This window comes from Polypterus senegalus, chromosome 5 (genome assembly GCF_016835505.1).
Source record: "Polypterus senegalus isolate Bchr_013 chromosome 5, ASM1683550v1, whole genome shotgun sequence".
NCBI classification, from domain to species: domain Eukaryota; kingdom Metazoa; phylum Chordata; class Cladistia; order Polypteriformes; family Polypteridae; genus Polypterus; species Polypterus senegalus.
This window is the reverse complement of record NC_053158.1, coordinates 28,784,577-28,928,755: the sequence shown is the minus strand read 5'-3', so window position 1 is coordinate 28,928,755 and position 144,179 is coordinate 28,784,577.

The window sequence follows — 144,179 nt, the reverse complement described above, 5'->3', positions numbered from 1 at the left end:
ATTTATGAGAGCAAACACCAAGCCACAAGATCAAAAGAACTGCCTGCAGAGCTTTCAGACATGTTTGTGTCAAGTCAAAGATCTAGGGAATCAAACAGCATTGAAGGTTCCCAAGAGCACAGTAGCCTACATAATTCCTAAATAGACGTTTTGAATAACTACGACTCTTCCTATAGATAGTCACCCAGCCAGACTAAACAATCACAAGAGAAGGCTCTTTGTAGGAGACTTGACCAAAAACCCAATGGTGACTCTGGCTGAGCTCCAGAGAATATGTGTGAAGACAGGAGAAATTCCCAGAATCACAACCACCACTTAAACATTCCTCTAATCTGGGTATTATGGCAGGTGACACGTGAAAGGTCCTTAGGAGTTTGCAAAAAGGCACCTAAAGGACTCATAGACTGTGAGTAACACAATTCTCTAACATAATGAAACCAAGATTGAACTGTTTGAATTCATCTCTAAGCATCACATCTGGGGGAAACAAGGCCCTGCTCATAACCTGTGCAATGCTGTTCCAACAGTGAAGCATGGTGGTAGTTACATCATGCTATGAGATTGTTTTTCAATGGCAGGTTTGAGGGAAATTTAAAAAGAGGAAACTACAGAGGTATTCTTAATGAAAACCTGCTCCAGAGCAGTCAGGACCTCAGACTGGGCCAGAGGTTCACCTTCCAAAAGGACAATGACACTAAGCACCAAGTAAAGACGACACAGGCATACTAAGGCTAAACTCGGAATATCCTTGAGTGGCTAGGCCAGAGCCCAGACTTGAACCCAACTGAACATCTCTAGAAGGACCTGAAAATAACTGGACCCTGATGGTCTCCATCCAGCCTGACATAGCTTGAGAGGATTTGCAAAGAAGAATGGAAGAAATACCCAAATGCAGATGTGCGAAGCTTGTTGTGCCATACCGAAGATGACTCCAGTCTGTAATCACTGTCAAGGTGCTTCATCTACAGTAAGTACTGATTAAAGGGTCCGAATACTAAATAATGTTGTGTAAATGGGATATTTCAGGTTTTTTTTTCTTTTTTTAATAATATTGAAAAAAAATCTAAAATCCTCTTTTTCTCTTTGTCATTTTTGGGTGTTGATGTTGCTTAATGAGGGACAAAAATAAATTTAAATGGTTTTAGTATAAGGCTGCAACATAAAACAATGTGTAAAAAATGAAGGTGTCTAGATATTTTATAAAGATGCTGGATGTACACATTAGTGAGCCTATACAGTAGTATACTGAAAGCCTTAGAATGGAACAAACTATAGAACTATGCAATAAAAAGTAATTTTTGGATATTGCCCTTTTTCAACTGTCTTCTAAGGCAGCCCTCCTGCTGCCTCTTCTTTTAAAGAGCAATAAAAAAAGTCCCATTCTCCTGGGGTCACCTGCAACTACAGTTGTGGAGGAAAACTGCATTCTTTTACCCACTTTGCATTTCACTCTGAGGGGCTTATGTGTGCCCTTTCCGGGACATCTGGCACAGTACAGCATTACTGGCTCTTAGTGGTGCCTGCTTTTCCACTTGTACTAGAATTACAATGGTGATCTCCAATGCCAGTGTATCCTCTCTGCTGGGGCTAAACTGGTTGGGCTTCACTGTTACACTTTTTTACAAACCCTCTGAGTGACAAACCGATATATATTTAAAAAATTCTATTTTCTATATTAATCAGTGGAAATTTAAACACAAAACAAAAGTGTACGTTAGCTTTAAACTTAACAAGCTTTACTTTGGGAAGGAAGATTTACAAAATAAAAGTCTGTTTTTTTTTTTTGTTTTTTTTTTGTCTACCCACATATTATTTCTTTCTCGGAGCCTAATTAGCAAAGTGAATGAATGTCAGTCACACAGCAGCTGTCAGGATTAACAAAAGGAGTATAGTTAGGCTGTGCCCTTCTTACTCCCTTGTCACTTTCCACAAGCTGCTCACCTGAAATAATGTGCGTTGCCATAGGCAAATAAAACTTTAATCAGCTGTTAATGGGGTTAATTAGACGTTAATAGAGCTAAATGCATAAAACAGAGGCATGTCTGTGCCAGCTCTTGAGGGATGCATATGTTTTATTTGCATGATTAGGCTTGTGTTCTTTTGACTTATGGTTGATGGTTGTTGAGAGACAATGGCTTGTATTCATAAAACAGCCCTATGCCAGAAATGAATAAGACCAATCTAATTAATGGTACGGTAGTGATTTATTAGAGGGTGTGATAAGCACAGCACACGTACTTTATTGTCAAATAGCCAAGCTTCAAATCTGGAGAGCATATTGTATTCTACCAGATTGTTTCTTCAGAAACCCCTTTTTAATGCTGTGAATTAATGAATGTTTCTCACTTAAACTTGGCAGCCTCTATATGATGCAATGCAAACTTAACAGATTTAATTTTCCAGCTATAAATACTCTGTGGATTGAGAATTTAACTATTTTAACATTTATACATTTTTCAAGACACGGAACAAATCCAAATATATATTTTTACCTTATCACAAGCTCATAAGTGCACATGCTACTACTAAATAATGTGGGAAGTTACATTTAATTGAATCTAAATAAATGTTACCAGATATCCAGTTGATATCTTAAAGGAAAAATTAACTTAGTATATCCTAAGAAAATGTTAGAATTGAAGCTCTGCAAGCAAAAATACTTTTATGAATAGTTCTAAGACATTATCATTTAGAATATAGAGTATTTGTTTAGTTTCATAACCACACCTGTATGTATAACATGCTAACATTCAAAATTTACTATAATAATAATACTAATAATAATACATTTTATTTATTTATAGGCGCCTTTCTAAACACTCAAGGACACTGAATACAAAACACATTATAAACAAAAACTAAAAATACAAATCAGACAGAGCAATTGTAATCAAAGAGAGAAAGCAGCCTTAAACAGATAAGTCTGAAGTTTAGAAGACTATGGCCAGTGTGAGGTAGGATTTCTGTTGTACAGCCATCCTGCAATCTCTGGGGTACTGAAAATCATCAGTGAGATAGATAACCAAACAATTGTTGTGTATGCCACTAATTACAGTGATCCACATATTTGCCATCTGTGCCCATGAGCAGGGATCATTATCCTAGTAGCTGTGTGGTTACTAGCTGGATTTCTAATTGCAATAAAGATGTTTTGGGGCAAATATTTGAAGTTTTGTGTTATCGCAATGTAAGGCACATCAGGCAACAATGCAATGAACTTAAGTCCAATTAAAGATTATTATGATACATGTAATAAAAGTAAAAATGCTGTATAATAGTGACAATGAAGTGTAAGTAATTCTCCTTTAGTTAGATAAGCTGTTTTAATTTGACATCATGACTTTCTTCAGAAATACCCTCATGTCTTGAGGCAGACTTTAAGTTCTTTTTCTTTTCTTTTTAATTATTTTGTTTAGAATTATTAATGTTTTTAAATGTAATTGGTTGATACAGAGTTAAGATTTGGTCTCTGGCTTGTTACCATACATTTTTCAATGATTTTTTTTTTAAAAACTAGACTGAAGAAATGCTGCTGTCAGTGCAGGCCTGTGCATTGGCCTTCCTCAACTGCCTCTCAGACAGGCAGTGCACTTGAGAAATGTCACACAGTGAGCGCAAAAGATCTGATGGCTGTCTACGTCTATAACATCTGAGGATATAAGAGACTCTGAGAAATGTCAAGTGGGATATACAGTATTAAACATTCCCATATTCACCTGGTAGCATCGTGATCACCGCCACCTATAGAGCCCCATTGCGCTATATCAGAAGAGCTGCTCGTCTGAAAATGAAAAGGGCAAAAGGGCGAATATCTGGAGCAAGGATAAAAGTTACAAGCTTCCCTCAAGACAATGACCCCAAGCATAAAGCCAAAACTACACAGGAGTGCTTCAGATCAGCAAGGTTAATGTCCTGGAGTGTCCAAGTCAGAGTCCAGATCTTAATCCAATTGAGAATTTGTGACAATACTTCAAAAATGACTCTTCACTCACAATCACCAGGATGCCTGACAGAGCCTGAACAGTTTTGCAGTGAAGACTGGGGAAAAATATCAGTGTCCTGAGGTACAAAGCTGACAAAAATGAAAGACCTGTATATACTGACTCAAGGATGACATGGCTGTATCTACTACAGTAAATGCCTACTTGAAGAGGGTGAATACAATTGATTATTTTGTGTTTTATATTTGTAATTAATTTAGACCACCTTGCAGATGTTTCTTTTCACTATGACATTAAGCTCCTTTTTTGTTAAATTAAATCCACTCTGATTCAATTTTGTATAATAATGAAATATTAAAACTTCCAAGGAGCAACCCGGTGATGCGGTGGTAGCGCTGCTGCCTCGCAGTTAGGAGACCCGGGTTCGCTTCCCAGGTCCTTCTTACGTGGAGTTTGCATGTTCTCCCCGTGTCTGCGTGGATTTCCTCCGGGTGTTCCGGTTTCTTCCCACAGTCCAAAGACATGCAGGTTAGGTGCATTGGTGATCCTAAATTGTCCCTAGTGTGTGCTCTGTGGTGTGCTTGTGCCCTGCCCGGGTTTGTTCCAGCCTTGCGCCCTGTGCTGGTTGGGATTGGCTCCAGCAGAACCTGTGTTGGGATACAGCAGGTTGGACAATGACTGACTAAAATCTCCAAGGGGTGAATACTTTTTTAAGGCACGTACATATCTGAGTTTACCTCTGTTTCCATTAAGTTCAAGGAGGGTGATGAACTCACAAAAAATTCACGGCCAATTATGCTCATAAAATGATTTTAGAGTACCTTATACACTAACTAAAAATTATCTTATTCAGAAAAAGATCAGTTACGACGCTTCAGTACGTGAGCACTGGTACGAGAATGCAGTCAAACTTCTTTTTTGGGGCACCTACATTGTAAGATCTAAACACTAGTGTGGAGAGTCGCTTGTGTACTGAATAAGGAGTGGCATTGCACATGTACTTTGTCAGCATGCCCGTGTCGATCAAACAGGAAGCTCTTCAGTCTACTTGTGACTTTACACTGTATGAAGATACATGAATAAATAAATGGTAAACAACATTGGCTGTGGCGTTTATATAGGTAAAATATATGTTTTTCATATAAAGACCATCAAGAAACATAATCACAAATAGAACTTTGCATGATACGTTGGTGAGCTCTGTAAGCCCTTCTGTTTCATTGAAGGACATGTGTGTGGCAGATTCACTGGCAGGATGACGCCCAACTTCTTACTGCATCCAAACGGTGCCATCTTTCGCCTTTACTCCTGGTGCAGCTGCGTTGTTCTTATATGTGAGTGGACGTTTCTTGCGGGGAGGGCTTCTGTTCTTTTTCTCCGATGTAGAACCCTGATCCTCATTTGAGTTCACCTCTGTTATAGCACGTCTTTATTTGAAAACAGCAGTGTCAGATTGGCAGGAGTGTGAACATGATTGAGAGAATAAAACTGAATAAAATGAAAATGCTCACCTTTACAAGTACCATACTGTCAGGGATGCCAGGGGCGACGACCCGGCCGGGACACCCTGAAGGACCGGAAGAGGGTTTACGCCCACCCCCGTGCCGCAGAGGCGGCGTGCACCCAACCCCCACAAAGTCCTGGCCACACAACGCCTTCCTCTTCGGGCCGCCTCCACACTCTCTCCCCTGCTTCGTCCTGCTTCCACCCGACTCCAGCCTCGAATGAAGGGAGACAGCCCCTTTTATTTCATCCCGGATGGGCTCCAGGTGTTTCCCGGCACTCCTCCCTGGACACGCCTCAGTTTGGCGGAAGTGCCGGCTGTTCTCCCGGAAGCTCTCTGGGTGTCCCTGCTCCTCTTCCCCCCAGCACTTCCTGGTGTGGCGGAAGTGCTGAGGTCCAGGGCTCCAAAGGCATTGGGGCGCCCCCTGGCGGTGACCACGGGCCTCTACAGGGTTGGGCTTCCAAGCCTTCTACCCTTGGCCTCCAAAGTAACCAGGGTGGCAGCCCCTACGTGATCCAGGGCGGGCGTAAACCCTCTTTCTGGTCCTTCAGGGCATCCCGGCCGGGTCGTCGCCCCTGGCATCCCTGACAATACATTTACACCAGATGTTACAGAGTGAAATCAAATGTATGTTTTTATTCTATGATAGTAACAATAAGAGCAGCTCACTACTCAAAACAGTCATTTTGGGAAGCAGCCAGAATTGAACCTACAACCTCTTAATTATTAGTCAGCAGTTTTTAGTGCTGCACCACCCAAGCGGTTGTGTCAGTGTCAAGACCCTAATTTCTATTTCTTTGGTTATATTCTTTAATAAAAGCGCACTTGTTTTGTTATACATGTACCTTTTGTGAAAGTCTTTATTTCATATTTGTACTTCAGTATTGACACATTAAACACTTCATCTCAAAATTTTGTCATTAGTACTATAATATGAAAAACTTTTCTGTTTTAGCTATTGTAACAAAGGCATTATATTGCGCCCGACCCGACACAGATTGGACACTGGAGGCACATATAAAAATAAAGTTTTATTTTTCTTCAGCTGGAGGGCACATCTTCCCCGTGTCCCCCAGCCACAACACAGTCCAAAACACCACACTCTTCTTCTCCTGTACCACCACTCCTCCCAGGCAACTTCGTCCTCCTTCACCTGACTCTGGCCGCTGAGTGATGGTTGCTGGCCCCTTTTATTGGGCATCCAGAATTGCTCCAGGTGTTTGATTGCCGACATCTGGCTGCACTTCCGGGTGTGGCGAAACTAATGCCCAGAAGGGTCCAGCAGCTCCTGCTACAGCACTTCCTGGTGGTGTCTGCGGAACCCAACAGGGCTGTGGAGAAATCCATTCCCCATGGAGCCCAGTGGGAGACTGAGGCACCGCTCCAACCCAGGGGGGTGGATATCCAGCATCCAGGAAGAGTTATTGCACTGTCCAGGGCTGCCCCCCCTGAAAATATAGTGAAGGAGCATCCCGGCCGGGCATGGGACCCGGCCTTGCACCATGTTATGTTTAACATTTCTTGTATTTCTTGCATTTCCTGTCATCCTACATTTACACAGATCATTAGAGAAACATAACACACATGTAATGAATGTGTTCCAAATAATGATATATTATTTACCCAATACAACTCACCCAATACACCCACATAAAGAAGACTTGAGCTGGGAGAACTATTTGCCCTGAAGACGGGATAGGGATAGCAGGCTGCTTGCTGCTTGTGCTGATCGACACATTTACAAAACAAAAGACGCTAATGGAGTGGTGTGAAGGAATTTAAGGTAGTGCCAGGATTACAAGTTTTTTGTAGGCTTCAGGGATTCCAGTGTTAACAAAAAATGCAACGCAATATGTATAATTAAATGATAAAATTTATTTTCAAGAAATACATTTTGAAGTAATAAATCACTTGCAAACTACTGGGACTACAATCTTGATCTTGGCTGTAACTGAAAGCTGATGACCTGATACTGTGGTGAAGCGGGTCCACAGCTCACGTCAAAGAGGCCACTTTTTAAATAAATAATCGCCGCACTCCCGGCTTAGAGTTGGGGCGTGGTATTTGTGGTCGGAAGCAGTTCCCGGGTGAATTTGTGATATGGACAATCCTCGCTTAAGTGCACATGTGAGGACTCATCCGCATTCATAATTGTTCCCGGGAGCTGCAAATTGCCACATCTGATCCACGTCCCGTAATAAATAAAAGTGTGAGGCGGCTCCGGGGGGCGAAAAAAAAGAAATAGGAAAAAGAAAGAAACGGAGGTTAAGGAGGAAGGCGGCAGGAAGCAGTGAGGAGAAAGCCGGTGCAGGAGAACGAGCGAGCAAGAGAGAGCAGGCTCAATGGAGCAAAGGCAGGCAGCTGGGAGGTGAGCCCCTACAGAGGAGTGTTTGGTCGACACTTGGTGGGGCTGAAGAAAGAGGTTTGATTGAAGACTTAAGTGCCAGCTTATGGGAAAAATTAAGGAAAACATACTAAGTAATTGCAACACAAACACTGACTTATTCAGTTTTAACGCAAAAAGATGCAGACGAAAGAAGAGAAAGAAGTGGGTTGCTAGAGTAGAGAAAACAAGAGCTGCTCAGGAAGCAGCAAGTGCATGAACCTCTAAACAAATGAATGCTAAACGTACAGAGAAAGAGTTTGAAAACTATGAATGCTCAAGTCAAGTGTATTTACTGCATGTTATAGGGCAGTGCGCCGTTACTGATAAGTAATATAATATTTCTAAACTATTACTAACACTGCTCTATTCTGTTTTCTCTTCTTGGTATCCTGTTAGGTCACTTAGTCCCACTGCTCTAAATTCAAGACGTTTTTCTACACATGAAAAAGTCATCTGTGATTCTGGAAGCTGTGGAATCATCACATGGAAACACACTGTCATCACATTGGATGACCCAGCAAGAACTCTTCTGTAGAATGCCCAGGAGTGTGTGGATGGTCAGTTGGATGCGGTCTCCAGGACTGAGACTGTGTCTGTCTTTGTCTGTTATAACTGACCATGGAACCAACAAGAGGTTTATGTTCCACCACTGTCAACTGTCCACAGTTCAAAAATTAATTAATAGACAGATATTTTTAGTGTTTATTTATGTTAATCAGTTTCGAACCACTTTGTTTCTTGTCAGGTTAACAATTCCATGTCATTATAAGTACTGATTATGTAATTACTAATTTATAAAGTTAGTATTTGTATCTACCTGTGAGCCCCTGTCACAGCTGAGCTGAATTGAAAGCTGAAGCTTGTATTGAGTGTCATAGAGCTTCTTCACAATATTAATGAACTCCATGTGTATCCCCCCATACTGAACTAAGAAATAGTTCCTTTTCTCTAGTTTTGGAATTAATGCTTATTCACATATCACTTGTATTACAGTACATGCTGGTTTTAATGCAAATTAGACTACCATTTCTGAGAGCACTTATATGTTTTCTTCTTATTCTTTTTTTAAATAAATCCATTATACCAGCCAAAGTAATTAACTGTACGCTGCTCCAGTTTTTTTTTTCTTTTCCCAGTTTTTCTTGGCTAATTATGCACTGAAGAAAAAGCATAATTATCTAAAGATGATAATTCTGAAAGTTTTAAAGCTTTAAATTATTTGTTATTTAAACTATAAGAGTAGGGGATGTGAATGTTAAATACGTTTCTTAGAATGCATCGAGATGCTGCTTAGAATTGAGCGACACACAAGTGCTGTATATTTTACTTTCTCTTTTTGATATTTTTAAAAGGACTCAATGTAAAAGGGAATGTCAAGAGCAGGTCAAAGTCAAACTGAACAGTGATTTTATTCTGTATTTGTTTCTGCAGCCATTCAAATATTAAAGCTGGGGTCACATTATCCCAAGGGCAGTTATCTTTACAAAGAAAACTTTTGTTTTGATCGATCATTTTATTCTAGAAATTAAATTAGATGGCACATCACCTGAGCCTTTTCCCGAATGTCTAGCTGCCGAGCAAACATTTGATACTTACTTTAGAATCTTTTATATAAAGGTAAAGTCCATATTGCAATGTTAAACACAATGCGTCTTTAAAATTACATATTATTTGTATACTTATTACTTGTTTTTTTATAATCTACAGTGGAGCAGCTTTAATTTTTGATATATCCAGAATTGCCAGTAAATAAAACACATAAGGATTTTTAGAAAGGATATGAATAAAAAACAAAATTCCACTTTGCAGAGCAAAACATCCTCTAAAATGCAGTAAACACTTCACTTCTAAGTAGCAGTATTTATAGCAATTACAATTATTTGATAAGCAGAAGGCTAAACATCCATCCATTATCCAACCCACTATATCCTAACACAGGGTCACGGGGGTGTGCTGGAGCCAACACAGGGAGCAAGGCAGGAACAAATCCCGGGCAGGGCACCAGCCCACCGCAGCACACTGTATATGTAAGCCATAATTTTCCTTAACTGAACAGTGTTTAGAAAGGTTTTTGTATTACTTTATCACATATTTCCCAACAAATACACACAGCCCATTATTAGACAGAAAAATAGTTTTCCTTTGGTGTGATTTATAGTGTGGGCTTTCAAGGTTTGGCTGTCTGACTGAATTACAGGCTGGTACAATAACAAAATTTTGGGGTGCCAACCCAGCTGTCCCCGTTTACTGGAAAAAGTAGGAAAAACAACCTGCCATGGCCATTTATAAAAGAGAAAAAAAAAGGCTGCCCCTTAACACTTGGGCTAGTTCAGTTACAACAAAGTAAGAAATTATGAGCAGGCTGTGGATCTCTTCTCCTTAGGTCACCTGAACCAGAAGTGACACCTCCTTGCAAACAGTCTCGCTATTTTATGGATCGGGGACCGGAAGGGGAGGAGTCAGTTGCCCTCGCCAGGCAGTTTCTCTGCACTGTGTGACATTGTCCATATTTGTAGACATAACAAAGAAAGGAAACATTGCAATAAAAAGTCTGCCAAATGATAGTACACACGTAAGGGATAGTGCCACAAGATCTAGAAGACAAGGGCATTCCCATGATCCTAATCGATAATATAACACATTAAATGAATATATCTACTATCACACACATGCACATGGGAGTCAGGTAAAGGGCTTGAAGGAATGTAACTCCATACCAGACCTTTCTCCCTTTCCACTGCAGACCCATTACAGGAAATTCCGCCTGGCCTCCATGGCATTCCTTCCAGTCATGAGCCCGAGGATGTCCCTTCTGGTTACAAGCCCAATGATGTCACTTCCGGTCCAGAGGACACCATTTCCGGTTCCGGTCATAATTACCTCACTTCCTTTGCCACACTTTAAAAACCCACCATGCCAACTTGTTTTGGACTCCACTCTGTACACAATTGTACACAAAATAAGTCATTTTGCAGCCAGGATTAATTATATGGGAGGCTGCCTCAAACCTTTTTGGCTGCCTCAAACCTTTTGTCCTGACACCCTTAACAAGAAAAACCTCAATTAAATTAAAGTAAAGAGCCTATGTTAATCCATTGGAAGGTTTTAAAATTTATTATTAAACAATATTGAATCACAGTGGAATTAATTTGAATGTTTTGACAGTTCTCTGCAAAATCTCCAAACACGAAATAATTAATTGCATAAATATTGACAAGTCAGTAGTTAGTAGATGTACCATGGCTGCCTTGAGCATGTGTGCACAGGTCTTTCTCCATTACCTTTGCACTCCTGGACTCTTGACATGTCCCCCTATTCTTCTTTGCAAAACGGCTCAGGCTCTATCAGGTGGCGTGGCGATTGTGAATATTTTTTCTAGTCCACTGATAAATTCCCAATTGGTTTGAGATCTTGACTCTGACTTGGCCACTCCAGGACATTAATATTGCTGTTTTGAAGACATCCCTGTGTAACTTTGGCTTTATGCTTAGACCTGTCTTGCTAGAAAACAAATCTTCTCCCAAGAAGAAGCTTTTTAGCTTTTTGTTTGCAGATTGCAAACTTCCCTGTATCTTGCCCTTACGAACCTTCCAGGGCCTTCTGCATAGAATCATAAACCCCAGCATGAAGCTGCCACCAACATGCTTCACAGTGGTGTGTTTTTAGTGCTTTTAATGTTACACAAAACCTGGTGTTTAGTCTGATGGCTGCGATGCCATTTCTTTTTTTATTAAATGCCCTGTATCAGTGTATGCTCCTAACCTAACCTATCTCTCTCTCTCTCTTTCTGTTTCTCTATAGAGCTGTGTCTGGTTAAGCACTCGGGAAAAGGTTGTCTACACAGTGTGACGTGTGAGTCCCAGTCTTGCACCCCAAAACGCTAGGCTGATTCTCAGCACTTTATTTAAACCAACTTTATTCAGCTTGAAACAGGAATAGCACGGTTATTTATTGTAGCGGGATCTACTACTCTCCTATACACAGACACAGCAGTCAGGCAGGGTCATGGTCAGGTTAGTGGCCAAGTAATCCTGTTTCCTGCATTTATAATGTTCCTTGCATCACCCATCGACAGCAAGCGCTTATGCCACGACCACGATCAACTTGGATCTGCTTTAGCTGCAAGCCGCTTCCGCGTTGGGAGCCTGTGTTTGCCCCAGCAACTGATAAACTGTCTTCCATAGATAAAGCGATCGCGCTTCAGGACGCTCTTTGGCGTGTCGTCCCATTGGGAGGAGTTTAGAAACCTTACAACAGTTTCTACAATACCAGCCACTGTACCTTGTAACTCCATCAGAGTTCTCAGAGGTCTTTTGCTGGCCTTCCTCACTACTCTTCTTCTTACACTTTAACTCAGTTTTTGTGAATGATCAGCTCTAGGCAGATTTACAGCTGTGCCATACTTAACTGGACTCCAAAGGATATTCAATGACTTAAATATTGTTTAGTTTACATCCTCTGACTTGTGATTTTCCATCACCTTCAGGCAGAAATGCTTGCCGTTTTTTTTTTGTTTTTTGTCTTCATAGTACAGGTTAGACCACCCCACTGACACACCACAAGTTGCCCCTACACATACAGGTGTATTTATACTGCAATCAATTGAAACCCCAGTGTGAGGATCTCCACTGAACTAATTCTGTGACTTCTAAAACCAGTTGGCTGCACCAATGTTATTTTAGATGTGTCATATTAAGGGGGAATACTGTACTTAACACAATCAATTGCTTTGTGTTTTATATATGTAATTAATTTGGACCTCTTTGACATTAAAGAGACCTTTCTATTTTATCACTATCAAAAAACCAAATTAAATCCATTGTAATTCAATGTTCTAAAACTCTAAAACATGCAAGCTTCCAAGGCAGTGAATGCTTTTTATAGGCAACGAATACACAAGTTCTATTTAAGCTAGACTTGAATAAATACAATATAAATGTGAACTGTATACTGAAGGAGAAATGTCTACATTAACAAATTATTTTACTTAAACTAAAGTATAGACTCTGCAGTAAAAATTTCATACTCTGGAATTCAGCAGAATTTGCAGAATGATTTGCTCAGGGCAAACTGATAAAACTAAAGAAGCTCCCTTAACTAACAATTACTATAATTAACCAGAATGCCATATGATGTTCAAGAATTACAAATACTCATGCATTCAGTGCCAACCTGCTTTAAGGTAACAGTGCTTGGCCTCCTTGGTAAGAATAAAGGATCTTTCAAATCATCCTGGGGTTTAACTTCCTCTTCTTCTTGCTCCTCCATTTCATTTTTTCCCACTTCTTTGAGAAATACCGTATATACTCGCATTTAAGTTCTTCCACGGATAAATTGGGACTTGATTTTACCGTATACTTTCTGGTATTTTATAATGTTGGTCGTATAAGTCGAATGTGGAAAACTCACAATATTGGTCCAAGAGATTATGATAAGCTAACGGCCACCTGAGAGAGTAACCATGGAGCACACTGCCTTTTTTTCTATGTATTGTACCTACGTGACCACATAGTAATACCCAAACTATTCCGAAGTGGCGTTTGTACTGTTTTGTGTTTTTTGAATCTCACATCCTCATACACCTTTATCGTAACAGCATCCCTTATCTACGATGGAGTGTTTGATCAGAAGAAAGTGAAGTCACAAAAGAAATTGGTAATTGCGCTGCTACAACAAAATTCGATGTATCTGAGAAAATGGTGCGAGATTAGAGGAAGAAGATGTAAAAAAAAGAAAATTTAAGTGTTGCATTTTTGAATGGGCATATAAGTCGGGGTCTAATTTTATGATCGATTTTTCATGTTTCAAGACTTCAAGACTTATATGTGAGTATATGGTACCTAGAGTACATTTACCAGACTCCCTTATATATTTTGGCTTTGCTCCTTGCTCAGATTATACTATGTTTTCACTGTTGCTGGAATAATTTTAATAGATCGTCCCCCTTTCGTTACAAATTTTACAATGATCTCTGACAAAACACAAATTTACTTTGCCACGTTGCTTGCTCGGTAACTAATCTTGGTGAACTTGACCAAACCAGACATAACCCTCAATAGTCTGTGTCACATACTGATAACTCTTTGTGTGGTCTCTGCTTTCCATCTTCAATATCTGTTGTTTCATTTTCTAACCTGCTTAATTCAGACAAGGGTCACAGTTAGCACAGTGTGCACAGCAGGAACAAACCCTGCCAAGGGTGCCAGTCTATCACAGGGCGAACACACACACAATCGAACACCAAATACACACCAAGGCCTATTTAGCGTCGCCAGTTCAGCTAACCTGCATGTCTTTGGACCACGGGAGGAAACCAGAAACCCTCACAGACATGGGAGAACATGTAAACTTCACGTAGTGGAGGACCTCGGACAGAACCCTACACTACCACTGGTGGCGCCCATCTTACATACCTTTTCCCCTTAATCCATACCTTGAGTACACAATTTGCTAATCGACTGAAAGCCTTCTTTCTTATTTTCCAATGTTTCTTACTTTTATTTCAGTGTTAGCCTGGCTAATGTTCATTAAAGGATGCTAAAAAAAACTTACAACTCTGTGATACCTAACCCTATACAACAATTACACTGAAATACAAATATTTACTCTGGGAAGCAATGTAGTTTTTTTTTACTAGCTCTAAACATTTACAATATTTTTAGAATTAAGTCCACCATTCATTTGCAGATTGCTTTTATTGGCCTCTGTAAACATATTGCATTGCTCATGATAAGGGAGGATAGTTAGTTTAATAATCATAGAACAAGAAAACATATGTTATGTCTAATAACTGAGACACAGCTAAGCATTTCTAATTAAGGCTTACAAGCGTTTCAGTGTAAAACTCTCTGAAGAGGATTACAGACTTTTCAAAATAAAATATCCTGTCAAAATACGAATGGTTTGCAAGCTGATATTCTGTATATAGCTCTAAAAACACTTTGGACCTGAACTAAAAACAGAGCGGTTACTATACATGTGATCAGGTGTAACGCTTGAAGATGTGGTAATCTCCTCTGTGCTTCTAGCTCAAATGATGTTCCATGTTGATCATTCAGCAGGTAGCAAAGATATATTCTTTTTCTGAGACACAACATTTCTTTAATATTGCTTGGCAAAATCTAAACCCTATTATTTTCGTCTGAAAAATAAACATTAATATTAGTAACTGTTTGTATAAGACAATGGATAGTGCTGCTGCATTGTAGCTGTCTTACTGTCTTTGAGGAGTCTGCATGTCGTCCCAATGTCTTTGTGTTATAACACACCATCGATTGTTTTTTTTAATTAGGGACGATGGTGACTGGAAATTTTGTTTTCCTTTCCTCCTCTGTCAACTGCATATTTCTCAATGATAATATTAATGGGCATTTATTGTTAGGATCGTTTCATGTCATTCAGTTTAAAATTACTTTACCGTGTACTTCAACTAATCTTTATCTTTATGTGTGTGTGTGATAGAATTAGAATTTACCTGTGAATTGGTTGCTTTGAGCTGACACTTTTCATTTAAAACCACACTGTACAAAAATGAACTGATAAAGATTGAAATTGTGCATATTTATTTTTCCTCTAGGTACTCTGGTTTCTGTCCTACTGTGACAAATCGTGCCACAGTAGCGTTTGAAGTCAATTGGCATATGTTTTTTTTTTTTAACTATTTATAGACTAGGTGAAATATAAATAGTCACATATGTCTGCACATGCCTGAAGAGGGGATGCTGCTTGGGACAATCCCGCTAGTAGCACAAGAGCACACTTTGGTTTCCTAAAGCTGTTTGTCTTAGCATACAGGGAGGTGGCATGGAGTTGGTTGTTCAGCAGAGTGTGGGATTGGGGTCCAAAGTGAATTCAGAGTGTGGAGGGAGGTCTCGCAGATATGCATGCATGGCTGAGATGCAAGGCTGATTACGCTGACCAGTAAGGAGTATGCCAGGATGCTAGACGGTGATAATGTAATTGGGAAATCAAGAATTAGCTGGGCATGATTGTGTTTACTCCGAATGATATATAAAGCCGAGTAAGACAAGAGAGACAGATCTAGTTGTTGAGTAGCCTCTCAGCAGTATGTTTATGTTCTACTAGCCACAGAATACATTTAAAAACATTTCATATTTGATACTACTTGCCCTACATGTACCTTCAGCGTTCCCCATACACCTGTCCCTGCTATCCTCACGTGTCTGAACTTCTCTCGAGTGTATGCCGTAACGCCTGCTTTTCAGACTCTTTGCTCATCTCCTTTCTAGTTTTTGACTACCACCAACGGTAGGTGGGCTCCCATTATACCATTGTGAAAAATAATCCATTTTCTTGCAATTACTTCCCGTCTTTTAAGGCGACTTTCTGTTGGCCTCCTATGCCTTTACTCCTCCTCATGTGTCTCAACCTCTCTTGCCTGGCACTTCCACTATTGATCACATCACCAAAGCCAAACTGACTGACTAAATACAAAGAGGACTGTTTCATTTATGTTAGGTAGAATGCCCAGAGGGGACTGGGCGTTCTCGTGGCCTGAAACCCCTGCAAATTGTATTTTTTCCTCCAGCCGTCTGGAGTTTTTTTTTTTTTTCTGTCCTCCCTGGCCATCGGACCTTACTCTTTTTCTATGTTAACTAATGTTCTTATTTTAATATCTTATTTTGTCTTTTATTTTTTCTTCATTATGTAAAGCACATTGAGCTACTTTTTTGTATGAAAATGTGCTATATAAATAAAAGTTGTTGTTGTTGTTGACCAAAGCCAAGCTGACCAATCAAATTGTTTGGAGGGCCTGGAAACACACACAAACATACAGTAGCACTTTATTACAAAGTAAATGCACCATAGTTCATGTTTGGAACTGCTGAACACTTTGAAGGAAGGTCAGGGAATAGAAGAGGTTGCTAATCGACATGTCCCTGAATTATGATAAAGCGTGGAACTGATGGTTGGTGTGTGTGATCCGGAGAACAGGTGAACTGGAGATACAGTGAGCAGGTGTGGAAAGGAGTGAAGATAATGGACAGTAAGTATTTTGCAACTGGGCTCCTGAAGGTACAGAAATAAGGCAGGTGTGGGACCAGACACAGGAGAAGTTATTTCGATTCCGGAGCCATTAGCTTAGATGTTCTGAGAAGTATTATTTTTTGTCTCCTTTTTATCTTTGAAGGATGCCTGTCTGGCAGGACTTTTCAAAGTATTTTTTGTGTTTTCCTTTTTTCTTCTTTAAGAGTCATCACTGCAGCGGATTATGAATAATGAATTAGGAAAAAAGAAGCTACTTAATGTTATAAACAACAGCTAATATTTATGCATGCACTATAAAAAAAGTATGGTTGCTGCATCTCTGTGTTACCCACTTTCACAGTGGGGACTCAGCTCATTAACTGCAAGGTGCCCAAGGTTGGATTATGCTTAGCCGAGGGCACTGGGGTATCACACATACATCCTAAAGACTTCTTTTTAGGTTAATTAGAGAGTGTAAATTAATGTATAAGTGAATGGAATGTTTGTATCTACTTTTGATGAACTGGCTTCATTAATTTATAATTACTATTTATTTTTCCAGAACAAAATACAATTCTGTCTCTTCCCAACACCCTTATGAAGTGCAGGATTGAAGAGTGGATAGATGGGCTCAAGACAGGATCCAAACCTGCACCAGATTCCATGCAAGATGTTTCAGAAAGAAGCCTGGGATGTCCCACATTTTAAAGATGTATGGTTTGAGGCTAGTCATTAACTCTAAATTAGCCTGGTATAATTCAGTGAGTGCCTTGTATTCACTTTCAGGTCTGGTTATCCTTGGCCTTGTGGTTGAATACGGTGGTTAAAAAAATGGATGAATAGACGTTTTTAATATTAAAAACTAAATACAGAACTTCTGAATCCAATGCTAATTGAAGCACTATTTATTTACTTAAGTTTTAAAATATCACACTATGAAGGTTCATTTCAAATGTATATATTTAAACATCTTAAATTAGACATGCTGACTTCAGAATTTGAAGACAGGAAATTGCAGGACAGGATTTCTTTAAGTTTATTTACTGAACAATGTAAGCTATGCTTTGAAAAATAAGGTTGACTGTTTCCACACCCAGAGTGTGGTTGATTACGATTGTGCTTCCAGGAAGCCGGCTGATTTAATTAGAGTTCAAACTGATTGATCTCGCTCTCAAGGGGACCTACAGCTCTGGCTGTGCTTCATATTTGTTTGTATTGAAGTTTTCAAAAAAGCTACTTGGATCTGAACTTTCTAGTTGTAGGTATGTAGCCAACTATGCTTACATTTACTATTAAAACATGTCAAAAATGTAAATTACTCTATGTTCAAGAAATGAAAAAAAGAGAATAAACTCATTTGGTTATTTACTTCAGCAGTAAGTAATAAGGCTAAAAAACAATTTTACAGTATATGATCAAGCAGGTTATTTTAATAGTTATGTGCAGATCATACATTCTTTTTGAATTAATCATTATGACAAATCATGAAAATAGGATTACAAGATGATTAGAAATTGTTCATTTTATTCACCCAAAGTATTATTTTGGGTGACAGTGGAGCAAGCTATTAAAACAGGGTATTTGCATTTGGCTGTAACATAGTGAAAAACATTTCATTTTATCTATCTAATTTCTTGGGAAATTTATGAAATATTGGAAATTGAGGAAAAAATGACTTCATTTATTTAAAAAAAAAAAATTAAAAAGAATATTTAACATAACCATCTTAAACTGCCTTAGTCAATTCCAAGTTCCATGTGGCCAGACAGATTCTCCTGGTAGCCTCAGGTGCAGGGCAGAAACCAGCTGTGGCTGTGGCACCAATCCCAAACACAGCCATCCCATACTCACACAGAGCCAATTTAGCATTGCCAAACTACCAAGCACACATCTTTGGGATGCAAAGGGAAAACCCACACAGGCATTGTGAGGATGTGCAAACACATAAAGAAGGACTGCATGCAGGATTCAGCATACTGTAGCGCAGAAGCTCTAATCACAGCTCTACCTTGTTCATCGATGAATAATTTACTTTTTTGAATGATATGTGTTTGTTTTTCAGGTAAACTATACATGTAAGTGTATATACTTGCAAATATATATATATATATGTGTGTGTGTGTGTGTGTGTGTGTGTGTGTTTCATGAACCATTCTGCAAACCATCTCCCAGTTCTTTCTTTCGTTTTATACAAAACTAGTTGCATTACTCTTTCAAGACAGATTGAAATCTGTATAATCAACATATACCTTAATATTAACTTTTGCAGTGCATCACCTACAGGAATGTATTTTGTATTGCATTTAGTAGTAAAATGCATTGGATCTGACATTTCAACAGATAGGGCATCACAAACATTTGTCTCTTTTATATTCTGTTTGGGATTTGTAAAAGCGGTTTTAATGTCTGTGATGCACCATCTTTTGGAATGACACAGTCATATCAACTAGATGGATACAAAGATACTCAGATACACAGACATTTAAACTTTTCATTAAAGTGGAGAGTGTACAATGATTAAGATTTTTCAACTAGCAGAGAGCCTGCTGTGCAATATTAAATGAACCAAATATGGCTGCACTAATGTGAAAAAAAGCTACTGTATATGTAACACAGGCATACTTCTTGTAGCAGAATTGAGATATTGTGAGCAATGGCACAAGACACTTGAAGGGAGCTATAAACAGGGAGCCTACATTAGGTGGGCGGCAGTAAATGTGTTTGTTAAAATAGATAGATAGATAGATAGATAGATAGATAGATAGATAGATAGATAGATAGATAGATAGATAGATAGATAGATAGATAGATAGATAGATAGATAGATAGATAGATAGATACTTTATTAATCCCAAGGGGAAATTCACATAATCCAGCAGCAGTATACTGATATATAAAAAAAAAAAACAATATTAAATTAAAGAGTAATAAAAAAAATGTAAAAAATAGAAAAATGCATGTAGGATTGGTGTGTCAAACGGTTGTTTAGTAATCAATTCATTAAGATTGTCCACCGGTACTAAATCAATAAATGAAATGCCTGTTATATCAATTCAATTATTAACAACAGAAATAGAGAGAATAAATTATATTAGCATTTTGCTGGAAAAACAGCATCACCCTTCAAAGAACCCTACCTGGCTATTGGTGATTTATAGTGATACGTGAAACTATCAGGGGAGGCCTCAACTAAAGGAGTTGCATCTGTAAGTATAAGCCATGTTTCAGTAAGACTTTATTCTTAAAATACAATTTCATTGACAAAAACTGTTTAATTTCCTAACCAACGATCATCTTTTACATTGGTGTCCCTGCCTATTGTTCTTTATATACTGCTCAAAAATATTAAAGGAACACTTTTTAATCCGAGTATAGCATCAAGTCAATGAAATTTCTGGGCTATTGATCTGGTCAGTTAAGTAGCAGAGGGGCTTGTTAATCAGTTTCAGCTGCTTTGGTGTTTATGAAATGAACAAGAGGTGCACTAGAGGGGCAACAATGAGACGACCAGATTGGATGAACCAGATAATGAGACATTGCCAAAAATACAGGCAAAGATCACAATCAGAAGTCAAACTACAATGTCAACAAGCCGAAAAACAAAACCTGAAAAATGAAAGTCGTAATACATTGACAAAAAGTAGTATGAAAAGAAAATGAAAGAATTTCACTAACTCCAGTTAGGAGCTTCTGTTCAGAAAGGAAACGTCTGCCGGAGGCAACCTTTCACCCATAACGTAACTGATGTCAGACATCCTGACCTCGAAAACGGGCAACTGAGAACTACATCTTGATGACGAGACTTGCAAAATGGTGGTGCACTCAACAAAACAAAAAGACACAAATCCTTTTAGACAAAATTAATTTTCTACAGAAAACTAAACCAAATATTTGAAATCTACCCAGTGAAAATCCATAACAGATAGGCAAAGAGCAAAAATAACTCAAAAATAACTCAAATTGAAGGCTTTGAAAAATTTTGTCCTAACAGATTATTAAATTCTTTGGCTTCTAGTTAAAGAAATCTATTCAGTTACACTATTCAGTACACAAAGCACTTTGAGCTACATTTTTTTGTATAAATATGTGCTATATAAATAAATGTTGATTGATTGATTGACTTACAGTGAGACCTCTGCTTTTTGTTACCTATGTATGAGAATAAAATTTTGATGCTTAATTTTAGCCATTTGAAAATGCATTAATCTCCAATAACAACTTAGTGGTTGTTCAGTCAACACTGTACCAGTATTCAGAATGAAAGGGACTTCTTAGAAATCTTACATCAGGTGGAAAACCTGTGCTGCCATCTAGCCAAGCTGGTTTTCAGCTGCCGTTACTGGCACAGCAGATGAGCAGTAGGGCACTTTCTCTCAGGGCAATATGTTCCTCTGGTACACCAGGTGAAAACATACCTCCAGCTTTGCCCTAATTTGAACTCTCAAAGGGCAGCATGGGAAATGTAGTTGAAGTAGGAAGCACTGTCAGGGACCCCTGTGTTATAGTCAGGTTGAAAAAACAGCAAATAGTCATTTTAACTTATAAAGCTTGCAAGATGAAGAGACAGAATTGTGGTCAAAAAACTATCCAGGTTCTTTGCAAGGAGTACCTATGAGCCAAATCCTAATACAAAATCATCAATCAGAGTCAAAATTGAGTGCCTAGTTCTTTTCCTTAAAACACCAGGCCAACATCTAATACCACAAACTGCTTTTACAGAGAATTCTGGACAAAGTATTGCCTATCACACCATCTTTTACAGTATATGGTGCATTCATGCAAAACTTACATGACCACAATGAGTCACCCAGAGGCATAGCTAGGGTTTTCAGCGCCCGGGGACAACTGAAGATTTTGCGCCCCCTCCTGTTTGCCAAAAATGCAATGGCGAAGGGAAAGAATTTTTTTTAAAAATGTCTTTAAAATAATAGTATTTTAAGAAAAAAATTTCATGTAAGTCTCCGAAAATGATAACGCTGCCTCGTGTTGTTTAAAATCTAAATCCGCCATTAGTTTTTGGAAGAAAAAATTTGTTTTCTGAATTTAAAAATGATTTGAAAGAAAGTATTAGCAAATTATAAAGCAAAATAATTATATATTTATAAAAACTGCATTACTTACAATTTATTTGTACGAAAATATGATGGGGAAACGTCTAGACTTTTGCACCCATCTACTAGAATACTTCACCACAGCTCAATCAATTTTCTATCAAACACATAAACACAAATCACTTGGCACACAGAAATGGTGTTTGCAACAACTTAGACAATGATACACTAATGCCGCATGTCAGTCGCGCGACCTGTTTAATAACGTCAAAAATGTTTCTGGGTGGGAGTCAAGCATGTTAGAGTAGTGGAGGGGATCAATTATTGTCTGTTGGGTATACAGAACTAATACGTGCTTTGAAATCAGAAAGAGACAAAAAACATAGGAAAAGATATCGTCATACTGATGGAGTGATGGACTGAGTATGAAAATGTGTTTTATTTACTTTTTAGTGCACTAGAGAATGGAAAACATTTCATTCTAAAATTTCGTAACAACAATTTGGCACCCCTGGATGCTGCGCCCGGGGACAGATGTCCCCCCTTACCCCCCCAGCTACGCCACTGGAGTCACCACATCGTAGCAACTGTTCAAAAAAGTGATGGTGTCAGAATTTAAAACATAACATTAAAGGAACATAGCAAAGAGGATAACAACATTAATAAAGAATATATTTGAATACTCAAAATACTTGGTGTCCAAAACCTCAAAAACATGTTGGCAAATAGAAAATTTCATTTTATTGAATTTAGGGCAGGCAAGCGTGGGGGCCAGTCAATGGTATCAATTACTTCATCCCCCAGGAACTGCCTGCATACTCTCGCCATGTGAGGCCGGGTATTGTTGTGCACCAGGAGGGACCCAGGACCTACTGCACCACCATAGGGTCTGACAATGGGTCCAAGGATTTCATCCTGATACCTAATGGCAGTCAAGTTGCCGTTGTCTAGCCTGTAGAAGTTCATGCATCCCTCCATGGATGTGCCTCCCCAGACCATCACTGACCCACCACCAAACCGGTCATGCTAAACGATGTTACAGGCAGCATAACGTTCTCCACGGCTTCTCCAGGCCCTTTCAGGTCTGTCTGAACTTTCTCTCATCTGTGAAAGGCACAGGGCACCAGTTCTACAATTCTGGTATTCTATGGCAAATGCCAAATGAATTCCATGGTGCTGGGCACTGAGCACAGGGCCCACTAGAGTGACATCAGTCCCTTCCGGCCACCCTTGTGAAGTCTGTTTCTGATTATCTGGTCAGAGACATTCACACCAGTGGCCTGCTGGAGGTCATTTTGTAGGCTCTGGAAGTGCTCATCCTGTTCCTCCTTGCCCAAAGGAGCATATACCCATCCTGCTGATGGGTTAAGGACCTTCTACGGCCCTGTCCAGCTCTCCTAGAGTAACTGCCCTTCTCCTGTAATCTCCTTTTTACCCTTGAGACTGTGCTCGGAGACACAGCAAACCTTTTGGAAATGGCACATATTGATGTTCCTGCCATCCTGGAGAAGTTGGAGTACCTGTGCAACCTCTGTGGGGTCCAGGTATCGCTTCATGCCACAAGTAGTGACACTGACCGTAGCCAAATGCAAAACTAGTTAAAAAACAGATGAGGACGGAGAAATTTTAGTGGCCTCCACCTGTTAAACCATTCCTGTTTTGGGGGTCGTCTTATTGTTGCCCCACTAGTGCGCCTCTTGTTCATTTCATGAACACCATAGCAGCTGAAACTGATTAACAAGCCCCTCTGCTACTTAACTGACCAGATCAATAGCCCAGAAGTTTCATTGACTTGATGCTATACTCGGATTAAAAAGTGTTCCTTTAATTTTTTTGGAGCAGTATATAAAGAATAATAGGCAGGGACACCAATGTAAAAGATGATCGTCGGTTAGGAAATTTAACATTTTTTTGATAATGAAATTGTATTTTGAGAACAAAGTCTTACTGAAACATGGCTTATACTTACAGACGCAACTCCTTTAGTTGAGGCTCTCCCTGATAGTTTCATGTATCACTATAAATCACCAATAGCCAGGTAGGGTTCTTTGAAGGGTGATGGCTAAGATCTCAATACCAGTCATGCCTGTTTTTCCAGAAAAATGCTAATATAATTTATTCACTCTATTTCTGTTGTTAATAAACAAATTTAACTGATGTAGCAGGCATTTAATTAGTTGTACTTATTTCTTATCGCGCTTTTAACATCTTGTGAAGTGCAATTGTAGCCAATGAATAAGCTGTTACTGGACTGAACTCATGATTGTTAAATTGGGATGTTAAGTTTTTAATTTGATTGCTCTTCTGAATCTGAGCTCCCTTTTTGTTCAGAAGAGTGTTTTCCAGAGAATGTTTAACAGTATTTAAAAATAAAACATGCGTTTGGGATATCGTGAGCATAAGACTGGATGACTTGGCTTGTGGTTTAAGTGACATGAGTAATGTTTTCATGGATGATTTTATATTACTTGACACCCATCCAAGATTAAACTTTGTGGCCTCTGTTCCTACATGAAAACATCAGATCAAAATGTTTCTTGGCCTTTACTACAAGCCGCATTGGGCAAGAGATATATAAAAGAGATACTGTTTTATGGTGGAGTATTCCTTTATGGTCTTATTTGATCTTTTAGCATGGATTTCAGTTTAATTTTTACCTTTTTGATTTTGCATTTGCACAATGGTATAGCCTTTATGTCTACTAATATGGAATCAGAATGCACTGCAAGTTTTCCATTGATGTTAAATCATTATTTAAGCTTCTGATATAACTAAGTGAAGGGAAGTGATATAGTATAGCACTCTCATTGTAAGATAAATTGAAAATTAGTGATCTGAATTTGTCTGCTTCTTTCCTGAATGTCACGTTCTCTGTAGTGCATTTCAGAGTTTAATTTAATATGGCTCAAGGCACAAGTGTATTTCTATCACACTTCTCTGCAACATAAAATGCCACAAATCACTAGGATGGTTTACTCTTTATGGACTAATTATTTTTTCCAGCATATATTGAGAATAACAGCACCTCATATTCCCATCAGAATTCTGTCAATTCGCCCCTGACCCTTGGATGACCCTTATCAGAAATAACAGTTTATAAAGACCAAGGAGTTATGAGCAACTAATGAATATTGATAGATGTAAAGAAGTCCATTTTTTTTCTTGAATTTTACACCATTTTAATGAGAATCACAGTCTACTTTTTGCAGCATTTTAATTATTATGTAAAGCCTTTGTGTTATGTCTATTGTGAATATTGAGAGAATTTTGCAGCCAGCATGAAAGCTGATAAGGTTTTAAAAAGTTCAGAGGAAATACATACAAGCCTATACAGGAATGGTAATGCACTCAGTAAAGGAATCAATATTTTAATTGCGTGTCAACTTTTATCATTTAATTATTATAAAATGATGTATATTTTTGCAATAAAAATGATCAAATTTTACTGGTTGTTCTATGTATTTGTACATGAAAAATACTACACTTTACAAAGCAGATATCTGACTGATAGGAAATAATTTTTTTAATGCTTCAACTCAATACAGAAAGAGAAAAAAAATTGCAGCTGAAAAAATCAAGTGTTTTTTTTTTTTTGCTCTCCTCAGTTAGCAGGTGTTTCACTGCTGCTGTTAAAGTGATGTGTTCATCAATGATAATGTTGTATTCATTTAGAGTGATGATTGATATAGGAATAGATACAGTGTGATTGAAAGCAGCCTTTGTCAATAAGAAGGCCAGATACTCAAAGACTGTATTGGTTTGATCGTGCTCATTATTGGAGATCTTTCATACTTGTATTGACTTCCTGTCTAAATGCTGTTACTTACCTGATACTGTCATTGTTTAAATGGGATAGACATTGCTATTGAGCAGGGCTTGTCCCAATATTTATCGTAAAACATTTTCATGTCTCACTTATGTAGTGTAAATCCCTGCTGGTGTTTTAATAAATTTAGAAGGCATTTGCGGTTTACTGCCTAGTGAAGAACTGAAAGACTGGTTTCCTACTAGGATGTCAAGGTCAGAATACAGAATACTGCAATCACTTTTCCTTTTCAAATAAAATATATCTATAGTGTAGCTAAGCTGATGATAAGGGGTTTCCCTGTTAATAAATTAGCTTTACCGTAATTGCTCTGTGCACTTATTCAAAGCAGGAAATACAGTAAAAGAATACTTGATTGGATAAACCATAAAATTACTGGCATAAAAGTTAGCCTGCTGCCAAAGTAGAGATTTCGGAAACCAGAAATTTTAGTGAACTGCTCCTTTTAAAATTAATTTTATAATAAAAAAAAAGATTTCCAAATCAATACACTGAACAGAATTAGGAACAGTCCAAAGCCTGGCAGGATAGACTGTCAGGTCTCTTTAATCCAGCTGTGTTTTCCCAACATTACCAAAGTTCAGCAGCTCTAGCATACAAAATGGGATTCAGCAAAAGCCTGACGCATCGAAATGATTCCATAGACAAAATGTCTTTGTTTCTAAAAGCTTTAGTAGAAATTCAAAGTAAAACAGTTCACACAGAAAAAAAGAGATAATTGATATAGCAAAAGAAAAAAGTTCTTGTTAAGAAAAGTTCTGTTCAAAGTTTAAATCTTGTTTCATTTGTAATCATTACAAATCACTAAACATTTCTGAACCATTTAAGAACGGTTAAAAAACTCTATGCCTATTCCATGTTGAAAATGGGTCTTTTAGGTCCCTTTGTTCTAAACAGCAACTAACTCAGTTGTCACACTATATGTATCTTAGTTATAGCAAGAAAGTTCTATCTCTTATTAACTTACAGGGGGTAAAATGTGTGGGGTACAGCCCGGACACAGACAGGTAGACATGACGTTGATCACCACACACACGTTTATTTACAATATTATTTACAAATAAGTGCATCAACCCAGTGCCGCAGCACCGATCACCCCTTCAAGTCCAGGCCTTCACACAATGCCTTTTTCTTCTCTGGTCCGCCTCCACTCCTCTCCTCCGAGCTCTGTCCTCTTCCACCCGACTCCAGCCTCGAATGAAGGGAGGCAGCCCCTTTTATATCCACCCAGATGTGCTCCAGGTGTCTTCCAGTGACCTTCCGCCGACACGCCCTTGTGTGGCAGAAGCACCGGCTGTGTACCCGGAAGCACTCCGGGTGTTCCCGTTCCTCTTCCTCCCCAGCACTTCCGGGTGTGGTGGAAGTGCTGAGGTCCAGGGCTCCAAAGGCAGCGGAGCGCCCACTGGCGGTGAACACAGGCCCCTACAGAGTTGAGGTTCTAAGCTCCCTACCCGTGGTCCCCAAAGCAACCAGGACGGTCGCCCCCACATGGTCTGGGGAAGGCGCAAGCCCTCCTCTGGTCTTTCTGAGCGTCCCCAGCCATCTCTGACAAATGCTATACCATTGTCTATGACTATGACTAAGCAAACACTAACATGAATTTAACTTAACTTAAAGCTTTTCCTTTCTAAGATTGGCACTTACAATAGCAGAACGGATGAACATGAATAACCTTATATTTAACAAACAGAATTGTTAGTTATCGGCAGCAGTAAACAAAGTGTGAATCGTAGAAACAAAATTAATCATCTGGCCCTGCAAATCAAAGGTTAAGAATTTAGGTGTTATTATTGACTCTGACCTTAATTTCAGATCACATATTACTAATATCACCAAGACTGCTTCATTCCATCTAAGGGTACGGTCTCTTATAATATTTAAAGATGCCAAGAAATTAATACATGCATTTGTATAGGGTGGTCCAGATCTAATTATGCAATTTTCATTACGCTATAACTTATTACATTTATTACATAGAAAATCACCCGAAAAATCCCAGATCATCAAGAAGTGTGCGAACTGACGACATGAAGAATTAATTGCGTCAAACTGGAATCATCCCCGTATAAATCAAAGTCATCCAGATGATCTGGATCTGCATAATTAGATCTGGACCACCCTGTATTTAGCCGACTGGATTACTGCAATGGTCTCCTATCAGGACTACCTAAAAAGAAGGTAAATTGGCTGCAGGTTGTCCAGAATGTAGTGGAAAGAACTTTAACTAAAAAGAAAAAAATATGAGCATATATACCCTGTAATAATATCTTTACATTGGCTGCCAGTGTCCTTTTGCATTGATTTTAAAACACTTCTGCTTATATATAAGGCTTTTAAACAACTACCTACGTCTCAGAATGCCTGTCTTTTTATGTACCAAATCATAGTCTTAGATCTGCAAATTCTGGTTTGCTTGTTATTCCTAGATCTAAGAATATAAGAATTGGCGAGGCAGCTTTCTACTCTTTGCACCTAAAATTTGGAATAATTTACCAATAGAAATACGCCAGCTAAATCTGCGGAACATTTCAAAAAAACATCTGAAAAACCTTTTTTTTAATCTGGCTTTCTAGTAATTATATCATAATAACGTGATCTGATTATAAGTTTTATATCTTTAAAGTGTAACTACCCAGAATTAATCAATTGCTTTTTTATGTTTTTTGTCTGCCGACCACACCTGCTGAAAGTGCTCTATTCTGCAGTCACCTGGGTTACTGGAGGAAACGTGGAGGACTTGAGAACCTTATAATCGACTGTGCTAACTGTATAAACTGGGCTCAGTGGAGAGTGGACGACCGACTGGCCGAGGTCATTCTGACTTTCATGATGCAGAAACTGTTTTCCTCTCCTCCATGCCAGCTATTCAAGCAATCACATTCAAGAATCAAGAACTTCATCTTCATCCTAAATCAACGCAAACCTCTATGGACTGTTTTATTTGCTTCTGTATCTTCTGATTAACTTTAGTAACATCAAACTGTTTCTACTCAATGGGTTGTCATGTAACTATGCCTAGGTAAAATGTAGATATATGCTGTATATATTTATTTTTATATATATTGATTAGATCTGGTTGTTCTATTGTCTGCCTTAACGTATAAATATTTTAACTAGAAAACCTTTTTTTTAATAAAAGTTTGTTTTGGGATTTAGTGGTTAAATTTTGCTTAACAATACCTGGTTGATTTTGTATTTAATATACTTACATTTATTAGAAATTATCACAGTATTAATTAATGATACTAATCCAAATTAATATGGTATATCTTTGTTTTTTGTTGCTTAATCTGAGGAAAGCACCTTGAGTTGCACATAAGGTGCTTTATAAATAAAGTTATTAATTATTATTCTCCATTGTACTTTTCCTTGTGAGAGTAATGGTAGTAATTTGCCAAGCTGGGCCATCATAATCTCAGCAGCATTTTCCACCTCCTCTTTGGGAATTTCTAGTTTTTTTTAGGACATTCCATAGTTGCTCAAATTTGTCTTGGGTTTTTCTGTATCTTTTCCCTGTGAATGTGCCTGTTATTTCTCACTGCTAGAGGCACACAAGGGGAATCCTTACCACATGCTCAACCTCCTCAATAAATGTTTCTCGATACAGAGAAGCAGCATTTCTACTGTTCCCAGTGAACATGTCTTACTCTAACAGACTCGGAGAATTAGACCTTGTCGGGGATGCTAGGGGCGACGACCCGGCCGGGACGCCCTGAAGGAACAGAAGAGGGTCTACGCCCGCCCTGGATCACGTGGGGGCCGCCACCCTGGTTGCTTTGGGGGCCACGGGTAGAGGGCTTGGAAGACCAAACCTGTAGGGGCCCATGGTGACCGCCAGGGGGCTTCCCAATGCCTTGGGAACCCTGGACCTCAGCACTTCCGCCACACCAGGAAGTGCTGGGGGGAAGAGAAGCAGGGACACCCGGAGAGCTTCCGGGAGAACAGCCGGCACTTCCGCCACACTTGGGCGTGTCAGCAGGAGATTGCCGGGGAGCACCTGGAGCACATCCTTGTGCGGATAAAAGGGGCCGCCTCCCTTCATTCGAGGCTGGAGTCGGGTGGAAGCAGGACGAAGCAGAGAAGAATCTGGAGGCAGTCTGAAGAAAGGTGTTGTGTGGCCAGGACTTTGGGGGGTTTGTGTGCACTGACTTTTGTAAATAGTTGTAAATAAACGTGTGGTGGTGACTTTACAACATGTCTGCCTGTCTGTGCCCGGGCCACGTCCACAACCTGTTTAGTCTTGAGCAGAGGCGACTATGTCGGTAGCTAATTCCAGTATTTAAAATCCTTAAAGGCACGGATAAAGCAGATCCAGTGGATTTTTTTTCAGATTAAGGGTGAATCACACACTCAAGGACATCAGTGGAAATTAAGGGTAAGTGCAGTTAAAACTGAACTTTACAGAAAAAGTTGCAAGAACAAACTACCAAGATGTAGTTGAAGCAGAAACCTTGACAACATTTGAGAAAAATCAGGATGAGATATTGGCACAACTTAGCTATTAGCTAAACAAATGAGCTTTATGGACTAAATGGTCTCCTCTCGTTTGTCAAATTTCTTACATTCTTATATGCAAAAAGGGCTAAGTTGTCGATTGAAGCTATCAATTGAATGCTCAGTCAACATCCTTATCCTCACCTATAGGTACGAGCTCTGAATAAAGAATGAGATTACAAAAACAAGTGACCAAAATGAGCTGCTTGCAAAGGGTTGCTAAGCTCATTCTGTCCACTTTGTTGAGGAGTCCAGCAGTATGGAAGTATTTTGGAGTAGAATTGCTGCTTCTCAGGATTGAGAAGATCCAGTTGTGGTGGTCCAGGCACATAGTTTGAATACCTTCTGAGTCCCTGCTTTGGGGACACAAGCACACACTACAGGGATTGGACTTGAAGTGCCTGGGAATTGCTCAGGAGGAGTGCAAAGATGTGGCTGCAGATGAGGTGACCTGGCCTGTCCAGCTGAGCTTGTTGCCACCACAGATTTTGTCAGGGTAAACAGAGTGAAAAAACAAGGAAATACGGAAACTTTCGAATACTTAAAAAAACTTTGCCAAAATAAGTTTCAATAACATTTAAAGAAATTGATTTATTTAATTTCTAATTATTCCCAAAACGAGTGTACATCCCTCAAGTTTGCAGTTGCCCTGTTCAGAGCTGGTTGGTTTTTTGCGACCAATGCTTCCAAGATATGACCCCCATTACCCTGTGCTGAATTAAGCAGTTTGATAATGAATGGATCAATAATTGCTAAATAACCAAGTCTGGAAAATGTGCAAGTCAGATGTTTGAATAGATACATAGACATATAAAAAACAGGGCTATGTGGCAACAGCTTCCAAATACCACATCATATTTTTTCACATCTGATTATTACATCAGAAAAAATGTTTTTCTATAAGCTAATTATGCCTTTTTTGAGGGTACCCCCACCTAATCTTTATTTATGGTACTTTACTATAACAGGATTAATTTAAAATATTGCAGCAAATTTAGTTCTTCTAATATATTTCAAAAATATAAGTTGAAACTGCTTCTTATGGGACTTAACATGATCCGTTCCAAGCTGATGTGTTCTGCTCGGATATCTGCTATGATCTCTACAATAACATTTTTTGTAAATTTTATTCTCCTGTTCCTGAGTATTCAGGTTACTTTCACTGGAAGAGTAAATTCTTATCACATGAAAACATCATAATTTAGCTTTAATACTCCTAAAAGGAACACAATAATCTTTAAAAAGGATGCCTTACATTAAAATAAAGAAAAAAAGGGTTGGCCTAAAAAACATTGCATTAAGAATGTCACATCTTATTATTAATCATGTTTGTGTGAAAAGCATTATTAGTAATAATGCTTTTATCACACCACAGCAGTGACATGTGAACCAAAAATCTTAGTTTAAGGAATCATGTCAGTGAGTCTGCGTGTCTACAGATTTACTGGCACAGGATTAACATTAAAGATTTAAGTGAAATCAGCGCTCTCTGTGACAATAAAAATGAGGTTACAGCCAATGGCAGCAGAGGAAAAGGATTCATTGTGGAATGGGGCTTGTCAGGGAGAAACCACAGATTGGACCCCACTTTGGAGTACCTGTTGTTTCAGCTGGTTTTATAAGCATGAATGTAGGCTCATGTAAGTCATCTGAGGCTATTTTAAAATGAATCGATTTAGAATTTGTAAGTAGAAATTGAGATAGATAACCATTTGCAGACAAATATTTAAGACCTACTCACCACCTACTCAAAGCATCATGATGCACCAACATTGATGGACTGAAAGCCAGAAGTCTACGTGACCATCATCATCAGGTCCTTCCATGAAAACCCTAAATACAAAGAGGACTGTTTGACTTATGTTAGGTAGATTGCCCAGAGGGGACTGGACGGTCTCTTGGTCTGGAACCCCTACAGATTTTATTTTTTCCAGCCTTTGGAGTTTTTTTGTTTTTTCTGTCCACCCTGGCCATCAGACCTTACTCTTATTCTATGTTAATTAATGTTGACTTATGTTTATTTTTTATTGTGTCTTTTATTTTTCTATTCATTTTGTAAAGCACTTTGAGCTACATTTTTTTGTATGAATATGTGCTATATAAATAAATGTTGATTGATTAATTGATTGATTGAAGACACCAGAGTTAAATCTGAAACTTGCCCCATATACCTAGGCTAGCTTGTCACCTTTATCTGACTGTTTATATGTATCTTCTTAGAAAAAGTAGTCCATGAATTACTAATGAGGTGTGATGTGTGAAGGTGCTATGCTAATAAGAATGAATTTCTGCTCACAATATTGCCTTTATCTGCGGTGGGCTGGCGCCCTGTTCGGGGTTTGTTTCCTGCCTTGTGCCCTGTGTTGGCTGGGTTTTGCTACAGCAGACCCCCTTGACCCTGTAGTTAGGATATAGCGGGTTGGATAATGGATGGATGGATACTGCCTTTATACATCATTTCATTTGTAAGAACACAACAATGTGACTAAGAGGATGCTTGACAAAAATAAAGTAACCCTGGCAAGCCCTGTGCAGCTTTGCCAACTGTTCATGGGAAATGGATAAGTGCTCACTGAGGGCCCCAAAAGTACACCAGCTCCAAAGTGTAAAGTAAATATTTATTTTCAGTTAAGTGGAAAAATAAGTACACTCCATAGAAATTGTTGAGGTTTCTTTATTTTAAAAATGAAAACATTAGATTTCATGTAAACAGTTCCCATAGATAAAAATGATATATATGAATTAAAACACTAGGGAAAAATTGCCAGTTAACTCATTTGTTTAAAGAATTTCAATAGATGTAATGATCTACAGGGGAAACATGGCCTTAGAAGGTGGTATTGCCCCATTTAGCAGAAATGACTTCTTGGAGGCATTGGGCATAACTGCCCACCAGTCTCTGACACCAACTTTGAATTTTTTGACCACTCCACTATTCAAAATTCCTTCAGCTGTAAAATGTCTGTGGGTCTTCTTGTATGTACTGCCATTTCAAATAATCCCCACAACATTTCAATGGGATATAAATTAGGGCTTTCAATAGGCCAGTCCATAGCCCTCCATTTTTTTTTCAGTCATTCCTTAGTGTATTTAGTAGTGTGATTTGGATCATTATTGCATTGAAGGGTCCATTTATGCTTCAAATTCAACTTTTGGACAGATGGTCTCACCTCTTCCTCACGTATATACTGTAGTTGACCTGATGACTGCAAACTACCTGAGTGCTGTGGAAGCAAAGCCACGCAAACCATAACATTTCTCTCACCATGCTTCACAGCTGGCATGAGGTTCTTCTCCTGAAGTTCAGTCTTCTGTTTGTCAAAAATGTCTACTGTTAATGTGGCCAAACATCTTAGCTTTATCTGTCCAGAGCACATTGTCCCAGAAGGCTTGGTCTTTGACTAGATGTTCAATGGCTAACTGTCAGCTTGCTCTGAAGTTCTTTTTAAACAGCAAAAGCTTTTTTATTGACACAACTCACATGCAGGTTAAATTTGTACAATCTCTTTTTAAAAGAAGATGTGTGTGCTTTGACACTAATTTTTGCAAGAGCTACCTGCAGATCCTGCGATGACATTTTGGGTTTCTTGCAGACTTCCTTTAGTTTAGTATTTTACTGTGGAATTTTAGCTTGACATCACAGTCAGCTCAGCCTTATATGTGTTTGTGCTGTGGGTGAGCAAAGGCAAAATGGGTAAAGTTAAAACATAAGCCTTTTTCTCCCAATTAGTTAAATGCAAAAATTAGAGGTTTACCTGGTACAGTAAACTTGAGCTTATTACCCAGTAACAATTACATATGAAAAGGCAGATCCTTAGATGGCTGTTGACTAATTTACCATGGTGGTTTACTATACCAAACTGATTTTAATCTTATTGGGTTTGTATCTCATTGCTCTAAATTTAAGAGAAGACTTTTTCTTGTGGCGATGTGCCTTTATTTTTTTTACCTCATGGTCTTTTGTCGGACTCTGTAGTGCATTGTGGTGTTTTCGTCCTCAGCTCACTTTTGGGGTCTTTGAAGTGTCTTTTGCCCCTACATATAGAAAAGTGTGTCTCTTTCTGGTACAAGAGTGTAGGCACTGTAATCGCCTCCTTAAAGTATAGCTTCTTCTTTCAGACAGTGATCTGTTACTGGCAAAGTGATTGGAAGAGTGGATCTTAAGAGTTAAATCAGAGTGTCACGCTCCAAGGTCCTGTAAAGTGCAGCTTCCTTGCACGGGCAAAGCTCTTTCTTGCTCTGACAAGAGTTGTCAGTTTGTGAAACAGATTCATGTATCTAACTGAAAGGGAGGCATAGTCTCTGGTTATTGGTTCCTTCTAGTTATGCTTACATACACAAGCTTTACTTTGTATATCATACTAGTGTTGCCAGAAATTTGTTGGTGGGTGAGCATATATGAAATCAGGTAGACAAATAAAATTTAAAAAACTAACACAAATATCAAAATTGCATTATATAAAATACTAGGGAGCTTCACTGACCAACCCACCTGCCTGCGCTATGCGCTAGCAACTTAGCGTCTCTGCCGCTTGCGTATGTAGATTTCACTTTCACCAAACGACAAAACTTTTAATTCTCGCGGATAGGCCTCTTCATTGGGAAAAACACTACTTTTCCCTGATGACAACACAAATTAGATGATCTACAAGTCTCCGAAAAAATATCTACATACTTCTGTCATATCACTTATGTCCATATATTCGATCTCTTTTCGCTTTTAACTTTTTGTCACTATCACATTGAATTTTGATTTCGTGTTTGGAATTACATTGTGATAACACAACGTATAAATGCCCGTGAGTGAATATTGTTTCTTTCTCTCTACATAAACTGTGTCTGACAATAGCGTTCACACAAATGTGAAATGATTGAACCATATGCGTGGTTGTAAATGTTTTAGATGTGGGCAGGACTTTTCCAAATCTCTTTGCATGAAGTCTTGTCTCACAGGGCTTGAAATTTTCTCACGCAGGATTTCACTTTCACCAAACAACAAATCTTTTAATTCTCATGGATACGCCCCTTTATTAAGAAGAAACACTACTTTTCCCTGATGGCAACACGAATTAGACAATCTATAAGTCCCCGACTTAAAGTTTAAATCCGAACAATAAATTCGATCTCTTTTCACTGTTCTGTTATTTCACCGAGTAATAATTTCTGTTTGTTTGCACTAATGTAATCTTTACTATAATTTTTTTGAGTGTTTTGAATTTTCGTACTTCCGTTATCTCTAACCTGCTCTGCATGTGTATCGCACCAATGTCTTTGAATTCTTTACGACGTTCTACTTTGTCATCTACTCTTTGTCTTTTATTTTCGGCCCTGGGCACGGTTAAACCTCTTGGCACAAAGTCTCGTCTTGTGGGATGTAAAAGTGTCTCTCTGAGAAGATCACATCTCGTCTGTCTTCCCAAGATTTTTTTATTATAATAGATAAATATTTCAATTGGAAAATTGATTGGCTGGGCAAGGGCTCCAAGTGGGTGGGTGACTGCCCATCCATTAACACCATTGGCTGTGTTGGTTCAACATAAAGACAACAAGGTATATGAAAGAAAAGACTAATAAATCAAAACAGTACAAATAATGTATAATAAAATTCACATGAAAAGAAAACAAAAAACATATTCCACAATAAAATAAGCAAAAATAATAAAATTATGGATTGATTAATTATTTCTGTGAGTTAATCTGGTCAGTGTGCACTTTCAGGTGCATGTCAAGTACTATTGCATGTACAACAGATACTACTACCTGTTTTGTGTTAGCATCTATTAGTCTTTTCTTTAATGTACCTTGTTGAAAAGAAACTTACAGTATGTCCCCTCAGGGGCTACCTACTACAAAAATAAGACAGGAAACATGAGCAGGGATAAAACTCTTGCAACAACAATGTTATGAACTTGGGGTTCCTCAGTAAACGGATTCCCAAAATATTTCTCAATATGCCACTAACAAGGGAAAAGACCATCAAAATCCTGGCAAATAACACAGGCAAATGGTAATAAGATAGAAAGGTTTATTTTATAAGAATGCAACTGTAATTACAAGAAGCTCTTTAAAGCAAAAAAAGACAAAACGTTGTTGCCAGCAAAGTCAAAAAACAGAAGACAAGGTACATTAATCCAATAAATCACTAAGCATGGAAAAAATCATAAAGGACCCATGTTTGTCCAAATGAAATACAAGGTACTATGGGATACCCTTCTCCTTTAAAGGGCTAAGGATGGTACCCTCAAGTTGACTGGCCAGGTGTCTTTTCCTCTTGAGCAGCCACCTACAGAACAAATTATACATAACAATGACTTGCATTAATTAAATGAATGACATAAATAATTAACAAAAGTAACATTAACATAATACAGTTTACAATACAGTTTATTTTTGTATAGCCCAAAATCACACAGGAAGTGCCACAATTGGCTTTAACAGGCCCTGCCTCTTGACAGCCCCCCAGCCTTGACTCTCTGAGAAGACAAGGAAAAACTCCCAAAAAACCTTGTAGGGAAAAATGGAAGAAACCTTGGGAAAGGCAGTTCAAAGAGAGACCCCTTTCCAGGTAGGTTGGGCGTGCAGTGGGTGTCAAAAGAAGGGGGTCAATACAATACAATACACAGAACAGAACAAATCCTTAATACAGCATAATAATAAAAATTTTAGAAGTACGCAGAATTTAACAGTAGATGATATCACATAATAGATTTGGATATTTTTAGAGTCCTGGAGACCTCATCCATCAAGCTGCCTCCCCATTTGGCCATTCCACGGTTGAAACATTGCTCGCCAAATCCATGAAAGGACCCCTTTTCCCATGATTCCTGTGATCCTCCATCAGGGATGACTTTACCATAGGCAGGCAAACAACTTGGCAGGTGGGCCGTGGCACCAATTGCCACATTTGAGTACCGAAAAGAAACAGAATAGGTGAGGGTTAGTATTCAAATTATAACATCATGTTACTTATGTTTTAGTGCTAATGACTAACAACAGAGATGCAGTCTGTACAGTTAATCAGCAGCTCTAGTCAGGATATGCTAAACTGAAGTAGTGAGTCTTCAGCCGGGATTTAAAGGCTGAGACGAAGGGGCATCTCTTATAGAAGCAGGAAGACCATTCCACAGTTTAGGGGCCCTGTAACTAAAAGCTCGACCTCCCACTGTTATTTTATTAATCCTTGGAATCCTAAGCAGACCGGCATCTTGAGATCTTAATGTGCTCAGGTTTGTAAGTCATGATAAGTTCAGACAAGTAAGCGGACCTTGGCCATTTAATGCTTTATATGTTAAAAGGAGGATTTTGAAATCTGCCCTAAACTTAACTGGGAGCCAGTGTAAGGATTTAAGAACTGGAGTTATGTGTTCATATTTTCTTGTTCTTGTAATAATTCTTGCAGCGCATTTTGGATTAACTGGAGGCTGTATAGAGAACAGTTTGAACAGCCAGTGAACACCGCATTGCAGTAGTCAATCCTACTAGAGATAAATGCATGAATTAATTTCTCAGAATCCTGTTTATTTAGAAAGCGCCTTAATTTCCTAACATTTTTAAGATGGAAGAAACATGTTTTGGACAACTTTGTAATATGTGCTTTAAATGACATGCTAGAATCAAAGATAACTCCTAGATTGCGGGCTGATTCAGTAAAATTAATTGGGATTCCAACTGAGTTAAATGACGACAAAATATTGCTGTGATCAGCGTCATTCCCTCCAACAATTAACATCTCTGTTTTATCTGTATTTAAAGACAAGTAGTTCTCATTCATCCATTCCTTTAATTCACTAACACAACTAATTAAAGACAACATCGGAGAAACTTCATTTGATTTAAATGAAAGGTATAACTGGGTGTCATCTGCATACAGTGAAAATTAACATTATGTTTCCTAATGAGAGATCCCAGTGGAAGCATGTAAAGTGAAAACAGTAAAGGTCCCAGTACTGAGCCCTGGGGACACCATATTGAACTTCTGTGTATAATGATGGAGTACTGTCAGCACATTTCTGTACATACTGGAATCGATTTGATAAATAAGAACTAAACCAAGCAGCAGGGGCCTGTAAGCCCAACATCGTTTTCTAGCCTGTGCAGTAAAATAGAATGGTCAATGGTGTCAAATGCTGCACTTAAGTCCAACAACATAATTACAGTGGAGTTTCCTTCATCAGAGGATATCAGAATGTCATTTACAACCCGTGTTAGTGCGTTTCTGTACTATGACCAGTCGAAAACCAGACTGGAATTTCTCAAATAAATTGTAATGCGTAAGGTGTGACTGAAGCTGACTGGCGACTACTTTTTCTAGTATTTTAGAGAGAAATGGTAAATTTGAAATAGGCCTATAATTATTTAGTATGTGTGGGTCTAGGTCTGACTTTTTAAGTAAAGGTTTAATGACTGACACTTTTAGTGCATCAGGTACGTGCCATGCAGTAATGAACTATTGATAATGGTTAGAATAGGCTGCAAGAATATCCATGGCACTTTTACTAGTTTTGTTGGTACTGGATCTAGGTAACAAGTAGTGGGCTTCATTTTAGTAATTAAAGTTAAGACTTCCTGCTCAGTTACAGGATTAAAATTACTAAAGTGCTGAATGCAATGTGGCAGGGTCTGCTAAGCTAGTATTTGGTTTGTACTGTGATGCTGAGATCTGGGATCTTATATTTTTAATTTTCTCATTGAAGAAGTTCATAAAGTCTGTACTGCTAATATCTGTTGGTATTTTGCACTGTTAATCTGAATTCCCATTTGTTAATTTAGCCACTGTTCTAAACAGTATAGAGGATTTTTATTATTGCTATCTATTAATGTAGAATAGTATTCTGAGTGAGCTTTAAAGAGGGCTTTTTTATATTTATTAACACTCTTTGTCCATGTAATTTGAAAGACATGTAGCTTTGTTGTTCTCCATCTGCTCCAGTTTTCGACACTCTAATTTAAGAGCTCGAGTATTTTCATTAAACCAGGGAGAGTTTCTATGTGCTTTGATCACTTTTGTTTTAAGGGGAGCCACTGTGTCCAGAGCATCTCTCAAGGTCACATTATAATGTGATGTTAGCTGATCTAAATTGTTTTCCACGTTTACATTTGATGTTAACTGATCTAAATGGTTTTCCACAATTACACTCGACTTACTCAAGGTATCTATAAATTTTGAAGCAGAATTACAATCTAGATGTCGCACTGTCTTTGTTTTAATCTGTGAGTCTGTTGGCATGGGCAGAACTAAATCAAATGTAATTAAGAAGTGATCGGAAATAACTTCATTTAATGGAGTAATATTTAAAATTTGAATTTCAACTTTGTAATCTGACAAAATCCTACTGAATTTAACAAATAAGTAAAACGTGCTAAAAGTGTCAGTTTCCACATCAATGTGTACATTAAAATCCCCCATCAGAACTACGTGATCATAATTTATAGCCAAATCAGATAGAAGGTTGCTAAATTCAGTCATGAACAATGAATATGGCCCTGGTGGTCTGTAGACTAGCACTATAATTGTGTTGGAATCTGTTTTAATATTTAAAATGACTGCCTCAAAGGATGTAAAGTTGCCTAAATTTTTAGAAGTGATTTGCATTTTGTTACAATGAATTATTCCAAGGCCTCCTCCTCGACCAGAATCTCTGGACATGAAGGAACGAACATCCATCTGGTGACGCCTCTGCTAGGGGATCAGTGTCACATTTACTAAGCCAGGTTTCAGTAAGAAGACACAGATCAGATTTTGTACTTAATATAATATCATTTACTAAAACAGCTTTAGTGCCAAGAGATCGAATGTTCAATAAACAGCATTTAATACTGCATGTTTTTTTCTGAACTGGTGATATATTTTTTGTTTTAATTTGAAGTAAATTTCTATTACAGATGCCCCTGGTGGAGGGTCTGGTTTTATCCCTTGGTCTAATTATAAACCTTATTTTTTGGTTATCAATTAATTTAAGGTTTGTATCAACACTAAATTTACTGGATGCCCCACAACAGGGATTATGGGTAACAGCTTCAGGAAAATAACAGGTGGGATAAACAACAGCCTGTGATTTAAGATCACATGACTGCGGCCTGGATGGTGCTCTAATCAGTCAACCAGGCAGTTTTGCTGCCATATTTTGGGATAATACATAAGATCCCCTCCAGTTAGGATGAAGACCATCTCTTCTGAAAAATCCAGGCCTTTCCCAAAAATCATCCCAATTGTTCACAAATGCTATGCTTTTATTTGCACACCAGGTTTCTAGCCAGCAGTGAAAGGAATGCAAACTTCATCGTCGGCGACATGGTCCAATGCGGCCTCTATGCCAGAAATCTTGGCCCCTGCGAGGCACTTAACATTAACTGCTGATTTAACATAGTTTGGAATTCTAACATTCCGCACTATGGAATCGCCAATTATGAGCACTTTATTATTCTCAGTTTCCACAGGCGCAGTGCGGAGAGCTGAGAATCTGTTCTGGGTCCGAATTGGTGACCTGGGTGCCGGGGGACTACATTTTGGATTCTTAGACCCCCGTCTTACTGTTACCCACTCGCCCAGTGGCTGAATTGGTGCTGCTGATTTCGGCCGCGCACTGACTACAGTGGGACCTGGAGAAACTGAAGCCGAATCAGAAGTAGCCAAATTGTCTAAACAAACCGAGTCTATCCAATTTTCGGTTTGCTTAATCGCTATCAGATTCCTAACGCGGTCCTCCAATTCGGGTATTTTCCCGACCAACTCTAAATTAACTAAACACTTTTGGCAGGTGAAGCTATATACACTGTTGGCCAGAAAACCTGAACTATACATACTGCAGGACACACAACATATAAACGCGCCCTCGACGGGCAGAGAGCAGATAGAACTTATGTTAAGTGTTGAAGTTGTCTTTGCCGTTTTTGTAGGTGCTTCGGTGCTTTCCGTGTTCAGCTAAATCACCGTTGCTTTAAGTTTCCACCACCCGCTGAGCGATTGACTTTAATTTCTCACTACCGGTTATTTCTACTGGTCAGCTGCCGGCTTTACCTCAGGTGAACTTGCTCGGGTGCATGCGAAGGGCTGCGTGCCTGTGGGAGACGCCGCTGCTCTGTGCTTCCGCTTGCTGATCCGCTCTGTGCTTAAATGAAGGAGTTAAAAATTAACAAAAAAAGACAGAACAAGAATTTAAACTTTGGCTGAAATACATCACATAACCCCTCTGGCCAATGAAAAAAAAAACAATTTTTAATATTTAAAATTTTATTCAGAAAAAATATACAAAGGAGAACACAGGCCAGGAGTACAGAAAAAGAAACAAAAAGTCTGCATATAGGTTTAACTTGAGAGCAAATAAACACAAATTAAAACCCAAAACACAGTACCAAATAATGAAAGTTATAAGTTAATAAACCAGGAGGATCCAAACACAAATGCAAACTCGAAAGCCAAAGAACATTAGATAAATGCAATGCTAAGCTACCATGTGTGCTGGTTCTTAAATGACACTGGGCCCCGTTCCCCAACTACAGCGTCAGGTGTCTGTCACCCTTGGTTTAACATAAAATGAGTACGTAATGTATAGGGAAATGAAACATACTACACCCGTAACAAACTATTACACAAATAAACAAAACAGTATTCATAATAATCGTTAAGAAAATACATCAAAAAGAAGACATTGAAAGAAAAGACATCCCAGCCAAGGATGGAAAAAACAAATGAATCTATTTCAGAAAAACAAATAAACTTCATTTTTGAAGTAAGCATCTCATTATGCTTTGTCTCATGTATGTTCATTGTATTAGCACCGGATTCACTCTGCACTGTAATGTGGTTAATTGCTTTGTAAAATGCTTTGTTATATTGTTTGATGTGAAAAGCCTAGTTAATGGATTGTAATTAAGTTAATGACTACTGAATGTGCAACATTTTTAACAATGAAAACATTAAGGCAGCTGATTAACAGTGGGTAGATATTGATGCCCACATTAGTTACATTTTTCCTTTTCTTAAAACATAGCGAGAAAGCAGTGCTGCAGTCATTAGAGTTAGTTTTCACAGCTTGGGTGTCGCCAGTTTCACATTCAGGTTTGGAAACATTCTTGCATTTATTTAGCGCCTTTTTTATAAATTGTTATAAATTTCCTCTAGAGACTCTTGTGTCAAGCTAGTTATGCTAAGTAACCCAGGTATGCTTTTCCATAAGAATGAAGCCTCTATCGCAGCGTAAATAAACTGATGTTAAGCACCAAAAAGTCTACTGAGCTGCACCCATATCACCTCAATGGGATATATTACATGTTTTTTTTCTTTATTTTATCCAAAACATTATATAATTCACAGTAGCACAATTGCTTCTTAGTGGGTGAGATGACAGTAAGGATTAAACAACAACTCAGTTCATAATCCACTTCTTAGCCACTGGGACATCAATACATAATTTGTAGGATGCTATGAATTTAGTAAACACCCCCATCAGACCCTGTTTAACAAAGTCTGAGCACTTGTGGACTTACTATAACTTACTATAACTGTCAACCAATGACATTCTGATTCTGATGGCAAGCATTAATGTACGCCGACCATTATGCCTTTTTCAACTGGCTTTATTATATGAGCTAACCATTTATTGCATTTCAGTCCTATGCAGTAAGAAAACTTAAAAAAATGAAAGTACTTCAGTCCAATTTACAGTGCCTATAATATTTATTCACCCCCTTGGAAGTTTTCATACTTTATTGTTATACAACATTATATCACAATGGATTTAATTTGGATTTTTTGACATTGATCAACACATAAAGAATCTTTAAAAAAAAAAACAGGTTTCTGCAAGGTTATCTAAGTTAATTACAAATACGACACACAAAATAATTGCCTGTGTAAGTATTCACCTCCTTTAAGTCAGTACTGTATTTAGAAGATTTGGCCACCATGACAATCTTGAGTCTTAGTGCACAGGCCTCTCTGTTTCAGCTTTACGCATCTGCACTCTGCCACTTTTCTCCACACTCTTCTTTGCAGAACTGCTCAAACTCTCTCAGGCTGCATGTAGATTGTGAGTGAACAGTCTTTACCAAGTCCAGCCATAAATTCTCATTTGGGTTGAGATCTTGACTCTGACCTGGCCACTCCAACACATTGACATTGCTGTTTTTGTGTCTTGCTGGAAAACAAATCATCTCCCAGGGTGCAGTTGAGAACCTGTTAGGGGCAGATCTGGCAGTTGGAAAGTTTTGCTTCATGCAAATAAACAGAGACACATGGAATAAATTAACAAGCAGTGTGGTGGAACAAAGGACTTTAGGGACCATCAGATCTTGATTTAATAATATTTTGGACAATCTTGTCGATAGACAATGATTAAAAAGCACGAAAATTCAAAGGAAAGAAACGTCTGACTTGGCTGTCCCAGTCCCAGTGAGGCATTCTGCAGACATATTGCTGTTTGGCACACTTCTATTGAATAATTCGTTGGCTGAAAGTCCTTAGTGTTTGTGTGTCATGGAAAGGATGTGCAGCATTGTTTATTGTGGCTCTCATTTTTGTTTAAATTCTCTCCTTTGCTACGAACTCCAGGAGGTCCAGAGTGCATTCTATAACTGAGCCTGCCCTTTTAATTAGCTTGTTGATTCAGTGGGCAACTCATGAAGTGATGTTACTACCTTAGTACATCACGGCATAGAAAATTGCACTGGCTATCAAAGAGTTGTAGAAGACATGAAAGATTTCACCCCCCCCCCATTAAAAGAACACAGACTTCAAAGAAAGAAGAGCCTGCTCTGCACGTTCTTATATAGTTTCTGTGTTCCAAGACCAGTCCAACCAGTCATTAACGTGGACCCCCCAAGTACTTGGAGGAGTGGACCACCTCTACATCCACTTCCTGAATAGTGACTGGACATAAAGGCTCTTTGGTGCAGTGAAAGTCAGTAATCAGTTCCTTTGTTTTGCTGATGTTAACATTCAAACAATTCTCTTTGCCCCAAGAAACAAACTTTTCCACTTGAATTCTCTTCTCTGTCTCATTATTATTATCAATACACCCCATAAGTGCAGAATAATCTGAAATCAGTTTCTGTAAGTGACATGTTCTTGGGCCTCATGTATAAACACTGTGTATGCCCGCTTCCACGCTCACTTTGAGATGTATAAAAACCAAACTTGGCATAAAGCAATGCACATTCTCGTGCCATCCTTACCCTGTGTGCATGCAAGTTTCCAATGGGTTTTGCAAACTGGTTGGACCCAGCGTCAATGCATTACTACTGTTCCTGTCTGGCTTCCCATTTTATTTTAGATTCACATCCCTGACACAGCTTTATCAATTGCACTGAAATTAAGCAGCAGCATATTACTTATAAATGTAAGGCATCTGATTGCAATCAACCTGTAATAATATAATGGTGCATGGAATGGCCAAACTATTCCAAATACCATAACTGCTTTAGCGTTGTTACTCTCAGTGCACCACTCAGAGTATTTTAACCAACTGTATCTGAGTGTGAAATCACAGTTTTACAGCAGCTGATCGAAAGCTCTGCAGCAGGTGGTGTCAACAGCACAGAGGACTATCGGGATACAGCTTCTAGCATACGCTGCCTCAGGCATGTGCATAGTTCATTTGAACTTCTCAATTTCAGCAAAGGCTTCAGAGCCTTTCCTGTATGGACCTCACAGTTCAAAAACAGTTTCATCCCAATAGCTATTAACACACTTAACCAGTCCATCAAGTGCTCCTGGTAGAATTGTTTGTACTTAGAATTACAATTACCTCACTGTAAACTTGCACTACAGTTGTAATATCTGAGCCACTTTATGAATCATTTGCACTATCTGCACTATTATGTACATGTATTTTGTACTTATGCTTTCATATTGTATATTTTTCAATGTTTTTTTATTGTATTATTATTATTATTATTATTTTATCATTATATATGAAAATAAGTTTATGGAGGATCTGCATTTTGAATCTCATTATAGCATACAATAACAATAAAGGAATTCAATTCAATTCAATAGAAGAGAGCTATATTCTTGGAGATTTTGATATAATTTTTAAGATGAAATCCATTAAAGTATGTATATTACATTATACAGATACATTTTAACTGCATTTAAATAATGTATAGTGTTATTAATTAAACGTGTGGGCACGGTGGAGTAGCGGTAGTGATGAGCTGGCGCCCCGCCCAGGGATTGTTCCTACCTCCCGCAAGATGCTTGCTGGGACTGGTGGGAACCTATATGGATAGATGGATGCAATAATTAAACATGTACTATGAAGATATTTCAATGATCCTTACATGTTTTGAAGAATAGGCGTTCTAAGCTTACAGCTGGTTTGATGTTTATTACAGAGCTTATTGTGTGGCGATTGGTGACGTGGAAAAAGAAAATAAAGGAGAGGTGGGTATATTTAAAAGAGACTGTACTGCTGCATTAAATTATTTCATTGAGGGTTGCACACATCCCAGAAAGCATCTTGCGGGAGGCTGGAACAATCTCTGGATGGGACACCAGCTCATTGCTACCACAGCCCAACCGTGCCCCCATTTTTAACACATTTCATCATGAAAATGATATCAAATATACATCTTAGTATTTAAACTGTTCAGAGAGTTGTTATATTATAAATATAATGTATTCCATGTCCTGTTGGTGTAAGAGAAAGCCTGTTTAAGAAGCACGTAGTGATTTAAACAGACACAGAGCACATAGAAGAACATGTACAATATGAAGCATTTAACATGCTACTTTAGCTACGATGGGATCTGAGAAACTGTAGTAAACATTGATTTTAAGATTAAACTTACAGCGTTCTACTTTAATAACAAATAAACTATGAGATTAAAGTTGACATTTCGACCTTTTTTTCCATTGTGTCCCTATTTTTTTTTCTTTTCTCTGTATCCTTACGCTTCCGCATGACACTCAGATGGTGGGCTACAACTCGCCTTTTCACAGCGACTTTGATATCTGAACACTTTTTTTATTTTGGGCACGGTGCACTTTCTGAACTTGAACTTTTGAGTTTCTCCGCCACTCTGTATCACTCGATCAACTTCTTTTTTGTTGTTTATATCACTGCTTAAGCCAACAAATAGTACGTTTTTCCTTGCCTCCACTTTGCATTCGCTGAAATGCCATTGTCTTTTAACCAAACACCGAATGGGGAAGGTGATATTTATGATTGATTTTCACGCCAACCAGGATTTATGTAGCAGAAGTGCATGGAAGTTGGCTTACACATTGTTTTGTGCATCTGAATTTTTTTGTGCATAGGACATTTCCACTTTTGTCTGTATAGCATGTTTTAGTGTGAGTTCTACACACGGTATTATGCATGAGGCCCCTGGTGTTATATTTATAGTCAGAGGTGTACAAAACAGCATGTCCAATATAATGTCTAATGTGTAAACACTACTTTATGATTTTAATTATAGAGAAATGTATTCTTGTCCACTTAAATGGATATGTTGTGATTCAGTTGTTTTAGATTTTTGGTATTGATGCATGTGTAGCAGAGCTCAGAACTCAAGTAGAATTCTGAAATACTGAAAGATTTTCATTTTAACTTTACTACTCTATTATTTATTCTATTAATCGAATATTCACTCCTTACTGTTACACTTTATTGCTTTCATGTCTGATAGGTATAGGTTTTAATACAACCTGGTGCTGCCAAAGTTCATTGAAAAAAATTAACCTTGAGCATCTAAAAGCATGTATCCATATCTCTTTCCTAATTGTATAGTGTGTCTGCTGGAAGCCTCTTATGATTTTGATATTCGCTGCATGAGTCTCCAGTGGCACTCATCTAGGAAGAGACATATTCCACAGATTCAGTTTTGCACCATGCAGAAACCCGACAAAATTAGTCAACACCAAAAAGTGGCATGAAAGCATGATTTATTAATAAAAATGCTGCTGAATGACATGCACAAGCTGCCATTCAAGAAAATTCTTTTTTACTTCTTTTTTACTCCTTTTGTCACAATAAAAGTTGAAAGTTTAAATAAGAATGTAAAGTTGAGGTATGTGGTAAAATATTTAGTTGATTGAATGGATCATATTTTTATAGAACATAAAATATGTTTCCAGGGATTTGTATTTTTAATAGTATTTAAGTAGTTTTGTCAGTTACACTGATCATAATTTATTTTAAGTCCTTACTATTTAAAGTTTACAGTGTTAAAATTTAAATATGCTAGGTAAGAATCAGCTCTTGCCCCACAGTATAATAGATTCTGCCACCCAATACTTCCTCAATGTTATGTTTCAGCCCGGCCTAAGTGGTTTTTCATTTATTCAAAGTTTATAGTGTTTCAAATATAATTTTGTATATTGTGTTATGAAGTCTGTTTTGGTTCCATTTTGCCTCTTTGTAATATTATGATTTATTTTTTGGTATTGTGCTTAAGCAGGAGCTCACCTGTATAGTTTGGCCAGAAAGATGACAGGTGTTTATTATTTTACATCTGTTGAGACTGTATTGTGTTTACTCTCTGCATTTATCCCACAGCTTAATTGTATATTAATAAACATTTTATTTTTGTAGTTTATTACCTCTTTGTTGTGGATGGCAAAAGAGAGCTGCCTATCACATACAACTCTGTAATATTATCAATATAACTATACTAAAAACATTTTTTTCCTTTTTAAAAACTTTTCATTGTTTTTATCACAAATCTTACGGTATGTGATATTTTTTATTTGTCTATTTTGAGAATAAGTTACAGCATTCTTAGTGCCAAGTTACAGTACACTTCCCAATAATTAGCTGAATGCTCATAATTTGTGTTGATGAACTCACATTTGCATTGGCACACCGTCTTAGAAAAAAAGTGTAACAGAGTGTGCCAGCAGTTGCCTACATCCCTACTCTTATTGAATTATTTACAGATATTTCTGAATTATTTATTTTATTTTTTTTAAGTTTTATTAATTTTATTGCAAGCATTCCATACAAATCAATCAATTTTTACAAAAAGTAAAATTGAGTTAAGACCAAGTCGACCCCCACCCTTGGATATTTCTGAATTATTGATGGTATCCCAACAGACTCCACTGAATAACCTTAAAATGATTTACAGTTGTCTATAAATATTTTTTAGATTTATTGAAAAAACTACTTAGTCTTTTTTATTTTAAAATACTATTGGTTAATTATAAATATATATTAATGACTAGCTGTTCTGCTTGTCTAAGACGGATTGAAATTTAAGTAATCAATGTATACCTCAGTGTTAATGTTCACAGTACACCGTGCAATGCATATGTCTCTGCTACATGCCATTTAGTATGCAATTCATAAAAGTAGTGTTAATGTGTGGGATGTGAAATCTATTGGAATGGCAAAAGTAATGCAATTTATTACTAAAAATGTCTGTGATCTTTTGGAATGGCAGAGACACAGCAACCAGACAAACACACAGACACTTATCCCCTTACTAAGGTGGATATATGTTAAAATCATTTTAGATGTATATCTTTATAAGAATAAAAATTGTAAATATCTTTTCAAAAGTTTGAAATAAAATCTGATCAGCCAAGCTGCAATTATATGAATTCTAGTATGATTAAAATATATGCAGATAGAACTATCTATCTACCTACATATCAAATGCTAAGAAGGCACATGCTAACTTAACCACGTACTGTAATTGAGCAGTGTGTCCTTCTCACAGTGAGTGGTCGTGTTTCGTGAGGACTGGAGATCCAAGTGTTTCCTAGTTTACTACATCATCCTCCATTAATTTAAATAGTACATTGAAATTAAATTGGTGGCACAATGAGTTACTGTATCTCTGCTGCCTCATGGGTACTAAGCCTGATCTGCAGTAGTCATTGTTTAGGTGGAGTTTGTAAATTCATCCCAGTTTTACATGGATTTTAACCAGATGCTCAGGTTTCTTCCCAAAGATTTGCAAGATAGGTTAGATGATATTAATCAATTTAAATGTGTTAAGAATTGGAACACTGCATTAGAAATTTTGCTTTAAATACATTTTTTCGCGGTGGGCTGGCGCCCTGCCCGGGGTTTGTTTTCTGCCTTCTGCCCTGTGTTGGCTGGGAATGGCTCCAGCAGACCCCCGTGACCCTGTAGTTAGGATATAGTGGGTTGGATAATGGATGGATGGATGGATGGATACATTTTTTTCCCTTAAATTTTAATAATATTTTGAAAACTAAATAACTCTTACCATGTATGTATTTGGTGAAAACAGTTTAATGTTTTAAGAAAAGTATAAATGAGGAAGAGAAATCTTTTCATTCAAGCACTCCCATTGATTCTAAAAAGATAAAATGTATTAGTAATGAGGTTGAAAATCTCTGCCTGTTCGCAGTACCCTTTGAAATATTATTCATAATGTTTATTTCCAAAATGTTGGCAATAGACAAAAGGATGCACCACATCTGGAACTCTAGGAAGTGGCGGTGTGGAGTAGTCAGCAATCTGTCAGTTGATTGCTAGGGTATGCTGCACTGCTGCTAAGGGTTGCCTCCCAGTAAGCACTGTTCACCTTGTCATGAAGACTCTGCTCAAATCCAAGTAAAGCACTCAAGATCTTAGTCCAAGATTACAGTTGAATCCTTGAGCCATCTTAGTCTTGTGCTCTTAGTGTCTGGTTTTCTGGTTAACATTTCTCGATTTGGTTAAAAGTTTTAGCATCTTGGCTATTGTGTTAGAAATTAAATTAGGAAATATGTTATAAAAAGAACTTGTGTCCTCAAACTAGGACCTCTTTGAGTCAGAAACCAGGCAGGAGGAAGCTTGTCCATTGGGTTCCTTATTTACTTTTCAGCAAATGCTTGAAGAGGGAGCAACCTGTACAACAATCTACTAAAGGACAGTGCCCTGGGCAAAGATAGACAGCTAGTGGTCAAAGAATAAGAGTAGAGGTCTATATTTATAAACAACTGAATGTACATAACAGTGCTGAATTAATCCATACAGATTACCTGACATTTTACTGTGATTGGTTGGTTGACAAACCCACCCTTCTGATTGGTTAATAGACATAAGAGGTTTTGGGCAGAGAGCAGGGCTAGTTTAAACACCCCAAAATAAAAGTCTTGTTGTGCTATATTCTAGTTTTTGTCATAACTCTGGGGTTCAGCTCTTACCGTTGAAATTTCTGTGTATGTTACAGCTGTCCAGGCTTGTTGGGTGAAGGACATCTTCTGATTTCTAAATCCTACTAATATGTCCTGTGTATGAGATCAGCCATCTCTTAGCACATTCTTGTCTTTGCTGTTCAGTTGACCAGTAACTGGTTTCCTGATTTGCTTAGACACATTTCTTTCATACGACTTCTAAAACAGATGGTATATTTTGATGTGGGAATCATACCAAAACTCTTTATGCACCCTAAATCTCTTTTTTCTTCCATAGTGTGGTGATAACCCATTTGTTCTTCTTCTTCTTCTTTTGGTTGCCACAGCGGATCATCTTCTGCCATATCTTTCTGTCCTCTGTATCTTGTTCTGTTACACCCATCACCTTCATGTCCTCTGTAACCACAACCATAAACCTTCTCTTAGGCCTTCCTCTTTTTCTCTTCCCTGGCAGCTCTATCCTCAGCATCCTTCTCCCAATATACCCAGCATCTCTCCTCTGCACATGTCAAAACCAACGCAATCTCGCCTCTCTGACATTGTCTCCTAACCGTCCAACTTGAGCTGACCTTCTAATGTCCTCATTTATAATCCCATCCATCCTCGTCACACCCAATGCAAATCTTAGCATCTTTAACTCTGCCTCCTCTCCTGCTTTCTGGTCAGTGCCATCGTCTCCAACCCATATATCATAATAATAATAATAATGATAACCCATTTGTTAAAGATGTTAATTCTTATTTAAATTTTGCTTATGGTTTAGCCCTCTGGTTTTAATTAAGCTGTTCTGAACTTTCAGATATTGACTGTCATTATAGTTTCTCAAAAACACGCACACCACATATTAACACACCGGTGCTATTACTCACAATGTATATAGCAGGCAGTTCAGAGAGGTTTGTTGGAACTAAAAAAGCAGCTGGATGGACTGATGATGATGCTGAGCCACACTGGCATAACATAATGAGCAGCAGTGCTTCCTGCAATGGTTATGTTCTCCAGGATGGCTTTCTACTATGGGGCTTGTGCTGGGATCATTGAGTGTAGCTCCCAGCAAACCTGAAATTGTATCTGTTCTGGACTAGGTGAATAATAATAATTTTCATTTGCATTCATGAGCTTAACACTGAAATTTAAATTGTCTTTGTTTTTCTCACTGTATAAAATGATGTTATAAATACCATCTCAGATAAACAACATACTCAAACCAAGAATGATTAGAAAATAAATTTAAATTAGGAAAACAGTGCATTGTTTATTTAAAATGTGAAATATTGCCCCAGAAAATGTATAACTTGCATCTGTATATGAAACATTCATATTTGACAATTCACATTCAGAGGACAGTAGATTGACCTGTGTGCTGTGGGTCATATACCATTAAAGCAATATATAAATCTTAAGTAAATCAACAACTGAAACAGACAGGTTGAGCAATTGTGACCTTTAAACTTTAATATCTAGAGGTCAAGGTCATTTTTTGGTGTAATAGTGCCCATTGAGCCTTAGAAATGAGCTGCTTTGGTAACATCACTGGCTATGCACAAATAACAACAGTATATTAAATATAACCTTTGATAGGTCAGAGTCCGGTTGCAAATGTAATTTGTGAGTGAGAAGTAAGTTTAATGCTATTCATTTATGTGTTTTATTTATAGTTTTCTTACAGTGTACAATGTGATTTGCAGGTGAAAGTATCAATTTTGACTTTGATTCATATTCCAGATATTTGACCAGCAGAGCTAGCTGATGTAAATTACCAGATCGATCATAGCTGGCACATATTAATTTTTATGCTATTATAGAAACATATTTTGTAATTACTATTTTTTGATCTAAGCAAATGGTTGTCAGTCTATTAATTTTATATTTTCATTTAAACAAGCATGGATTTTGCATTCTTAAACTTCTGTCTTAATTTTCTTCTTTTATATGAAATTACAAGGAGCCAACTCATAGATGATAGTGTTAAAAAGCCAAAAAATGAGAATTTAAAAGGAAATTCATCATAACAGTCATCATGTACAGATCCTGAAATGTCCACTTTTAAATATAAACTCAGATATAACCTATGAGAAGGGATATTAAACAGCCTTCAGGAGATTCTTCTCCTCAGCCTGAATGTGGTTTAACACATGACACGCACTTCAGCATCGGGTGTGTCCAATGGGTCTGGATTAGTCATAGTTTTTGATGTTACACTGCTGTGAACACAATTTCCATTTACTTTAGAGAAGAAGAGTACCGATGTCACTTCCTGTCAGAATTCTGTGAGCTCCACCCCTTTCACTTCATCCTTTACATAACGACCTCACCACAGGAATTCTGTTGTCATTCAAGACCTGACTTCTGACCAGAACAGAAACTCAGCTACAGGTTAAAATAAGTTATCAGGATGTCAACTGTAACGTATTTCCTGCAATTTTCAATTTCTTTGCATTTATTCTGCCTGGACAATAAATGGGGTAGCCTTCAGTTCCCTAGACCTTCTTTTGTTTTTGTTGATGCACGTTTGTACATCAAAATAACGAAGACTTTGTGCGACAAACTGAGTAACTGAGTGTACTTCCAACCTACTAGTTAGCAGTTCTTCCTGTTTGTCAGTTTTTTATATCTTCCGGTTTATATTTTTGTATATATAATTAGAGAGAGATGCTGAGAATATACAAATAGTCATCAGTTGATTTTGTTGTCTCCTTATTGTGTTTAGTTGTGATTCCTCACTGGTTTGCCAACTCCATAAACTTTGCATGATCTCTCTGTGTTTGCTGAGGTTTCCTCTACAGGCTTCAGTCTTGCGAACAAATGAACTGATAATTGTTAATCATCCTGGTATTCACTGCATTTTTAAATAGTGTCTTACATCCACCATTAAAAACTTCTGCTTCTGTAACAAAACATACAGTAAATAGGTACAAAATCTGATGAATGGATGTCATAGTCAACTAATGTGCTAATATTATGCCCTAAAGCAAAGACAATGGTGCTTAAAAAATGTATAGGATTTGAAAACAGCAGTGTCGGACGATTTCACAGTGAACTCAAACGTTATTTAATGACAGAGAATACTGTTAGAAATCAAGTGTGGTATTCTATCAACTGTTCCCCAGCCAAATTTTATAGGGAAAGAAAAACATCAGAAAAAAATCCATATAAAGTACCTATTGAAAGCCCCAAGGAGAATTTCATATTTTATTATTATAAAACTGAGTCAAAGTGGATTTAATTTGACTTTTTAGACAGTAATCAATGGAAAAAGACCCTTTAACATTAAAATAAATACAAATCTCTGCAAACAAACATAAAACAATTAATTGCAGAAGTGTTTACCTCCTTCAAGTCAGTATTTAGTAAATTCAGGTTGGACAGCCATGACATTCTTGAGCCGAGGTGCTCAGATCTCTCTCTAACTGCTTTGCACATCTGGATGCTGCAGTTTTTCTCCATTCTTATATGGAAAACTGACAAAGCTGTGTGAAGTCACATTAGGACTACAAGTGAACAGCCTTTATCAAGTGAAAGTCAAATGAATTCTTAATTGGTTTGGGATCTGGACTCCAGGACATTCACATTGTTGTTTTTAAGCCATTCCTGTATACCTTTAGCTTTGTTTGTGGTTGTTATCTTGCTGGAAATCAAATCTTTCCTCAAGGAGAAGTTTCTTGTAGACTTCATCAGCTTTTCCTCCAGCACTTCTTTGTATTTTGCTGCATTCATTTTACACTCACAAGGCTTCCAGTGCCTGCTGCAGCGAAACATCTTCACAGCATGATGCTACCACCACCATACTTCACTGTGGGGGTGGCATGTTTGACTTGGGCTAAATATGGTATGTCATCTAAGGACCAAATAGCTACGCTGTAATGTCATTAGACCACAAAACCTTCTTCTAGCTCACTAAAGAATCTCCCATGTGCCTTCATTTTTTTAAGAAAGGCCTTCTCTCTACCATGCTCCCATAAAGGTGAAGCACCTGGGCCACAGTTCTCATAAGTCTCTTGGTGACCTCCCTCATTAATCATCTTCTTGAGCAATCACTTAATTTTTGAGGATACCCTGCTGTCGGCAGGAATACAGCTGTGCCATGCTCTTTCCTTTTCTTAATGGCAGATTTTACAAGACTCCAAAGGACATTCGTTGACTTGAATATTTTCTAAAGTTCTCTTTTTGATCTCTCTTGAAATGTCTCTATTGTGTAAATTAGACCATTGTAACGAAGCAAACATAAACTGGACCACCTATATTCAGGTCATTTATACTACCATCAATGGAAACCCCAGATATGCAATCTTCATTAAACTTATACTGAGACTTCTAAATCCAATTGGCTGCTCCAGTGATGATTTAGGTGAATATTTACAAGATCGTTTACTTTGTGTTTTATATTTGTAATTAATTTCAGTAACTTTGCAAGGATCTTTTTTCAGTTTGACATTAAAGAGTCTTTTCTGTTGATAAGTGTCAACAAAGCCAATTTAAGTCCACTGTGATTCAGAGTTGTATAAAAAGAAAAGCGCCAAGGGGGTGAACACTTTTTATAGGCACTATACATGCCGATTCTTTGATGTTTTTTGAATGGACCTAGTGGTTGGTCTTATTACGAGCTAAGTCACACTATCTTTTGATAATTGTACACACTGCTCCACTTCTTCTCTTCCTAGAGTTCCAGATGTGGTGCATCCTTTTGTCTATAGCCAACATTTTGGAACGACAGATCAAACATTATGGATGATACTCCAAAGGGTACTGTGAACAGGCCTGGAGATTTTCAACTCTTATTACTAATACATTTTGTCTTTTTATAATCAATGGAAGTGCTTGAAGGAAAAGATTTCTCTTTGTCAGATTCCGCTCTTCTCTTCTGTTATCACATTTTCTTTCATTCCTTGTCATTTCTGTGTAGCATTCTAATGGTATTTGGAAAATGGCTCCTTCATGGAATATGAAGTGTTTTAAGATTTGGCAGGACTTTTTGTATTCATATAACTTGTTTTTGTGCAACTGCAACGTGTGTGAAAAGTTGCTACAATGAAAAAAGAGAGGAGCTGTGGTAAATCTCGCTGCTGTCTTCAGGTTATAAATCACAAATCCTTCCTGCTTCTCTAGATCGCCAGAAGCTGGATGTCCTGGAGGATGGCAGGAGGGTGGCAGCTGTCACATTTACTTTTCTTTGGATGAGACAGATGAATAATTTACCTTTTCAGATAAGAAAAAGCTGCATTTGGATCACTCATCTAAATTTCACGTTTGTGTTATCCATTATAAACCCACACCAACATAAAGTACAGCTTCACCATACTGTATGTGCTCCTCTCATTCACATATTTGTATAGCAGTCCCAGCATTTCTTTAAAGGCAAGATCGTGATGTGTGAATCATAATCACTATTTTTAAGTGTAACATTCTTTTGATATCGGGAGGCTCACCTCAGCTTCATTTTTTTTTTCTCAAGGAGAGAGCATCTTGCCAGCCTTTGGTCATGATATTTGAGGCCAGGATCAAACCAGCAGGGTAGCCTTTAAATCTGCCCATTATCACTTGAACAAGAGAAAGAGAGCATCATCATTAAAGTATTCCAGACATCTGTTTTCAAGTCTTTCTTTAATGTTATCAAGTGACATGCCAAGATGAGTCCTTCTGAAAACTTTGGCTATCCATCATCAATTTTATGTTTTTGAGCCTAAGGTGTATAAAAGTACTGCATATGTGCAGCCAAAGAGCTAATAGCAAATGTAGCCTCTCTTGTAAATCATTTTCTGTTTCACAGTGTGGTGCCAGTTCTTCGAGAGTAGCATTTTGTTATTTTGATGATTCCTGGCATTAACAGTGTAATTTACAGCACTGTGAGGAAGTAATGTAGGTGTTCTTACAAAAACAGTTGTCTTATTTTGACAAGATCTACAGAGTCAGTATGTGTTCTAATTATCCATTATTAAAGTGAACCAAAGTCTCTTTCAAATGGTCCACATATTCACCAACACATTAACACAGATGTGAACCATTATGAATTACATTGTGTTTTTAGTTACCTGTGGCATTCTATCCTCATTTCCATGGCGTTCAATGCGCCTGAAAGGATTATACCTCCCATTAAACTGTTCCGTTACTTACGTTTAGTTTTCTTCTTTTTTTGTTTTGTGAGGAGACAACCAGCTGAGTAATACATTTTATATGTCATCTTTTAACAGTCAGCATTAAATCAGAAGGTGGCAAGACATAGTAGTTATCATTAGAGACTTAGATATGCTATACTGCATTAAAATCCATACTTAGAAAAAATACACATTTAGTGATACAAAAGAACAGGAGTATTTGGCTGAACCATTTGTATTGCCAGGCCAAAGCAAAGAGCACATTTTACGTTAAATTTCAAGAGTTTAACAAATAATGCGTTAGCCTAGAAGGTGGTAGGGATTCAGGCCTTGGCACCCTGTTTTCCCAGTGGGATGGCACTTGTACTTGCCCACTTGAAAAACACTTAATCAAATAATATTCTATCTATGAAAAATAAAATTTTGTCCTACTCCATCTTTATTTTAAATTTAGCCTTTTTTATTGTATTGATTTTATTGAAATCAAACAACATTCCATACAAATAGATCAATTTTTACAAAAATAGGGTCAAAAACAAATCAACCGCCACCCCTGAGAAAGAGAGCATGGCCACCACAGTAAAAGTTAAAACTAGTAAAAATTAATAGATAGATGAATTAATAAGTGAATAAAGATAAATGGAGAACAAAAAGAAAAGGGGAGAGAATCTGCTTCCTCAGTGCTTTAAAAGCTTATTCTAAAATAGTATTAAGTAGATCCTGCCAGGTTTTGAAAAAGTTCTGCACAGATCTTCTAAGTGAGAATTTTTCCAGTTTCAAATAATATATAACATTACTCACTGACTTAGAATAGGAGAGTTAGGATTCTTCGAGTTGAGCAAGACAAGTCTACGTGCCAATAGTGTAGTAAAGGCAATCACACTTTGTTTGTCCTTCTCCACTTTAAGCCCATCTGGGAGTCCACCAAACACAGCTGTTAGTGGGTTAGGAGGGATTGTGACACCAATGCTGTCTGAAAGGCACTTAAAGATTTTGGTCCAAAATTATGTTAATTTGGCGCAGGCCCAACACATGTGGCCTAGTGAGGCTGGAGCTCGATTGCAATGTTCGCAGGTTGGATCTTACCGTGGAAACATTTTGGACAGTTTTAAATGAGACAGATGTGCTCGATATATAATTTTGAATTGAATAATTGCATGCTTTGCATATATGAAGCTAATGTGAATTCTCTGCATTGCTACCTTCCTCTCGTTTTCTGAGATAATGAGTGAGAGATCCTTTTCCCAACGTCCTCTTGGATCTTTACAAGGGAGGGACTGTAAAATAATTTTATATATTTCAGAAATGCTATCTGAGTCCTCAAGACTGATCAATAATTTTTTCCAGCATAGAGGGAGGTGGAAGGTGAGGAAAATTGGGCAGGTTCTGTTAAATAAATTTTCTAATTTGAAGAAATGAAATGATAATGTGTTGCTGGAAAGTTACATTTGGAATGTAATTGTTTGTAAGATGCAAAAAAATGTAGCCTTTTAACTTAAAATATATGGGACCTTAATTTTCTCCTAGAAAGGTTTCACTATTTATTTGTTTTTCTTTTTGAAAATTTGTAATGACATTCACTTTTTTCCTTATGTAACTTTAGTTTGAACCCCACTATGTGGAAAAGTCAAACTCATATTGTACATCAATGGCTAGCTTAAGACTTGAAATCTGAAACTCCCACTTGACACTAGACTGCATTGACTTTTGGTTTTAATTACATTTTATTGACATTTCCTACGCATGTAGTTACAGTTGAGTACACAAACATTATTTTCATCTTTCATATTATTTATTTATTTAACTGAGCTTGCCTTACAGGTGTAATCTCTTTTGTACACTCATTTTATAACAGGATTAAAAAAAAAATCAGTAAAAAGTAAAAAAAATATATATATATATATATATATATATACTGTATATATATAAAAGATTAAAATTTTAAGTTGGAATGGACCAGAGTGTCATCTACAGAATATATATTGTGTGTGCCCTGCACTGGACTGGCATACTAGGTTTGCCCCCCACTTAGCCCTAATATTGCTTAGATTATCTCCAGCTACAGTGACTCTGTAACATCTCTTAAAATTTTGAAAAATATAAGCAGTCGATTTTAAAATCTTTCAATAATTATTCTGAAAAGAACATAAACTATGGTAATCTTTTCAGTCAAATAAAAATATATCAATAAAAACATTTCATTTCAGAAAAGTATATAATTCAATTTTATGATACTACTGAAGCATTCAGCTGCTGTCCTACTTTCTAAAATATTTCAGGAAATATTACAGTAGGTTAAAAGATGAATCCAAATTGGCCAAACATTTTGCGGGTAGAGGCTGGATTGGCATCTTGAGTAGAGATCTTCTTCCTACATTTCATTCTGTGCCCTAGGATAGACTTTAGCTCCCTATAACCCTGTAGTTCAGGTTCAGGAAAGACAGAAATGGATGACTAGATGCTACAAGTACATGATTTAATGGGTACTGCTGCCTATGCCACACTGAAGATGGCAGGATAGCTCAGAGCATGCTTAAACATACACTACCAGTGAAAAGGCTGGACACACTCAGAAATATTCATGCTTTTGGTAGGTACTGATACCTTTTTTAATCAAAATACTATTAATTTAATTTAAAAACAAAGCAGAGACCTAATTTGTTCAGTGTCCTAATGGTCAACTTCCTTAGCTTATCCTTAATTAGTTGTGTATAAATGCTAAATGGTTATTAGGGAAATCTTAGTAACAGTATTAGAATCACTACAATCTGTTATTTTTTTCACTTGTGTGGCTAGGTACTATAATTCCTTACATTCAGTTCTGCGACTGGGGACCAGAATTGCCAAAATGAAATGGCTTTCTCTAAAAACATTTATTAACAAATAAAAAAACAAGAGACAGAAATATTTGTTTTTGCAGAATGAAGTTTATTGTATGCCAAGAAACTGAAGATTTGAAACTGTCTTGAGGGAAAATGCAAACAGCACCTGACCAGAACAGAAAAAGAAGAGGAAGGTCCAGGTCCAATGCACAACACCATAAGAAGATAAAGATATCAAAGTTTGTAGTTTAAGAAATAAATGCCTGTCAGTTTCTCAGTTGGCATCTTCCTTAAATACACGCCAAATACGATGCTGGCTTAAGAGGTGGGGTTAAAGGAAAAAGCCACATCTGAAACGGGAAGATAAAAAGAAAAGATTAAAATGGGCAAATGAACACAGACATTGGACCGAAGATGACTGGAAAACCGTATTATAGTCACCATCTTGGAGTCATCTTTTCTCTGTTGTACTACACCATATGCTGCAAGATTCTGATTAAAAGCTCTGATTCTCATGCTAAATGACAAAGATTCATGAAAATGGATGGTTGAATACTAACAAGAGTAATTATAGTAACTACTTGTTTACAATTTGATGTGTAGAATTTGTAAGTTCCAACTGTATTCTTATAGATTTTCTCTAGAATCTCCTACTCCCTCTCACATAATAATGACAGGAAGTGAAGTTGTCGAACAACAGAAACGTGGCTCATTGTGTACACGTGAGTGTGTACTGTGATGGACTGTCATACATTTAAGGGTTGGTTGTGCCTAAAGCTGCTTGGACAGGATCAAACAGAAGATTGTGGTTCTCAAAAAGCAGGATCATTACATGAATGAGCTGATGGTTTAGTTTCAAGCTGTTAGGAGCCCATGTGTCTGTTACTATCTCTTTAAAAATGTTTACTTCATGTCAGAGTTAAGAGGTCTGCCCCTAGAGAATGTGTTCATTGGTATAAGACAAGGTCACTTTGAAATGAGTGGTTTTGACTTCTAAGTACCTCGGTGCGGAGGAAGGACCTGTTGAGGGGACACTTTCAATATGTGAGGAGTCAGGCATTTAGATGCCATGGTGGATTCATGCCCCACTGCGTTGATTGATCAGGAATTACTAACTCCTTTGGCACAAAAAAATGCTGGCAGTTTCAACAAAATCCTAAATAGATAGCTGGTAGAGAAAGTCATTAGTTCATCAGTGCCCTGATGTCACCATACAGGATGGATGAGCAATCTAGGTTGATTCTGATTTAACTGGGAACTGAGAGCCAAAGCTGCAGTGATGTCTCCAGCGTCTAGGAATAGCTTTGGCCTGTTGATTTCAGAAGTTCCTTGGACCTCTAGCGGGACCAAGTGGTGGCCCCAGAGCCTTTCCCATAAAGACTTTCGACATGGGCATTAATAGGTCTTGCCTGATCTTAGCAACTTGTGCCTGGAGAAACAAGAGGTGCCCTAGCAGTAGGAATACATGCCAAAGAAAAGGTGAAGTCAGAAGGAGTAAGTTGGAAACCAATGAAAAGGAAAATGGACCAGCCACCATACCAGGGAGAAAGAAGATGTATTGTTCAATCAGATCTAGAGTGAGATAGTCACGTTTATTATTTTTGTTTTAAGAGTACATTTTAACATGGACTTGAAGTTGAATATAACATAACATTCTCATTGTCACTTAATGCAGTTTAGGATGGTGCATTGTATGCATTGTAATATTATAAATAAAACTGCTTTTTTAACGCAAACATCTAATCAGCCAATCACCTGGCAACAATTCAATGCATTTAGGCATGTGGACATTGTGAAGGCGACTTGCTGAAGTTCAAACCGAGCATCAGAATGGGGAAGGTGCCAGACAAGCTGGTCTATTTCAGAAACTGCTGACCTACTGGGATGGATTTTCATTCACAAACATCTGTAGGGTTTACAGAGAATGGTCCGAAAAAAGGGAAAATATCCATTGAGCATCAGTTCTCTAAGCGAAAATGCCTAGTTGATGCCAAAGCAGAATGGCCAGACTGGTTTGCTCTGATAGAAAGACAACAGTAACACAAAGAACCACTAGAGGTATGCAGAAGAGCAACTCTGAACGTACAACACATCGAACCTTGAAGCAAATCAGCTACAGCAGCAGGATACCACAACGAGTTACACTTCGGTCAGCTAAGAACAGGAAACTGAGGCTACAATTTGTACACAATCACCAAAATTGGACATTAGAAGATTGGATAAGCGTTGCCTTGTCTAACGAGTCTCGATTTCTGCTGCAACATTCTGATGGTAGGGTCAGAATTTGGGATCAACAACATGAAAACATGGACCCACCCTGACTCGTATCAACAGGTCAGGCTGGTGGTGGTAGTGTAATGGTGTGGGGGACATTTTCTTGACATATTTTAGACCCCTTAGTACCAATTGAGCATCATTTAAATGCCACAACATACCTTTTTGTTGCTGACCATGTCCATCTTCTGATAGCAACTTCCAGCAGGATAACACACCCATTCTCCAAGCTCAAATCATCTCAGACTAGTTTCTTGAACATGACATTCACTGTACTCAAATGGCCTGCACAGTCACCAGATCTCAATTAAATCAAGCACCTCTGGGATGTGGTGGAACAGGAGATTTGCATTATGGATGTGCAGCTGACAAATCTGCCGCAACTATGTGATGCTATCATGTCAATATGGACCAGAATCCCTAAGGAATGTTTGCAGCATGTTGTTGAAACCTATTCCATGATGAATTACAGCAGTTTTGATGGAAAACAGGAAGCAACTTGGTACTAGCAAGGTGTACCTAATAAACTGGCTGCTGAGTGTATATTCTGTTAATTGATGAGAACTACTATAACTGAAGTGTAAAGTAATATATCACATAGAACTCCTTCTAAAAGGGTCTTTGTGTATTTTTAATTGCTCTGCTTTCATTCTACATCCCAAATATGTGCAGATTAATTTTGACTGGTGTTTCCAAAACGATCCCAGTATTACTGGGCATATGCATAATTATTTATCTGTTCTGGCCTGTAATCCACTTCAGAGTTAGTTCGTCATACACAGTGTTGGCTGGACAAGCCTTAGCTGCTTTTGTACTTTAATTGGATTAAGCAGGTGTACTTGCATAGATTGTGAATGGACAGTCAGTGTACAAAAAGTGATAAACAAACTATAATAATGGGAAGAAAGTGTCAGATTCTTACATATAGCAACATAATTGTAACTTCTACAAATGGAGAAGAATTTGGGTTTGAGAATGCTGGAATGCAACAGAGATACTGTGTATTGAACAAATTCATCTAAAATCATACTGGCATTTTCCTGGAATAGGTTTCCGGTTTAAGGATCGTATAAGCATTTATGATGTAATTTTGCTTTTGACATATAGGCACAAAGTCATCTCATCAGCTCACGATTAAGGTGCTTGAAGTGCACTCTTTAAAAACATTAAGTAAAGGAAGACCTTCATTACAGTCTACATTTTCCAACTGGCCATTTTCAAGGAGAACTAATTTTTCGCAAAGCTGAGGTAATATCACATATTCTCAGAGTGAAGTATTTTTCTTTATGGCTAGGATGAAAGAAGAGAGTAAAGAACTGTGGCTTAGGAGGTAATACACACATTGTAATTGCAGAAACCCAATAAGTGCTCTAATGAGGAAAATCTATCTTTTTTACAGATGTTTCTTTACATGACTGTCAAACACAGAGTCGTTTCTTTGGACCCTGGACTAATTAACATCTCCGGTGAGACAATCCCAACAAATCATGGATCATTTCGCAGTTATATGGTGTTTTTTTTTTTTAAATATATACTGCAGTAATAAAGAAATGCATTTTCAAATATGTCTAATATAAACACACTAGGGATTCCTTATTTTTCCGGGGGCATAACTACAGTGGTTTTTGAAATTATTTTGATATGTGGAAACTAACAGCAAACCTGTCCTTTATTTTTGGAAATAAAGTTCAAAAAGTACAACCATGCCAGAAACTCTCCTGTGTAAACTATGTTTTAAAAAAGCATAACAGAATCTCCAGGGAGCAATTGAATTGCATGTTTTTACAATTTATTCCCAGACGTTAAGAGTTTTCTTTGAGTTTTAAAGCTTCCTGGAAAAGTCATTTACAACACACTGCTAATGTTAACTATTCAAGAGGCTTGTCAAAAAAGAATTCATCCATCCATTCATTTACGGAACCCACTTAATGCAGTTTCAGGGTCAAGGGAAGTCAAATCCTATCCCAGCAGTATTAGGTGCCAACCCTAGATGGAGTGCCAGTCCATCGCTGAGCACACTCATGTACACGCCAAAATTGCATGCTACTAAGACAAGTGTGAGTCATCAATGAAGTTAATGTGCGAATCTTTGTGATGTTGCGAGAGAAACAAGAGTGTCCAGAAAAAAACACACTAATAACATGAAGAATGTGTTACATAACAGCTGCATTCTTACCTCTGTTTGTCCTCATTTAAATACAAAATGAAATAGTAACAGTAGTACAGAAAGATGGGAGATATGCATTTACCACGTCAACATGTGATACAGTCACACATGGGCATCTGAGGACCTTCCAGGCTCAGACAAGGTATGTAATACCCCACTGGGGCCAGAGTGGGCACCAACCTAATGATGCCGTCTCTTTTCTCCTCTGTAGTTCCAAGAAGCATCGGTGACCCTGTTGGCATCACAGCTTTTCTTTGGTTTTCCTCTCCCTCATTTGCACCACATAATACATACATAAATATATTCCATATAGTTATCCAATATCGTGAGCTGAGGTCTTTAGAGATTGAGATTTGTAATACAAGGGGGCAATCTGCTAACCTGGCACTCTAATATAGCATACATAAAAGTGGTTAACACTGGTTATTTATTCATATTTGGAAGTTAATGGTTATATGATGGTGGACAACAGTGTTGGCTTTTTCAAAAACAGGTGGCTGTGCATTTGAGATTCGTTGTCACGTGTGAGGTATACAGTAGAATGAAGTGCACACTAGACCAAGTGCAAGACGGTGGGTATAATGTTGGTATGTAGGTGATGTCAAAAAAAAAATCATAATAGACAGTGGTTAGCAACAATACATAGATCACTTTTAGACTGATACATTTCTCAGAAAATGATCTCGATGAAAATAAAGGGAGGGAAGAGTATTTTGTAAATGCAATCTGGGTTAGCACAACCGACGATAAGAGAAAAAGACGCACTGTAAGTTCAAAATTGTAATCATCCTGCGAGGCAATAAAATTGTTATCGCAAAGTGCTTGAGAAGATAAGAAACATGCAAGCTGCTATTGTGAAGGACGTGAAATCCTATTGAGACTGTGTGGATGATGATGAAATCATCCACCGCAATGCATGATGGGAATTGTTGTCTTCAAGTCAGCATTGCTACAGGGTTGCAGTAGAGATAAATATATGGGGTGGGGGTGGAGTAGTAAAGATTAAATATGTTTGTTGCTGGATCAATTGTATGAATCTGACTGGTTGAGAAACTGCATAGTTTAGAGACTGTTTTTGTGACATCATAAGTTTTCTTGTGGACTCAGGAGCTCTCCATTTAGCTAATGCCACAAAGTGCTCGCCTCTAAGTGAGGAGATCTCAGGTTTATGACTCGCTGCCAACAGTTCATCACGGAGCAAATATTTAAATTAAAAGAAATTGGCGGCCGTGTGTAATGGTGATGCTGTGCAGTGACAGTGGGGACTGACACAGAGGGACATCAACTGACATCACCAGAAGGTGTACCTCTTACAGCATTCAGAGATGGACTATGTGCGGTTCACTAAAGGAGTTCTCCATTTAGCTCATGCTGTAAGGTACATGTCTCTGAGCTGGAGACTGCAGGATCTTTTTGAACACTGTATGTGATGAACCGCCTGGCGATGTCAGCTGATCTCTCTGTGTGTATCAGCTCCCGCTGTCTAAACCATTTCTAAAGCTTTCAGTGCTCCCAAGAGCAAAAGTGGCCTCAATAATTGATTGTTAAATGGAAGAATTTTGGAACCTACATGACTCTGCCCAGGGTTGGCCATTCAGCCAAACCGAGTAACCAAACAAGAAGGGCCTTGGTCAGGGAGGTGGCCAAGAACCCAATGATCAAAGAGAAGTCTTTCAGAAGTCTTTGGCTGAAATGGGAGTTCCTACTGGAAGGATGACCATTTCAACAGTGCTCCATCAATCAGGAATTTATGGTAGAGTTACTAGATGGGAGCATTTATCAAATGACATCTAAAGGACTCAGGAAATGAAGAAAAAGTTTCTGTGATCTTATGATAAAAAAGCTGAACTTTTTAGGTATAACTCCAAGCACTATGTAAGGCAAAGCCCAGGCACTGCTCATAATTTGTCTAATAGTATCGCTACAGTGGAGCATGGTGGTGGCAGCATCATGTTATATGGGTGCTTCTCAGTGGCAGGGTCAGGGTGGTCAGAATTGAAAGCAAATATAGGAATGTTCTTGATGAAAATCTGCTCAAGAGAGCACATAATCTCAGACTGGGTTGACGGTTTACCTTTCAGTGGAACAATGACCCGAAGCATACAGCCAAGACGGTACTGGAGTTACTTCAGGACAAGTGTCTGAGTGGCCCACCCTTAGCCTAGACTTAAACCCCATAGAACATCTGTGGAGAGACCTGAAGATGGCAGGTTAGCCTTGCTTTGCATCCACTCTAACGGGGCCTGTTTAGGATGTGCCAGGAATCTGTTGGGATAAAGTGCCCAAATTATGGTGTGAAGATATTGTAGCGACTTATAAAGAAGACTCAAAGCTGGAATTTCAGCCAAAGGGGCTTCTACAAAGTACCCGATTAAGAGTCTGAATGCTTACATGAATGAGAAATTTCAACCTTTGATTTTTAATAAATTTGCAGACCTTTCTGAAAACCTTTCTTTCATTTTGTTTTTATGGGTTAATGAATGAAGATTGATGGGCAAAACCAGCAAATTTATCCAATTTAAAATTATATCTACAACACTATACACTGGGCAGAAATTGAAGGGGAATGAATACTTTTTGACTTTAACGTGTATTTGCAGCTATTTTACATAAATTGTTCTTAGTTAGGGAGACACAAATTGGAGCTCATTACATTACAGTTGTAATAAGTGTATAGCAGTTATTCAAAATTATTAAGAAATAAACAACTGGACCCCAAAAAAAGTGAAATTAATTTACTTGCTTTTGCTGATGCAATAAAACCACCTGCAATACAAGTGAAATGTGTTCTGTATCCTGGTATGTCGAAGTAGAAGCAATTACCTATAATAATAAATGGCTGTCCAAATGTATGTTTACTGTACCTGCATGTGTCTGTTTATGAATGTATGTTTTGAACATTACTGTTATTTTAAATATGCTCTGGGTTTATTATACTCAGTAAATAAAGAGTGTCACACAAGAATAATTTCAGTTGAATTCAGTGAATTATGCTAATCATCAAAACTAGGTGATGAGCATTTTAACAGCTCTTTTATGCCTTTAAACAACTTAGTATAGTATGTGAGTGCATTATGTGAGAAGTATCCACACAAGGCTGCCCAATTTATCCTGGCTCTGTGAGTTAGTTCATGGATGGGAATTGCTTTGTCTTATATCCACTTATAGTGTGTGTTGCATCTATTGATTTCTAAACACAATATCATAGCTGACATTGTTGGATTTTCTAAATCTGCCTCTGGGCAGATACACATTACATTACAGGTATGAATCCTGCGCTAATGCTACAGTTTGACAGATAATGCCGTACAAGCCTGTGTTGCATTGAAGAGCTCAAGCCAACTGCTGCTGCAGAAAGGCACTGAATAATCGGATCTGGAACGCACTAAAATGTGATCTCCGTCATGTTGGCAATATGCTGAGAAAATGAATTAAATTTGGGTCTTTGATCCTTTCCCATTCTGGTATTTCATCTGTAACATCTGGTGTACATGTAAAATCTGTTTTAAGCATCTAAAGCAGGTTTAATGAAACTATTAATTATCAGGTATAAAGAGGCTGTTGTTTCTGTCTGAACATAATGGCAAACCCAGGAATGACTGTCATGGAAGGATCTTCATGTAATGAAATGTTGCAGGTACTTTAGAACTAGAATTCTTTCAAAACCCTTATGCATATTCCATGAATGCTAGGGATTATAATAAATCATTGATATAATGCAGACCTCATTAGTCAGTTTGGAATGTACACAGTTAGTTTGACAACAATAACGTATTTACATTGGTGTATTCATATAACAGTTATGCCTTACAACTGCACTGCAAAGTAATTATTGTCTTTCCATGAACACCATTAGAATCAGATCAAAGAGAGGTACCTGTTTACATTGACAGCCCAGATCTTTCTTATATGTAAGACCTAAAAGTCAATGTTGTAAAGTTTAAGGAATTTTCATGACTTGGTGCTTTATTGAAACTGCAGTAAAAAAAAATTATCCGCTTTTATGCCTTAAATAAATAATATTTCTGCAAATAAAAAACATAAAGACTGCCTACTGATGCTGTCGATGACACTACCATCTCATTTTGTTTAAACCCCTAATTATGTCCCCATTAGGGTGTACTCTGTTGTCCGATTTTAATGTTTTTCCCATTCCCCAGGGTTCATAAAGAGTTTTATTCTTTCTGGGTAAATCTGCCTATTTCATATTATTTGAAGAATGTAAGTGGGTGTTGTGACAGATAGGGGGCGCTGTCGTCCCCTTGAACCCTCAGATCAGACGCCAGACACCAGTGATGAAAGTCCAAATCTTGACTTTATTATAATAATCAAGTGCACAAAGCACCCTCCACTCCACAATACTCATATAAATCACAATAATCAAAATAACAATCCTCCTCTCCCAAACGCATTGTTCCCTTCCTCCCAACTCAGGTCCACCTGCTGGGGTTTCCCATAGTCCTTTTAAAGTCCTTGACCCGGAAATGTTTCTCGCTCTCTCTCTGTCCATATGACTGGCAACACTTCCGGGTTGGATGAAAACTCCTTTTTCTTGAACCTGGAAGTACGTCATTTCTTCTGTCCCCGTGACTGGGACGTACTTCCGGGCTGCATGGAAAACAATCCATGAGCCTCCCTGCAGCTTCCTCTGGTGGCCCCCATGGTATCCAGCAGGGCTGTGAAGGAAATCTCCAATGTCCATAAAGCCCTAATGGAATTCGGGGCATCTCCACGTCGCAGGGAGGGCTCCATCAAGCGGCGTGGGGGTATTGGCCAGGATGAATGGCCGGCCATATACCACAGTGTAGATGTATGAGTGAATATGTCCTGTCAATGACCAATGCCCCAACCACAAACGGATTTGTGCCTGTTACTATTCAGAAATGAATAACTGCTCTATAAAAGCTCTGTACTGGTTCAAATGTGAGAAAATATATTACATTTTCAGACTTTTCAATGAATCGTTTCAAGAATGTATAATATTCATGATAGCAGGGTGGCATAGCAGTTAGGGATGCTGCTTCACAGATCAAGCATCCTGGCTTTGAAACGTATATCTGACTGTTGGCTTTGTGGCATTTACATGTTCTCCAACTCATTAAGTTTTCCTGCCATTATCTAAAAGATATATATGTGCGCGCGTGTGTGTGTACGTGTATATGTGTTAGGCTGACTAGTCTTTCTGAATTAACCAGGTGCTTGCAAAAGACTGGTGCAAGGCTAGGTGGCAATACCAAGGTGGCGAAGCAGATAGGGATACTACTTCACAGATCAAGCGTTTACATGTTCTCCAGGTCATCTAGTTTTCATGCCATATCTAAAAGATGCATGTGTGAATGTGTTAGGCATTTCTGAATTAACGCTTGCAAAAGACTGGAGTTCCATCCAGGGTTGGTTGGTTCCTGCCTTCTAGCCAGTTCTGCTGATCTGGATTAAGTGTGCTTGGAAATACTGCTATAATCTCCATAATAATTACATCTACATAGAAGCCTATTGCCTAACATTACCTATTACATGTATATATTAAACTAACCCTGACTAGCTTGGCAAATACAGTAGAAATTTACCTTTGCCTTCTGCCAGTTTTGTTTAAGGTTAACTCTAGTAGCCTTTTACTTAACAGGCAGGTAATACTAATTAATTAGGGCTGAATTTGCCATCAGTTTCATGCCGTGCCACAAAACAAAGTTGTCATTCCATGTACATATCAACTATCTAGAGCAGTGGTTCCCAAACTGTGGTACGTGTACCACTGGTGGCATGCGGAGCCTATTCAGGTGGTATGCATCACGGTCTCTGAAATTTAATTTATCTGTGCAAAACCCTTTATGACAAGCCTGTTGTGAGCAAAAACCAATGAAACTGTTTAAATACAATAATACGTGGATTCCCAAATTTAGTGTGGTGTGAAATTTCGTCATCTGAATAAATAAAACCTATTATTCGAATCAGTATTTAGTTCATTTAACGCTACCATAATTCCGTTTCATGGAAGTCAACTTCTACTTCTTTACTGTTTGAGCTTTTGGTCACTAGATGAAAGCACAACGCTGACACTATTTAGTCTTCGGTAACTCTGCCTCACAGAAACTGCTCACGTTTGTTGTTATACGTGCACTGCCGCTGTATCACATCATAGTCACTAGATCTAAGTACAACGCCGATACCATTTCGTCTTCGGTAACTGCGTCACATACAGGCCGAAGGTTGGATTTAGTTCCGGGGTGGAATTTATCAATTTATGTACATGCACAAATTTTTTCATTAATTTTATGCATAATTTCTTCCAATTCTTTAAACTTTTATTCAGATTTCGGGGTGGTTTAGACCCAAACTTCCCCCCTTACAGCTCTTCCTCCCTTTCAACAAGGTGCGGGTGGTACGCAACGCAACTCACTTAACGTCAGGTGGTACTTGACGTCCAAAAGTTTGGGACCCCCTGATCTAGAGGACAGTTTAGCCTGGGGCCGCAAGGTACCCACAACTCTTAAAAATAAAGGTACCAACGAGCAATGCCATAGGGGAACCATTGTTCCCACATGAAGGTTCCAGAAAAAAAAAATGTTCATTTAGATTTATCACAGGTTTCAGAACCATGAAATAACCATGAACAGATGGCAACAAATTTGTGAAATAACGGTCTCCTGATTTTAAAAGGACTCACTGCATTATACAGTATAACACAGCTCAAGTTTTTCAAAGCAGAAAGAAGCAACTTCATATGCAAAGAACCCTTCTCAGAATGAAATGACACTTTGTCAAGCAATGAACCACTCAACCAAGTAAAGAACCACAAGGTTCCATTACAGAACCATTATTTTTAAGAGTGCAGTTACCAGCAATGTTTTTAAAGGTTGGCTTGATTATGCTAAAGATGACGCTAAATATCTCTTCCAGTGTTATTATGTAGCCAGATTCCCCAGCTAGTGCCCATGGAAGTGTGACACACAACTAGCGAGAAGTTTAGATGGGCACTTTAAAGTGTGATGTCCTGGTTGGCTGCAGCTCTTACACTCCCTTGAACCCAGGATATCAACAGTCATAAACTGAGATGGATAATGCAATAAGGAGCAGGGGTGGGTTAAAAGTTCTTTGTGCTTTTCATTCAAACAACAAAGTGTCCAACAAAACAGAGTTCAGTGCAGTTCTTCATGTGATAAATAAGTAAATATTCATCAATAAAGGAACTGTTTGTGGAGGTTAAAAGTTAATGAATAATCTAATTCTAAATAAATTCAAACAGTAAAAGTCATCGGTTAAAAAAAATCTTTATGAGCCTCAGTGCCTTCTTCTCAAACTGATATGTCCTCTGCTTACCCTTTAAGGTCTCCTCAATAACATGAGATGTCATCTAGCAAGTGTAGTGAACCTTGTAGTGGGCTTGTGTCTCTGCAGCCATTCTTCTGCATCCACAAAGACCCTAGGAGCAAAGGTCCTTTCTTTCGTCTCAACTTCCTGGGCCATCAATGAGAGCCCACTCAGAGCAGTTGGTCGCTGCAGGTCCTAGAGTGCCATCCACTCACTCATTGTGGGGCCACTTTCTAACCACTTGACTCCATTCCATCATGATCCTACTCTCTCTTTCTTCTTTCCTTTTTTCTTTCTGTCATTCACTTTTTAGCTTCCTGATAACTACAAAACTCTTTCATAATTTTTTTTACCCTGTCTGTTCTGCTTAAGCTCCTTTTATACATCAGAGGAAAGTGCCTTGATTACCAACCTAAGAGCGCTAATGAGGAAATCGAATGAACCGCGCACATCTGCATATAAATATGGGCTCACCAGTTCTCTCATTATTGTACTTAAAACTGGCACACTGCTACAGACAGTTAATGTGCATCATGGAGACGATGAAGATATGTGAGTAATGTCCCCAGCTTTTAGTTACACCACAGTAACTTACTAGAAGAAAATGACACCTTTTTTGTAAAATCTCTGTCCCAAACGGGAAGGTGGATACCATCAAGTTGTAGCAGATCCATGAAAGATGAGATCCAGGTCCTTCAGTTTAACCTGATGTGTAAAACTAATATGCTAAAAAGTAAAATATACTTCAGATAAAAAAAACATCTTGCCTAGTTTTTATCACCCACATTATCCAGTAGAGAGCCAACCAGAATGAGAGGTTATCCTGGTGGTTTTTGTCACAGAGTAGGAGGCAAACCTTGAATGAACGTTAATACATCGCAGAACACACTCACTGACAACACGTCCTGGGAATTTAGATTTTAAAATCCATTTAATAACACTAAAACTACACATATGGTGACAATGTAGTGTGAAGGGGTAATTCTCCCTCCTCAACCATCTTGGCACCACTACATTGAAATAAACAACAATTAGAACAAAAGAAAAAAAATCTAAAGAAGAGAATCATAAAACATTTAATCTTATACTGATTTATTTAATTCAAGAGATTATGAAATGGATACAAATATTTCTTTTAAAAAACACAATTAGCATTCAGGGTAATGTAAATGCAAACCAGAATAAAAGTGCAATATTTCATCTGGGGCGTGCCTATGCATTTTACAGAGTTGTCACTTTTTATTAGACAAAGGTTATAATGTCACAGGTCATGCAAGAGCAGATGACAAGAGCCACTGGCCCTTGAAAACAGAGGCATAAATGAAATAAGAAGGAGAAAGACATGCTTGACCTGAAGGAGAAGGTTACACCTCCATTGTATGATGTTTCTGAGATTGGTTACCTTCATAACTTACATAATGACACGTTCTGCTTACTTATATATATAGTAAATGAGGTGAACCTATACAGGCATGGCAGACAGTACAATATTGGATATTATAACAAAGAAACACTGTACATGAGAATATGAAGGGATTGTGTTAAAAAAATGCTTTAGTTGCCTCACATTTTTATGCAATCGTTTTGTTCACCCCACTGAATTAAAGCTGGAAGTCTGCACTTCAACTGCATCTGAGTTGTTTCATTTAAAATTCGTTGTGGTGATGTACAGAACCAAAATTAGAAAAAAGTGGTCTCTGTCCAAATATTTATGGACCTAACTGTAAGTGTGTTAACTGTAATTTCTATATGGTGTGTCCGAAATGTATGCAAATACCCTTAAATTAAAGTCTGCAATGTGCACTTAAATCACGTCTGAATTGTTTGATTTGTAATTTTAAACTGTGGAGCAACGGGGTAAATCAAAGAAAAATGTGTCTTTGTCTCAGATATTATGGAGGGCACTCCAGGTAAAGAATAAACCTCACTGCATTAGATATCTTTGCAAAAACAAATCCCAGGCAAAAAGGAACCAAAAAAGATGCATTAAATAGCATAGATAACAAAACAGTTGAGAAATTATTATGAAGCAAAACAATTAAGTAAAACCCATGGGCTTGTGAATCCCCTTTGTTTGGTGGCTTATTATGAGTTGAGAAGTTGCAAAGTCCTCAGGTGAAGTAGTGAGTGCAGTTGACTTTTTGTATTTGACTCCGAGACTTCGTTTACAGGTTTACAAGTTCTTCCAATTCACGGAAGTCATTTCTTATTCATATTTCAGGTTTTCCTTGTGCTTTCCAAAATGACTGTGTTATGTTAATTGTCAGCTTTGACTTTTCATTGTGTGTATAAGTGAGTGAATATGCCCAGCAATGGGCTGAACCCCCCCAAAGGGTTAATTCTGTCTTGTACTAAATATTTCTGTAACAGGGTCTAACTTTCCAGACCTGCAATTTTACTAAGCTGATTTATTAGTACTGGACATTTTTTTTCCAATATTATTTGCTTCCTGAAAACTTTTTGTTCATTATGATATATACCATGAGGCTGAACACAAATACAATTTCAGATTGACATCATATAAGAATTTCATTGTCCAATGTAAAGGACGAGTATATGACCCACACCCTAGAACTTACTACTTGTTAGAATGAATTGATACTCCTATTAAGGTCATTTCTTTGCATAAGACAAAAGAGTGTTAAGGCCTGACATTCTTAGTGGGGTGTTTTTTATTCCTTTCTCCCCCAGGTCCCCTATTGAAAATATTTAGCAATGCTATCTATTACTACAAGAACACAAATCAGCTTAATAACTACGCAAGAGCACTGACTCGTCAAGGGCGATAGAAGTCTAACTCTCACACTGTGGCTTGGTGACCCTCAAGTTGTATATACTTAATTCTAATCTTGCAAGCCCCACATATAATTTCAGAGGTTGGGTTAAGATAAGAACTTATTGGAAGAAGGATGAGAAACCTTTTTAGTCAGTACGGTATGACAGACATGGAAGGAGAGAGAGATGAAGTGCTTTCTGGTACTTCTGGTTCTAGAGTAGTGGGTCAGTAGGTAAGCCACCCTACATATTTTATATCTTCTTTTTGCTCATCAATTCCTGTATACAATACAGTCGATTCCTGTTAATCGGACCACATCAGGACGCAATCATTTTGGTCCTAATAACCGGCTGGTCCAATTACACAAACATGCCCTATACATGTGCAACCAAGATGGGACATGCTATAAGTAACATATTAAAATGTCATTATGACTTTTATTGTGCTGCACACACGTATGGCGAATGTACAAACAAGAACTGCGTACATGTACATGTACGGTTGCTTACAACTTTGTTTATTGAAAAAGAAATCTACAAATTCTTCGAAACGATCTACACGACACTCAGCATGTGAAGCACAATAAAAAAAGTTGCATTACCAAATTCCAGTCAATGTTTGAAGAACTTGTCTAGTGTGATCTGACGCATTCTGTTGACGCACTGCACTTGAACAAAATCTTGGTGTTTCCGAGTCAAGATGTGGAGGTCAGGAGAGCCACAAAATGCTCGCCATTCAAAGCCTCAGCACTAAAAGCGTCCAGTTTGACTTTCTTGAAGCAAAAAGCTTTCTCGCCTAAACTTTAATCCTGATTGACAGGAAGTAATTCCTTGCACGGACACTCTTGTTTACGCTCAACTTCATGTTACTGGGTGGTCCATTTTAGGAAAGAAAGGGCAGGCATGTTCACCCCCACTGGTTTGCACTTGGTACAAATTTTCCGACTTCCTGACCTTTGATAAAAGCATAAATTCTCCTGGGGAGCCCAGGGATCCTCCCAATTTCGCTGACCTGCTTTACATCCGCTTTCCGCGGGCAACTTGTGGCTTCTTTTTCTTATTCTCTGTCATGTTCTTTGGTCCGATTAAACGGAATTTTGGTCCAAATAAGCAAACAATATTAGGCTTATGTACTATGATCTGTTTCGGTTCTTTAGGATTCGGTCCGAATAAGCGGCTGGTCCGATTAACCGGTGGTCCAATTAACCGGAATCGACTGTAATTAGAACAAAGAACCATTTTGACTTCCTCGGCTTTCTTGTTATCACATTAGACCTTGAAGGTTTCAACAAGAGTGCTCCCTCCTTTTATAACACCTGGAGCAAGCTTCAACTAAAAGTGAAGAATAAACACATCTTCTCACTAACTTTGGGAGGAACACCACCCCAAAAATTACTAGTAAACAAGTAGAAAGGAACTGAGAACTTTACTGCGCAGCAGCATGAACTTCCACAGTAGAATTAAATGCAACTATAGAAAGTGTCAGCAACATAGCTACTTGCTAAGGAGGATAAGGAGCATTAATGCATCCCCCTGGATCATACAGAACCACTATATATGTCATGAAGAAAGCATACCTTCTCAATTCTGATCTGATATGTGGGGCTTCCAGTGAGTAACAAGAGCAAAATGAGGAAACTAATCAGTCTGGGGTCCGCTCTTTGTCGAAAGCAATATTGAGCTTCAAAGGCCGTTTGACTTACAGGGCAAAAAGGAAAGCAGCCAAGATTGCAGGGGAATATGCACAAGATCTGAACAGCTGCTTTTAGATCTTGCCCTCTGGGAGGAGATACATGACTGAAGAAGCAGCTTTATCCCCACTGAGCTCAAACCGCTCAATAAGATAAATGTGACACAGCAATGCTGGAATACTTTTACAACTGCTGGACCAAATACAATGCCTTGTAGCATGTTCTTAAGGACTAGCCAACTATTATATTATAAATGATATTGTTATTTATGGTTACTACAGTTAAAGTAATATGCTAATTAAATTGAGTACGTAAATGCACGTATATATGTGTTCTGTGCACATCTGTTAGTCATTATCTGTCTATCTATCTATCTAATAAACAGATTAAAACTAAGTAGGCATATATATATATATATATATATGTAAGTAAATAATATTATAAGTAAATAATAATGATATATATATATATATATAGTATATACTATATATATATCATTTTAATGGGTTTATTAGATAGATATATATGGGTGGGCAAATCTAGCTTTACAGTTGTTTGTATGGAAAAATGACATGCAGATTATAATTACTACAATAGCTTTATTAATTCAATAAGTTTAAGAACAGAAATAATACAAATAAATAATACAATAATTAAATAATTAATAATACAAGAATAAACAGTGTTTCATACTCACAACTGTAAGTCTGATTTTGCCCACCCTTGTGTATACATATATATACAAATATATATATATATATATATATATATATATATATATATATATATATATATATATATATATATATATATATATATATATATATATATATATATAGAGAGAGAGAGGGAAAAAAATATTTATACAGACACACACACACACATATACACATATATAAATATATATACATATACTGTAAATATATATACACACATATACTGTACATACTGTACATATAAATATATACACATACATATATATATATATATATATACACATATATATAGATAGATAGATAGATAGATACTTTATTAATCCCAAGGGGAAATTCACATAATCCAGCAGCAGTATACTGATACAAAGAAACAATATTAAATTAAATAGTAATAAAATGAAAAAATTAAAATAAAATTAATGTTAGCATTTACTCCCCCGGGTGGAATTGAAGAGTCACATAGTGTGGGGGAGGAACGATCTCCTCAGTCTGTCAGTGGAGCAGGACAGTGACAAAAGTCTGTCACTGAAGCTACTCCTCTGCCTGGAGATGACACTGTTAAGTGGATGCAGTGGATTCTTCATGATTGACAGGAGTTTGCTTAGTGCCCGTCCCTCTGCCACAGATGTTAATCTGTCCAACTTTAATCCTACAATAGAGCCTGCCTTCTTAACAAGTTTGTCCAGGCGTGAGGCGTCTTTCATCTTTATGCTGCCACCCCAGCACACCACCGCGTAGAAGAGGGCACTCGCCACAACCGTCTGGTAGAACATCTGCAGCATCTTACTGCAGATGTTGAAGGATGCCAACCTTCTCAGAAAGTATAGTCTGCTCTGACCTTTCTTACATAGAGCATCAGTATTGGCAGTCCAGTCCAATTTGTCATCCAGCTGCACTCCCAGATATTTATAGGTCTGCACCCTCTGCACACAGTCACCTCTGATGATCACAGGGTCCATGAGGGGCCTGGGCCTCCTAAAATCCACCACCAGCTCCTTGGTCTTGCTGGTGTTAAGGTGTAAGTGGTTTGAGTCGCACCATTTAACAAAGTCTTTGATTAACTTTCTGTACTCCTCCTCCTGCCCACTCCTGATGCAGCCCACAATAGCAGTGTCATCAGCGAACTTTTGCACGTGGCAGGACTCGAGTCATATTGGAAGTCTGATGTATATAGATTGAACAGGACCGGAGAAAGTACAGTCCCCTCGGTGCCCCTGTATTGCTGCACACAATGTCAGACCTGCAGTTCCCAAGGCGCACATATTGAGGTCTGTCTGTAAGATAGTCCACAATCCATGCCACAAGGTGTGAATCTACTCCCATCTCAGTCAGCTTATCCCTAAGGAGCAGAGGTTGGATGGTGTTGAAGGCGCTAGAGAAGTCCAAAACATAATTCTTACAGCACCACTGCCTCTGTCCAGGTGGGAGAGGGATCGATGAAGCATATAGATGATGGCATCCTCCGCTCCCACCTTCTCCTGGTATGCGAACTGCAGAGGGTCGAGGCGTGGCGGACCTGTGGCCTCAGGTGGTGAAGCAGCAGCCGCTCCATGGTCTTCATCAGATGTGACGTCAGAGCAACAGGCGGAAGTCATTCAGCTCACTAGGACGTGATACCTTTGGGACAGGAGTGATACAAGATGTTTTCCAAAGCCTCGGGACTCTCCCCTGTTCCAGGCTCAGGTTGAAGATGCGCTGTAGAGGACTCCCCAGTTCCAACGCACAGGCCTTCAGCAATCGTGGCGATACACCATCTGGACCCGCTGCTTTGCTGGCACAAAGTCTTTTCAGCTCTCTGCTCACCTGGGCTGCTGTAATTGTGGGTGGGGATGTCTCACCTATGCTGGTATCAGCAGAAGGATGGTTGGAGGATGCAGTACTCCGAGGTGAGAGTGGGTTACTGTGATCAAACCTATTAAAGAAGTTGTTTATTTGGTTTGCTCTCTCCACGTCTGCTCGATGGCGGCACCCGCTTGAGCTGCAGCCAGTGATAATCTTCATCCCATCCCATACTTCCTTCATACTGTTGTTCTGCAACTTCTGCTCCAGCTTTCTCCTGTACTGCTCTTTCGCCGCCCTGAGCTGGACTCGGAGTTCCTTCTGCACGCACTTCAGCTCATGCTTATCACCACCTTTAAAAGCCCTTTTCTTCTGGTTCAAAAGGCCCTTGATGTCACTTGTAATCCATGGCTTGTTGTTAGCATAGCAGCATACTGTTCTTACTGGAACTACAATGTCCATACAGAAGTTGATGTAATCAGTTGTGCATTCAACAGCCTCTTCAATGTTCTCACTATGTGATCTCAGCAATATATCCCAGTCTGTAGTTCCAAAGCAGTCTCTCAGAGCCTGCTCTGCCTCAAGGATATCGCGCATGAGTCGAGGTACGGCTGCAATTCTTGAGAGACGACCTACCAAAAATTACTGCAGGGACGCGAGTTGAATCCCGCTCAAGGCACATTGCGAATGGAAAAAAAACTTTCTCTTCAACGAACGGTGCTTTGAATCCTACATTGCAGTTGTAGTTTGTTTATTTTTCTTTTTTCATTAAACGAAAACTGTTTAGTGTATGATTTGTCAAGGAACACACAGACAACAAGCAAAGTTAAAAATCACACTTAAACAAACTGCCTGCCCATTCTATTAAATCATAATTATAACAAATAATAATGCATTTCACTTCCTTATAAAGTGCCTTTACTATCGTCTGAGACGGCTGCACAGCATAATCAAGAAGGATAAAATAAATAATAGTGCACAGCTTTGTGTTTGTATATATTTATAACATTTGGGAAGTAATATATTCTAGTTGATGCTGACAATTAATTTGAAGTAGGTAAAATTAAATATTTGGAAATATTGCAAAGTAAACAGTAAACAGCACTTATATATATATAGCATTATATATATATAGCATTGTCTGAGTATTAAAGGTGTAGGTCTACTTTATAAGCATAATTTATAACATCAATGTTAATATAGAGTATTATTATTATTCTATATTGGCCTTGATATGAACGATTTGTGAAATTAGTGTTAAGTATTAAAAAAAGCATACCGGTCTCTTGTTTTACAGGTACATATATACACAGTATATATATAATTTTACTGCAGTAATTCATTGGTCTTTATATACCAGAAAGACTTTCCAAGAGTCTTTTGTAGGAAATATGTACACATAGTTGATTTATCATTTTCAGATAAAAATGAACTCGCCCAAACAATTCAGTTTAAAGTTTTTAAATTGGCAAAGATAAAGTCAAGAAAAAAAGCTTTTCACTTTCTATGATTTGTATTTTTATAATTATAGAGCACTTCATATTATTTTTAAAGCTCACTATGTAAAATTGAACTGATTATACAATTCAATGTTTATTATATTTATAGATTATTATACATGTCTTTACACTTGTTGCATAAATATTTAATAAATGTAATAAACTTAACCAAGAATGTTTAAAAATCATTCAAAAATGTGCAGGTAAATGTAATTATATCTGCACAAACTGACATTCTTGAAGTAGGTAAAAATAAATATTTGGAAATATTGCAGAGGGAAATGTTTATATACTTAGTGCAAAATAGCTATATGTGTTCTAGTAAACAAGCATAATTAACTATATATATATATATATATATATATATATATAAATATATATTCTATTCTACTCTATATATATATATATATCTATATACTATCTATATCTATATATATCTATATCTATATATAAGATATATATCTATATCTATAGATAGATAGATAGATAGATATACACTCAGCAAAAAAAGAAACGTCCTCTGACTTTCAACTGTTTTTACTTTCAGTAAACTTAATGTGTAAATATTTGTATGAACAGTAAAAGAGTCAACACCATAAGACATAAACTAAAAATGTTTCACAATGTGTCCCTGAATGAAGGGAGGCTCAAAATCAAAAGTACCAGTCAGTATGTGGTGTGGCCACCAGCTGCTTGAAGTACTGCAGTGCATCTCCTCCTCATGGACTGGACCAGATTTGTCAGTTCTTGTGAGATGTTACCCCACTCTTCCACCAAGGCACCTGCAAGTTCCTGGACATTTCTGGGGGAATGGCCCTAGCCCTCACCCTGCGATCCAACAGGTCCCAGACGTGCTCAATGGGATTGAGATCCGGGCTCTTCCACTGCGAGGATGATCAGCTGTCCTTCCTGTCTCCCTGTAGCACTGTCTTAGGCGTCTCACAGTGCGGACATGGCAATTTATTGCCCTAGCCACATCAGCAGTCCTCATGCCTCCCTGCAGCATGCCTAATGCACGTTCACGCAGATGAGCAGGGACCCTGGGCCTCTTTCTTTGGGTGTTTTTCACAGTCAGTAGACAAGTCTCTTTAGTGTCCTGCGTTTTTAGAACTGTCACCTTAAATGCCTACTTTCTGTAAGCTGTTAAGGTCTTAACGACCATTCCACAGGTGCATGTTAATTAATTGATTATGGTTAATTGAACATGCATGGAAAACATTGTTTAAACCCTTTACAATGAAGATCTGTAAAATTATTTGGATTTTTAGAACATTATTGTTGAAATACACAGTCCTGAAAAGGGACGTTTCTTTTTGCTGAGTGTATATATATATATATATATATATATATATATATATATATATATTAACTATATATATATCTACAGTGGTGTGAAAAACTATTTGCCCCTTCCTGATTTCTTATTTTTTGCATGTTTGTCACACAAAATGTTTCTGATCATCAAACACATTTAACCATTAGTCAAATATAACACAAGTAAACACAAAATGCAGTTTTAAATGATGGTTTTATTATTTAGGGAGAAAAAAAATCCAAACCTACATGGCTCTGTGTGAAAAAGTAATTGCCCCTGAACCTAATAACTGGTTGGGCCACCCTTAGCAGCAATAACTGCAATCAAGCGTTTGCGATAACTTGCATTGAGTCTTTTACAGCGCTCTGGAGGAATTTTGGCCCACTCATCTTTGCAGAATTGCTGTAATTCAGCTTTATTTGAGGATTTTCTAGCATGAACCGCCTTTTTAAGGTCATGCCATAGCATCGCAATTGGATTCAGGTCAGGACTTTGACTAGGCCACTCCAAAGTCTTCATTTTGTTTTTCTTCAGCCATTCAGAGGTGGATTTGCTGGTGTGTTTTGGGTCATTGTCCTATTGCAGCACCAAGATCGCTTCAGCTTGAGTTGACTAACAGATGGCGGACATTCTCCTTCAGGATTTTTTGGTAGACAGTAGAATTCATGGTTCCATCTATCATAGCAAGCCTTCCAGGTCCTGAAGCAGCAAAACAAACCCAGACCATCACACTACCACCACCATATTTTACTGTTGGTATGATGTTCTTTTTCTGAAATGCTGTTTTCCTTTTACGCCAGATGTAACGGGACATTTGCCTTCCAAAAAGTTCAACTTTTGTCTCATCAATCCACAAGGTATTTTCCCAAAAGTCTTGGCAATCATTGAGATGTTTCTTAGCAAAATTGAGACAAGCCCTAATGTTCTTTTTGCTTAACAGTGGTTTGCGTCTTGAAATCTGCCATGCAGGCCGTTTTGCCTCGTCTCTTTCTTATGGTGGAGTCGTGAACACTGACCTTAATTGAGGCAAGTGAGGCCTGCAGTTCTTTAGACGTTGTCCTGGGGTCTTTTGTGACCTCTCGGATGAGTCGTCTCTGCGCTCTTGGCGTAATTTTGGTCGGCCGGCCACTCCTGGGAAGGTTCACCACTGTTTCATGTTTTAGCCATTTGTGGATAATGGCTCTCACTGTGGTTTGCTGGAGTCCCAAAGCTTTAGAAATGGCTTTATAACCTTTACCAGACTGATAGATCTCAATTACTTCTGTTCTCATTTGTTCCTGAATTTCTTTGGATCTTGGCATGATGTCTAGCTTTTGAGGTGCTTTTTGGTCTACTTCTCTGTGTCAGGCAGCTCCTATTTAAGTGATTTCTTGATTGAAACAGGTGTGGCAGTAATCAGGCCTGGGGTGGCTACGGAAATTGAACTCAGGTGTGATACACCACAGTTAGGTTATTTTTTAACAAGGGGCAATTACTTTTTCACACAGGGCTATGTAGGTTTGGATTTGTTTTCTCCTAAACAATAAAACCATCATTTAAAAACTGCATTTTGTGTTTACTTGTGTTATATTTGACTAATGGTTAAATGTGTTTGATGATCAGATACATTTTGTGTGACAAACATGCAAAAGAATAAGAAATCAGGAAGGGGCAAATAGTTTTTCACACCACTGTATAATATGTATGCTATTCTATGGCATGATATATAATTAACTATATATATAATATATATGTATATATATATTGTGGCCCCGCCGGGCGGGAGCCGGCCGGGACGCTTCAGGAGGACGTGAGGAGGGCTTGTGCCTCCTCCAGACCGCGAGGGGGCGTCCGTCCTGGTTCTGTTGGGGGCCACGGGTTGAGGGCACGGAGCCCTTCCCTGTAGGGGCCCCGTGGTCACCGCCAGGCGGCGCCCCGATGCCGGTTTATCCCGTGCGGTTGCCGGTCGGGCAGGAGCCCGCCGGGACGCTTTGAGGACCGGAGGAGGGCGAGTGCCTCCTCCAGACAGAGTGGGGGCGCCCGTCCTGGTTAGGCACGGGCCTCAGGTACAGGGCTTTGAAGCCCAGCCCTGTGGGACCCGTGGCCACCGCCAGGCGGCGCGTGCCTGATTATCCCGGAACTCCGACACTTCCGCCACACCAGGAAGTGCCGGGGAAGACATTGTGTGGCGCCCGAGAGCGCCAGGAAGGCAGCCGACACTTCCGCCACGCTGGGCGGGCTAAGGATGGAGGAAGCACCTGGGGCTCATCCGGGGCATTATTTATAGGCCTCCCTCCAGTCATTGGTGGATGTCGGGTGGAAGTGGACAGAGCTGGAGAGAGGACAGGAGGCGGCCAGGAAAAGGCACAGAGACTGTGGGCCTGGACTTTGGGGAAATCGATGCAGAGGCACTGGGGTCGTGTGAGTGTCCACTGGACTTTTATATTGTAAATAGTCTGTAAATAAACAGTGTGTTGGGCAAAAATATGCTGTCCGTCTGTCTGTGCCGGGGCCAGGTTTCACAGTGGCGAAGTCGGCGGATGATCCGCCTGGTACAAGACGGGACCTGCTTCAAAATCAAATATTTCTGTGAACGGCCCGCGCAGCAGCGACTTACACACTGGCCGCAGGAGCGCCCGTGCACCTCGGCGCGTTTACCCGAAACCGCCGGACCGAAGAAAGGCCATCCCCGGCGCGGAGGAGGAACGGACCTCGCTGGGCGCAGCGGGCTCCGGAGCCGCTTGTTGAGACGACAGCCAGGCCGGCGTGGCGATGAAGGCCACACCAGGCAGGGCCTCAGCACGACGGGATTCGGAGGTGAGTACCCTGCCCTGCGGGTTGGATGTACCTTGTTCTCCGCGCAGGAGGGACGAACCGGATCCGCCTGTGGCAGGAGCACGCCGGGCCACGGGTTGTCGGCAGCGGCGCACGGCCGCTGAGAAGACCGCGAAGTCGGCCGCGCTGCGGTGCGGCGAAGAGGCACGCCTCCGCAGCCAAAACAGGGGAGACAGATGGCCGCGGGCTGGAAGTCCCGCCCGCTGACAGGCACGGGATTGGCCGGTGTGTCTTGCGTGCCACCGATGATTGGATAGAGGCGGGCCCAAGGAACGCCAGTCTCGTGCCAAACCGAGACCCGATTGGGCCAGAGGGAGTGGCCCAGAGGAGGCAGGCGTCGCGTGGAGCTGATGGACAGGTAAGCCCACCGACGCCTGTCTCTCTTTCCACCAGCGGCTCGGCGTGCCGGAGGAGTCCTTCGCCCGCCAAGCCGTCTTTAGAGGAGCTGCTACGTGTTCTCGCGCAGTGTGAGCAGCTGATGGAGAAGGCGGTCGCTGGGACTGACACCGAAAGTGAGACGGAGGATCGGCGCTGGCGCTGGAACCGGAGGCCGCAGAACACGGCGGGGTGGTGAGTAGTACCGCCCCCGTAAAGCAAGCGGGAGGTTTGCCTAACATGGCTGTGACCGCTTACGGACGATCAGCTCCAAGTAAGCAACCTCCGACAGCAGACGCCGGTGCAGACAGCTAGCGAGGCGAGGAGCTCAATATGCAGGGGCGGTAGGATCGGGCTGCTGAGTGCCCTGGGTCCCAGCGCCCTGCGCCCAAGCCTGCAACTGTCTCCGTCGCTCTGCCTGGACGCAGACGGGCTGGATTTGAGCTGCTGTGCTCAGACCCAGACCGCCAGCGGCCCAAGAAAGAAGGAGGAACCGGGGTGAATGCCGGTTCCTCCGATAAGAGAGGACGCGGGCGCTGGGTGCGCGCGCCCGAGAAGGGCCGCCGCTGTGGCAGAGGAGATCCCCTGGGCGGCTGGGCGAGCCGCCTGCGAGCGTGCCGCGGACGCGGACGGGCATGGAACCTGCGGCGGAGGACTTCAGCAGGCAAGTTGGGGGCTGTCGGAGGGGCAGAAGCACGGTCGATCACGGAGACCGACGGAGCGCCGGGATGAGTGTCCTCGCTGTGCTTCTGGCCCTCTTTTCTTTATTTTACAGGCCCGGCCCCGACGAGCGCTGGGCCGACGCCGGCGGGACCTGCCCGCCTTGAACGGAAGGCCGCCCGCTGGAGTGCTCCACGCCGGGAGGCCTACAGTGACCCCGCTGGGGGGAACAGCGGGGGCGAGAGCGGCGCAGACCACAGGGGGACGTTTGCGCCGGCGAGGGTGCCGAAGACGGATGTCCCAGGGTGCCGTGTTGGACCCTGGGGACATAGTAGGACCCTCGCTGGGGACGTGCTGCCCTTTCGGTTGTGCCGCTCGACCCACGGTCCTCGCTAGCGGTGGGCACTGTGGCCCCGGCCGGGCCAGGAGGACGGAGGAGGGCTTGTGCCTCCTCCAGACCGCGAGGGCGCCCGCCCTGGTTCTGTTGGGGCCACGGGTTGAGGGCACGGAAGCCCTTCCTGTAGGGGCCCGTGGTCACCGCCAGGCGCGCTCGATGCCGGTTTATCCCGTCGGTTTGCCGGTTGGGGCAGGAGCCCGGCCGGGACGCCTTGGAGGACCGGAGGAGGGCGAGTGCCTCCTCCAGACAGAGTGGGGGCGTCCGTCCTGGTTAGGCACGGGGCCTCAGGTACAGGGCTTTGAAGCCCAGCCCTGTAGGGACCCGTGGCCACCGCCAGGCGGCGCCCGGTGCCTGATTATCCGGGAACCCGACACTTCCGCCACACCAGGAAGTGCCGGGGAAGACATTGTGTGGCGCCGGAGAGCGCCAGGAAGGCAGCCGACACTTCCGCCACGCTGGGGCGTGGCCAAGGATGGAGGAAGCACCTGGGGCTCATCCGGGCATTATTTAAGGGCGCCTCCAGTCATTGGTGGATGTCGGGTGGAAGTGGACAGAGCAGGAGAGAGGACAGGAGGCGGCCAGGAAAAAGGCACAGAGACTGTGGGCCTGGACTTTGGGGAAATCGCAGAGGCACTGGGGTCGTGTGAGTGTCCACTGGACTTTTATATTGTAAATAGTCTGTAAATAAACAGTGTGTTGGGCAAAAATATGCTGTCCGTCTGTCTGTGCGGGCCAGGTTTCACAATATATATATATATATATATATATATATATATAATTAACTATATATATCTATAATATGCATGCTATTTTACAGCATGTATATCTATAATATATATGCAATTCTACAGCATGAGTAGAATCATCTGAGTATTAAAGGTGTAGGTCTGCTTTATAAGAATAATTTAGTGTTAAGTATTAAAAAAAAGCATACCAATCTTTTGTTTTACAGGTACATATATATACATATATATTTATATACCAGAAAGACTTCCCAAGGGTCTTTTGTAGGAAATATGTACACATAGTTGATTTTCTCTATGATTTGTATTTTTATAATTAATGAGCACTTCATATTAGTATTTTTAAAGCTCACTCTGTAAAATGAAACTATGATTATACAATTCAATGTTTATTATACCGTATTTATACATTATTATATCTGTCTTTACACGTGTTGCACAAATATTTAGTAAATGTAAATAAACGTAACCAAGAATGTTTAAAAAAATCATTCAGAACATGTGTAGGTGAACGTAAATATATCTGCACAAACCGACACTAGTGAGTAACATTTTAGACAGTTCAAAAGCAACGCAAATCGCGAAGCGTCTCTGTGTGCCGACTCGAAGAAGCTTTTGCAGAATACATTAACTGACAAGAGGTTGGCCCGCCCTCTCCGAGTTTTGGTAGTCGTGATTCGTCAATTCTTGGTAGCAGAGCGAGCCGTCATTGGCCAATTCTTGGTAGCAAAGCGGGCGATTGGTCAATTTTGTAGCGATACGGGCCGCGATTGGCCCGTGCTTTCAATTCTTGGTAGAATCTTGGTAGCGGAGAGCGATCCGATTGGTTCTCGCTACCAAGAATTACCTCGACTCACGGCTGCTGGGAGGCCTCAGGGGACCACTTCCTGAATGAGCGTGTGGTTGTAGGTAGCACCCTCACTCTTGGTTTGTATTGAGGCTGAAGCAGAACCAGGTTATGATCTGCTTTCCCAAGCGCAGGCAGTGGGGTGGCGCTGTATGCGTCTTTAACGTTTGCATATAGTAGGTCAATAGTCCTGTTTCCCCGAGTGTTACAATCTACATACTGGGAGAAGGCAGGTAATGTTTTATCCAGCGTTACATGGTTAAAGTCTCCAGCGATTAGCACAAGTGCCTCAGGGTGCTGCGTTTGTAACTTAGCAACTGCGGAATGGATGATGTCACTCGCCATCTCCGTGTTCGCTTGAGGGGGGATGTAAACAATAACAGCAATCACGTGTCCAAACTCTCTGGGCAAGTAATAGGGGCGCAGACTTACGGCCAACAGTTCGATGTCCCTGCAGCAAGTGGAGATTTTAAAGTTTACATGTCCTGAGTTGCACCACTTTGTATTGACATAGAGAGCGAGTCCTCCTCCTTTCTTCTTTCCACAGGTACTTGCGTCTCTGTATATATATATACTGCTCACAAAAATTAAAGGAACACTTTTTTTATTGGGCCTGGCATGAAATCAGTTAAGCCTGTCTGATAATTTTCTGGTTGGTTAAGCAGCTGAGGTCATTGTTAATCACTTTCAGCTGTATTGGTGTTCATGGACTTAACGACAGGTGCACTAAAGTGGCAACAATTAGAAAACCCTCAAAACAGGACTGGTTTTACATGTGGAGGTCATTTCAAGTTTCTCCCTCTTGATCTTTTTTGGCTGGTTTTCCACTCGTGCTAGTTTTGGCTTGAGTAATCATCTCTACTGGCAGTATGAGGCGATTCCTTAACCCTACAGAAGTTGCACAGGTTGTCCAACTTCTCCAGGATGGCACATCCACACGTGCTGCAGCAAGAAGGTTTAATGTGTCTCCCAGCACCATCTTCAGAACATGGAGGAGATTTCAGGAGACTGGCTGTTATTCTCGGAGAGCTGGACAGGGCCGTAGAAGGTCCTCAACCCATCAGCAGGACCGATACCTGCTCCTTTGTGCAAGGCGGAACAGGCTGAGCACTGCTCGTGCCCTACAGAATGACCTCCAGAGGGCCACTGGTGTGAATGTCTCTACCCAAACAATCAGGAACAGACTTCATGAAGATGGCCTGAGGGCCCGACGTCCTGTAGTGGGCCCTGTGCTCACTGCCCAGCACCGTGGAGCTCGACTGGCATTTGCTCAAGAACACCAGAATTGGCAAGTCTGCCACTGGCCCCCTGTACTTTTTACAGACGAGCAGGTTCACCCTGAGCAGCTGTGATAGACGTAAAAGAGTCTGGAGAAGACAAGGAGAATGATATGCTGCCTGCAACGCCGTTCAACATGACAGGTTTGGTGGTGGGTCAGTGATGGTCTGGGGAGGCATATCCATGGAGGCACGCACAGACATCTACTGCGTAGGAAATGGTGCTCTGACTGCCATAAGGTATCGAGATGAAATCCTTGAACCCATTGTCAGACCCTACGCTGGTGCAGTAGGTCCTGGTTTCCTCCTAATGCACGACAATGCCCGGCCTCATGTGGCAAGAGTATGCAGGCAGTACCTTGAGGATGAAGGAATTGAAACAATTGAATGGCCTTCACGATCCTCTGACTTAAACCCAATAGAACATCTGTGGGACATTATGTTTCGGTCCATTAGGCGCCGCCAGGTTGCTCCTCAGACTGTACAACAGCTCAGGGATGCCCTCATACAGATCTGGGAGGAAATGCCACAAGACACCATCCGTCATCTCATTAGGAGCCTGCCCGAGTTGTCAAGCATGTATACAAGCTCGTGGGGCCACACAAGATACTGAAAAGCATTTTGAGTAGCAGAAATTAAGTTTTTGAAAAAATGGACTAGCCTGCCACATCTTCATTTCACTCTGATTTTAGGGTGTCTACACAATTGAGCCCTCTGTAGGCAGAAAACTTTTATTTCCATTAAAAGACTTGGCATCCTTTTGTTCCTAAGACATTGCCCTGTCGTTATTTGTATAGATATCCAACTTCATATTGAGATCTGATGTATCTAATGTGTTTCTTTAGTGTTCCTTTAATTTTTGTGAGCAGTGTATATGTATATATATATATATATATATATATATATATATATATATATATATATATATATATATATATATATACTATACATTGTCATGGACATGAGGCATGAGCTGGAGTTCCAGCTGGGATGGTTCAAGGTTTCTTACCTGACCAGAAGGCCAGTTTAATGGAAGGACAGGGGGAGATTGCATGAACTATTTGTTTCCATGATACAATATGTGACAGTCTTCTTGGATTATGGTGGATTACGGTACCTGCATGGATACCTGCAGAACAGGCTTGGAATTGCAGTCCTGCAAAATAGCCCTGTTGTGGCCCATGGGTGCCGCCAGGAGTAGCTTCCTGGATACAATGTGGCGGCACCAGAAGTACTCCTGGGTTCAGCATAAAAGAAGCAGAGTTTCCTGTATGGTGGTCAGAGGTGGGAGGATAATGGCTGAAACTACATGGGAGTTGTGTAAGGAGACAAGAAGATTTATATTAGTAGGTGTGGTGAGGATTCATGATCTCTGTTTTTCAAGTCTTCCTCTTGCCCCAAAAGTGCTTCGCTGGCACTGGAAGTACCCATAGCTCCAACATAAATAGAAACCTTCCAGTGGACTCAGAATCAGGATGAAGGATGGTAACACTCGCTGCAGAGATGTGGACAGAGAGAGGAGAAAAGAAAAGAAGAAGAACTGTGCTTGCAATTGCTTGTGCTACCATTTAGAGCAACCTTTCTGAGGTACAGTATTTTTATAAATGAATTATTATTATTATGAATATGTGTTGGTTTGGACCAGGGTTTGGGGCTTGATGGTGGCCCCTGTCTGTCACAATATACTGTTTATTTAGTAGACACCTTTATCTAAGGTGACTGACAAAATGATATTATTGTCTATTATTACTGTTATTTTTGAATATGACCCGCTGTGATCATAACAAACTCCCTGATGAAGTGTGTAGAAAATGTAAAACTCAATCAGCTCCTAAACCAGCTAGCCAAGTCTCTAAACACACCTGAACATTGTGATATGTGCAAATTTCCTTACTTGTTCATTTTTGGTGTTGAATCCATTTGCTCCCTTTACTTTGTTGCAGATTATGGCGATTCTGATAATCTTTTCTTCTTGCCTTTGACTAATCTCTTTATTTCTATCCGTTTTAGCTTTTTAAAAGTTCCCTCCGCCTTGTTCAGTCTAAACTCACAATCACGTTGATCCTTCCTTTACAGAACACACAGCACCAGCTGAACATTTAAGCAACCTTGAACTTTATGCCGTTAAAATAACCTGTCAATCAAACAGCAAATCCAGAAAGGCACACCATTTATCTAATCATTTACAGACTTTTATTTAAAATAGCCACCATATATGATATAAGATAATGCACAAAGATGCAAAACAAGCAGTGTGCCATCATCATGTATACATATTCATATTCTCAGGCAAGGTGACATTGTGAGATATGACAGCAATAGACTATTGCAAGAGAACCCTAATCTGAAAGCGAGATCATTTGGAGCAGAAGTGTTGCTAGTTTCAGCACTTACTGTATCAGAGGCTAAATATGATCTGAAAATTCCACTAGCTGGAAATGTTAGGTGGAAAAGCAGTTGTGGGCTCCCCTATGGAGTTTTTGTGAAGTTGAGGAACGATTCCTCTTGGAGTCTTCACACAGTCAAAGAGCAGGCAGTAGCTCTTACACAGTTGAAAGGTGGGTAAGGACCCCTTGGATTTTTGGTGCAGTCGCAGAATGGTTCCCCTTGGAGTTTTCATGCAGTCAGTGACCAGGAGGGGTTGGAGTCCTGTTGGGAGTTTTTTGAGCAGTCAAAGAGCATGGGGGCCCCATTGGAGTTTTTACACAGTCATTCAGATATGTCAACACAAACTGGAATGAATGGGGACGAGGCTCTTGAAGATTAGGAGCTAGACACCCAAGTCCATGGGCTAGGGTTGGATGAGGCTCTTGAAAAGGGACTGGATGCTTGAGATCGGTGGTGAAAGTCCCAGAAGCCCCTCTCAAATAGCATAACTGATTTGGAGAACCCTAAGTTGACTGATTATCAGCGCTGGCATGCTACATACAAACTGAACAGTAAATTGGATGCAAGTGTGTAAATATGGCGATTGCAAAATGTCTGCTTGCTTTATGCAGAGACATCTGGCACTTTGCACACGTTTGGCCAGGTGTCATTAGCTAAAAAATGATTTGGGCCGCAGTACTCATGCAGAGTGGTGAAATTAGCACTATGTGAAAGAACAATCTGCAGCCATTTTTAAAGCAGTAGTGTCATTCTGGATATTTTTTAATTCATACAAATACACAAAATATACAATGCATAACTATTTACACAATAAACATTTACAAGTTTTAACCCTCTAATCTTAAATGAGCACTTTATTTTCTTACATCATCATAACATGCATAGCTGCAGCATAAAGGCTGTTTGTATTCAATGGTAGTGCAAGCTGTTTAATTTCTAAAAATATGTATTTGTTAACAATACAATAGCTTTAATACAACGAGGATTTAGAATGTCTTCCACAACCACTATTTGATTAACTGTATACAGAGATTATTTTCTGTCCCCAACCTTCCACAATAGTGAATTAAAATCATAAAAGCCACTCAGTCCTGGAGTCCCTAAAGAAATCGTAGCGGCCTGCTAATGGAAACGCCAATATGGATTTGGACAAGAGAGAAAGCTTGAGGAACCTATTTCCTAAACAAGCATCCACACTCAATAAAACCTCCACAACCTCGTCTCAACTGCAAGCTGACGTATTGGCACTAAAACGTGACCAGACAACTAACAAAAAAGGGACTCGCAGGAACTTCTTTCTGCAGACAAAAAATAAGCACAAGGAGAGGTGAAATATCAGCAGTGAAAATTAAACTTATGAAACTAACTATCAATGATCTAGAGATATGGTGCATTTTATTTATGTCATCTGTAATGCATTTTTTATAATGCAATCATTATTTTATATATACAGTATATATATACTATATATATTGTGTATATATATATATATATATATATATATATATATATATATATATACTGTATATATATATATGTAGCAGATAGAGGCGTGGTCCACCTCTAACACCCTCAGGTACCACTCTGAACACCAGGTGAAAGTATAATAATTATTATTTTTATTATTATACAGTGCACAAAGCACCCTCCACTCTACACTCATAAATCACAACCAACAATACTATTCTCTTTCCTCCTCGCCCAGACACTTCCCCCTCCTACTTCCCAGCTTAGCTCAGTGTCTGGACTGGCCCATAGTCCCTTTATAGCCCCTGACCCGGAGGTGTTCCTGTCCAATCAGTCCACAGTTCCTTATTCCTTCCGGGTCAGGGCAAACAGTCCTTTTCTTCACCCCAGGAGCACGTCATTTCTTCCCGTCACATGACTATGACGTACTCCCGGGTTATAGGGCACATGCGAGCCTATGAGCCCCCCTACAACAATGCCTGGTGGCCCCAGGAACTCAGGGCATGATCATGCTGTCGGGAGGGCTCCTACTGGCGGCCTGGGGGTGAGGGCCGGAGTAAAATGCCGGCAATCCACCACAATATATATATATATATATATATATATATATACATACTGTATATATATAAAAAAAAAAATTTCTGTTTCTGGGTATTATAGAGTTCCTAGGTTTGTTTTTATTACACCATAATTTTACATTGTTACATTGTTAACAATTATATTCGACTGCTTATTAGTTAGTACTTCTTTCCATTGCAGCATTTTGATTTGGCATGTTCATTGCCATTTTGTGTTCCAGATGCTATGTCACATTGGGTGACATCATCTGTGTAACAGCATTTAAACTGGTGCAGCACTGAAGGTAACCAATCAAGATTCTAGATTTTCTTAAAAAGCGTTTTGTGGTGATAGTCTGGTATGTACAGTATTGTGAAATAAAGAGAACAAGAAACAGAAAAAAAGGCTTGGAGCAGCCACCTCATATACTTGAAATTAATAATTTGCAAGAAAAAAAACAGGTCTGTATAGACTGAAGTTCAAAACAGAACTGATTAACAAAACAAACATGGTGTTTATGTAGAAGAACAGGAGGAAGTGATGTCGGTTTTGCCCGAGCTGGAAGTGATGTCCTTGAACTCAGGCAGGATTTCCTTCGGAAAAAGACAAAGTGTCAGTGAACGCTGTCATCTCCTGGTCTGGAATGTAATTACATCCATTCAAGCCCTTCAGCCGTCTCCCATGTGCATGTGTGAGACAGTATGTTATTATTATTTTTCTTGTTTTTAAGTTATTATGTGTCATGGTTTATGTATTTTCTATTATGTCTGTTATTATATACTGTCCTTTTAAATGGGTCCATGTTCCTTCTTTATGGGTGACCACCCCAATGTCACATCTGCTTGTCCTTCTTCTGGCTATATATTACACCCAGAAGCAGGATCCAGCAGTGGAGCAGTCCATTTTTTGTGAGCATTATTTGTTTAATTTATTTATTTAGATTTTACTAGTTTCTTTGACCTATTTGGCTTTTATTCTGCTTTATAATAGAGGAGGCAGATTTTTACGAGGCAGATCAGAAAAGTAAAACGTAGCCAAGACATTACAAAAAGTCAAAAAGCATTGGCAACAAAAGCCGAGATATTAGGCTCAGTGAAAAAGTTAAGAAAACAAGATCGATAATTTCAAACTGATTTTTTAAATAGCAACACTGCATGCAAACACTGGGTTTATCTGCAATTTGGATACGGAAGTGCAGCAAGGAGAACCTTTTATCTTGTCATGAATTAGAGAGGAGTTCATGAATAACCACAAACCCAGTAAGCGTATGGTGTCCCAGATGCCATGTACACAAAATAGCAACTCACACAAAAGACAAAACAATGGTGGAAATGGTTCAAATCAAAAATATTCAGACAACACTTTGAAAGTTAACTGTGAAAGATAACTTTCTTTGGACAAAAACAAACCTGACAGGAGTTTAATTAGGTACTAATTTCAATAAACATAGGAGCAAAAAAAATTATCTCGTTATTTCATAATAGCTTCTGTTTGTTTTTTTTTTTTTTGTTTTGGATTGTGGATTTGGACAAGTTTGCTTTAGGATTTCTTGCTCAATTTTGAACATTTTCTAGTATTTTTGTCATTTGTATCGCCAGAGTGTAAGAGACAGTCTTGGAAAGTTATGCTTTAAGCTTTGAGTTAAACCCATATTAGTCAGTCATTTTCCAACCTGGTATATCCTAACTACAGGGTCACGGGGGTCTGCTGGAGCCAATGCCAGCCAGCACAGGGTGCAAGACAGGAATAAATCATGGGCAGGGCACACACACACACTAGGCACAATTTAGGATCGCCAGTGCACCTAACCTACATGTCTTTGGACTGTGGGAGGAAATCGGAGCATCTGGAGGAAACCCACGCAGACACGGGGAGAACATGCAAACTCCCATATTAGTGTTTGATTAGTTTGAATAGAACATAAATTTCTTTCATAGTCATAGACAATGATATAGTTTTTTCCCCCTGTAAGATAGTATGAGATAGAACAAGAAGCAAGATTTACAAGCTTTGAACAGAACTTCTCTTAAACAAGAACTAATTTTTTTCTTTTTTTTTTCTCTTTTTTTTATCTAAACTGTTTTACTTTGAATTTTAAGTAAAACTTTAAAAAGTTTAAGTTGAAAAAGAATATATTTTGTCTCTGGAATCATTTTGACTGGTCAGGCTTTTGCTGAATCCCATTTACAAGCTGGACAGAACTTTGGTAATTTTGGATAAACGCAGCTACACAGAGTATTCATGGTTTCATCTCCCTTGTAAGGAATTGTTGTAGATTCAGGGACATATAAAGTCTTTTTGAACTTTCAAAGACAGCTGTCCATTTTTAGGGACTGCTTGAGCTGTAGTCAGCAGTTCATATTTGTAACCCAACTGAGTTCAGGCGAGTCTCTTCTCGGCAGGTCAGTGAAGTTCCTGGCTGGCTTTACACATCCTTTAGAGGTCTCTTAAAGCTCCAGCATTGTTTCATAGTGAATGAAAGCAAATAAATTATTTGGGATTGCATATTCAGTCTTTTTCTTTTTGTTTTTCTGGTACCTGACCATAGCTGGTCCTTTAAGTTATTTTTGTATTCTAGTTATGTTTGCCTTGATTTTGGTTGTCTTTTTCCCAGACAGTACACAGGAGAATTATTGAATGTGGGACAATATTCAGTTCTGAGAGGAATGGAGGGGTGGGCGATTCATGCAAGAGGCGTGGAACCAGGGATGGAATGGGATCCAAAACTGGGTCTTGACCTATGTCTAGACAGGCCCATGACAACTGGCCAGGCACCAGCAATCTTTACACACTAGACCCTTCAGTGCATGTACACATAAGATTACCTGCTCATTTGTGAGTACAGTAGTAGTACAGTATATTCCCTGTTTAGATCCTACACTTTCCACTAAATTTATCAGACTACGAGTGCCGATACTCTACCACTGCTTTATTCTCCTGCCTTTGCAGCTCAACAGATGCTTCTCTTGAATCAACCCTGACAAAAAGTTAAGAACGTGAGGATTTATGCATGTCCACTACCAGCCAAAAGTCTGGACACTCCTAGGAATTTTCAGGTTTTTTTTCACTTGTGTTGCAAGGTACTGGCATTCCTAAATTTAAATTCTGAGTTCAAAAATGGCTAAAGTTTATCGAATAACCAATTACTATGTAGAGTTATTAATTGAGGATAAGCTGAGGAAGTTGACCATTAGTACACTGAAGGATTCGCTGCTGAAAATGGCACTTTGGAGTCATTTGTAAATAATAAATTAACAAATCAGTCATTTCAAGCAGTACTATTCATTAGCAACACTGGTGATGTCTTGGCTGTATTTTTAAAACAATTAAACGTTATCTTCACAAAAAAGGTATCAATTTCTATCAAAATATGTCCATACTTTTGACTGGTAGCGTAGAATGTTTTTAGTCCTAATTAAAGTTTTGTTCACTGCCTGCTATTAAACATTACTCCACATGTATTTGAAAGTTTGTGCATTAAACAGTTTAGATCATTGAGTATATTAAACTAGAGGATACGAAATCAAAGAAAAGTATATTAACTGTGATTTTGCCTTGTTGTGTTCCCAAACTTTCAAAATTCTCTTCTTACTGCAGCCTCTACTTAATCAGTCATTTCAAATTTTTATTAAGTGTTCTGATGAATAGTTTTGGATTTTGTGTCATCTCAGGTAGTTACAGGAAGCAGGCTGCTGAGCTGACCCTTTCTACGCTCCTACAAACCTGCATTGCGATTCCTGCAGGCCTTAGAATTAACCAAAGCCAGACCTGCCCATTTTGTAGGTTTGAAACTACTCAACAGGCCTCACCCTAGGCAACCTAGCTGCAACTCGGGCTGCTGCCCTGCACAGGCCCAGAAAAGAGGCAACAATAAGGTAAGAGAGAGGGTAGAGAGGGAAAACCATTTAAAAACTGCTGGCCCAAAGATAGATAGATAGATAGATTATTAATCCCAAAGGGGAAATTCACATAATCCAGCAGCAGTATACTGATACAAAAAAAAAAACAATATTAAATTAAAGAGTAATAAAAATGCATGTAAAAACAGACAATAACTTTGAATAATTTTAGCATTTACTCCCCCGGGTGGAATTGAAGAGTCGCATAGTGTGGGGGAGGAATGATCTCCTCAGTCTGTCAGTGGAGCAGTGAAGCTGCTCCTCTGCCTGGAGATGACACTGTTCAGTGGATTCTTCATGATTGACAGGAGTTTGCTTAGTGCCCGTCGCTCTGCTACAGATGTTAAACTGTCCAGCTTTATTCCTACAATAGAGCCTGCCTTCTTAACAAGTTTGTCCTGGCGTGAGACATTCTTCTTCTTTATGCTGCCTCCCCAGCACACCACCGCGTAGAAGAGTGCACTTGCCACAACCGTCTGGTAGAACATCTGCAGCATCTTACTGGGACGTCAACCTTCTAAGAAAGTATAGTCGGCTCAGACCCTTCTTACACAGAGCATCAGTATTGGCAGTCCAGTCCAATTTATCATCCAGCCGCACTCCCAGGTATTTATAGGTCTGCACCCTCTGCACACAGTCTCCTCTGATGATCACAGGGTCCATGAGGGGCCTGGGCCTCCTAAAAACAATGTTTCTTTATATTTAAAGCATTTACCGGTAAATTAAAAGAAAAAGAAAAGAAAAAAGCATTTGTTTAGACCAAAAGGTGAAAGCTAAATCAAATTAATTCAAGGACTGCTAAAAACAAGAACAAAGTAGGAGGTCAAAACCAGTAATCTGAGATTAAGTGCACATTAAGCAGCAGAGGAGACTGTGTGGGGACCTAATTCAGGTATTTAAAATCCCCAAAGCCATTGATAAAGTAGATCCAGCAAATATTGTTTCAGCTTAAGGGTGAACCACATACTGAAGACCATCAGTAGAAATTAAGGGGAAGTACATTTAAAACTGAAGCCAGGAAGCACTTCTTAACACAAAGGGTTGTGGGCCTTTGCCCAGAGGGGACTGGGCGGTCTCATGGTCTGGAATCCCTACAGATTTTATTTTTTTTCTCCAGCCGTCTGGAGTTTTTTTTTTTTTTGTTTTTTTCTGTCCTTCCAGCCATTGGACCTCACTCTTATTCAATGTTAATTAATGTTGATTTATTTTGTTTTCTTATTGTGTCTTTTATTTTTCTATTCTTTATTATGTAAAGCACTTTGAGCTACTGTTTGTATGAAAATGTGCTATATAAATAAATGTTGTTGTTGTTGGGCCTCTGCAACAAACTATAGAAGCAGAAACACTGACATCCTTTAGGAAAAATCTGGATGAAATATTGGGAGAGAGTAGCTATTAGCTAAACAAACACAGACGAGCTGGATAGATAGAATGGTCTTCTCTCATTTATCAAAGTTCTTATGTTTCTTATGTTACAATCACAAGAGGCAGGAATCAAAATTTGAAGTGCAGTGTGGAAGCTGCTAATCCTTCAACAGGTTTGACTAAATACTGCCAGGGATGTAGCCAAAATTGGGTGGCCCCGCCTCCTTAGGTTTCACATACAGGTAACAGTGCAGCTAACACAAAACATATTGGTATAGTTCCGCCAGGGTTATTGTCCTGGATTAAGTTTGTTTCTTGTAAATTACATATATGTGTAGTTTTTCAAGTTTCCATCTTTTGTTTATAATTTTTATTTTGATTTTCTTTTGCCTTTATTTGAAATTATGTCGCTTTTTAATACTGTGTAAATTATTTAATTTGTAAATATTGTATTTTTGTTCTTTGGGATGACCCTCAGCCTAAATATTGAAATTAAATAAATGGTCCCAGCATCTGTTCATGTTTTGTTTTGTGAAGAATACATTCTTGTAAGTATTATTGTATTTTCTGGTTAATGGATTTTTTTGCTTCGGGTTTGTGAAGTTTTTCTGGGATTACAGATTGGAATTGTTTGTGTTGGATTGTTCTTATTTTTTTTTTCATTTCAGTCCTTGAATTCCTGCATGTATAAAGATTCATTGTTGAAGTTGTTAAACAAGCCAGAGGTTTTAATGGTTCCTCACCCTTGAAGAGCATTTTTGTGATGTTTGAAGATTTAAAGAACTTTTAACACTTTAAAGATCAATCCCCATTTTGGGCCTGGGCAGTTTGAAGTCTCTCTATTTATTTTGAGTCTGTTTGCCTTGGACTTATCTTGAGGTCAGGATCAGTGTAGGTCCTAGTCTGGCAGGTGGTATTTTTATGCTGTTTTTTGGTATTTATTCACAACAAATATGTACTTGCAAAATTAATAAATTAAAAAACAGAACAAATAATATAACAATTTAAAAAATGAAATAAGCAAAAAATAAACTTAAGCGCTGTAACCTAACACCCTAGTGTGGTAATCACTCTGAGGAAATCTAAATAAACATCTGATTTTCCTACACATTAAAGCCTCCGGTTGGAGTAATTGTATTTGTTTTCCTCTACTTGTTTAACCCCAGCTACTGTTCCCTCCACGTTTTGTTTTAAATGAAATTTCTCCATCTCTCTTTTTTCTTTTTGTCTTTCACTTACCTTTTATTTGGTTACATTTAGGCAGTGGAGGGTGGTCCAGGAGTTAGTAGGATCTCCTTGTGTGTGTGTGTGTGTGTCTCACTCTCTCTCTCTTCCTCTCCTTCTCGCTCACTGGCTGTCTCACAGTTTGTGTGCTGTATGTGTCAACTTATGTGTATTTTGTTTTCTTGTCATTTTTCTTAAACTATTATTTTCATGTCTTTTTGTGAATACTTTTGGTTTGTCTAATATTCTGTAATTCTGTACATAAATGTACATTCCATTCAATGTGAGTTTACTCCTTATGTTGTGTGTGTTTACCCCATAAGATGGGTCAACGCTGACATTACCACCTCTGAGTATTGAGTTTGTTTTTAAATATTCTGGTTTTTATTATTATTATTATTATTATTTCTGCTTTGCCATTGGATTACTCTCTTTGAATCGGTGCATTGGGATTTGTTAGCTTGGATTGCTCCTTTCTGTTCATTTGAATATTTTTTTTTATGTTTTTCACTTTTTAAAAATAAACCTTCTGTAAGAGCCAATTTCTGACTGTTTTGAAAGTGTTCTGAAATGTTAAATAAATAGTAACGATTTGAGATGTAACAAGATTAATTTTAGAATTGAACTTTTCTTAACATTAATTTTTCCTTTTTTGCTATTTTAATTTTCCCTTTTTTGTGTGAACTGTTTTACTTTAAAACTTAACTAAACTTTAAAAAACGAAGATGTATTGTCTGTGGAATCATTTCTGCGCGTCAGGCTCTTGTGGAATCCCATTTTTTGAGTTGAAGCTGCTGAACTTTGGTAGTTTTGGGAAAAACGCAGCTGCACCTTCATTTATAATAAAAAAAAATGCTTGCCTTTGGATTACAAACCAGAGTTTTAACGGCTTCTCTTCCTTGTTTTGTATTTTCACTATTCCTTGGGGCTTTTTTCATATTTTAGAAACTTTATAAGCAGGAATCTGATTTTTGTGCCTGCTAGCCCAGACACCTGTAAATAACAATAGAGGGACTTGCTTTATTTGGGGTGAGCCTCATCTGGGCTGAGCAATGAAGTTCCTGGTCCGCTTTCATTGGTTTTTAGGAGGCCTCAACACTCTGTCTGAGACTCCACATCACAACAAACACACCTTCATTTGCCACACCAAGTTCTATTATTGTTATATTCTTATCAGCTTCATGGACAGGGCACATATTGCGAAGACGGCTTAAGACCTCATCCACGAAGGATCTGTTCTCCATGTTTTCCTCAACTTTTTATTTAGTTTACCTACATGCCTTCTAGTAAAAACAGCAGACAGAATTTCTCCTGGTAGTCGATCCAAGTGAGTATGATTACCATCAAGGTGATATGTGAGGACTCCAACCTTCAAGCAGGGCCATCTTAACAGCATTATAGGCTCCCGGGCAAAGCAGTGCACTTGGGCCCCTACCTACACAACCACTCAGCAAGTCAAAACATACATAGATGCTCATGGGGCCCCCAGGCATTTCCCAGCATGCCCCTGTGCTCAAGCCCAAGACCCTGGGATAATGAAGGCAGAAGGGGTTATTTAGGACTGGAATCCACAGATTGGAAGGAAAAGGGAAAGTAAGGATTTCCATTAGCAAACTACCATGATATAACATTTTGGAGGATAGACTTCAGGCCGGTGAAATTATTTAATGAAAAATGCATAATATCAAAAAAAAAAGCCCATAAATAGAGAGCCATTTTATTTATTCAAGAATAGAATTACCAATGGTATGCTGACAAAAAATACTAACATAACCACTTAAAGAGGGTCAAACTACTCAAACGATATATGTGCGTACATTTACTTTCTTTATATTTTCAAAATATCAAGCCATTTACTCCCGCTTGCATCTTTTATGTTGCCAGAGTCATTAATTTAATTAAGTAATTGGCTCTTCTAATCAGAAAGATTTTGTTCTGAATAGTGTCGGTTTTCAGGTCTGCTGAAGCCATTAAATACATAAATGAATCATAGCTGCTGAAGCAAATAGGGCTAGTGACACAATTTACATAAAATGCGCAAGAAACAAATGTACCATGGTGATGAGCAATAAACTAATTTAATTGGAAGCAGTAGGATTCAAAGTTGAAAATATGACAGATTTTAAAGCTGTAAACAAAAGGTGCAAAACTCTTGATCAAAAGGCAGTTTAAATTCTAAGGAAAAATAATTGTGTATCATTTGATTATCAGATGTTCTCTATTCCTCCGTGTGTAAAGAAGAAATATGTCGAAGGCATCTCTGATTCACACCATGGGCATCAAAGACTAGGAAAAAGTTGATCAAAGAAAAGGCTGCTGGATTCACAGAGACAGAAGCAGTTTTGTTTTGTTGCTTAACCACTTTTATTTCAGCTTCCCAATATATTTCTTGGAGAATTAAGATCTCAAGGGAAGAGTATATATGAGTTTCATGAACAATAGTTCTTTGGTTAACAAAACAGGTTATTCCACTGACATGGTAATTCTGGCTCAAACTGTGCAAATAAAATGTACAGCAGGTAAGAATCTTCAGTAACCCGAGGAAACAACAGGCAGACGTGACAAATCCACCAAGTTTTGGACTTAAATGAAATCTCTGATAACTCAAACAATATGAGCAGCCGTACCCCAGAATTCACAAGTTATTGCAGTAGTAAGAATTAATAAAATAAAACAGTATGTCTTTGTAGCAAGGGCCATGGTCTTTAGAACAAAATGCTAAAGGTGAAGTCCTTGCCTTTAATTAACTTGAACAAGTCATATACAGTATGTTAACCTGCCAGTACTAAAATAGTATAAAGATATGGAAACAGTCCGAGTGTATCTTGATCCTGTGTGCCACTTTGGATAAAGGTGTCTGCAAAGGGAACAATAATATTTTTTTAATATCTACAAAGCACTGAGGGACTCTGACTTGGAACTACAGATTTATTAGAATCCTGAAAACTATGCAGTTCAAGATAAGATTATTTAACACACTTAAATGTGTAAAAATTTAAAAAAAAATGTACAATGAAAAGCATTTGCATAGTTTATACTGTGTGTATACTTGGTATATATACATATGAATACATACAAGTCAAATTGTGTTAAACAAATTCTTGTTTAAACTTTTTTTTTTGACCCTGGCCAATGTCCTACAGAATTAATGTTAAAAAAAATTCATAACATCAAAGTTTGGTTTATATTCGAAATCCATTACAATGAAGTCATTTTTCACCAAAAAAAAAACACATATTTCTTCTGTATTTGGCCAAAAAATCGTGATTCAGGAGCTTTATCTAGCTTTCAGTTAGATGGTATGTTCATGTCACTTGACATCAGCTGTCCTTCCAGAGCTCTGGAGGTTTGCAGCGGCTAAACTCTGTCACTTATTTCTGAGATTTTCGAGGTATGGCTTGACTTCGCTGAGCACATTGATCAGACTGAGGATTCATTTTTGGCTCTCCCTTCAGCAGATGCCCTGACTGCTGAGCTTTCTAATGTCTATGCTACTCAACTAGTTTTTAGTGTGTTTCCTAAATTCACCAAGATTTTAGCCTTTGAGCACCTGCACACCATAATCTTTAAAAAGAAAATTGTTGCATTTGTATGCATCTTCAAATTTTGTTCTAAGTTTATGCATCCAATTGGCACTGTGGCGCAGTGGGTAGCTCTGCTGCCTTGCAGTTAGGAGACCCTGGGTCCTCCCTGTGTGGAGTTTGCATGTTCTCCCCGTGTCTGTGTGGGTTTCCTCCAAGTTCTCCGGTTTCCTCCCACAGTCCAAAGACATGCAGATTAGGTGCATTGGCGGTTCTAAATTGTCCTTAGTGTGTGCTGGGTGTGTGTGTGCCCTGTGGTGGGCTTGTGCCCTGCCCAGGTTTGTTCCAGCCTTGCGCTCTGTGCACATTAGGTGCATTGGTGGTTCTAAATTGTCCTTAGTGTATGCTGGGTGTGTCCCCTCCCCAGGGTTTTGTTTCCTGCCTTGCGCCCTTTGTTGGCTGGGATTGGCTCCAGCAGACTCCAGTGACCCTGTAGTTAGGATATAGCGGGTTGGATAATGGATGGATGGACTTTCATTTCCTTAGACTTTTTATCATGATCTTGTTATGTAAAACTTTTCCAAGCTAAAAAAAGGGAGATTCACAAAAGAACAGGTGGCAGCTAGAAAGAGACTGTCAATCCATTAGGCAATGTCACCCAAGGGGCGCATTATGGACATAGAGGGGCGCTGTTTATATAATTAAAGCCATTTAGTAGTTGGAACTTCTTGCTGCCATTGATGCTAGCAAGAAGAAAATAGATCCTGAAATTGAGTTTGGCATTCCGCAGTCAGCATACTGAAAGATTGCGATATGTTCCAATTCCATTATAATGAAATCCCATTATAACAAATATTTTTTCATTCCTGAGCACTTCATTCTAATGGAATTTGAACTGCATATTTATTAAATATTTAGTACTTTGCAAAAGTCTGAGACACATTAGATAGTTCACAAAAATATTTTTATTAGTTATTTTATGTCTTCTGGATTAGTAGGACTATACAAAAGAGCATATTTTAGAGTTCCAAAAATTTCTTTGGCAAAAAAATGAAACAATAGCATAAAATATCTGATAGTTCTTAAAGAAGGAAACTAACTCAGTAATAGAGCACTTTAGAGTTAAAACAGTGAGAACTTTGTCAGCACGCAGCCCAGTGCTTGATTCAGCAAGTAAAAGAAACAGGTGCTAATGGTCACTGACATCATGTGTAGGTTGAAGCAAAGTGATGAACTGAAACAGAAACAGCTATTTGGAGGGAATAAATGTGAACCAAAAATGACCAGAAAAGGATTAGGTTGTAGTATATTTGGCGGTTTAACCTGAACAGCTTACATCATGGCAGAAGTGAGTATAGTGACAAGGCACAAGGTAGTCTCCCCCATGAAGACAGGTGTTTCCAAATGTGCTATCCAAGCTCCTCTGCAGAAGTATAAACAAACAGGAAAGGTTGAGGACTAGAAACACAGTGGTCAGCCGCAGAAGCTTAATGCAGCAAATGAGAAATACATCAACCTTACTTCCCTGTGAATCTGGAACATGTCCATCACTGCTTTCAGCTCAGAACTTGCAGGAACCATTGGGACCCTGATACATGCGTCTACAGTCCAGAGAAAACTTACAAGAAATGGTCTTCATGGAAGAGTTGTGACCAAAAGCTATTCTTCCAAAGTCAAAATAAAGACAAAACAACTTACAAAAATTACATCAGGTGCTCTGGACCGATGAGTTAAAACTTGGAATTTCTGGCTCCATCTGAAGGTAGTGCGTCCACTAACGGGCTGAAGAATTGAATATGGATGAATGTCAGCAGGCAACAGTAAAGCAGAGTCGATGTTCTCTGCAGGTTTGAGCCTGCATTTCTACACACAAAGTTGGTGATTTGATCAAAACTGATGGCCCACTTATTTCAAAGAACTACATGCATATTCTTATAAAAAACATGCAGTACTGTACCATCACAGAGGTGTCTGATCAGTCCCTATATTATTCTGCAGAATGACGATGACCTCTAATCACATGGCCAAACCTTAATCAAACTGCAGCAAAAAGAGGAACAGGGAATCCCAAACAGAAGACGTGGACACCGCCGAGCCCTGATCTCAACAGGGGATTGCCAAGGTAAGTAAGACAATCAAAGTCTGCTGTACAGCTGTGGCAAACTCACAAGAGGCCTGGAACAACTTACCACACAAGGACCTCCAGAAACTGACAATGAACCCAAGTGTACTATCATGGTATTTCCCTCTACTTACCCTTTACCTATTTTGTTTAAGCATAAGTGTACTCGTCAGGTTAATTACCGGGTTGGTCTACTGTTGCACTTTAAGATTAACATACACATACATAGATATATACGCATACACACAGACCCTAACCACAAAAGTACCATATGAAAGATGTATACATGTGCATGTTATTCCCTAGTCACTTTAACCCACACAAGTACCGTATGAGTAACATGCACAGTCCACTTTCCCCAGTACTCCAATAGACTTACTGATCATAGGCTTGAACAACGTGAGATGTCTTACATATATCTCAGACCTAAATATTACCTTTGGACTCCAAGAATATATTCAGACATACAAAGACTCAACATCCCTGGCTATAGGCCATTTATCAACCAGTGAATGTTTTACTTTAACACACTGTACATTACTGGACAGAGCTCTTTGTCTGCAACTCGATAAACCTTGCAGCTTGGATCATATGGCACTTCCTCACTGCTCCAGGTGCTCAATGAAATTTACCTTATTACCTCATTCGCTCTAAATATGAAGACAATGTATAGAAAGTTAAAAGCAGCATGGTATTTATTACAGGAATAATACTAATAGTAGAACAAAGAATAATAGAAAATAGGACTGATAGTAAAGTCTGGATATATATTGTTATTAGAAAAAGCTTATGAAAAGTTAAAGATAATAAGGATGAATGTCGCAGATGGCTTGTGATCTACCACTTGTAGTTGTTCATTCAAAATCTTTCAGTATTTCAGTAGTAAAAGAACTGTCAAGGAGGAGGTCAAGTGAATCAGAAAAAGTAAAGGGGAATTAAAACATACAGACAATGAAATAGCAGATGCCCTAAATTTACATTTTTCTGAGGTCTTCACAAGTGAGCAAGTGAATAACCTCCCAGAGGTAAACGGGACTACTAAGGAGGTACTGAGGGATTTAGAAATTGTAGAGGGAGAAGTACTGCTTAGTTTAAATAGGCTGAAATAAAACAAATCACCAAGGGCCTCATGTATAAACAGTGCGTATGCACAAAAATGTTGCGTACGAACATTTCCACGTTCAAATCGCGTTGAATAAAACCTAAACTTGTTTATTATATTATACAGATAAAACTTTACTTTCATTTAAATAATCTATATTGTTAATAATAAAACATGTGAGGACATGGTGCTGCAGCGTTAGCAAGGAGCTGGCGCTCGGTTCATAGATTGCTCCTGTCTCGTGCTGTATTCTTGCTGGGGTTGGCGGAACAAGGGAGGGATAGATGGATGGAATAATTTAACATGTACTACAAAGATATTTCAATGTTCCTTAAAAGTTCCAACCTTACAGATGGCTTAATGTCTATTACAGAGCTGATTGTGTGGTGATTGGTTACTTGGAGAAAGAAAAGGAAGGACAGGAATTGGAGGTTAATACGTTTGAAAGAGGCAGTACTGCTGCAATAAATTATTTCATCGAAGGTCACGCATGGCGCAGCAAGCATCTTGCATGAGGCATGAACAATCACTGCGCCACCGTGTTCCCATGTTTAATAACATGCTTTAACTCTTATCATCATGAAAATGATATCAAGTATACATCTCAGTATTTTAATTATTCAGAGAGCTGGAATACTTTAGTTATGGTGGGATTTGAGAAACTAGTAAATTAAACGATTTTAAGATGAACTTTATGATGTTCTACTTTAATGACAAAATAAACTACGTGATTTAAGTGCAAATTTAGAGATTAAAGTTGACATTTTGTGCTTTTTTCTCCACTGTGTGCCTATTTTTTTTTTTCTCTGCACCCTAATAAGCTTTCATATGACACTCAGACGGTGGGCTACGACTTTGATATCTGACAACTTTTTTTTTATTTCAGGCACTGTGCAACTTTGTGAACTTGAGCTTTTGAGCTTCTCCAACACTCTATGCCACTCGATCAACTTCCTTTTGTTGTTTATACCACTGTTTAAACTAACAAATAGTACGTTTTTCCTTGCCTCCACTTGGTATTGGTTGAAAATGCTTTTGCCATTGCCTTTTCATGGAACGCTGAGTTTAAGGGCTATTTATAGTGATTTGCATATTCAAAGAGGAGTAATTCTGGGAGGAGACGGGGAGGGACAGCAGACGCGTGCATGTGCATTACTTTTCATGCTGCCCGGGATTTATGTAGTGGAAGAACGTGGAAGTTGGCGTTCACACAGATTTATGCGTACGCACATTTTAGTTTTGTCCGTACGTCATGTTATAGTGTGAATTCTTTGCACAGCGTTATGCATGAAGCCCCAGGACCAAATAATATTTATCCTTGGGTTCTTAAGGAGGCTAGTGAGTACAAATATAAACCCATGACACATATTTTTAGGAAGTCACTGCTCACTGGAGAGATTCTGAAGTACTGGAAAATGGCAAATATCATTCCATTATATAAAAAGGTTGAGAGGGCAGATCCAAGCAACTATAGGCCAGTAAGCTTAACATGCATCACAGGACAATTAAGGGAAGGAATTATTAAGGGTAAGATTGAGCAACACCTGGCAAGGACAGGAGTTATTAGGAACAGTCAGCATGGGTTCAGAAGAGGGAGGTCATGTTTTACTAACATACTGGAATTCTATGAGGAGGCCACAAAAGGATACGATCAAAGTGGAGCATATGATATTATTTATCTTGACTTTCAGAAAGCATTTGATAAAGTACAACATGAGAAGTTGGGCATCAAGAAGTGGGAGTTCAGGGTGATGTTTTAGATGGGTACAGAATTGGCTCAGACACAGGAAGCAGAGAGTGATGGTGCGAGGAACCTCATGAGAACTGGTCGATGTTAAGAGCGGTGTCCACAGGGGTCAGTGCTAGGGCCGCTGCTATTTTTAATATATATAAATGAATTAGATAGGAATATAAGTAACAAGATGGTTAAGTTTGCAGATGATACCAAGATAGGTGGACTAGCAGATAATTTGGGATCTGTTATATCATTACAGAAGGACTTGGATAGCATACTGGTTTGGGCAGATTTGTGGCAGATGAAATTTAATGTCAGTAAATGTAATGTATTACACATAGGAAGTAAAAATGTTAGGTTTGAATACACAATGGGCGGTCAGAAAATCGAGAGTACACCTTATGAGAAGGATTTAGGAGTTATAGTGGACTCTAAGCTATCAACTTCCAGACAGTGTTCAGAAGCCATTAAGATGGCAAACAGAATGTTAGATTATATAGCACGATGTGTGGAGTGCAAGTCCAAGGAGGTTCTGCTCAACCTTTATAACACACTGGTGAGGCCTTGTTTAGAGTACTATGTGCAGTTTTGGTTTCCAAACTACATAAAGGACATAGCAGCGCTAGAAAAGGTCCAGAGAAGAGCGACAAGGCTGATTCCATGGCTACAGGGGTTGAATTATGAGGAAAGATTAAAAGAGCTGAGCCTTTACAGTTTAAGCAAAAGAAGAACAAGACAAGACATTATTGAAGTGTTTAAAATTATGAATGGAATTAGTCCAGTGGATCGAGACGGTAATTTAAAAATGAGTTCATCAAAAACACAGGGACAGAGGGTTGATGTGTCCTGAAATTAGTCCATCTGTTGTTATCTTGAGCAAAATACAATGGAAATACAAAACAAAATGTATAGATTTTGTACCACACAACAGTAAGAAACAATAGAAGGCAAAGAGTGATCACGGCAACTATTGATTTTTTTCTTTTTACTGCACTTTCTAGGAAGTTTTTTGATTAAGAAAAAAAATTCCATGGCATTATTTTTGAATGCAATTTTTGCTTTAGAGCATTTTTTTTTATAAGTGCCAGACAGGTGCAGATCTGGCAGACCGAAAGCCACAACAGAATCAGAAGACAAGTTTTTGAGAGTCAACAGCTTGCATGACAGGAGTCTCAAAGGACAACAGCTTCAATCACAGTTTATCAGTTGGTGAAGTAAGAAGTGTCACTTTTAACTGTGAAGAGAAGGCTTCGAGCTACGGGTCCGACAAGTTGAATGGCAGTAAGAAAGCCATGGGGAAAATGGTCGTCAAAAGTTTTAGAACACATCCATTTTTCCATTATTTATTGAAATGTATTCAGTTTAATATCTGTGTACTCGGAAATTAAGCGTAGAAAGTGGACTGAAAAGAGATCACAGGACATACAAACACAGCATCTTTCCCGCACCTAGCAAACAACACAAATGATTTTACAAATATACATCAGCAGCCTTGGAAAGAGACGTGGCATTACTGTTACATTCTGTTTGCACTCAAAATTACACCTGGAATGAAATATTTGTCGGAGGCAAGAAATTAAACAGTAACATGTAGAGAGAGAGGGAAAAGAGTTAGAGTGCCACAGCTTTCAAATATGTGTGGTGCTTAACACTCGTGACCGGGTTATTTATTTGCTAGAAGCACACAAGTCAAGGAAACCATCTTTTGAAAACAAACAGTTCATTCCCTGACAGAATGAGGTTCAGTTACAAGAAACTTCAAACAAAAATCAGAAAGTAGAAAGAGCAGACTGCTTTTTCACACATTTCTGCAGAAGACCAGGACCTGATTTCTTTTTCTAGATTAAAGATTTTTTTTCAAGTTTAATAGTTGGTGACAGAGTTCTGATTTATTTACCCAGAATTATGGGGTTTGAATCCTACACTTGGTTGTTGTCTTTGTGGAGCTTTACATTCTCCCCACATCTGAAAGCATTTTTCTTTGGGTACTGAGGGTGTCCTCCTACATCACTAAATATGTGCGTGTCAAGTTGTGTGTCGTTATTTCTGTGCAAGAGTGGGTGTCAGACGGAGGCCTGCGATGGACTGGCACAGTTTCTTCTGGCTTTGTATGCTCACAGGGTAGTCTGTAGCCTACCACGACCTTGGATAGGACTACCTCGGAGGAAAATGTTGTGTTATGCAGCTAAATTTTTTTTAACATTGACCCCTACGTGTTTTTGCCATGCTAAATCTGTCATCAAGGAAGGAAAGAAATAAATACATAGAATTATGCCTTTATTGCATTAAATTACTATCTCAAAATACAACAACAAATGGCAGTTTGCAAAAACTTTAAGGTGAAGAAGTGAAAAAAGAAGATACTGTAAAATTTAAATGCACAATACATGAGAAGCAAATATATACTAGAAAGAACTTTCAAAAGTAAAAATTAAAGAAATGGCTCTAAATTGGCTTTCTATGAGTGAACATAAGGGTGTGCACTGTGACTGATGCCCCATTTAGGACTGAATCCTGACAGCTGTGGGCTTCATTATCCATCATTTTTGGACTTGATTATTATATATATATATATATATCTTTTATTGAATGTATTAAAAGCATGTAACATTCCATACAATCGAGTAAAACTTAACAAAACTGAATTCAATTTAAACCCAACCCATGAGAAAGAGAGGAAGGTCAACTGCCAGAGTAAAACTTTTGAGAGTAGTAAAGAGGGAAATGCTTATTCTAAAATGTTATTGATTAGATCCTGCCAGGTTTGAAAAAGACTTTTGAGCAGATCCTCTAAGTGAGAATCAGATTTTTTCCAATTTCAAATAGTATTTAACATCAGCTACCCAGTGACTTAAAAGAGGTGGGCTAGGATTCTGCCAGTTGAGCAAAATAAGTCTACATGCCAATAGTGAAGTAAAGGCAATTACAGTTTGTTTGTCCTTCTCCACTTAAATTTTTTTATAAAATTGAGAAGGGTAGCCATAAAGACCTGGGGCCTCATGTATAAATGGTGCGTACACACAAAAATGTTGCATACTCCCGTTTCCACACTCAAATCGCGATGTATAAAACATAAACTTGGTGTAAAGCCACGCACATTTTCACGGTAGCTCATACCCTGTCATACGCAAGTTCTCCGCTCGGTTTTGCAAACAGTTGGCACCCAGTGTCAAATCAGTGCTTTTGTTCCAGTGTGGTTTCCCTTTCTTTTTTAGATCCATATCCCTGACGTGGCTTTATCATATACACTGAAATTAACCACATATTGTTTATTAGTTTAAAGCATTTGATTGTAATTAACCTGTAACAATATAATGGTCCACAGAATAGCCAAACTATTTCAAATACCATAGCTGCTTTAGCATTGTTACTCTCACTGCACCTTTTTCTTCTTTTTTCAGCTGCTCCCATTAGGGGTTGCCAGAGCGGATAATTCTTTCTCCATATTACTCTCACTGCACCACTTGGAGTATTTATATCACTGTATCTGAGTGTGGAATCACAGCTGTACAGCAGCTGATCGGAAAGAGAATTATCGGTATACAGCATCAAGCACATGCTGCCTTAGCCATGCTGCCTATAGAACTGCTCTCATGCAACAAACGCTTCAGAGCTTTTCCGTTACTGACCTCGCGGTTCAGAAACAGTTTCATCCCAAGAAGTATAACCGCAATCAATCAGTCCATCAAGTGCTCCTTGTAAAATTGTTTGTATTTATAAGTACAATTACCTCACTGTAAACTTGCGATACAGTTATAATTATTGCACAACCTGCACCACTTTATAAAGCTCATATTTACATATTATGACGATATCATTTTTAAGATGAAATACAGCAAAATATGTTTATTACATTATACACATAAAATGTTAACACCATTGAAATAATCTATATTTTTAATAATTAAACATGTGAGGACATGGTGGCACACAGCTAGCAAGGAGTTGGCACCCCATTCAGAGATTGTTCCTGCCTCTCAATGTATTCTTGCTGGGACTGGCGTGACACTGGAAGGATAGATAGAATAATTAAACATGTACTACAAAGATATCTCAATGTTCCTTAAAAGTTTTGAAGAATCAAAGTTCTAAGCTTACAGATGGTTGAACATCTATTACTGAGCTGATTGTGTGGCGATTTGGTACTTGTAGAAAGAAAAGGAAGGAAAGGAAGTGGGAGTCAGTATGCTTGAACGAGACCATACTGCTGCAATAAATTATTTCATTGAAGGTCGTGCACGGCGCAGCAAGCATCTTGCGTGAGGCAGGAACAATCTCTGGATGGGGCACCAGTTCGTCTATCACTGCGCCACCATGTTCCCTTGTTTAATAACATGCTTTAACACCTATCATCATGAAAATGATATCAAGTATATATCTCAGTATTTAAATTATTCAGAGAACTGTAATATCATGAATGTAATGGATTCTGTGTCCAGTCGGAGGAAGAGAAAGCCCGTTTAAGAAGCACATAGTGTTTCACACACAAAGAGCACATAGAAGAGCAGATACAAAACAAAGCATTTAACGTGTTACTTTAGTTACAATGGGAATTGAGAAACTAGTAAATTAAACGATTTTAAGATGAAGTTTATGATGTTCTGCTTTAATGTCAAAATAAACTACGTGATTAAAGTGGAAATTTCAAGATTAAATCTCACATTTCCTTTTTCAGCTTTTTTCCCCCCGTGTCCCTATTTTTTTTTCTTTTCTCTGTATCCTAATAAGCTTTCATATGACACTTAGACTGTGGGTTACGACTCGCCTTTTCACAGCAACTTTGATATCTAACAATTTTTTTATTTCGGGCACTGTGTGACTTTGTGAACTTGAACTTTTGAGTTTCTCTGACACTCTATGTCACTCGATCAACTTCCTTTTTTTGTTAATATCACTATTTAAACCAACAAATAGTACGTTTTTCCTTGCCTCCATTTGGTATTCGCTAAAATTTTCTATTTCCCCCCGTGCTTTTGCCATTGCCTTTTCATAGAACACTGAGATTAAGGGCTATTTATATTGATTTGCATATTCAAAGAGGCATAATTCAGGGAGGAGTTGGGGAATGGCAGCAGGCATGTGCACGTGTGTTACTTTTCACGCTGACCAAGATTTATGTAGCGGAAGAACCAGGAAGCTGGCGTATGCACAGATTTCTGCATCTGGATTTTTTGCGCGTCCAAACATTTCTGCTTTTGTCTTTACACTATGTTTTAGTGTGAATTCTCCGCACGCGTTATGCATGAGGCCCCTGGTGCTTTCCCTCTCTGAAATGAGTTTATAGCATCCAACAATTCTGATAGTGTTAAAGGTTTATTCAGTTTCTCTACACTGAGAGTATCTAGTTGTGGTATCCATAATGTATCAGAAAACGCATTAGATTGTGTATTGTATTCTTTAAACTGAGTAGAATATAAGGACTTATATTTTTATGGGCAATGATTTTATCTCCATGTCTGTTGATTACCGATATTACATTGTGAACTTCCTGCTTGTGGATTTGTTGAGCTAAAATCTTATTAGCCTTCTCTCTGTGTTCATAGTAATGATGGTGCGATTTAAAAATGAGTTGTTCCATTTCTTTTGTTGTGAAAAGACTGAGTTCTGATTGCAAAGCCTGTCTTTTCCTAAAAAGTAACTCATTTGGAGACATGGTGTGTTCTTGATCTATTCTGATGATTTCACTGATTAATATTGAGAACTTTTAGTTTTCCGATTTATTTTTGTGGGAGAAAAACGCACAGCAAAGGTTCACAAAATCCAAACAATCACAAAAGCACAGAGTAAACACCGGCGAAAGCTCACCACACCCTGAACATATTTACAATGAACCGTAATAGACTGTGGGTTTATAAAGACTGAGGGCAGCACCTTGACAGTGATAGGCAGGTGACCCCAACTCTTAAAGAACCACCTATAAAACACACAGAACTTAAAAGAAGACACTTAGATATGTAGAAACTAAATTCATCCATTCATTATCCAACCTGCTACATCATCTACAGGGTCACGGGGGTGTGCTGGAGCCAATCCCAGCCAACATAGGGCACAAGGCAGGAAACAAACCCCGGGCAGGGCGCCAGCCCACTGCAGAGAAACTAAATGTCCAACTGTATTAACATAAAGGAAAAATAATGAATAAGAAAAACATAAGAATGGCATTTGAACCCCATCCAGGAGAGGAGCCCTGTGTGAAGTGCAATAATGTTTGTTTCAGCACCTTTCCTTATTACTTTTCTACTTTTTGTTTATATGTTGAGAACTAGGAGCCCCAAGCAGTAAAGCACTTCCAATAATTTCCACTAGATAGATAGATAGATAGATAGATAGATAGATAGATAGATACTTTATTAATCCCAAGGGGAAATTCACACTAGAGGGGGGATATCACTGTCAAACCTTAGGTAGTAATAAGGGCAAGCACAAAATCAATATAAAATAAAATAATTATTATTCACAAAGATTATTCCAATCACAATGAAGCTCCATGGCGCACAGGCAAAATGGAATTGCCTGAAACATGAAGGCGATCCAAATCAAACAAGTTCCAAAACAGATTTTAAAGAGAGGTCAAACAACAAAACAGAAAGTTGAAATGCCAGAGATATCATAATTCACAATAGAATTCACAGTAATCACAAGTACTCAGGCACATTCGATATGAACCCCCAGAAGCTGTGGGAGACCTGATGGATTTATAGGGCGGAGGACAGTTCCTGGTGGTGATTGAGAGGTGGCCCTGCCTCTTGAGGTACCACCCACAAAACACATGGAACATAACACAGGAAGCATACATATATAAACAAAATCAAAAACAAAGAATAATACACATAATTGCCAAAAGTAACCTATCTCTCCATCCATTATCCAACCCGCTATATCCTAACTACAGGGTCACGGGGGTCTGCTGGAGCCAATCACAGCCAACACAGGGCGCAAGGCAGGAACAAACCCCGGGCAGGGCGCCGGCCCTCTGCAGAGTAACCTTAACATAATTAACATAATTCAAAGAATCAAAAATTAGCAAAAGAGACAAACAGTAAAATATGAATGTGAACCCCAGCCAAGGGAGGAACCCAGACATGACATGACATGACAGTATTGATCATCAGCCTACTTGTTGCTGACACCCCTTTGCATCAGAATCACTTATAAAATATTGCTGTTTAGTTTTTCTCCTGCCATGCTGCTTATTCTCTTGTTCTGTTGATCTGCTGCCAGCCATGCTTTACTGGATGGCCACCCTAGAGCTGTGGCTCAGCTTTTCCGGCAGGAAAGCTGGTGTAAAGGGTGCACACGTGCTCTAGTCTTTGAGCGCATCACGTCGGCACGTGTCTGACTTTGACAGCTCAGATCTGATCTTTGATCTGTCCAAAAAAATTCTTAAATGCCCATTGACAGGCCAACCTATAAAAGGGAAATGAGAAAAGTAATAGAAATAATAAAGATTAACGTTAACTGACAGCAAGTCAACATCTGTCAGACCAAAGTAGACAGGGCTAGTCTGTGACTTTAACATGGCAAGCCAAACAGAAGACTAATACAGTAGTTGAAAGCAATAAGAGATTTCCATAAGTGCATTGAGTATACACTAAACTGCAAGACAAAATTCAGCTACGCATCTTGATCCTTTAGAGAGACTTTAATTTGTCTTCTTTCATCATGTAAAATCATTTTACCATCTTGTAGTAAAATTACATCTTTTTCCTGCTTTGATTCAGTGAAGTTACATAAATATGGTGACAAAAGTAGTCAATGAGGAAATGCACAAAGTACACAATTTTCAGAAGAAGACATTTAAATGAGCTCATCCTGGGCTGGATGCTAGCTGTCAAGCAGTCGCAGAGCTGATAGTTGCAAAGTGCGGCAGCTTTAGTTTCTTGATATTGATTTTGTTCTTTGGAGATCACAATGATTAAACTGCGTTCAGTATAAACAGCAGAACAATGATGTGATGTGACTGCCATTTCCTGTCACTTCAGTGCTTTAAAAATTGACATGGGTTCGTCTTCATTTCTTGCAGTTCTCTCCTCATTTGTTTCTAAGTCACAGCAATTCCTGCGACCTCTCAAGACACAAATTCTACGTTTTTGTTTATGCACCCGAAAATGTCGGAATAACGGAAATGCAGAGACCTCATTAGCTTTGTTTTAGAAGAGCAACTTTATAACTCCCTAATGGCCACCTCTAAAGCAAGGTCTCCATGGAGGGTTTACAAAGCCATAGTTGCAAATTGATTTATGACTTTGTAGTTTCTTCTGCCCCTTCCCAGTTCAAAATAAAGCCTATAGAATAAAAGAGCTTAATATGCAGCAAATGGTTTAGGTCATTTATGATAAATGCGTTGTTTACTATCTTTTTTACACTGCTGACTTATCTCACAGCATATTTGATGTTTGATTTTGTTTTTACTAATCTCACTGAGGAAATAAAAATGAAAACAGTTACTACATGCTGGGGATGTAAAAAAAAAAGTTCTTAAAGCATAAAGATAAAGTCACTGGATACACATCTCAGTAGGTAGTATCATAAAAATGAAGAGTGGCTGTTTGGTAGAAAGAAAGAACAAATTAATGGTATCAGACTAGAGAAGGGAACCTCCGACAAGTGCATTAAAGCCAGGCATGCGAACCATGGGTGATCACAGGGTTTGAAGTGTATGTCAATCGAAGGAAATGTGATATTAAGTATCTGAGGTATAAACAACATGGTATGACACAGGAACTGGGACATTTCTTAGGGGAGGTAGAGTTAGGGGAGTGCATTGTGTTATAATCTTGGATTTGGAGGATTAAGAGGCCTTCATCTCCATCACCTGGCTGGTGGCATACCTGTGACTCTACCACCCGAGACTACCAATGTATTTGGGATGCCTGAGACAGTAGTGTTGAGGACCACTTTAGTGGGGTGGAAGTAGTGGGATGCTCAGTAGAAGAAAAGCATTCTTTGTTTATATAAGGGGGATCCAAAAATGTCTGGAATAGCAAGGGAGTAGGCTATAATTATTGAATATACCATTAGGTATCGTATGCCTACAGTTTGGTTAGTCAGTCCACCGAGTGGCATCATGATGAGTTGACTGAATTTGTATTTCTGGTGTTTATTCTACAATCGTTCAGTTGATTTGAGCTATTTTTGTTCTCCCAACAACCGTTTCAGATTTTCAAGAGACAATGATGTTCACGTTTTAACATTGACTGACTTGTTCATAAGGAGTTTGTTCCCCCTAGACAGACTGTAAATCAGCGATTTTACATTGAACTGTTAAGATTTCTGCAAATACACAAGACTGCAGTGAGATGTTTATCAGAGAAGATGAAAGCTAAAAATACTAAAACTCATAACAGGAACTTAGCAGGAAGTTTTAATTGGGTTGTTAAGGTTTCAAGTGGTGGTAATTTATGCAAATTGTAATGATAGGCAGGAAAAAACAAAAGTAAGCAAAAATTAATTGTACAAAGAAATGAATCCAGTGAGTGCATTTTCAATTAGGAAAGGCAAAGCAATGATCTTGACCATTCTTCAGTACAGGTAGTCCCCGAGTTACGGACATCTGACATATGACTTATGAATGGGGCCACGTCTGCTCCTTCATCTGTCTGGGGGACTCGATGCAAGCTCCTTAGTAACTGCTGCTCCGTCATCCCCGGCCTGGGGACGCTGAAGTGGTGGCTCGACGCAGGCTGAAGGGGGGGCGGTTTTGCTGCTCGTGCAGTGTAGTCTCTCGGGCGGCTCCGGTTCATGAATGGGGCGATGGGGGCCGCACCCCATTCATTCTCAGTGTGCAGCTGGGTGCGCGGCAAGTGCTTGATGGGGCGGAGGGGGGCGGTTCGCTGCCTGCCAACCATGCCGCCACAGCTGCTGCTCCTGACTGGACGGAGGCTGGATGGGGCCGAGGGGGGCATTTCACTGCCTGCCCACCACACAGCCTTGCAGTGTCCTTCGAACAGCTGCCCCATTCGTTCTCAGTGAGCAGCTGGTGATGCTGCAAGTGGTGACACAGTTGTGGCTGAACGGAGGCCATTGAGGGTGAATGGGGTGGCAGGGGGCAACATTAGAGTGTGCCTCGGGTGGCTGCCTGTTGAATGGGGATGGTGGTGGGCAATTCACTACCCACCTTTGTTCGCACCCTGTTCGTTCTCGGTGGGCTGACGCTGTAGGCAGCATACTTTATGCAAGTGGAGGTGACTGTGGGGTGGGCAGGTGGTGAACTGCCCCTCGCTGCCCCATTCTTTTTCAATAGCAAGTCTGCTTGTACTGTTACATATATAGCAGGAAGTTGTCTCTTATCAGGACATTAGACGTGTTGATGACGGGTGCCTTCCTGCTGTGATAGTGTGTACAGTGCTGTGCAGAAAAGTTCATCTTAACCTTTTAACCGTCACCCTTCAACAATGTCTCTGAAACACAAATCTGATGCAAGTGCTGGTGATACAGTAAAAAAAGAGAAAAACCATCACCATGGAAAATAAAGTAGAAATAATAAAAAAGTCAGAGAGAGGTGAAACTCCATCATTCATTGACAGAGCACTTGGTTACAGTCGGTCAACAGTAGCATTTATTAAAATAATCAACTTAAGAACAAACCTACAGTCCCTATCTCATACGTAACCCGGGGACCGCCTGTACAACATGGTGCAGGCTGGTGTCCATGGCTTTGGTGGAATACAGCAAAGGTGTAATGCTGTATTTGTATTTGCTGATACTAGTACTTCGTGTTAGAAGGGCAGGAGAGACAGTTTGCTAAAAAATCAGCAACATTATACATTACCAGTGGACATAAAAATGAGAACAAGAAACATTTCATAACAGAGACCCATAATAATTGTAGTAATATTGATAAAATAAACATCCAGACTACCAGCTCAAACAGGAGGAAGCCATGCTAAACAAATATGTCATCATAATTGATTAAAATACTAAGCCAAGTATTGAATTTGTATAATATAAGTTGGACAGTTCCGTAATTTAGAGATCCTGTATTTAAAGGCATTGCTTTATATTGTAGTTTTCTTTAATACTGGAATGTCCAGAAGGTCTACATATTGAGTATATGCTCAGAAATGTGGACTTAATAAGCTCTGAAAGACACAATAAATTTAATATCAGGTCTAATATCACGAAGAAGCAAATTTAGAATTAGAAACAGAAATTCTTATTTCCCATTTCTAGTGAAATATGTAGAATTCTGAATATACAAGAGTGGATGAAAAAATTTCCAGAATCGATCAATAGCAGAGGAGTTTGCTGTCATTATTAATTATGCTGAAAGGTATTGTATATCTACAGTCTGGTTAATCAGTTCACTGAGTGCCATCATGCTGAGTTTATTGAGAGTGAATTTCAGCCATTTATACAACAATGATCTGTGTGACTTGGGTAATTTTTTTTTTCCAAACCACCAAGACAGATTTGCAAGAGACAATGATGATCACATTTTGACATTGATGGACTTTTACATGAAGAGTTTGTCACTCCCAGAAAGACTAACCAGCGACTTTACATTAAACAGTCAGAGGCGTCTGTGGTAAAGCATCAGGAAAAAGTTGTGCACCCAAAACCTAATTTTGCATAATGTCAACATATCCACAAAACCCCATTATTGACAAGATCTCACTCCCTGTGACTTCTTTTTGTTCCTGAAATGAAAATTGAGACTGACGAAAAGAAGACTTGCTACTGTGGAAGAAATTAAGGAAAAATTGCAGGAGGCGTTAGCGATGGTAGCAAAAGTTGAGAACAGAAATTGTTTCCAGTCATGGAAGAAGCGCTGGGACAAGTGTGTCACCTCTCAAAGAGAGTATTTTGAAGGTAACTAAAATGGAATTGCTGTAAGATTTATATGTTTTTTAACCCCTCCCATACATGTGTGGTTTAATGTTTTATTTTATATCCATAAAACTTTCAGACCCCCTTAATCCTGTTCTACATTTCCATGAATGGACGGCAAGGGGAATGTTGCAGAGCCTATCCCATCAATGTAGTATGCAAGGTAGGGCGCAGGGGAGGAGTTTGACTTTTAGGCTGGTTGGTTGGGCAGACAACACATAAAAATAATTGCATTTTTAGGGCCCCGGCCATACTGCTATACAGGGGGTCCTCGGGTTACGACACAGTTCCGCTCCTACATCAATGACGTAACCCGAATTTTGGTGTAAGTCGAAACACACCCTAGCCTAAGACACTTACCTATCCTAACACATTTGCAAAATCATAATCTCAAACATAAAAACATAACCAAGCCACAGAAAAAGTAAAAGGACATAAATATACTGTACTGTACACTGTACTGTAGTAACAGAAAATATGAGTGTAAAAAAAATCCTTACCTTTATTCCTTCTCACGTCTCAATTTTTTTTAGGTTTTATGGGAGTGAGCGTTGTAAACTCGAAATGTTGTATGTCGAGACGTTGTAACCTGAGGACCCCCTGTATATTTATATCATATCCCAACTCTGATATCAAAAATTGTTTGTAATGTAAAGTCAAATTATGGACTAAATCTCACATTAACATATTTAAAATTCTGAAATTACAAAAACATACAGAAGTGCAGTTAACAATATTTAAATGACAATAGATAATGTTTTTATTGTTGTGTTTATTTTTTAAACAAGTTAGAAAACATATGCAGATATATATATAATATATGGGTGCTTATTGGTGTTTTTCATTTTGTTTTGTTTTGTTTATTATATATTCTGTTGTGGTTGTGTGTATGGCATATGGTTGAGGTTTGCTAGACCAGTACACCGTTTTCGATAGCGAGAACAAGGTCAAGGGTTCTACATAAAAATGTTGGAGAGTTAGATGACAACCCTGTTTAATAATGCGGAAAATAAAATATAGCAAACTTAACTGGCACAGGAGCTTAAGTAAGTGAAGAGAGCGCCTAGTAGTCTGGTTGGTCTCTTGTTCTAGGATGAACACCCACTTTATGTAAGGGGGTCTTCTGGCCCTAAATATCCTGGACTGTGGATAGAGAGGACAAATGCATTAATGTTGGCGCCCCCTCTTGGCTTGGGGTGAAAATGCTTACCTTTCCAAAGCCATGAGTATGACTCTGAAGCACTCGTGCATGACAACTGCCATAGGTGGAGATGGCAGTTTACTAAATGGGAAGGGATCAGAAGATGAAATGTTGACAAAAGAAAACAAGCAATTGCCAAAACCAGCAAGTCAAAATGCACTGACAACAAAATCCAAAATCAAAGAAAAAAAGACAAAAGCAAATATTCTGATACCAGGCAATGCTTACAATATTATTTAAACATTAAGTTTTGAGGGACTTGATCTGAAATCTCAAATACCAGAAAGTGAATTGTGCTGACTTTTAAAGTGGGTTGCAGTGAGTCACATAACCTCTGAAATCATGCCCCTAATAACAGAACACTGCGTCTCGGCAATAAAGCCACAAAATGTCGATGGCTGTGAAAAATAAAATGGGGCAGAGAAATACATAAAAAGAACTTAACTACTTTAAACACATTTTTCAACAGAAAGCACAGCTCAGATTTAGAATCTGGTATTTCAAAAACTAGAATGATGAAGAAAAAAACAGAAAAACAGTGCATAAAACTCAAAATTAACGGGCAGCACATTCAGGCATAAACTGTGGGCATGTTTGCCCGACTCTCAGCTTGGATACTTCCATATTTGAAGTTGTATAGAATGTTTCTCAAGTTTGTTTTAAGGAGATGTGACATACAAGAGATAGCTGCTTAGATTATGAATGATTTAATTATCATTTTTGTTCATTATCCACATTAACTGTGGTCTTAAAAATAATTTTTGAGGAGAAAAGTACTCTTTATTGGAAGTTTATTTTATTAAAGTAGTGCATCCATTGGGCCAACCCTTAAAGATAAGTTCCTACCATGGCCAGAGGTTATTTTCTTTTTTGGTATCTTATTATTATTATTATTACTTTTAGGCATGTTTCACATGCTTATGTTATTTTTTATTCAGTATTCATGTACCTTGTGTTGTTCTCTGATGTTCTTTATATTTTGTTGGTGGAACCCCAAGAGCTGGAATCACCCTTACAACTCTGCTATGGGACATCCCTCAGCCTATAAATTCAGGATGAGAAGTGAGCCTTGTGGACCTCCAAGGCGGGCACCGCCGCCCCAACCCGACACAGACAAAGTGGGACAGAAGTTCAAGGCAGACGTTGATTATTTTTGCTCATTTTTCCCTCGTGGGAAATACCTTCCCCGTTTCCCACAAGTCTAGCACAGTCACAAGCACTAAAAAACACTCTTCTTTCTCTTCTTTTCTCTCCTCCATTCCTCCTGGCAAACTTTGTTTTCTCCCACCCAACTCTGGCCTCTGCAGTAGTGGCTGCTGGCTCCTTTTATAAGGCACCCGGAAGTGCTCCAGGTGCTTGTTGTTCCACTTCAAGCAGCACTTCCAGGCATGGCGAAAGAACTGCCCATAAGGGCTCAGAAGCAGCTGCAGCACCCCCTGGCAGCGTGCATGGATCCCAACAGGGCGATATCCAACTCCAACTCCCATGGAGCCCTGCGGGAGTCTGAGGCACCACTGCAACCCAGGGGGGCTGCCACCTAACGCTCTGAGGGAGGTAATGCTCTGGATACATTGCCTTCTCTTGTCCTTCCAGTGTGGAGGTGCCCCGGCCACATGCCACAGCTCTTAGTAGTTCATTGATTGGCCTTGGACTTGTGAGTATTCCAATTTTTTTTATCATTCTTGTTTGTGGATTTCTTGTTTCTGTTTTTAGGAATACTGATTAATGGATTACAGATTGCACTTGTTTGCTTTGGATTGACCTTTTATACAAATAACTTTTGTCTTTTTTTGCTTTTTTTGTGATTTTCAAATAAATATCTGCATTTATAAAGATTCTTTGTGCAGAATACTTTTGCAAGCCAAAGGTTTTTTTTCCTCCCTTATGAGACGTTTTGAGATTTCTTGGACTCTCTTTCTATTTTTGAATTTTAAAAGCCAGTTGTCCTATTTTGGGGCCTGCATGAACTGAAGCCTGCATCTAGTTGTTGGGCCCTGCTGGCTTGGGATACAGCTATTTTGGAAAGGCCAGTTTTTGTGGTACCTTTTGGAGGCTTTAAACAATTTTATGCTATATTCATGACTCTTAAAAATAACAGAGAAAACCTGGCAAAGACAGTAAATACACGGGGAAAACAGAAAACAACCAAGCCTGGTATTTGAACACATTTTACATAGACAGTGGGGAGCTACTTCAGCAACAAGCAATCTGTAGCATCCACCTGGATGTTGCAATGGAAGCCATTATTGCATCAGTACACTCACTACACACTAACTAACGGGTCAAGGGGTGGGAAAGCCAATCAGAGACAGGGGATTATTAGAGAGCCAGAATGACCAGGCAAACATGGCTGATTTAGCCAGGACATAAGGAATCTCCCTAGTCTTTACAAAGGACACCCAGGGCTCTTTTATGACCACAGAGAGTCAGGACCATGGTCTTACATCCCAACTGAAGGACAGTGCCATATTTTTTACAGCACAGTGTCCTTGTGTCTACACTGGGGAACAAGATAATTGCTCTGCTGGCATCTTTTCCAGTAGTAGCTCCCAGATTTTCCTAGATGGTCTCCCATCCAAGCACTGGCCAGGCCCAGACTTGCTTAGCTTCAGGTGGACTATTTGTTCAGAAGTTCAGGTGGCATTTGAAATGATGACTTAGTGACAGTGGATCTGTGAGGGAGCTGTGCTAAAACGTCTCTCACTGTGCCACTCTATTATGTGTTATTTTCTCCAAAAAAGAATTTAAATTGATTATTCATTCTGATATGTGACTCTGAAAAGCAATATTATTTGAACAACGTGAATGTTTAATAAAATGATAATGCCAACTTGTGAATTTAAACTTTAAAGGCATTTCTTTTAAACACAGAAAAGAGCAGGAATTGTCTGAATTGCCAGGAGAGAATTATGTATCAGCTCTGGCTGCAAGCCTTCAGGTAGTCCATATTATTAGTTTGTCACCTTTGTGAAGCTGTAAAAATACTTACACGTACACACACACACACACGCACGCACACTTACACACACAAAAAGGTCATCAAAGTCACAGCTGCTGATTGGCTGCTTTAGGGTCAAACTTGTAAATCTCATTAACTTTTGCAAAGGAGAAGGTCTCTTTCATTATTGTGCCGTTGACGTCCATATCCCTAAAGCTAATTGCAAGGTACTGCTGCAGATTTCTAATTGTTTGCCATCAAAATAGCTGTGTAAGCTTGATTAACAGAGTTCAGCAACATTCATAATAGTCTTAGCCTGCCCCAGCATAAAATAGAAACTGGGGGAAAAATCAATGAGATTTAATAAGATCAGGAACAATCACTTACAATAGTACATCAATCACACAAAGTAATAGCTGGAGGATTTGATAGGGTCCTGAACTGCCTGAGAGATTCATAACAACTGCTCGTTAATGATTTGTTCATTTGCATTTTATCAATCCAACTCCAGCTGACAAACAGAAGGGGCAATTAGGTAATGTGTTTACTTAAACCTATCAGACTTTGGAATTAGAAAGAAGAAAAAAAAACTGATAATAATGAACAATTGATCAGTTAACAAGCCATCAGTACAATAATCTCCAGCATGCTGCCAGTTAACTCTTTGCGTAACGTTTTATAGCTTGTAGTACGGGAGGTTTTCCATTTACCACCGGGAGTATTGCAAGGAATGCACAATGAATTTTATAATAGTGAAAAAGCAATTAGACATTCAATTTTGCAAGTAATTAAACAAGTGTCAAAGCATTTATTATGAAGCTGTCTGAATTTCATTGAAGAAATGTTACTTTGGCAAGGGTTTCTGAAGATGCTTGGAGCCATAATTTCAGTGAATTCAGTAATGCATTAATTTCCAATAAGAAAAGGAACCATTCGAGGTTGAGAGGGGTTGATTTCATTAGAGCTTCTGTTAACTCTTGTACTGTACATACACTGTATATTTGTCTTCCCATATGCATGCTGCATTTTACAATATTAAATGGCACATTTCAATTTACAGTATGTTCAAATGACAGCTTGTGGGGAAACAGCCCATCCACTCGCAGTCCACATGGCATGTTATTATGAACAATGCTTTTCTTTTTACACTGACCCTAAACATTAGGGCAGGGGTCGCCAAGTCCGGTCCTGAAGGTCCACCATGGCTGCAGGTTTTCATTCTAACCCTTGTTTTAATGAGTGCCCTGTTTGTGCTGCTAATTAACTTCTTGTGAATTCATTTTAATTGACTTGTTTTTTAAGATTTGTTCCTCTGAATTGCTTCATTTCTTTCCTTAAATGGCACCCAAACAGAAATTAAAAGGGGAAGTGAGTGAGCCAACAGAAGACCAACTAAGTCAGGGCCTCAAACTCCAACCAGTTTCACTCCAACCAGTTGCTTAATTAGGCGCCGAGTCTCATTGTTAATTAAACCCGTTCTTTAATTCCATGGCTTGTTGCTCCTTTCATTGTGCAATGGCATACATTTCTGAAATTGTAGGTTTTCTCTTTCCTAAGAGCACACTGTTAAAATGTTTTGTAGACCTGAACAGCATTCCTGAAAACTTCGCCTTTCTTTATTCTCAGATATTGTATGATGGACACAGTGTGCTGGTCATGGTTTGGCTCATTTTCTATCTCAGTATGGTTTGGCTGCTAATTAAGGAAAAATAAACAATTATTGGGTCAGAATCTTCAAGAACAAGTCAATTAAAATTAATTCAAAAGAAGTTAATTAGCAGTAAAAACAGGTCACTCATTAAGAAAAGGGTTACAATGAAAACCTGCAGCCATGGTAGTCCTCCAGAACCAGTTGGCGACCTCTGCGTTAGGCTCTTTGTTATTTGGGGGTTTATACTCCAAACCATGGCATTATATAACACCATCATCTGGAGGGACAAGAGACAGAATAACAGCGAACGCAAACTGATCATTTATTCAATATAACATAAGTATGTAATAAGTAACTAATAAAATAAGAAGCATAGGCAGAAGTGCTATAATAAAGTTTACAACCTGGTCTCTTTTAGCTGCAGTAGTTTTAAGATGGTCTTTCACTCCAGGTGCTCCAATTCTTTTTTACAGATCTCCCTAGAGACACGTAGCGTTTATGCCTTTTTTAGATGTAAAGAAAAAAGACCCCGTTCGCCATGTTGTTTTCTGTTTTTTATGTTTTCTATCTATGAGGCATGGCCATCCTGTGAGTGCTGAGCCATGCATCCTTGTTACCCTTTAAAAGTATTCAGTAAATAATTCATATATTAGATGAAACCTTTCATCAGGCATACATTCAATTAATTCTTAAACCTTTAACCTAATCAAACAAGAATAGTATACAATGATAAAACTGTTAAATCTTAACCAAGTCAAGTAATTCCAGTAATGTCAATGACCTAATTCAGTATGTTAGTTCTATACTTCAGTCTTTACAACAAGATCCATTTTATTCCTCCTGTGGAAACTGTGATGCTATCATCATAATCGGACAGTTCAATTGAAAATTATGAGAGTTTCAAAATATTCTTCTACATAGAAAGTATGTGAACCCTTTGGAATCTGGTTTTCTGCATTAACTGGTCATAAAATATGATCTTATCTTCATCTGAGTCATAGGTTTAGACAAACACAATTAAGTAGGCATCTGTCATTCTCAGGAGTCTATGTGGTTGAGCGCTTTGTTCAGTTTCTCATACAGCGTCTGTTATGACTTAGCAGGCTTATACAGGAATGATGAGCCCCATCTGCCCAACGACAAACATGCTTAAGCTAATAACACACAAATAATTTGAATCTTTCTTGTCGTGATTGAATACACCAATCAAACACTCAAAGTGTGCTGTGGAAAAACTTAGTGACCCCTTGAACTGAATAACTGGTCAGACTTCCTTTATTAGAAATAAACACCAACAAGTGCTTCCATTATCTGTGAATCAGAGCAGCACAATGTTCAGGAGGAATTTTAGAGCATTCTTCGTTACTAAACTGCTTCAGCTCAGCCATGCTCTTACGATAACTAGCGTGACTGGCTCTGTAATGGCTAATGGACTGGATTCTACTTGGGTATCTTCAAGGCAGATTTACTTTTTTTAAGCCATTCTGTAGCAGGTTTACATTAATATTTGGTGTTATTTTTCAGCTGTACCACCCAACTTCTATTGAGCTTCACCTTGCAGACAGCCACCCTGTCATTCTGCTGTAGCGTACCTTGATAAATTTGGGAATTCATTTTCCCTTTGATGATGGCAAGTTGTCCAGGCTCCGTTGAAGCAGTGCGGCCCTAGATCATACTATTACCTCCACTGTAATTCACCATTGGGATGATGTTTTCATGTTATGTGGTGCCCTTCTTTACATCATACAACTGAGCCATAGTTTCGTCAATTCACGAAACATTTTTACAATGGCATTGTGGAGTATTAAGGTGGTCTTTGGCAAACTTCTGGTGAGCAGCAATGTTTTTTGGAGAGTCTCTTTGGTGTACAGGCATGAGCACTAGGCCTGTTCAATGTGTTGAGTATGGTAGACTCATGAACTGAGATGTTCAAGCCTTTCAAGCCTTTACCTGTTACTTTAGTGCTCTTTTTTTTACCTCAGTGAGCATTCTATGTTTTGTCTTTTAAGTCATCTTGGCTTGTTGACCACTTCTTGGAAGAGCAACCATAGTATGAAATTAGCTCCACTAACATTCAATTTATCTAACTTTGGGCTAATGAATATCTAAACCCTTTAAAATGACGTTGTAACTTTTTCCAGCTTTATACGAATCAACAGTTCTTTATTGTAGAATCTAATTTTTGTCAGGGTTGCTTCACATTTACAAATACTTCTTGGGAACAGCAAACTCAAAATCTTTTAGTCTTTTTAATTGGTGATAGTATCTCTTAACCACACCTCCAGTCCTGTTTCATTGGTTGGACTCCAGGTTTGCTATCTCCTGTCTCCAGTTAGTCTTTGTTGAAGTCGTCAGCCTAGCAGTTCACATAGATTTTACAACCGACACTGTTAGTTTTTGAATCATGTATTTATGATTCAATGTAATTTTTTTTTATCATGTAATTTGTATGTTATTAGTCAAACGACACTGTGTTTGTTCCTTATGGTAACTTAGATGAAGATCAGACCAGATTTTAACACACATTTTTACATAAATGTGGTGACCTCTAAAGGTTTCACTTACTACTTCTTCTTACCTCTGTATTTTTGCTTTTTTAAATTATGGGTATTTTCACAAGTATGATAGTTGGCTCTATGCTCATGCTAGATAGTGCCAAGTTAAGCTCGGGCACAAAGTGGATAAAGCAGCTTTAGAAAATGGATATGTGTTATGTTTGAAAGCTTTCTTAGATAACGTAACACTAATTCCCTTTTTTTAACACCAAATGGACCCGCATAGGGAAACTGATAATATACTACACTGTTTTAAATAGGAATGACATATTTAATTTTTTTATGACACATTCAGCAAAGTTCATGGATAAAAAATAATAACTCAAGAAAATGAACAATGAAGATACAGTATAGTGAGAAAGAGAGGATAGATTAAATAGGAACATTCTGGATGATTTGGGTGGTGAAGATTTGCTTTTCTGATTTAGCAATTAATCAAATGAGAATTTATGACATCTGAAAATGAGTTTTTATGAATAAGGTTAGGATTAATTATAAAAAATTGTATCCCTTGACTTTAATAAATTTGTTTTACTAAGACCGATGAGACATAGTGTAGATTTCTTAATATGCATAACTTCATTTGAATTTAAATGTGCTGCTCTGTTGGAATAAATCCTTTGGTTCGCTAGCAATTTGAAGTGGATCAGGGAGCTGAATCTCTCCACTGAGAGGAGATCAGATTAACTGTAAGAATAAGATTTATTTTAATCAGCATTTCAGATTTTTCAAGAAAATGTACTGCTTTGGCTGTTGTTTTTATTTATTTATTAATTAATTTATTTATTTCAGCATGCAGACCCAAATCATCAAGAGGCTACCAGCAAACATTTTTGTCAGAGCACGTAATGAAGCTCAAGTGTATGATGTTCCTGTAATCAAGCTCAAAAGTGGTTTCTTTGGGCTTTACTTTGAAATATATATTTTAGGGATAAATCAAGCTAGTCAAGACAAGTGAGACCAAGGTATTCCAATACCTAGGATTTCTAAATTGTACGCTCATAAAATTACCAATTTTAGAGGCAGTGAAGAGAAGGGATATGATATTTGTCATGGAGCAGTTGTATGAGAACTATTCCTTGTTGTGCTTCCAGCTAAAATGAGAATCGGAGCTCGCTGGTGAGCTTTGATTGACTTTGTTTTCCTACTCATTTCTTACCTCAAGTCAGCACACCAGGCTCATGTACTGAAGTATATATGTGCTTAAATGTGCAGTACAAGCTGGCAGAGTGATCGGGAAACAACAGAAAAGGTCATTTAATTTGAAAAAGTAAAACTAACACCTCAAAGGGACACATGGAGGTTGGAAGAAAAAAATGAGGGGTTGTACTCAGCAGCTGGAGTAAGCAACACAAACAGCAAAAGGAAGACAAACCCAACAGTGTAGATAATTGATGATGTTCAGGTGCTGCCTTATTGAAGCTTTACAGAATTTTACTTTATGTTTCTGAACATTATCGATTTCAAGTTACTTCAAAGTGAATGTCTCTAGTGCATTATTAGTACATATCCAGATAATATTTTGCTGTACAGGCTATACAGTATTCATAATATTCAAAATCATGGGGAATATTATTCCTGCATTATATATATATATATATATATATCAAAATTTAGATCTTTCAGAAATGTTACATTTGTAGAGTCTCTCAATATAAAGTTACTGGAACAGCAGGTGTCATTGCAGCCCTACCATACAGTTACCCAGGTTTAAAATGTCTTCCCAGCATCTGTGTGGAGTTTATATATCTTTCATGTTTCAGTGTAGACATTGCTCCGGATATAATTCTTCCATTCAGAGGTGACTGTGCAGAGGGTGCAGACCTATAAATACCTGGGAGTGCAGCTGGATGATAAATGGGACTGGACTGCCAATACTGATGCTCTGTTCAAAAGAGGACAGAGCTGACTATACTTCATTAGAAGACTGCCGTCATTCAACATCTGCAATAAGATGCTGCAGATGTTTTATCAGACGTTTGTGGCGAGCGCCCTCTTCTACGAGGTGGTGTGCTGGGGAGGCAGCATAAGGAAGAGGGACGCCTCACGCCTCGACAAACTGGTGAGGAAGACAGGCACTATTGTGGACACGGAGCTGAACAGTTTGACATCCGTGGCAGAGCAACGGGTGCTGAGCAGGCTCCTGTCAATCATGGAGAATCCACTGCAGCCACTGAACAGGATCATCTCCAGACAGAGGAGCAGCTTCAGCAACAGACTGCTGTCACCGTCCTGCTCCACTGACAGACTGAGGAGATCATTCCTCTACCACACAATGCGACTCATCAATTCCACCCGGGGGGTAAACGTTAACATTATATAAAGTTATTGTCTGTTTTACCTGCATTTTTATTACTCTTTAATTCAATATTATTTTTTATCAGTATGCTGCTGCTGGAGTATGTGAATTTCTCCTTGGGATTAATAAAGTATCTATCTATCTATCTATCTATCTATCTATCTATCTATCTATCTATCTATCTATCTATCTATCTATCTATCTATCTATTATATAGTGCCTATCTATCTATCTATCTATCTATCTATCTATCTATCTATCTATCTATCTATCTATCTATCTATCTATCTATCTATCTATCTATCTATCATTCCCGCATCCCAAACACATGTTGGCGAGGTTAATAGTCAACATCTAAACTAACTCAGTGGGAAAAAAGTTGGGTAGGGACATGACTATTCCTTCTTTGCATATAATACTGCCATGGATATGCTGTAATTTCCAATGAGCTAAGCAAAGTAGTTATGGAAAATTGTTTAACTGGTGCCCTAACAAATCCCAAAAGCTTGTTGTTAGGTTTTACCCAGTGTTTATTCCCTGGTTTCCAAGTATTTTCTGTTCTATTGTTGTTTTTGTTATTTTTGAATTCTTTTTTAAATACATAGATAGAACTTTATTTGTATCCAAGGGGAAAATTGCCTTTTTACAAATCTCTTTAAATAAATAAATTTACATAATTTGATCTAAATAGACACCAGAATGACTATAAAGCGAGAAAATTAAAAAGAAAGAAGAGTTCTGACTTGGCTGTCACAGTCACAGTGAGGCATTATGGGGATGTATTGCTGTTGGTATAAAGGAGGCCACATGGCATTTTTCAAGTCACTTCTGCTGAATAATTTGTTGGCTGAAAGTCCACAGTGTTAGTGGGCCAGAGAGAGGATGTGTAGTGTTGTTCATAATGGCACTCAGTTTTGTTATAATTATTTCCTTTGCTACGACCTCCAGGGCGCCCAAAGTGCATCCTATAACTGAGCCTGCCCTTTTAATTAGCTTGTTGATTTGGTGGGCCTCTCTTGAAGTGATGTTACTAGCCCCAGCACACCACAACATAGAAAATCACACTGGCTATCACAGAGTTATAGAAGATGTGAAGGATGTCACTTCCCACATTAAAGGAGCGCAGTCTCCTAAGGGAAAAGAGTCTGTTCTTCCCTTTCTTATATAGTTCCTTGGTGTACTTAGACTAGTCCAACATGTCATTGATGTGGACCTCCAAATACTTGTTGGGGTTGCCCACTACTACATCCTCTCCTTGAATAGTGATTTGGCATAGAGGCTATTTGGTGTGGTAAAAGTCAACAGCCAGTTCCTTGGTTTTGCTGATGTTACGATACAGACAATTCTCAAACTTCTCCCACGGCTCCTCTACTTTGTCTCATCCTCATTATCAATACACCCCATAAGTGCAGAATCATCTGAGAATTTCTACAAGTGAAATGACCTGGTATTATATTTAGTGTCTGAGGTGTACAGAGTGAAGAGAAAAGGAGACAAGCTTGTCCCTTGTGGTGCTTCAGTGTTACTCACGCAGTCCTTGAGTCTCACAAACTGTGGTCTGCCTGACAGATACTCCATTTCCCACGACTCCATAGGCTCATCCACCTGCATACCTTTGAGTTTACCCCTTAACAGGGACAACTGGTTGGTATTGAAAGTGCTGGAGAAACCATAACCCTCACAGTACTAACTGCATTGCTCAGGTGAGAATAAGCCTTCTGGAGAGGTTTCTGTGTAATTTCTATTAGGTTTAGTTATTATTTTGTATTGAACTGTATCTTTAAATGTTTCACTGTTTTGTGTGCTTATGGCTGGAAATCCAATTAATAAGGCCAACGCAACGTCACACCTGAAGGGCAACCTTTGGTTGCCACTGAGTGTTGTATATGTTCTGCTTTGTAACTATTAACTTTTTTTTGACATTCTGTTTTTTTGGATTTTTTTGTTGTGTTCCTTGGATTCAGATATTGGTTTTATGGATTTGAACTTGGTTACCTTGTGTTGCCTTTTTTGTCCTTTATCCCTTATTTTGTTATTTTGTGCTTCTTTGATTACATTTTATATCATATTATGATAGTTTGACTATTTCATTTTTTTGTACATTCTGAATCCAGCTCCCCATTTTAGCGTAGCTTTTGGATAGGGGGCTAACTTGCGGTGAGCCTCTTCTGGGTAGCTTTGTGGGTCTTTTGGATGCCTTATATATCCCTTCTCATAATGTTCTTCTCTACATTATACAACAGTTGTGGGTTTAAAGTTGCTGCTTGTCAACTTTGCATTGAAGTACACTGAGTGCAGTTCAGCGTGACAGTGGTCATCTTAGATGAACTGGTTTCCTGTCTTAGATTTCTATCTTACGGCTGATGCTACTTGGATACCCTGATACTCTCTGTGAACTGTGGCCTGGATAAATTACTGAGATTTAATCTTATATATCAAGCCGTACCTCTAACAAATATAATTTTCCCCACAATCGACAGATTAAATATAGGCACACAAAAGCAGATATGTAAAATTAAGTAATTGAGAAATAATAACAAAAAATACAAATTTCACACACGAAAATAAACAAGTATATATATAAATATGTATATCCCTCCACCAATCTAACAACACCATATATACAATAACAAAACCCTCCCTTGCCCCTGTAACATATAACAAACTAAACTGCTCAAAAAAATTAAAGGAACACTTTGAAAACACATCAGATCTCAATGGGAAAAAATCATGCTGGATATCTCTACTGATATGATACTGGGTAATGTGTTAAGAATGAAAGGATGCCATATCGTTTGATGGAAATGGAACTTGTCAACCTACAGAGGGCTGAATTCAAAGACACCCTGAAAATCAAAGTGAAAAAATGATGCGGCAGGCGAGTCCATTTTGCCGAAATTTCATTGCAGCAACTCAAAATCGTACTCAGTAGTTTGTATGGCCCCCACATGCTTGTATGCATGCCTGACAACGTCACTTCTAATGAGACGACAGATGGTGTCCTGGGGGATCTCCTCCCAGATCTGGACCAGGGCATCACTGAGCTCCTGGACAGTCTGAGGTGCAACCTGGCGGGGACGACTGGACCAAAAACATAATGTCCCAGTGTCAATTGGATTTAAGGTCAGGCGAGCATGGGGGCCAGTCAATGGTATCAATTCCTTCATCCTCCAGGAACTGCCTGCATACTCTCGCCACATGAGGCCGGGCATTGTCATGTACCAGGAGGAACCCAGGACCCACTGCACCAGCATAGGGTCTGACAATGGGTCCCATGATTTCATTCCAATACCTAATGGCAGCCAAGGTGCCATTGTCTAGCCTGTAGAGATCTGTGTCTCCCTCCATGGATATGCCTCCCCAGACCATCACTGACCCACCACAAAACCGGTCATGCTGAACGATGTTACAGGCAGTATAACATTCTCCATGGCTTTTCCAGACCCTTTCATGTCCCTCACATGTGCTCAGGTTGAACCTGCTTTCATCTGTGAAAAACACAGGGCACCAGTGGTGGACCTGCCAATTCTGATATTCTATGGCAAATGCCAATCAAGCCCCACGGTGACAGACAGTTAGCACAGGGCCCACTAGATGATGTCGGGCCTTCAGGCCATACTCATGAAGTCTGTTTCTGAATGTTTGGTCAGAGACATTCACACCAGTGGCCTGCTGGTGGTAATTCTGTAGGGCTCTGGCAATGCTCATCTTGTTCCTCCTTGCCCAAAGGTAAAGATACCGGTCCTGCTGATGGATTATGGACCTTCTATAGCTTTGTCCAACTCAACTAGAGTAACTGCCTGTCTCCTGGAATCTCCTCCATGCCCTTAAGATTGTACTGAGCGACACAGCAAACCTTCTGGCAATGGCACGTATTGATGTGCTATCCTGGAGAAGTGGGACTACCTGTGCAACGTCTGTAGGGTCCAGGTATCTCCTCATGCTACCAGTAGTGACACTGACTGTAGCCATATGCAAAACTAGTGAAAAAACAGTCAGAACAGATGAGGAGGGAAAAATGTCAGTGGCCTCCACCTGTTAAACCATTCCTGTTTTGAGGGTTGTCTCATTGTTGCCCCTCTAGTTCACCTGTTGTTAATTTCATTAACACCAAAGCAGCTAAAACTGATTAACAACCCTCTCTGCTACTTAACTGACCAGATCAATAGCCCAGAAGTTTCATTGACTTGATGCTATATTCTAATTAAAAAGTGTTCCTTTAATTTTTTGAGCAGTATACAACGAATAGCAATAATGAATGAACTATGGAATGAATGATCGTGAACTTGAGTCCGAGTATATTAGTGTCCTGAACGCGGATGACTGGTCAACAGATATGTGAGGCGTTCGTATTTCCCAGAACAAATGGAACAACCTCACCGTGAATCCTCAGCTTGTGGTTGATGATGAAGTCTGACCCCGTGGTCTCTATTGATAAGGGAATGGAAGCAAGTCTGGCATAATGAAAAACAAACTGGATCCAAAGCGCGATGTGGAAAACAGCAGGTACTGGTGGTACGTGGTAATGAATTGTGATCTCCGTCTTTCTTTTCTCTTCTCCTCACTCTCCCTCTCCTTGTTCCCTCCTGATTGTTTAAGTAGTTAAGAGCCGGATGTAACTGACTGAGATTGAAAACAGGTGCTTTCCATCTTGGGGCTGTGGTCTCTTTCCATCATCTGTCCCCCCAAGCATTTGTATTGACATTCTAAGTTGCAGAAAGAGATCCTAGCAAAGAGAAGCATAAAGACCAAAAGGCACTATGTCCTCACAGAATTTAATACATTGATACATCGGAATTAAACATTGTTTGCTCAAATTCCAAACCTGTGAAATGATTATATGCTGCACATTAAGGTGAGTGATTCTAACCTAAAGAATATTTGAATTGGTAAGAATAGTATAGACATGATAATATTCACAGTTTGGGTTTATACATGTAATTACATTACATACTTTCTGATTGTGATCTGAAGGCTGACTGCATAATAGCATGATGACAATATTCATACATACTGTTATTTAAACCAGAACAAGACATTTAGGAATTTTAAACACCAAAGCCCATTTTAAAATTTATTTATATCATTAACAATGGAAGTATGCACAATGTAAGGTCTGAACACTATGTTCTTCTCCAAATATTTTACAAATTCATATGAAAAGAATGACATATTGAGTAAACAAATCTACCAAACTATAATATAGAGAATTAGGTGGTATGAATGCGTGACACAGCTGTTTCTCCTTCTAAAAAATAAATTAAATTTGCTGTAAACCATACTACCAGCATACACAGACATAATTATGAAAAATTGCAAAAGGAGAAATTCCACTCAGTCCAACTGGGCTCATTTGCTTTAATGCCAGCTGAGTCTTTTAGCACACGGGAAAAAAACAAGATATTTTATTATAGGAAAAGAGAAATGAAGCTCTCTGCAGATCACCTCGGTGTATATTATGTAGTTGCAGGACTGTTCTATTCTATGTAAACCACAAGGACCTTTGTGAAGTTGAAAACCTTCTTACAGTGATCATTATAACTGTAGAAATTAATTTATTAGTTTACATCCTTGGTAAGAATTTTCTAATGAGATTATTTATAATCGAGTATTCATAGGCAATCTACAGTGAAGATGGTTGTCGAAAAATAATGTCAGCTTTCCTGGTTAATCAATTGACAGCAATGAACAGACAAGAAGTAGTTCAAGACTGAAAGCAAGATGTGCTAAGTTACCTCAAATTGTCTGCTGAAAGGCCATTATGGTGAGAACGGACCTTGTACCGTAATTTCAACTTGAACTCCAGATTCAGGTCTAACTTTAGAGAGTACTAGAATATAAATCAGTTATGCTAATTATATACATTATTTAAGGCTGTCGTAAATATGATGGTGGTGGGATGGTGAACATGGCTGATCTAGAGTCCCAGAGTACTGGGTTCAAATCCCACTCCACACACTGTCTGTATTAAAGCTTCTAGTCCTCAAGGGCTGAATTAGCCACAGGTTTTTCTTCCAACTTAATTAATTAATTAGAAGTTGATCCTTGCTGATAGTAGAACATCTTAGCAAATGTTCTGGTTTGTTACAGTTTGCATTCTCCTATGTCAGGTCATTTATATATTGTAGATTTTTTTTCCTTTGCAAGGCTATCATCCAAATGATTTTGTAGCTCAACACAAATTAGTAACTATATCATTCATGCTTTTATTTCTTTTCCATTTCTTTCCAAATATTTTGCTACAGTAGATACCACATACACTGATGTCAATGATACCAAGTTACATGGCAAGCTGCTGGGTCTCACTGTTAACTGTCAGCTGGTTAAGCAAACAAGAAGCAATTAAAAATGAAGGATGCAGATGTTAAAAACTAAAAGAAGCAATTAAGGGCTGGGAATCTTAACAAGTTAACTAAAATCAAGCACAAAAATGTTGCATGAACTATACAAATAACTGCTTTAACAGTAATAATTAGCTTCTAAATAGTAAGGATACTAGGGATAAAAACCTGCATCCACTATAGCCCACCAGAATGGAAGTTTGGATTAAAACCTACTCTCTATATATAAAATCCTAAGCCTAAAATTGCAATGATCTTGTGCAACGATTTAATGTGACATTTTATGTCACGCTTTTTCACACTTTAAATCAGGCTTATTTTAAAACCTAGATATATATATGTTTGGTATCATTATTTTCAGAAGTTATCGAACTTTAATGTGATGTTGTAGATTTTCAGATTCTTATTACATTTTAAATTACAAACTAAAAATATCAAGAACTCATGTCCCGAGACTTTATGCATAGAGATTTAACCACACCGGAAATAAAAGACAAAGAATAGGACAGTTGCTGTACAGGTTTTAAGCGTTTGAAGTGCTGTGCGAGATGCAGATCACATGACTTGGCATGGCGGCTGCAGCAGCAGCAACAAGCCAGCAGCTGATCGAGCAAAGAGGAGGTAAAAAACCAAAAAACTTTATTTTCCATTGTATCACCGTTTAAGGGGAAGTTTCAGAGGAGCGACCGTGTCTCCTTGGGGTGCATTCAGCCCCACTCTTCACAACGGGAGCAGCAGTAACACGAAGTGGCTGTTGCGCAGCACAGGCTGGTGGGGTTGGCAAGCGAAGCAGGTGAACCTCCTAGTTGTGCTATAAAAATAAAATGCATTTCCCAGTGTACTGTACCTATGGCACACAAAAATTCTTTGTTATTCTGTTGTACTCTTCAAATGCAAGGTCATCCTCCAGGAACTGCCTGCATACTCTCGCCACATGAGGCCGGGCATTGTCATGTACCAGGAGGAACCCAGGACCCACTGCACCAGCATAGGGTCTGACAATGGGTCCCATGATTTCATTCCAATACCTAATGGCAGCCAAGGTGCCATTGTCTAGCCTGTAGAGATCTGTGTCTCCTCCATGGATATGCCTCCCCAGACCATCACTGACCCACCACAAAACCGGTCATGCTGAACGATGTTACAGGCAGTATAACATTCTCCATGGCTTTTCCAGACCCTTTCATGTCCCTCACATGTGCTCAGGTTGAACCTGCTTTCATCTGTGAAAAACACAGGGCACCAGTGGTGGACCTGCCAATTCTGATATTCTATGGCAAATGCCAATCAAGCCCCACGGTGACAGACAGTTAGCACAGGGCCCACTAGATGATGTCGGGCCTTCAGGCCATACTCATGAAGTCTGTTTCTGAATGTTTGGTCAGAGACATTCACACCAGTGGCCTGCTGGTGGTAATTCTGTAGGGCTCTGGCAATGCTCATCTTGTTCCTCCTTGCCCAAAGGTAAAGATACCGGTCCTGCTGATGGATTATGGACCTTCTATAGCTTTGTCCAACTCAACTAGAGTAACTGCCTGTCTCCTGGAATCTCCTCCATGCCCTTAAGATTGTACTGAGCGACACAGCAAACCTTCTGGCAATGGCACGTATTGATGTGCTATCCTGGAGAAGTGGGACTACCTGTGCAACGTCTGTAGGGTCCAGGTATCTCCTCATGCTACCAGTAGTGACACTGACTGTAGCCATATGCAAAACTAGTGAAAAAACAGTCAGAACAGATGAGGAGGGAAAATGTCAGTGGCCTCCACCTGTTAAACCATTCCTGTTTTGAGGGTTGTCTCATTGTTGCCCCTCTAGTTCACCTGTTGTTAATTTCATTAACACCAAAGCAGCTAAAACTGATTAACAACCCTCTCTGCTACTTAACTGACCAGATCAATAGCCCAGAAGTTTCATTGACTTGATGCTATATTCTAATTAAAAGTGTTCCTTTAATTTTTTGAGCAGTATACAACGAATAGCAATAATGAATGAACTATGGAATGAATGATCGTGAACTTGAGTCCGAGTATATTAGTGTCCTGAACGCGGATGACTGGTCAACAGATATGTGAGGCGTTCGTATTTCCCAGAACAAATGGAACAACCTCACCGTGAATCCTCAGCTTGTGGTTGATGATGAAGTCTGACCCCGTGGTCTCTATTGATAAGGGAATGGAAGCAAGTCTGGCATAATGAAAAACAAACTGGATCCAAAGCGCGATGTGGAAAACAGCAGGTACTGGTGGTACGTGGTAATGAATTGTGATCTCCGTCTTTCTTTTCTCTTCTCCTCACTCTCCCTCTCCTTGTTCCCTCCTGATTGTTTAAGTAGTTAAGAGCCGGATGTAACTGACTGAGATTGAAAACAGGTGCTTTCCATCTTGGGGCTGTGGTCTCTTTCCATCATCTGTCCCCCCAAGCATTTGTATTGACATTCTAAGTTGCAGAAAGAGATCCTAGCAAAGAGAAGCATAAAGACCAAAAGGCACTATGTCCTCACAGAATTTAATACATTGATACATCGGAATTAAACATTGTTTGCTCAAATTCCAAACCTGTGAAATGATTATATGCTGCACATTAAGGTGAGTGATTCTAACCTAAAGAATATTTGAATTGGTAAGAATAGTATAGACATGATAATATTCACAGTTTGGGTTTATACATGTAATTACATTACATACTTTCTGATTGTGATCTGAAGGCTGACTGCATAATAGCATGATGACAATATTCATACATACTGTTATTTAAACCAGAACAAGACATTTAGGAATTTTAAACACCAAAGCCCATTTTTAAAATTTATTTATATCATTAACAATGGAAGTATGCACAATGTAAGGTCTGAACACTATGTTCTTCTCCAAATATTTTACAAATTCATATGAAAAAGAATGACATATTGAGTAAACAAATCTACCAAACTATAATATAGAGAATTAGGTGGTATGAATGCGTGACACAGCTGTTTCTCCTTCTAAAAAATAAATTAAATTTGCTGTAAACCATACTACCAGCATACACAGACATAATTATGAAAAATTGCAAAAGGAGAAATTCCACTCAGTCCAACTGGGCTCATTTGCTTTAATGCCAGCTGAGTCTTTTAGCACACGGGGAAAAAAAACAAGATATTTTATTATAGGAAAAGAGAAATGAAGCTCTCTGCAGATCACCTCGGTGTATATTATGTAGTTGCAGGACTGTTCTATTCTATGTAAACCACAAGGACCTTTGTGAAGTTGAAAACCTTCTTACAGTGATCATTATAACTGTAGAAATTAATTTATTAGTTTACATCCTTGGTAAGAATTTTCTAATGAGATTATTTATAATCGAGTATTCATAGGCAATCTACAGTGAAGATGGTTGTCGAAAAATAATGTCAGCTTTCCTGGTTAATCAATTGACAGCAATGAACAGACAAGAAGTAGTTCAAGACTGAAAGCAAGATGTGCTAAGTTACCTCAAATTGTCTGCTGAAAGGCCATTATGGTGAGAACGGACCTTGTACCGTAATTTCAACTTGAACTCCAGATTCAGGTCTAACTTTAGAGAGTACTAGAATATAAATCAGTTATGCTAATTATATACATTATTTAAGGCTGTCGTAAATATGATGGTGGTGGGATGGTGAACATGGCTGATCTAGAGTCCCAGAGTACTGGGTTCAAATCCCACTCCACACACTGTCTGTATTAAAGCTTCTAGTCCTCAAGGGCTGAATTAGCCACAGGTTTTTCTTCCAACTTAATTAATTAATTAGAAGTTGATCCTTGCTGATAGTAGAACATCTTAGCAAATGTTCTGGTTTGTTACAGTTTGCATTCTCCTATGTCAGGTCATTTATATATTGTAGATTTTTTTTCCTTTGCAAGGCTATCATCCAAATGATTTTGTAGCTCAACACAAATTAGTAACTATATCATTCATGCTTTTATTTCTTTTCCATTTCTTTCCAAATATTTTGCTACAGTAGATACCACATACACTGATGTCAATGATACCAAGTTACATGGCAAGCTGCTGGGTCTCACTGTTAACTGTCAGCTGGTTAAGCAAACAAGAAGCAATTAAAAATGAAGGATGCAGATGTTAAAAACTAAAAGAAGCAATTAAGGGCTGGGAATCTTAACAAGTTAACTAAAATCAAGCACAAAAATGTTGCATGAACTATACAAATAACTGCTTTAACAGTAATAATTAGCTTCTAAATAGTAAGGATACTAGGGATAAAAACCTGCATCCACTATAGCCCACCAGAATGGAAGTTTGGATTAAAACCTACTCTCTATATATAAAATCCTAAGCCTAAAATTGCAATGATCTTGTGCAACGATTTAATGTGACATTTTTATGTCACGCTTTTTTCACACTTTAAATCAGGCTTATTTTAAAACCTAGATATATATATGTTTGGTATCATTATTTTCAGAAGTTATCGAACTTTAATGTGATGTTGTAGATTTTCAGATTCTTATTACATTTTTAAATTACAAACTAAAAAATATCAAGAACTCATGTCCCGCGAGACTTTATGCATAGAGATTTAACCACACCCGGGAAATAAAAGACAAAGAATAGGACAGTTGCTGTACAGGTTTTTAAACGTTTGAAGTGCTGTGCGAGATGCAGATCACATGACTTGGCATGGCGGCTGCAGCAGCAAGCCAGCAGCTGATCGAGCAAAGAGGAGGTAAAAAAAAACCAAAAAACTTTATTTTCCATTGTATCACCGTTTAAGGGGAAGTTTCAGAGGAGCGACCGTGTCTCCTTGGGGTGCATTCAGCCCCACTCTTCACAACGGGAGCAGCAGTAACACGAAGTGGCTGTTGCGCAGCACAGGCTGGTGGGGTTGGCAAGCGAAGCGAGCAGGGGGTGAACCTCCTAGTTGTGCTATAAAAAAATAAAATGCATTTCCCAGTGTACTGTACCTATGGCACACAAAAATTCTTTGTTATTCTGTTGTACTCTTCAAATGCAAGGTCTTTACTCCAGTCTGATCTTTGCATAAGAACAATGACCTCCTCAATTAACAACATATTCAGTTTGAAATTTTTTGCTGACACGTAAACTTCCAACAGACATACATTTTGTTATTTTGCAGCCTTATGCTAAAATTGTTTCAATTAATGTTTTCCTCATCAAACAACACTCAATACTTACTCAATAATTTTGCAAATTTATTAAAAATGAACTAAAATTTCACAATGAAACAACTGTTCAGACCCTTTTCTCAGTACTTAAATGAAGTACCTTTGGCAGCAATTCCAGCATAGAGCTTCTGAGGTAGGATACGAAAAGCTTAGCACACCTGGAGTTGGCCATTTTCTGCCCTTCTTCTCTACAGATTCTCTCAAGTTCTGTCAGGTTAGATGGAGACCATCACTGGACAACTGTTTTTGGGTTTAATTGGGTTCAAGGCGTGGCTCTTGCTAGAGATCTCACAAAGTTCTCCCTAAGCCACTGCTGTCATCGTTTTGTGCTTAAGGTCGTTGTTCTGTTGGAAGGTGAATCTTCAGCCCAGTCTGAGGTTCACAGCACTTTGGAGCAGGTTTTCATTAAGGATATCTCTGTATTCTGCCCTATATAGCTTTTCCTCAATCCTGGCTTGTCTCACAGTCCCTGATGATAGAAAACAACCCTACAGCATGAAGCTGTCAGCACCTTGATTCACTGTTAGAATGGTATTGATGAATGAATGGTGCCTGGTCTCTTCTAGATGTGACGCTTACAGTTGACAGTTGTCAGTCTTGGTTTCATCAACCAAAGTATCTTGTTTCTCATAGTCTGAGAGCCCTATAGGTGTATTTTGTGTACTTCAAGTGGGCTGTCAAGTTTTGCCTGGCTATGCTACCGTAAAGTTCAGATTAGTGGAGTGTGGCAGAGGTGGTTGTCCTTAGTCTTCATATAAGTTCTCTGGAGCACAGCCAGAATGACTTCTTCATATAAGTTCTCTGGAGCACAGCCAGAATGACTCCCTTGATTGCTCAGTTTGACCAGCAGCCAGCTTTAGGAAGAGTCGTATTTGTTCCAAGCTTATTCCTTTTAAAAACTATGGAGACAACTATGCTCTGAGGAAATGATTTTGAAAATCCAATTCCAGATCTGTGTAGTAACTTTTTTCCAGAATGAATTGCTCTTTTTTGAATTTTTGTAAAAAATTGGTGTTTGACTTTTGCAGAATCCTACATTTCTAGCAGCTACAATCATTTTAAGTAGTTCTTCTAACAATAATTATTGTTTTCTATAACAGCATTCCATCCATCATCCAACCTGCTATATCCTAAATACAGGGGTCTGCTGGAGCCAATCCCAGCCAACACAGGGTGCAAGGCAGGAAACAAACCCCGGACAGGCTGCACACACACACACAAACTAGGTAAAATTTAGGATCGCCAATTTACCAAACCTGCATGTCTTTGGACTGTGGGAGGAAACCCACGCAGGCACGGGGAGAACATACAAACTCCACGCAGGGAGGACCTGGGAAGTGAACCCAGGTCTCCTAACTGCGAGGCAGCAGTGCTACCCACTGTGCCACCGTGCTGCTCCTATAACAGTATTACAGATACTAATAGATAGAAATACAGCAGGTCAACACACAATTATTTAGTATTCAAGAAATGAAAGAAGGAGAAAATCTGTCCTTGTTCATTTAGCTTATGGTGCGAGTAAAAATTACCCTCAGCCTTCCTGTGAGTTAGTGGCCTATAGGTTTTGTTTTAGAGATCTCAGTATTAGACAAAATGACTTGTATCAATGGACAGAATTGCTGATCACATTTGTTTTATATTTCTTAAAGTTAAGCTTAAAAGACAAACATAAGGATTTGAATTCAAGAATTTGTCAAACCATTTCCTGGCTTTTACCATTTGCAACTAGCACAGCCTGGCTTTAAAATAACCCACTTTTTGGTTCAGTATTCACATACTGCTACATTCAAATGCAAACAAATAATTCTCACACTGCTAAAATAAAAATAAAGTGGACAATGAATGTATAGGATAGCAGCCACAGCAAGACAAACAGCCAGTGGGCAGACTCACACATGACAATAATGTCTAACATGATTCTGCCAGGCTTTGAATTTTCATGACCCACAATCTGTGAGGCTGAGGGACTATGTGCCAGAAATGGTGGTGTGTAATACTGGAGCACCTGAGCACCTCAGGTAACTGTACTGTCTCCCTTCCTGTTTACCCCTCTACACAACAGACTTCTAGCACAATACCAGCATTTGCCATCTACAGAAATTTTCAGATAACTCATCCATTATTGGCTGCAATAACAATGATGAGTCGGAGTAAAGGAAGGCTGTAAAGAACAGGGACAACAACCTGCAACTCAGCATCAGCAAGACAAAAGAACTGGTTATGCACTTCCGACATGTCAAGAAGCCTCTGAGACCACTCACCATTCAGGGGGAGGACGTGGAAGTGTAGTTGCAGAGCTACAAGTACATACCTGGGGGTTCACATAAACAAGAAACTGGACTGGTCTGACAACACAGAGGTTCTTTACAAGAAGGGCCAAAATGTACTTCCCAAGGAGACTGACAGGAGACTTATGTATGCAGCAAGCTGCTGGAGATGCTCTACCAGTCCATCATAGCCAATGTGTAATTCTAAGCTCTAGTCTCCAAGGTAAGCAACCTGAGAAAAAAAGAAGCGTAAAGCCTGAATAAACTCATCAAGAAATCCTACTCCATCTCAGGGCGATCCCTGGATACACTGGATGCTGTTGAGGAAAAGATGATGGTGACAAAACTGGATGGCATCATGAAAAATCTTGTCTATCCCCTCTAGGAGGCGATCTCTTGGAGAACTTTTAGCCATAGGCTCATTCCACCATGGTGAGCTAAGAAGTGCCTCTGGGGGTTTTTCTGCCAACTGCTACCAGGCAAATCAGTGCTTCCATAAAATGTACTCATTAAGTTTATTGATTGATTGATTGATTGTCTGTATTATTTGTCCTGTGAGTCTGTATTCTTGCTTTTTATGTATCTGCTGTTGTTTGCATTTGAATTATCCTATGGGATTAATAAAATGTATCTAATCTAATCTAATGAACCTTATCTACCTAAAATACAGCAGCTCATCATGGTGCTAGTGTGGCAAAGTATTACATGTGAATTAGCAC